The 144,179-nt window shown below is 42.1% G+C and overlaps 1 protein-coding gene and 1 long non-coding RNA gene across 2 annotated transcripts; one reads left to right on the forward strand and one right to left on the reverse strand.

Moving 5' to 3' along the window:
* Positions 1 to 4,642: 4,642 nt before the first annotated feature.
* mgat5 (alpha-1,6-mannosylglycoprotein 6-beta-N-acetylglucosaminyltransferase) lies at positions 4,643 to 115,395 on the reverse strand. Its single transcript, XM_061226780.1, has 17 exons — positions 115,322 to 115,395; positions 96,846 to 97,306; positions 80,767 to 80,940; positions 59,951 to 60,027; positions 58,372 to 58,461; positions 55,802 to 55,873; positions 54,570 to 54,731; positions 52,276 to 52,445; positions 48,897 to 49,031; positions 46,304 to 46,437; positions 36,279 to 36,412; positions 21,931 to 22,080; positions 11,899 to 12,045; positions 11,111 to 11,227; positions 10,599 to 10,673; positions 8,886 to 9,043; positions 4,643 to 8,133 (listed from the first exon to the last, which is right to left on the reverse strand). The coding sequence occupies exons 2-17, from the start codon at positions 97,084 to 97,086 to the stop codon at positions 7,935 to 7,937; spliced, it is 2,235 nt and encodes a 744-aa protein (XP_061082764.1). The 5' UTR covers positions 97,087 to 97,306; positions 115,322 to 115,395; the 3' UTR covers positions 4,643 to 7,934.
* On the forward strand, positions 84,121 to 89,263 carry LOC133116811 (uncharacterized). The gene is made up of 3 exons (XR_009705908.1): positions 84,121 to 84,309; positions 84,719 to 84,775; positions 87,756 to 89,263. It is a non-coding gene; the product is annotated as an uncharacterized LOC133116811 (long non-coding RNA).
* Positions 115,396 to 144,179: the final 28,784 nt, after the last annotated feature.

A 144,179-nucleotide genomic window follows, 5' to 3' on the forward strand; every position in this document is an offset into this window, starting at 1 on the left:
TGCTTGTCGTGCTACCTATTTAGAACAAATAGCTTTTTGGCCAAAGGTATAAATTGATTTGCTGCATTTTAGAAGTGACTTCTCTGAAAACAATGTGACTGTTATTGAAGTGGCGCCTACGATTTAGTGCAGCAATGCGCCAGGGTCCCTAAAGAAATATGTACCGTGCCTGCGGCTTGCATGGCACCGCTCCTCACCTGCGGGATGCAGGGTTTCAGTGGGCGAGGTCTCAGGAGCACTATGAGGAACTGCAGCCTGCCTGTACCTGCTGTGTACGGGGCATAGAGGCTACACGGCTCGGTCAGCGAGCGGCCGAACGAGAGTAACACGCGGCTACGTGTTCTTCAGTGTGCGCATACAAGATGAGTGATGAGACCAGGCTCACAGACACAACTCAGTGATGAGACCAGACTCACAGGCACAACACAGTGATGAGACCAGACTCACAGGCACAACACAGTGATGAGGCCAGACTCACAGGCACAAACACAGAGATGAGACCAGACTCACAGACACAACACAGTGATGAGACCAGGTTCACAGGCATAAACACAGTGATGAGACCAGACTCACAGGCACAAACACAGTGATGAGACCAGGCTCACAGACACAAACACAGTGATGAGGCCAGGCTCACAGACACAACACAGTGATGAGACCAGGCTCACAGACACAACTCAGTGATGAGACCAGACTCACAGGCACAACACAGTGATGAGACCAGACTCACAGGCACAACACAGTGATGAGGCCAGACTCACAGGCACAAACACAGAGATGAGACCAGACTCACAGACACAACACAGTGATGAGACCAGGTTCACAGGCATAAACACAGTGATGAGACCAGACTCACAGGCACAAACACAGTGATGAGACCAGGCTCACAGACACAAACACAGTGATGAGGCCAGGCTCACAGACACAACACAGTGATGAGACCAGGCTCACAGACACAACTCAGTGATGAGACCAGGCTCACAGACACAACTCAGTGATGAGACCAGACTCACAGACACAACTCAGTGATGAGACCAGGCTCACAGACACAACACAGTGATGAAACCAGACTCACAGGCACAACACAGTGATGAGACCAGACTCACAGGCACAACTCAGTGATGAGACCAGACTCACAGACACAACTCAGTGATGAGACCAGACTCACAGACACAACTCAGTGATGAAACCAGGCTCACAGACACAACTCAGTGATGAAACCAGGCTCACAGGCACAACACAGTGATGAGACCAGACTCACAGACACAACACAGTGATGAGACCAGACTCACAGACACAACACAGTGATGAAACCAGGTTCACAGGCACAACTCAGTGATGAGACCAGGCTCGCAGGCACAACTCAGTGATGAAACCAGGTTCACTGGCACAACTCAGTGATGAGACCAGGTTCACAGGCACAAACACAGTGATGAGACCAGGCTCACAGACACAATTGGCCATCCAGGTTTTGGACACAAAGCAATAACATATTAAAAAATGTGGCAATTCAAAATACTGTGTGTACTGTACCAAACCATATCCAGCAACTAGTCAAGCTCTGCCTGTTCCTCTCCCTTATCCCAGTTTAAATGAATCTCTGGCGATGGTTTAATGCGTGTATAGCAGTGTGAGTGTGAGCCTGAGACAGGAGGGGGGTCCGGGGTTTGTGTGTTTATTTCAGTCGAGGTCCTGCATCTGGGCACTTAAGTGCTGGCCCAGTGCCAGAGCCCATAATCGGAGGAACCAAGGGCAGCTGAGCCGCCCTCTGACTCCAGAGCCCAGAAAAATGCAGACCCATCCCTGGCACGCTCCCCTTTTCACTCTCCAGTAATGCAAATATCATTGCACAGTGCACACTGAACAAGCCATTCTGACCCAGGTAATAACTGCTCTAATGGTAATACTGAACCCTGTGCACTCACCATGCACAAATACACAGAACCGCTTTCAAATTTCAACTGAGCACACTGAAGAAGTATAGGCTTATACATGAGTGCATGTATGTAAGTTACCCATTACAAGTAGCACATGCAAGGACCTTGATATTTGAACATTAACTGTAGTTTTGCATTTCTCCTGGGATTTGAAGGATTTTAAGCAGTTTTCAGCTGGCAGACCTAATGCTGTTCTAACTGTGAGGCAGCAGTTATATGGGATATCGAAAATAAATATTTCAATTTTTGTTTCTGATGCCTTGAGATGGAAAGTCAGCACATTTGTTTCCACCGTTTGTTATCGATTTATGACAACAGAAGCGCATTATTTCCTAGAATGTTCCCTGTGTGGAGGCAGCTAGAGATTAAAATGCCATTTGTTAGGTGTTTTTGGTAACCTTTGAAGAGGTTTGCTTATGGTTTTCCATGTGGAATTGGAGCGAGTGATTTTATGTTCTTGGCATTGGCAAACCACCAAGAAACAAGACTCAAGACTGCCAAAACAGGGGAACTGGAGTCACAAGGTGAAGGAAAACAGTTTTATTTTCACTTTGTGAGGAAGCCGTCCTCTGTTGCCTGCAGTGATCACACCTGCCATGCTGACAGAAGTTTGAGCCCTGACAGGATTAGTTCCTTGAGACCAATAAGCTTGGTTTCATTTTAGCAGGTTGTTGCCATTTCAAAGTGTCTATTGATTCTGGCAAGTGAAATCACACTGTAGTTCTAAGGAAAATATATTGATTTGAATTAGTATGGTTTGATTACTTATACATATTTGCAAAATGAAATCTGAACACGGGGTGCACTCAGTCAAATCTGTTGTTTTTTTTATTTTGTTTTTTCTTTCTTTGCTGCCTGTGCATTCATTTTGTTCCCTGGTAGTCCTCATTCATCACTGTAAAACATTGTTATGGGGTACAGTATGTACCATAACTTGAGAACAGAATACCATTAAGCCAGGTACAGTTTAAGCCCGGTTGGGGTTTGGAGTGGGAATCATCCTGTAGACTTTCTCTACCATTAATACAAGTTTTATTTTTGTTTCTGAATTGAATACCAGCAGCACCTGTTGTATATAGGTTTCTATTGTACACAAAACAGTAAGTTAACGTAAGTATTTATCATGGCATTACCAAGCAGTAGCCTGTGAAGATGAGTTACCAGTGCTATCACAGATGAATGTTTTAGGGAATACAAGAGTCTGCAAGGCTTAATATTGTCAATTTTTACCCAAGTGGTACAGTAGATATTACCTTAACCTTATACCTATTGTATAGTGCGTATGTGTGCTGTGTGTAAAAAAAAAACAACAAAAAAAAACAAGGAAATTTCACTAAGTTGCGAGTGTTGGCAGTGATGTCAACTTGTTTAAACTGACCCACACATACACACACACACACACACACACACACACACACACACACACACACAGACAAACCAACCAGTAGCACAATAGGCAATGGGTAGTACTACAAGGACCTCTTAGGTTTACTGTCACAAAGCACAACGGTACCAGAATATATTTACTACCTGATCACAATGAAGGTTAACAGTTGATGGCTTGAATTCAAATTATTTATTTTTATTCATGAATGCAGTTTGCTGAGTGGACAAACACTGAATACATGCCAATTAGTCCCTTTGTCAGAATCCACAATACTACAGTATAAGTGCCTGTGCTATTTCCAGCAGTGCTAACTGATCAGGATTAAGTCAGTATTTGTCCTTGTATTTTATTTTAAACCCAATGCAGGACAAATATTCATCTAATCCTGGTCTATGAATGGTAAATCATGTATGTACAGATATAATAAAGGTATTATACTTTATCTATCAAGGTTCGGTGGATATAAAAAGGTTAATCAAAAAATTATTATTTTGTATCAAGGAGTGAATCCTGAGCTCTTAAAGTGGAATGTGACTCAGATTCTCTTTGAGAAGGTGTCTCCTTTTTCAAAGCTAATGCTGAACATTCTGGCCTGTTCTGGCTCCCTCTTGGCATGTATTTTACTGTACACACACATAGACTACACACAAACACACACACGCATGCACACACAAACACACTGAGTACGCATACACACAGATAAGATTCATTTGTATGCACAGCAGGTTTGTGTAAGCCTCATTTGTCATTTGGAAGCGTAGAGTGACACTGATTGGACCAAATGCTGTCTCCAGTACAGCTTTCATAGGCTGACAGTGACACAGATACCGCCTGCATGGTTTTCTCCTGGGGTCCTTTCACTCTGTGTGTACATACAGTATTCTAAATGCAAATACACTCACATCAACCAATGTATACACACGTTACACACACTCAGAGACGGAAATACACTCAAATCAACCGATGTATACACACATTTTACACATGTTTTACACACTCAGACGCAAATACACTCACACATCAACCAGTGTATACACACATTTTACACATGTTTTACACACACAGATGCAAATGCATTCATATCCATCGCACACATCGAGGAATGTAGACACGTGTTTTCCACACTCAGAGACACAACTACATTTACATGGACCACACACGTCAAGCACAGCACCAGATTTCAGTGTAATATAGGTCTGTCTGCTGTGCAAGTGCACTGTGTAATGTGCAGAATTTATTGTATGAATGTGAACTTTGCAATGGTACTACTGAAGATGTATACACAATGTATATTTATACATAACACTCTTACAAGTGATACTTGTCACAGAAAGAAATGTTTATTGAAAAATAAAGTTCTATCCTGCTTATTCATCAAGAGCAGTGCCAGCAAATCTTTTCTTTTTGTCACTGGAGTGAATTTTTATTCAGCTGTTTGAGTCGCTGCTTGTGCATCCCATCCACCCTTGCTACAGGCGATATGAAACAAACTATTTTTAACTGATTACATGGACAGAAACCCGCGGTTGATACACTGAAAACAATGCTAATCATGGTGCGTTTTCATTTTCCTCCAGCTCTCCTGCAGTTTGAAAAAGTATCGTGCCTCTGAAACCCATTTGTGTGTAAAACACACGACACATTACTAAATTTAAATCTTTTTCAAAAAATCTCGTGCCTACACTCTAGGCAATGCCCAGGAAAGCCATGAGAAGGAGAATTGATCTGCATCTTCAGTCTCTTGTTGATGTTTTTCCCAGCCCAGGTGCGAACACACTCACTGCCCTAAAGCAACACCAAACATTTAAATTAGTAAGTGCCAAACTCGTGACCACCTTTTGACCATTAAATACTCATTTTTGCCATCGTTGCTGCTAAATGTATCAGTCATGATCGCTTGTGGTTACAAACAAATAAATAAATCCGGTCCTTCAGATATACGAGGACTATGCCCACAAATTCCCAGGCAGTGTGTTCTTCATGGATAGACAAATGAAGCAGGCCTACTAACCATTAAAAAGGCACATCTTGTACTTGAAAATGGTAGCTCGACTGCAGAATAATTCTCATATTTACAAACATTACAATCAAGAACTATAAAACTTAAGAGTCAACACTCTACAGGATATGGGTCTATATTTACACATGTGCAAATTAATTTCCTTTAACAAATGAGCAGTAGAACATAAACGTGAGGTTGTTGCTGGCATTGAGAATGAAGTGGCGTGTGCAGGTCTCCTGTTTGTCCGAGGGAAAGCTGCAGAAGACACTGTGATGACAGTGATTCCAGTATCAGGGTAGCTACCAGAATGATTCCTTTTTGGTTGCGAGATGGATCCAAAAGAGTATTGTCAAAGTCACAGAAAAGATTCCCAGGCATGCTGAATACCACGGATGTCAATAACATTTTAAATGTTCCAAATGTATGGAAATGCCAGATTTGTTGCTTTCCAGTTAAAATGACACATGAATGACTATCCATACTTCAAATACATTTAAAAAAATTGAATTGCATTGTATCTGAAATCCAATAATGCTCCAATACCATTCCTGTAAAGCTCTGCGTGACGTTAAAAACAATCTTCAAGAAATTTCCAAACCAGAAATTTTGGGGATTTTTTCTCTGAAATCCTGGGAATGTTCTAGAAACCAAATATTATTAGCTGTGTAGTTATTCTTAGTGCACGATGGCATGCTGGGCCCTGCTTCTGCCTGGCTTAATAAAGTGATACATCAGCGCCCTCCTCAACTGTCAAACGAGTGTTTGCCTTTCAGACTGTCCTATGCAGGCACTTAGTTGAGTGAAATTTTGCAGCCTGGTTTTGAAAGGCCATTCCACATCTCCCACCCCAGACACTGTCCTCAGCTCGTCTGGACAAACTAATCCACCTGTCACACCTCACTTGAATATACATTTATAAACATTTAAATTATTTTTAAATAACATTTTCTCTTTTAAACAAAGAAGAAAATCTCCCTTCGGTTTTATAAATAAACAAATACACAACTTTTTCAGCAAACGGCAACACAAATAAAGATCTGTATACAAAATAAATTAAAAAAAGAATTAAAACCTCATATGAACAATATACATCGTTGTTAGATCTGTTATGCTCCAACATATGTTAACAGTGCATTTTATTCACAACATTTAGCCTATTTTAAATCTGCAGGCAAAATGAGAAATGCGATAATGCAAATGATTGCTAAAACAGATTAGTGATCCAATCAATATATTATAGTCTTCACACTCTGTACATAACTATCACATACATCCAGACATGTGCTAGCATATGTGTACTTCTATATTTATTAATTTACTTATTTATTCATATAAATAAATATAGGTATACATGTCTATATGTATACATAATCAGAATCTATGAATTCTAATCGTTATTTTAACAGATACTGTGGGAAAAGCCAATAATATGAGTATCATCTGTGGGAATCTGTGTACTTCTCATAGTGCTCCTAGAATTTAGAACAGATGGCCTTTCACCCATAGATTTTATTTTTGCACAGTATCTATCTCACATATAATCTAATTCCCTCGTGCAGTGCTGACTGCTGTGGGAATCTGGGCTTGGATTCTTTGCACTACAGTGTACTAGCAATTAACTTAGGGAACAGATCATAACGCTGCAATCAGATCCTTCAGATAGAAAACCCCACCCAATGAAGCATCTTGACCTTTAAAACATGTATACCCTCCTTCCCATAATGCCCCAGTGTGTCTGGCTGTAACTAACTAAATGCAGAAGAGCGAAATGGACAGGGCTTGACCTTTTCCAACAGCCAAGCTTTTCTGAGATGATGACAGAGAGGGAAGATACGCACCATGACTGTACAGTTTGCCATATAAAGTGAACTCTACTTCCTAGTTAACTCAAAAAAACGACTACATTTTTCTCACAAGAAAAAAGGCAGTACTGTAGATTTAAGTGTAAAACAGAATTGGGGTAAACTCAATGCCACTGCCATTCTTTGCTAGGTCGATGTCCTTCATACACTCCCACTGACACTAGTGCAAACACAGCTCTAAAAGTGTTCAGACACAGGTGGGGGCAGTCTTGCCTAAACTTGTCCCGGGGGAATGGACCCACTGGGGGATGTGGGATGGGGACACAAGAACAGGTTGGGTGAGAACATTGCGCTGTAGCACCACTGCCAGCCTGCAGAGGGCGCCTGTGCTCTTCAGACTCCTCACCACTCTTCTTTATTCAAACATTGCGGGCTGACTCAATGTTCCTCCAGCGGAGTCCCGACCCCTTCATACAGCTTAGCTGCCCCCACCTCTCTGTTTCCCAACAGCTCCTTCCAACCGCTCTGTTTACCCTCAGACAGGCTCCGTCTTTAGGTCTGCCCGCTCCGAAATGCAAACATTCCACGTAGTCTGCACACAAAAGAGAGAAAGTAACCGCGGCTTCTCCCCCCGGGCCCGATCCGCTCCCAGTGTGTGTGTGAGTTGAGGGTTAGCGGTAACCGCGGTAACCGCGGTGGCGGTTAGCTGGTGGCGGAAAGCCCACGAGCTCTCCCGGGCGGCTGGAGCTCCGCGTCTCTGGTCCGCGGCGGCTCTGCGGCGCGGGGAGTCTGGGCGGGACCGGCGGCTATAGGCAGCCCTTGCAGAGGGCCACCTGGCCCTTCATGTAGTCCCTGCAGGGGCAGACGCGCTTCAGGGTGTGGTGGGCGCCGGCGCAGCTGAAGAGCAGCAGGTCGGACTGGAACACGCAGTGGCCGCGCGCCTCGCTGAACGCCGGAACCACCGTGTCGCTCGTCGACTCCGCCGTCCGGCAGTCCACTCCGAACCTAACGCAGCGGGAAGCCAGGGCGGGGCCGGTGAGAGCCACAATAACAACACTTTAACCAGGCGGTTATGGCAGCCTGCGGTTTTCAGTGGAACACTTGTAAATTTCAAATATTTACCACTCACTGTAGTTAACCCCCTTTATGTAATACATAAATGGTTGGCATTTATATAGCGCCTTTATCCAAAGCGCTGTACAATTGATGCTTCTCATTCACCCATTCATACACACACTAACACACCGACGGCGATTGGCTGCCATGCAAGGCACCGACCAGCTCGTCAGGAGCATTTGGGGGTTAGGTGTCTTGCTCAGGGACACTTCGACACAGCCCGGGCAGGGGATCGAACCGGCAACCCTCCAACTGCCAGACGACTGCGCTTACTGCCTGAGCCATGTCGCCCCACATAAGATAGTTATGCCTCCGAATGTATGCGAATAGTAGTGAAAATTGTTATTTTTGCTATGTACTGAAGGTATGTAGAGGATTTTAGATCAAAAGGTGAATGAGAAAAAGTATAGACAATTATCATCATCAATCATGCTATTTACATTACAGTGGGTACAGTAATACAAGAGGTTCAGACTAGAGTGCCCAGACAGGAAAAGAACACTGATGTTTAAAAAAGCAAAAGAAGCATTTTTTACAACAAGCCATCCATCAAAATGAACTTTAATCAGCCTGTTACTGAGTCTATATTACTGGAGCTCAAAATGCTCGATTGTTCCGTGTGTGTCTCCATAGCTACGCACCTGGCCAGGTCTTTGTCCTTGTTCAGGTGCTGGAAGAAAGAGGGCTCACAGATGAGCTGCTCCTCCTGGCACACCTGCTTGCAGGACTTCCCCGGCTCGGCCAGCTTCACCTGGAGCGCGCTCAGTGGGGGCCACATCACCTGACCGTGGCAGAAGTCCTGTGGGGGGGGGGGGGGAGCGATGAGGTCACACAGCGAGAAGCTATCGTTCTGTTCAGCAGTACTGGAGCTCCAATGTGGCACCAATGATACAATACACAAGTGCAATGGTGGATGTTGAGTGCTGACGGATTTTTGAAATTGAGCTTTTAATAAAATGTAACAAAAAAATACATTGAAATAGAAATGTAACGTTTCTATGATAAACTTATTATCTAACTATGATCTTTTGTGTAAATATAAATGGTGAAGGACCATTGAAACAGGTTGGTGACTACTGAATAGTGGTGGTGTATTTATAAATGGAGGAATTATTTATAACTGCGCTAGCTGCTGTGGCAGATCACTCTTCACCGTGTAGCTAAATGTATGTTTGCCATGAGCAGGAATGGTCATCTGGTGGGACTGGATGCTAATGGAAGAGGTTTCCTGATGCAGGCTGGAAACAGTAAAAATCAATAAATACATCACCACAGCATTCATACTTATTCCACAATCATCCCGTGTAATTTTTCAACATCTGATTGACTGTACATAACAGCCATTTGTAAAACACATAAACAGATACTTGCCTCACATGCAACAAATCTTTCAAATATACCCCCCACACACACACAAACATATTATTGGTTTATAGCAGACATACACTCACTGAGCACTTTATTATTTATTATGTCCACCTCTGAACATATAATGCGTCAAACCTCAAACCACCAAAGTGGATAGGCTACAGCAGCACAAGAGTTAAGTCTAAAAGTCTAAGTACCTAATAAAGTGCTCACTGAATGTATTTAGTTGTTTTTGAGAGAATGCCTACAATAATATTTGATTAAGCCTGGAAATGCAGATATAAATACTGTATAAAGTATAAAAAAAGTTCTTCAAATGCCTGTATTTGCAAAAACACAGCAAATACTAAAAACAAATTCTGATGATGCACATTAAACATGCTCAGCAGTGTAGCTGGATTTCAACAGAATTTATAATGGCACCCCCTGGTGGATGCAAATGCTGGTAAAACACAGATTAAATGATCATGACAGGTCAGCAACAATCAATCCAATCGGAATTGGGCAGCTCAGAAACCTCTGGATAGCAATAGGCTGGGACTTGAAAGGTGTGGGAACCTCATAGCTGAGGAAAGCAGCAAGTGAGAGATGATGACACACATGTTCTAGTCTGCACTCAACCCATGCCACAGGCAGGTAGGCAGTGCTCCAAATCACCAGCCAGTAACAAAGTCACTAGTATGTAAGAAAAGGGTTGGAGGGCCCAACTCTAAGGTACTTTAAGATGATGTACGGAATTGGATGTGGAAGATCTGAGGCTGAGTCTGCCTGGCCCAATCACCGCACTGCAGGAAATGCAATATTCAATATGTCACTTCCTGTTCTTTATACTGGGACCACCATACATCAGCTCCACAGAACTTGTTGACTCAACTGACTGAAATAAAAACATGAGATACTCTATTGGAAAACCAAACATACAAAATGCATTTCTGAGCAGAAGATGTAAGGTTTGCGGGTTCAGATGGAGATGCGAGAAGGCGTACCTGGTTCTCGATGAAAGCGTTGACCCTCTGCAGCATCCCCTCGCAGGTGAACTCATAAGGCAGGTACGGCTCAGTCTACGGGAAGGAGCACGGGCTAGTCAAGACCGGAGCTGCCACCAATGAGCCAACTGCTGCCTTGTCACACTCACTTACACTAAACTGTTTTAAACAAATGTTTCAAATGTGTTGGTCTTGTGTTGGTCACTTCAACTGCTGAAAATGGACGCTGCAGGTTACAGTACGCTCAGACACAGGTCTCACAGGTTACAGCAGCATGGCCGAACATTAGCCACATCCTAGCTGTTCAACATACAGCATAGAGGAGCGACATTAGCATACTATTATACTGCCCTTTCTTTCTCTCTCGCACGGTGCACTATTCATTCACTCATTCATTTTAAAACACAATCAAGTGAGCTTCCAGGATTTTCCGTGTAGGTGTAAATGCACTGTACAGATGTGCGATCGATACGGGTTTAAAATGGGTGAAGGGGAGTGAACGTCAGCGCCACCTTCTGGCTGAGGATGGATCTGACCGCTCTGTCCACCTCTGCGGCGTTGTCGATGTTGACGGTCCAGACGTGGGGCTGGCCGATGTACACCTCAGCGTAGGGGTGCTGAGAGGTGAGCTGTGAGAGAGGGAGGGAAGGAAGAAAGGGAGAGGGAGGGAGGGAGAGAGGGATGGAGGAAAGAGAGAGGAGAGTGACGGAACAGATTACTGGTAGGACAAAGATTTAACCCTTTCAGAAATGGCTCCATCCAAATCCAAAGGGGGTTTGGCTTCGGTTGAGAAAGTTAATAGGGGCCAAAACAATAGTACAGGAGTCGTTTTGATTGGCTGAAAGGGTATAAGGTCGAGCGTGCCATATAACATCTCAATTACAGCACAATTTACAGGACTTTGGTTTGAAAAAGAAAACTGAGTAGAAAAATACAGAGTATTGCTTAGATTTATTTTCTCCATTCAACAAGATATTAATTTCTGTAAAATTATTTTATTGATTTTCAAAAATTCTCTGTACTGTATGCTTGTGCAAATTAGGTGATAAAAGTAACATACATTTTTAAGTAGTTCTTTCATTTTTCCTTGAACAGACATTTGTTTACTATTTTGACCAACAGATGGCAACATACTGTAGAGGTTGGATTTTAAATTGGATTTAAAACCAGAATTGTCCTTTCTGAAAATGTTTTTTAAACATCCGGCCCAAGATCAATAGGGTCTGTTTGATCTCGGATAGTGGAAAGGGGGGTTTCATTACGAGCAGGGTCGGGTGTTAAATGTGGCCGATGACCTCACCTCTCTGAGTGTGGGCTTTCCTTTGAAGAAGTCTGTGTTTTTGCTGCTTTTGGGAGGAGTGAACTTGGGGTTGAGGAAGGCGCAGCCATTGGCGATGGCTTCCAGGGGGGCGGGGCCTTCGTAGGGGAACGACAGTCCCACAAATAGCTGTGAAGCGAGAAACCAGAGAGAACCAATAAACCGCCTGGTTTCCGTGGCGCCGCCCGTTCCCTCAACAGTGTGGCCAGAGCTTGCCCACTTCAGATCAGCTCTTCCTTTACGCTTTTCTGCTTCTTTCACCAATAAAAGGGAGCGGGGCCCGTTTGTAAAGGAATCCACATGTTTTGGGGTTTGGGCCAAATACGGCAGGGAGGTTTGGCAGGCTCTGAGACTGTGGCTGTGTACACAGAACAAAGCAGCCCACACACACTACATACACAGCCCCACACACACTGCACACAGCCCCACACACACTACACACACTGCCCCACACACACTACACACACAGCCCCACACACACCACACACACTGCCCCACACACACCACACACACACTGCCCCACACACACCACACACACACTGCCCCATGCACACTACACACACAGCCCCACACACACCACACACACACTGCCCCATGCACACTACACACACTGCCCCACACACACACTGCCCCATGCACACTACACACACTGCCCCACACACACGCTGCCCCATGCACACTACACACACTGCCCCACACACACGCTGCCCCATGCACACTACACACACTGCCCCACACACACTGCCCCATGCACACTACACACACTGCCCCACACACACTGCCCCATGCACACTACACACACTGCCCCACACACACACTGCCCCATGCACACTACACACACTGCCCTGCCCCACACACACACTGCCCCATGCACACCACACACACTGCCCCACACACACACTGCCCCATGCACACTACACACACTGCCCCACACACACCAGGCAGGACTGAGGGCGAGAGCATGGAGGGGCAGCCTGTGGCTCAGAGGATGATGGATAAACTCTAGGCAGAAAACACCATGTGTCCCTCCTTTCCCCATACAGTTTAGCACAATCAACTGAACCTCCACCTTAAAAATAACAGAGGAATACATCCACTTTAAATCTAGCACTGCAGAATGTTTGCATTCACCATAATTGTATATCTGCATGAAAATGTTTTATTTTCTGTTATTATTTTATTTGTATTACACCTGTTGCACTTGCTGCATTGTTACCTCTTGGTCAGGAGGTGACTGAATTCAGCATGAATACGATTTACCTGATGAAATGAACAATGCTTAAATAAGTCCACAGTGTACGCTCAGCCCTGACAAAGGCCTCCATTAAACAGAATAATATCAGGCTATCAGCAAAAGTGCTCTGTGCTGCCGGTGAGGGGGTCAAGGCCTGTGGCTTTCATCCATTCTAATATGAACCACAAATAATTATCCACCGGGGAACATTCACAGCAGTGGCCATGGCCATGTTTTCGATTCTATTACACATAGTATAGGCTTTTCTAATCCAAATTGCACCTTGACTGAAATATACATGTTGTTATTCAGACGGATACTGAGAAAGCTGCGATGAAAGAAGCATGCTGATTGACAGTAAGCCTGGGAAACGATGAGCGATCGGCCCGCTGTGTGAAATGGACCACTGAAGAGCCTCGCGCCGTGTCCAGCAGTGGAACCCCGCTCTCCGAGGGTGCCACCATCATCAATTCCCCCGGCTGTCTGCAGACGACAGGTCATTACCTCACTTTAATGGAGAGGCCTGATTGGCTGTCACAGTGGCCTCAGTGTGGGCAGCGGGACAGATGAGGACAGGGGCGTGCTGTGTGAGAGAGGGCCCATAGCGGGGGCTGGGAGCTCCGCACTCAGCTGAGACCATCACCCCTAAGATTAGCTACATTTCAGACTATCACAGGCTGTCATCAGCAGGAAAACTGGCTTATTCTGCAGGTCAACGGCACCGGAATGGTACCGGGCCGTCCGTATAGATCTAAAACAGATACTATACGGAGTTTGTAAACAGTTTCGCTGACTGGCTCCATGAATTCAAGCGACTGATGCTTCCATGCATCATGCATTCCATGCCTCTGTGCTTTAAAAAAAAATTGTTGATAATGTTGATAATGATTACATACAACTAATTACATAAGGGGGCGACACAGGCGGTAAGAGCAGTCAGAGAGTTCCCTGAGCAAGACACCTAAACCCAATTGCTGGTTGGTGCCTTCCATGGCAAGGCGCAGTACAAATGCCCACCATTTCGAATTTACATAGTACACAGTACAATGACAGCAAAAAATGCTTTTCTGGTTAAAGGTAAAGGCAACACCATAACCATAAGTTGAAACTATTTCCATCCGTTATTAATTTTTAATATATTTTAGTTCAATTCTAATTAAATCCTAATTCTGGCCCATACACTCATTATACACAAGCACACATTGCTAGATGGTCATCTCAGAAGCAGATACCTGCTGCACTCCCTGCATCCTGGCAGCAGGGGGCAGCAGAGGCACACTGCTGGACAGCTGGGCATTCTGAGCTGCAGCTCACGGACCTGGGAAATAGGTTCTGTACTGTAGGTCTCTTCTGTGAAATGTCAGTAATGGTGACAGCACTGCTGTGGCTGGTGTCTGATCACGTAAGAGAATGTCACAGAGAGCAGGGGGCTACCTGGGGGTGCCAGTGCCCTTGACCCTGGCAAAAAATCTAAAATAAAACTAGGAAACGTACCATACAACTGGCAAGTCTCACAGTGCTGCTTAAGTTGCTCTTGCAATCGTAAAAGCACTGTGCATCAAATCATAGCAACCTCACAAAATGGCTTGAAAAGGCTGATACTTTACAGCCCAGTGAATGGCTAGTTGGGCAGAAAAATGATAAAAGTTGGCACAACAATGATAAAAGCTATAAAAATGATGAGGAGCGGAGCTGACTCACATAGCAGAGACAATGGGCAGGGGCCACAGCCACAAGTTTGCCTGCTAGTTTTCTAAGACCTACTTCGGTCCACCATAGGGCACTTTTTCAAGCCAAGTGTCAAACATCCCAAAAATAGCCCCACTGCACCACCCCGATCATCACGACGGATCGATCAGTTGGTACTAAATAAGCACATACGATGAATGGCAGCCATGTTTACAGGCAGCACTCCCTCATTAAATTAAGTTATTTTGAACAGTGGACATGAGGCAGTATTTTTTTAAACGCTGTGCGGGGATGTTAGCTTTTGTTTGAAGCAGTGGGAAGTAAATAAAAAATGAGGGCAGTTATATAACATTGACATTTAAACAAAGTGTTCATAATAAAAGCATTTATAGTAGAGGTATATTAATAACTTAAATTAAATAAGTGGTGAATGCCACGTACATAGTTCAAATAATAATTCAAGGTTCTACTGCTGGTTCTATCATGGTTTGTTAAATGCACTGAATTTGGAAACATGCTTTTAAACATACACTTTATCTTGCATTGTCTGCAGTGACAATGTAAAAATCCTTCTTGATATAAATATAAATATAAAATAATTGTTAGGATAACAATTGAAGTGCAAGTTTAATTAATTCTGAGTCATGTGGTACAGACAAACTGGTGAGCTCAGCCATGCTCATCAGTGTACAAAAAAAACACTAGAGGCTATTCAACTATTCATACTAAAAATACACCAATAGATGCTCATAGCCATATAAAATACCCCAGAGTCTGTTCAGAACTGCACAAAATACCCCAGAGTCTGCTTTATTGCCCAGAGTGCCTCCGCCAGTGTACGACTGCATGCGGTGCTTCACCGCCGAACAGCGAAGGGCACAGAGATGTTCCTCTGTCGCTCTCCCCGCCTCAACCTCCCTATCCCGTTACATCCCCCGTGACTAAGCGGAATCTCGCCCTTTCAGTCCCAGGGAAAGGCTTTCAAGGAGACGCACGTGAGAGCAGCTGTCGTGTGTGAGGTGATACAAGGGTCCAGAGCGAGACACTGCCTCTCTATACACTCTATACTGCTCTGACACTGTTCTTTACCGCTCTGCTACTGCCAGACTCACTGCCCTATACCACCCTGACACTGCCAGACTCACTGCCCTATACCACCCTGACACTGCCAGACTCACTGCCCTATACCACCCTGACACTGCCAGACTCACTGCCCTATACCACCCTGACACTGCCAGACTCACTGCCCTATACCACCCTGACACTGCCAGACTCACTGCCCTATACCACCCTGACACTGCCAGACTCACTGCCCTATACCACCCTGACACTGCCAGACTCACTGCCCTATACCACCCTGACACTGCCAGACTCACTGCCCTATACCACCCTGACACTGCCAGACTCACTGCCCTATACCACCCTGACACTGCCAGACTCACTGCCCTATACCACCCTGACACTGCCAGACTCACTGCCCTATACCACCCTGACACTGCCAGACTCACTGCCCTATACCACCCTGACACTGCCAGACTCACTGCCCTATACCACCCTGACACTGCCAGACTCACTGCCCTATACCACCCTGACACTGCCAGACTCACTGCCCTATACCACCCTGACACTGCCAGACTCACTGCCCTATACCACCCTGACACTGCCAGACTCACTGCCCTATACCACCCTGACACTGCCAGACTCACTGCCCTATACCACCCTGACACTGCCAGACTCACTGCCCTATACCACCCTGACACTGCCAGACTCACTGCCCTATACCACCCTGACACTGCCAGACTCACTGCCCTATACCACTCTACCACTCTGACACTGCCAGACTCACTGCCCTATACCACTCTGACACTGCCAGACTCACTGCCCTATACCACTGCTCTCTTACTTTGCCTGCAGTCACTAAATTGGCCAGTAGGGGTCACTAGATGGTGAACACAGAACCGTATCTTTCTGAGCCCTGTGTGATGTGGTCACCAGTTGTGCATTGCCCGATGGAGCTACTGGCCAGAACCAGAACTGTGTGAAAATGTTTGACATTTAGCTAGACTTCCAGGACCCACATTTTGGAACCCCTGGTCTAGGACATGGACCCATCCCCAGTGACTCAAGAGTGTGCATGTCCATATGAAAAAAGTACAGATGACCCGGGATGTGAAGCTGACTGATACCTGAGAGACTGGCAGGCTGAAATAATGCCAGAGACATTAGGCAGCACACTGTCTGTTAGCCTTTACCACAGTGTGCTGGTATCTGAAAAGCCGTGGACATTTAGCTGGAGCATACACACAGTTTATTGTGAGAAAATGCTAATTCCCTGTATGTGTCTTGGGTAAAAGTCAACACAAGAGCTCCCAGCATCCTTTGCACTGGACCATTCTGCATGCTGTTCCCAGCAGACCTCATGAATTTAAATATATTCTGTGCAGACCTTTGATGTGCAGCTTATTAGCATAGAAAGAACTCTGATGGAAAAGATACAAACACAACTTTGCTCACCTCATGAATGGCATGTTTGTTATGAACCCATATACTGTACTGTAGGGTGCCCTCCAAAATTATTAGCACCCTTGTCAGAGATGAGCTAAATAACCCTATACAATAAATGGCACATGGTATATTGTTAGCTCAAAAAATCATATGAAAATAACATTTTGTTATAGGCTACAAATAGTTGTCTAGAGAATACTTTTTTTTTTTTTAAAGAATGCTTTTATTTAAAAAAATGATGGGTGTCAGATCTTTGACCATTCTTCCATATAGAATCTTTCAGAAGCTCTTTTGACCAGACAACAAATCCAATTATGCCTGAAAATCAATCAACAATTGGTTAGCTGACCACAATGGTCATCTCAGTGTCCACAACTGAATAACAATGTTGTGGTTTGAACTGAATAGACCGGGCCAGAAGCAGAAATCAAGGATCTGAAGTATTTTGAAATACTCTGTGGAGGAAGTTTTTAAAATCCCCCACCTCATTATTTCATCCAATTGCATAAAAAATCTTTAGAAATCCACTCAATGTTGTCCTTGTGAATGAAGGGTGCTGAAAAGTACTGAAAACTGAGGTACAAATAATCTTTTTGTGAAAGAAAATTCTACAGAGTAATATTCTTGGTATGTAAGATTGTAACTTTCATTATCAAGGGAATACTTTCAGAGTGCGCTGTACTTGTGACAAAAGCTGCAACATAAGAAGACATAAATCTTTTTATATTGATGGATGAAAGGAAACCTGCCCTGTTGACTTTCAGAAGATGAAGCCTGACACCTCAGTAGCTACAATGTTAACTTTCCCACACTAAGATCTCTAAAAGCCAGGGTGCTTTTGTGCATTTTCTGTTTCTAAAGTTCAGGGACTTTGTGAATAACTGCTGCTAGATTCTACCTAATTCAGTCAATTATTTTCCTTTTGTGCTGCACCCTTGCTTGGTCTTCAAACCTCAGGAGAGCAATTAGCACAAGCAATCTGCAGGCAGGTGAATTCTTTACTAAAAGGAGAAAAAAAATCACACAGTTCCATACTTGTTTTCTAAACATCAGTTCACTTCAGAAAACGGATCCAGTTTTATCAGAATTAATTAGGAATCCCAATGGTTATTTGAATTCAAGCTCCCGCTTTCAAAACTCATTAGATTTTTTTAACGTTTGCTTCACAAACATTTGCAGAAACATTCTTTATTTATATGCATTTTTTCTACCTCGCAACACTGTAACTAGGGTCTGGAATCAATCAGCATTTCTCATTAAATCTGAATTTCTCATTAAATTAGGCATATTAGTTTCTGCTTCCTGCAAACTGGTGAGTTCAGCGATTAGCAAAAAACAAAAACAAAAAAACTCAAACTGTGTTTCTAATGGGGAGAAAAACAGACCTGCATTTATTTGTATGAAAAACAAAAAAGGAAGCTGTGAGCAAAGTCTAGACAAAACGTGAACAAGGAACTGAAATTGATCAGATTTGGAGACATCAGCATAAAGCAAGAGGTCTGTACTGGCACTGGAAAGTCATTCTGGGAAGCGATGTGCTGTGTCAGGTTCCAGCCACCAGCTCTGTACATCTTCAGTGACATGAGGTGATGATGTCATTCTGCTGTCTATTCACAGCTGTGGAGCAGAACAATGGCTCTCTCAGCCACTCCATCCTGCCAAGTGACAGAAGCAGTCGGACGTCCTGGGTCTCAAAGCCTTAATAACTCCAGAGGAATCCATTAAAGTTGAAGTCTCATCGCTATCAAAATGCTTTTCTTTATCATCAGCACCTGCGCAATACATTTAGTCATTCTGACTTTGAATTTCATTGACTTATTTATCCAATTGTTGAATAAAGATTTGCAGTGCATATACTGTATGCTTGGGTGAAAACTTTCATTCACATACTGTAGCTGGAACAGCAATCCTCGGGACCAGAAACCCAACCCACCCTGCCTCAGCCTTCTCAAGTGGCAATTGGATCCTTCTCCACAAGGGCCGATCTGTTTCAGTTTTTTCTTTTTGCCAACATCTGCTCTTAATTATGTAATTAGCTCAATAATATCTTGATCTTGACATTCGCATAAGCTCCAGCTACAGCTGTCGAGTGCAAGACTATCCTAAAGATTGTACCGTGCTCAAGTACAAGAATGAAACAGCATAGTTTATAGGAAGCTGTCAGGAAACTAAAACTAAGGTAATTTGTTGAGACAAACCAGCACACAGATTGGCCCTCCAGGACCGGAGCTGTGCACCTCTGCTGTGGCCTTCATTGTGTACTTCATTTCAGAGGTCTCGCCTCCAGTTGGAAGTGCACCAATAACACCACAGAATTTGAAATGGGAATAACACAAAACGGGAATCCAAAGCAGAGTAAATGCTGCTAGATAACATCCCAGCCAAGCAAGGCATGGGAATAAGGAAAAACGTTGTGAGCTGGCTGCCTGTAGGTGGTGCTACTCCTGCCTTAGGTATGGAAGAGAGGGCCACCCGAACCTACTCACATTTCAAACAGATTGCTCAATATAATTCTAAATAATATTCCTTGTGATTGTGTGTCTGTTTTTGACTATCCCCAATGAATGAATGAATGAGCATTGTTAATTATTTTTCCAGTTGCGGTCTTCTTTCCTACAGTGTAATGGATCCAGAGTTACCGCACATGATTGGTAGATGGGTACTCCAGTGTGTTCCCCAGGATTTCCCCATTTCCCTCATGGGTTTTGCAGATGTTGCATTGGTGCACGTACACACACACACACACACGCGCACACTGCTGATTCCTGCAACTTTACTCCAGCAGAGCCACACCTCAGCTGATTCACCAGCGTTCTCGCCAGCATCTCGTACACACGAGCAAGTCTTCCATCACCCGTATGCGTTTACCTCTGAGTACAGATGAGCTGAGGTAGCTAACAATACCACAGGAGACTCCCATAATGCTCCCTCAAACAACAACTAGCTACGACTGAAGACATTTCATATTTCACAAGTTGACTCAAAGTCTAAAGTAAATGAGCGCACCCATTAATACAAATTAAATGGCTAAATATGAACACTATGGCAAAAGATTTATGTTCTGCTGATAGTGGTGTCAAGGAAAAAATATTTTGCAAGATGATACACACCACAGCTTTACTCGTTTGTTTCAACAAAGTAATCCTGAGCCAATGGACCCATTTGCCTCTAAGAATAGCTTTCAAAAATTATAATTCAAGTAGCGGCACAAGAAACTCAGCAGCGCATAGCCATCTGGAGAAAGAAAAAAAGCACATTCTTTTTATTATATTTTAAAAATAATATTCTTGTTTCCTTTTTTCATTGATCGATTTGGAATTCAAAATTGCCACTTTTGGCCTGTCACATCAGTACAACAACAGATCAACATCCTCTGAAGGTGCAGACTAGGGCATGAGTTCACCACTTGAGCTGTGCAGTCACTATGCTGGACAACTGTCCAACTCCCACAGCTGATTCAGCCAGACCACAGGCCAATGATCAACCAGAAGGGCCACTATCATGTGACAGGATGAGGAATAGGGAAACCCAGCCAAATAAAAACCCTCCCTCCTCGGCAAACATTATGCCAACAATATGACACCAAGGCAAAGTACGCACTTCCAGTTGGAATTAGGTCCCGACCACGTTATCATGCTGATTGATTCTGGTCATGGAATGGACCTTTGTGAAAGTGAAATCATCGTATGAAACCCTCAGTCGTAACTTAATGTTAAGACTTTCTGTGGAAATTTGTGGGAAACCATTACTCAATAATTTCCATTGCTAATATGATAGTAATGGCAAAACAAGCAAAAAGACAAAGCTATGGTACAATTGTATGAAATTATTCCCCTAATAAAAATAACAGCAAATATTCCCATAAAGCATTTCAAAAGGAAAGAAAATAAATAAGTGTTGAACCGACACTACTTCCTTGTTCATATTCCGTCTTCCGGATTTCATTCTTATCTCATTTCATTCCGGATTTCACAACCTCTGATGTACTTGACATAGTACTTGCCATGGTAGCCTTATGCAAACTGCAACAGTAACAAAATAGTCAAAGGCTCAGTATCATAGATAGTGGATGAAGCAAAGTTGTTGACCATGTTACCAAGATGGCAGTGCAAGATGTTAAATACTAAGAGTACCATTATCCATTGAGGTGCTGAGTTGCCATCCACTATAATGATTATAATAATTTGTAATTTAGCTGACGTTTTTATCCAAAGCGACTTACAGTTGATTACACAAAGCAAGAGGCAATCTCCCCTGGAGCATTGGAGCGCTAAGGGCCTTGCTCAAAGACCCAACAGCTGTGAGGATCTTATTATGGCTACACCAGGGCTTGAGCCACCAACCTTCTGGGTCCCAGTCATGCAACTTAGCCACTAGGCTACTGGCTTTCCCAATCATGCAACTTAGCCATTAGGCTACTGGCTTTCGCAGTCATGTACCTTAGCCACTAGGCTACTGGCTTTCCCAATCATGCAACTTAGCCATTAGGCTACTGGCTTTCGCAGTCATGTACCTTAGCCACTAGGCTACTGGCTGCCCCCACTGTTACTCAGTGGGCCTTTCCCTTGATGTAAAGTAAGCCTAACCTTGGTCTCCCTCAGCAGGAACTGGAGGTCCCGGCCGCTCAGGATGCCGTGGTTCTTGACATAGGCAGGTAGATGGACTGTGCTGGTTCCATGCACTGTGCCATGGACCTCTGTGTAGCTGTGGATAATGTCCAGGTACTTTCTCTTGTCCTGTAACACAAACAAGAACAGAACAACGCAACATTAGATCCACTTCCATACACTCTGCCCAACCACAGTGGAAACTGGAGACCTATCGCTGTCTCCTTCAGAGCTAACTGTAACCATTACTTATGTGGGAGTGACATGGCTCAGGCAGTAAGAGCAGTCGTCTGGCAGTCGGAGGGTTGCCGGTTCGATTCCCCGCCCGGGCTGTGTCGACGTGTCCCTGAGCAAGACACCTAACCCCCAAATGCTCCTGACGAGCTGGTTGGGGCCTTGCATGGCAGCCAATCGCCGTCGGTGTGTGAGTGTGAGTGTGTGTATGAATGGGTGAATGGGTGAATGGGTGAATGGAGGAGCATCAATTGTACAGCGCTTTGGATAAAGGCGCTATATAAATGCTTGCCATTTACTTATTATTTGTGTGACTGCTGAACTTACCAAAGACTTGTTCATTTATGAGTCGAAGTTAAGGACAAATGTTGACGAAGGGGGTTAACTGTACTGTAAGTGTTGCAATGGCCAGGGGATTGATCACAGTTAAGCTTTTGATGGCTACGGGACTGTTCACAGTTAAGCACTGCAGTGGCTAGTGGATCTGATCATAGTAAAGCACTGAAAAGCTTGTCTGGGGAAAGATATAGTTTGTTGCTGTTTTCATTTCACCTTTAGGCATTTAGCAGATGTGCTTATCCAGAGCAACTTACAACTTTCACACATACAGTTGTTATCAGACCTGCTTCTTTCCGACAAGTTTTCAGTCTGATAATGGATATTAGTAGTCAGTATATGAACCTACAATATAATATGAACTGCCACAGTAGGTGCAGGAGGGAGATTAAGAATGTGGCACTTTAAGTAGCAAATAGGTTTGAGGACATAGCACAGATAAACCCCTGAAGTCACACCGGTCCATATTCGAGCCAGAGTGGAATTATTTGCATTCATTCCTTTTTTCACTGTGCAATTTTCAATCAATACGGTCACAGCATATACCGCTCGACAGCGTTAAAACTCACGGTTCTATCTATATAAACTCACTTATGATGCCATTGCTTTAGCGACAACAGATCCTCATTTTGTAACGTGGGGGGGGGGGGGGGGGTCCTCAAATTATTGTGTAGAATCCACAGACTACACAAATCAGGGTAATGTCAGTGCCTTTTCATGGCAAGGGTCCAGCAACTTGGATAAACATTGATCGAATTCCCGTTCTTAATTTAGAATTTCTCCGGAGAAATGATTGCTTTTGTCAATTTGGAAAGTGCTTGTACATAGGGATGCTGTTACTGTATCTACTGTATTGGCTCTCTGGAACACGATCAGTGCAACTACGAGGTTCTCTGACCAGTACTGGTAAAGCAGTCACATCGTATAGACAATGTCCCTCTCCGTGGAAAACCACCTGCAGTATAACTTCAGCTCAGCATACAGCCAGTTAGGAGTATGCTATTACAATGATGACTGAGTAAAATGTTTGCTCATGAAATTATGTTTTCAATACTATATTGTATGTTTGGCTTGCATAACACAACACAAATTATTCACTGGTGTAATAATTTTCCTTTAATTTTCAGAAGACACGCTAAGACAGTATGCAATCTATAGTATTTCACACCTCGTAATATCATTTAATTTCCATGTGTCCTTTTGGAGTCTCCAAATGTCCTATTTGGAAACCTGCCTAGATATAGCTTAGGCAAAGCAATGCAGAATGCTCATTTCTGGTGATATTTTCATCCAATTTGAAAGGGATTTCTCCAGCGTTTTGGCTGTGGTTCCATTGTGTTTCTAAGCCCACCAGACACAGCCATGATCATCTGTATTCACTGAAATACAAAGCAATCTTTTCAGTGAGGAAAAAAAAACTTCCACTTCCACTGTGTTTGAGCATCATTAACTTTGTTTTAGTAATATGTATTCTTAATTCTGACTCAAACAAGCCCCCAAGTGCTACCTTTCAGAAGAGACCAGGATTGTGCCGGTAGTCAAAAGGGTTATTATTTTGGGTATGTCATTTTCAATCTTGTGTTAAGAAAAGGGGTGATACTGCAGGGGTTAAGCTAGTAAACCCATAATAAATGTCCATAGTTTAGCCAGTGATACTGTGCCATAGTTGAGCCAAGTTGCAGTGTAAATACACAGCAAGATGCCCGGTGTAGAATGAATACAGAGTACCTATATCCAGTGTGGACTCATATAAACAGACAGTGAATGGCAGTGGGACTGGTTTAGGTATGTTCTCTGAATGCAGGGCAAGGGACACCAGCTTCAGCGTCTTCCAGATTCACTTATACACCATCACCATGCTCAGGTTATACCTTTACATCACTATGAAGCAGCATCATAACTGTACATTTGGCAACAGCAAATGTGCTGTCATGCAACAGCATCTTGCTCTTCAACTCTTTAATGAAGGCTTTCGATTGGCAACTTCCCACAATCAGCACAAACATTTCACTTTTGTTTTTTTACCTTGGAGCTTTGCCATTCACCTCAAGCGCACTCAAACAAAAACATCTCTCAAAATATGCAGATGTGCATTACTTGACTTGCATTATCTGAGCACATTATTATGTGCCAAAATTGCATCTTTGTTAAGTACCAAAAAAACCTATTGCACGATATTTTTATGTGTAACAAACCAGCCAAAAAGTGTTTTTTTGGCTGTGTATCCAGCATGACTCATTGTAGTTGGATAAAAAACGAACTGGCTGTTGATCACTTCCTTGGTTTTTAATCCTTCTGTTGCAGAAGAAACAAACAGGCCCACATTAAGATCCAAGGACAGGGCAGTGCACTGCATTCAGCACTCTACCCCTCTGAACTTTGAGGAGGGCCAGAAAAAAGCAGTACATTGTTTCCCAAGTCACACAGAGAGACACGGAAGGCTATCAGCGGGGCCTAATATGGCATTATTAATGTATGAACGAACAAAAGCACAAGCTTAGAAAAGTAGTGAGCTTAGACGGGTCTGCCCAGAAGAGTGGAGGGTGAATTATTAATGGCACAGAAGTGAAGTAGACTGAAACACCTGAAAAACCAATCACCTGATTGGGCACTCTTGTGATTGGCTGCAGCCAAAGCAGTACTGGCCAATAGGACTTCTGCTAATGTTCTAGGACAGGCATTTTGAACATCAAAGTGTAGTTTCTGTTTTCCATTATGAAATGAGAAAAAAAAAATACAATGAATATTATAGCATTTACTAGTATGCAGTGTTATACTGTATATTACGATTACACATCACTGTTAATATTGTTAACATACAGTATTATATAGAATGATAAATGTATGTCAAGAGAAACTGATTTGCTTGTTATTAGTCAGGTCAAAGCCAAAAACTATGCATTAAAAAGGAAGCGTTTTACAATCTGTAGCATCTACTTATACATGCCTTATTAAAGAGGCCAATCTTCTTCTATTGTTAAATGGTAAATATTACATCACTTAGTCCTTATGGGCAATTATATGCTGAATATGGCCAAAACCAATGTGCTGGAGTGTCAATGTCCAAATACTTATGCACTGCACTGCTAATTGGAGCAGTATTTCCTTTAGCTCTGGTGCAGAGGCAGAATTGTTTGAAAGTGAATTACACCTGTCTTCATCAATGTCTCAGAGTAACAAAAGAGAAGGGGTTTCATTTGAATAGTCTGCTACCAGGCCAGACTACCTGTGAAGGACAGACTGAAGTGTGATGAATCACCAGGCTTACTTCAGCTATATTTCCCCCGAGAGAACTCAAAATAATTCAACAATAATAACAGATAACTGGCAGTACTACCAAGGATTTAAGGACATTTTTATTTTGTTTGCAATATCCATAAAACAAACTGCTCTGAACTGATGAGTCATATTTTAGTCTGTATCAGAATCGTAGACTGTAGAAAAACCAGTACCAGGTCCCTGTTAATTTTATGGGTGCTGCCAATTTGGAGCCAGCAACTGCACAGCAGGTTGTGAGAGAGTGACCCGGCATTGACACAAACGATCCGTGATTTGTCCACAAAGTATCACTGTACTGTCCTAATAGCACAATAACTTAAAGATAATCAGCACATGGGGAGACGTTAGCTGAAGAAAAAACACCGATAGCGACTAAATGTTCTTGTGGGAAAAAATGATTGACTTTGTATTTTGACCACAATTGTACCATTGATTTTACATTGAAAACCGGTCTTAATGACATATGTATACTGGAGCAAACCACACTGGTGAGGCTCCACTGCACTACCAGGAAATGAGCTTAGTTTTGGAATACAAATACTTTGGTCAGCCTTACGCATTTGACATATGCTGCTTCTTTTCTGCATTGCTCTTGATTGCATAAATGCCCTTCAGTTTTAGTAAGTAGGCCATGAAAGGTTGACTTGGAAAATCCATCATGTCAGGATGCAGATATTAACAAGCATTCCCTGCCAAGTTTTTCACATTTGACAAGGTCTTAAATGTTCCTTAAATGTCCTTATAAAATACAGCATACATAACTTGTAATCGTCAAACATTATAGTGTACACTTCTGTTTGCATCAAACATAAAATATGTCTAACTACTGCTCACAGCTCCTCTCCTGTGGAACCCAGTAAATAACCCCTTTTTAAATAATAATTAGGTGATCCGTTCGACTTCGACGACGCCTCATTCCTAATGACAGGCTATGAGACGGATGACACATAAGACTTGTGTCCACGTTAGACAGCGAGAAGCAGATGTTCTCCTTCACCGAGGGGTATAAATCCTCCCCAGATGGCTCTTCTCTGGAACAGCAGGTGTTCTCAGGTGTGCAGCTGCACAGCAGGTCTAAACGTTTCTCAGTGTGCCAACGTCGCTCAAAGGCAAAGCTGGCAGACAGAAAACTTCTTCGAAGACTCTCTTTGCTGCATAGCAGCTGTGCTATTGCTAGCAATCTTCACGATATCTCATGGTTCAATTTCAAACATGCAATGTTTAGACTCGAGGAATGATGGTGGAGATAGGAGGATGTGTGTGAAGGAAATTGGTTAGGCTGTAGGCCCATTTTATGACATCAGTATAGTGATAATATCACAGTAAGGCTACTTATCTTCTGTCAGTGAACGAGGAGCACAGAGGCATCTCCACAAAATGTGTTCCTTAACCTTCTTTCAATTCTGTTAATAGACTACCTCTTAATTTAGAATGACAGGCATAAATATTCCTCTTAGGCATGTAATGATATTTTTACTGAAGGATCTTATTTGAAAATAGCCAGTTAGCTAACTACTCGGGTAGCCATTTGCTAACTCATCTAAACAAACAAATGCAAAGAGTAAATAAAAAAACCTTAATGTGAAGTCTCATTTTACAGTAAACAACCTCAAGGTGCCTTAAATATAATGACATTTTAAATGTGATTATTCAAATACACAAGTGAAACATAGGCATTTACTGTGTTCAGAATGTGTACAAATGTTGAGTGGCTAAACACCTAGCTATCAGTTTCTAACTTCTAAATAGGGTCTCTACGGTTACCATATGCATCCAATAATCTGATTCACGCTCACCAGGCAGTTTAACATCTAACCACAGAGTACAAGAAGATTGTTCATTCTCCTTCACTCTTCTGCTCACTTGTTCATTCCATCCAGGGATCAAAGGACATGCGCAAAATGGAACAAATTGGAAATGGTGCCTATTTGTCAGGAAACCTCTCATTCAGACTTACTTATGGTGCAGTATTGGCTTTCTCTGACAGTTATACATTTCACATGGTGCTGTGAGGGAAAAGCCACAGATCTTATTAATCATGTACCTATTCCCAAGAACTGAATGCAGGGTATCCCAGGTACCGAATGCAGTGTATCCCAGGAACTGAATGCAGTATATCCTAGGAACTGAATGCAGTGTATCCCAGGAACCGAATGCAGTGTATCCCAGGAACTGAATGCAGTGAATCCCAGTAACTGAATGTGGTGTTTCCCAGTAACTGAATGCAGTGTGCTGAAAGTCTATTGGAGTGTGTATTGGGAGTGGCTGTGGGAAGGGTGTTCTGGGGGCTGCAATATCAGATCCCCTTAACTAGTGAGCTGGAATAGGGAGAATTAGAGCCACGGCTGCCTGGGTTTTAAACCCAGGTGTAATCTCTGCATTAAATCTGACCTGTGCATAAAATGACATGGTTTTCTGGGTGCTTGGCTTGGCACCGACTGAGCACTCCAAAAGTTTATTCAGCCATTTTGTCCAAAAATTCTAAACTTCTGAAACAGATGCACCTGACTGGTATGTTCAGTAACAAGTCTCTGAGTTCAGTAAGTCCTGTCTGGAGGGTGTGTCTGCACGTTACAGCTTGGGATGCTCCATTTTCCGACTCTGCACTGGTAAAGGCTGTCAAGAGGAAAGAGCAAGCTTTGAAAGATATTCTTGAGTGCATGCTGCTGTTAACTAATCCCCCCATCCACACAGTGCTGGGAATGCTGTCAAACAAGATGAATGGGGTCAGTGACTGGGTCATTTACTCTGTGTTTGTCTGGAATGTGCAATGAGTGTGACTGTCTCCAGAACAAAAACACCAAACACAGATGTGCCTTGGCATTGATGAGCCATTTACAACACAGCTTTACTTAAGGGCATGTACTGGACCCAGTCAGGTGAAGGATAAGGGCATGCAGTCCTTCTATTTATTTATTTTTTTAAACCACAAGTGTACTGCAATATTTTCACCGTTTTGTCAGTTACGATTACTTGCAAACATAATTTTGTGCTGTCTTACCAAAATTATACCAAACACAGTTTAATCTCCCTCCAAATCCATCGAGAAGCAGACTTCACAGCCGGTACAGGATATACCTCTCATACAGCTGGTACAGGTAGACTTCACACTGCTGGTACAGGTAGACTTCACACAGCTGGTACAGGTAGACTTCACACAGCTGATACAGGTAGACTTCACAAAGAGCTGGTACAGATAGACCTCACACTGCTGGTACAGGTAGACTTTGTGTACAGCTAATACAGATACACCTCATACACAACTGGTACAGGTATATCTCACATAAAGCTGGTACAGGTAGACTTCACACAGAGCTGGTACAGGTAGACCTCACACTGCTGGTACAGGTGGACCTCACACGCAGCTGGTACAGGTAGACTTCACACAGAGCTGGTACAGGTAGAACTCACACACAGCTAGCTAACATTATCAACCAATAAACTACTGTTCAGCGGAATAATACATTTACCATAAAACATAGTTCCATTAAAAATACATGAAATATACCTTGTATAAAAGCCTTATGGAATTCAAACCTGTGGTATATCGTGGATATTGGCACAGCTAGGGGGTGTAACGGCACTCTGCTTCATGTTGTGGCTAATCACCCCGCTAGCTGTGCCAATATTCACGATATACCAGGGGTTCTCGTTCCTTAACGCTTAATTATGTGCTGCCCCGCAATCATATCACTGGGAGAGTGGGAACTCAGGAACCGCATACTGCCAGTGTATAAACCAATGAAAGGATTTGGCTGACCTCCATGACAGGATCAAGCCTGTATTTGACTGAGAGCACACGGTTTCAACACCTATTTTCGCATTACCAAAGCATCAGCCTTCAATAACTAGATCAAAGGGCTGAAACTCTGGCCCTGGCAAGTCACAAAGAGCCGTAAAAGCGGCAAACAATACACCCGCCTAATCGCCTGCTTCAGCCCGCCTAATCGCCCGCTTCAATAGATCAATTAAGTGCTGAGTAACAAGAATATCCAGCAGATGGTTGCAACCTCTGTACTCGATTACAGCAGTGCAGCCAAACATACTGACACTAGAGATAACACAGCCACCGCCTCCCCAGAATCTTAAAAATCAGTTTTATTCACACCACTGTGAGAATCTGAGATATCGCTCTCCCCAGATATCATGGCAATAAAATCTCAGCACATTGAGTTTCAACCTTTTATCTTGAGGTTGGCAACTAAGAGAGTACAAAAATAACCTTGCGATCCTTGTATTGCAATTTTTCTCACAAGCTGTAGCTTTCTGTTTTGCAGCCATATTTGTTGATGTGGACCGTAGGGCACAAAGCTTAATGATGATGTGAGAGAGGAGAAAAAAGACTGTGCTTACTGCTCACACACTGGGATCTCTAAACACAACTGTGACAGTAATGAGACCATATTACCACTTCAAACATTTTCACCTGATGATCAAAGGCCGGGGGACTGACAACTGTGGTTTCCAAAGACAAGCATGCACGCACACACACACACGCTCACACACACCTACATACACACACTCGCACACACACACACACACACACACACACACATACATGCACACACATTTACATAGACACTCAGACACCCACTCACTCGCGCAAACGCACATCCACCAACACACACACGCACCCACAAACAAGCACACACACACACACACGCACCCACAAACAAGCACACACACACACACACACACGCACCCACAAACAAGCACACACAAACACACCCACACACTTGCATACACACACACACACACACGCACACTCGCACACACACCCACACACACAAGCACGCAAGCTTGCAGGAGTGGATCCAGAAGGCACGGCCTCCTTTCATCCCGGGTCAGTACGCAAGCCCGTTGCCATGGAAACCCCTACTTGAGAAATGGCCTCCTGGCAGCGGCGTTTATTGCTCCCCCTCCTCTCGGCCCACAGCCGCGCTCCGCGCCATCAATATGTATGGGGCTGCGCCCCCACTCATTGTACTCGGGCATCGGCTTGTGGAGCACGCTCAGGAGTGACCCCGCGGCGCGTTTCTTTGTCGTGTCACCCACCTGAGCTCGGCCAGACATCACGACGCTCAAACCTGAGTCCTCCACAGAGCCTCCGGCCCTGTCCCCGCGTCTAATTCCAGAGTCAAACTATTTAACCAACCGCGATGCCCCGCCCTTCGACTGTTACGCCCAGCCACTCGACACTCACGCGTTAATACTAGCTGAGGAGTGCCTTTTACGGAGACATATACTCACCGAGCACTTTATTAGGAATACCTACTTATTCATGTGATCAGCTAATCAGCCAATTGTGTGGCAGCAGAAATCATGCGAATACATTCACATCCAACCTTCAGAATGGGGAAAAAAGTGATCTTTCAGTGTGGACAGGATGGTATCTTAGAAAGGACTGATCTCCTGGGATTTTCACGCAGAACAGTCTCGAGGGTTTGCAGAGAATGGTGCGAAAACAAAAAACATCCATCAAGCAGCAATTCTGCAGGTAAAAACACGGTAAAAATGAAAGAGCTCTGAGGAGAATGGCCAGACTGGTGAAAATTGATAGGAAGGTGACAATAATGCAAATAACCACACATTACAACAATGGTATATGCAGAAGAGCATCTCTGAACACACAACGCATCAAACCTCTATGTGGATAGGCTACAGCAGCATAAGACTTAAGTCTAAATAACATCTCTAATAAATGCCTAATAAAGTGCTCACTGAGTGTATTTGCACATATGCATTACACAGCCTTTTGGCCAAGGTAAACTGTTCTGTCACGTTTCAGGTCTGTCTTGCCATGTTTTATGTTTATTCATTTTGTCTTAGTCACGTATTGTCTTATCATGTATTATGTTAGTCTAGGTTCGTCATGTTGTTTAGTTTGTTTCTTGTTACGATTTATTTTCTTGTCATGTCTAGTTATGTTTCGTTACGATTATTTTTACCTTGTTATGTTGAGTGGTTATCGTCTTAGTTCGTTTAGTGTTATGTTTTGATTTATGTTTATTGTTACGTAGACTGGTCATTGGTTAATCATACACTTTTACATGTCTTTCCGCAAACCTTGCGTTCCGCCTTTCTCTCTCTCTCTCTTTCTGTCATTCACACCTTAATTGTTTCCATTTGTCTATTTACTAAAACTGCTAACGCTAGATCAGGATTGGGTATAACTAACAAACTAATCATGTGTTCATGTTACCTTACGTTTCTCGTGCATGTCATTTACTAATTTACTAATGCTAGGGCAGGATAGGTTTATTACTAACGATTACTAATTACCTTGTTAAACTTGTCATCCATCGCACCTGTTTTCCATTCCCTTGCTGCTCTCTAACTAATTGTCTACACCTGTCTACACCTGCATTTATAGCCCAGTCGCACTACTGTTCTTCGCGAAATTGCCTGCCTCTTGTTCGTCAAAGCAGCTCTTGAGCATTTGCTGTCATAGATTACACGTTACGATCCAAGCCTGTTTACCGACCATCGATTATTGATTTCTGTTTTGTTCACCATCGTTTGTTTTTGACCACGTCCTCGCCTACCGATTTTGTACCTTTGCCTCGCTGATTGTTTTATGGTTTCGACTTCTGCATCGCCCTCGACTACGACCCTGCCTGCCGTCCGCCTGTACTTCTGCCCCGCTGACAGCTCTCCTGCTACCGGACCTCCCTGCACGTCTACCGACTACGAGTTCGCCTCTTCCATCGGCACCGTGCTTTTTGTTTGTTTATCGTTTGTTTGGCTGGATCTACGTGTATGGACTTTGCTTGTTTTGACTACGCTCCTGGGATTCGTCCCGAATAAAGCCCTGACGGGACTTTATCCTAATATTGTTTCTGAGTCGTGCATTTTGGGTCCAACCCCCACGCACCCGTCTCATGTTCCTTGTTTACCCTTTCATTACATTCCTGAGAGAATGAGGGGAAATAATGAGAAAGTATCCTGTGTTAGGAGGAAACCAAAAATACAAATACCTGCATACAGTACAACACATATCTCAAATGCGATGAGTAGGAATTCTATTACATTACATTACATTACATTAATGGCATTTGGCAGACGCTCGTATCCAGAGCGATGTACAACAAAGTGCATACCCATAACCCGGGACAAGTACGCAGAAAGACCGTAGAGGGAAGTACAATTTCAAGTGCTCAGGCTACAACAAAGAGAAGGACTTGGGCCTCTTTAAATAAGCTGACAATGGATTATATCTAAAACCGTTTTCATTAATTTCCCCAAGATGTATTAATAAATTATATTTGAATATAGAATCACCTGAGAGTTAAGAATGATAATGGTGGATTGCCAATGGTGAATTTTTATTATGAGGAGGGTACAAAACTAAATAAAAAATACAAAAGACAGGACTGTAAACCTTTCTCCTTAGGGCACTGGAGTGAAAGTTTAAGGTTGTGCAGGAATAAGCTGGCTGTACTGCCAGAAGACAGATGGCTGTACTTTCTGCAGGAAGTTCATATTTGCAATTATGGTTAATGTCTGTTATAAAGCAAACTAATCTCCACACTCTGATAAGGGTCACTAGGTAAGACCATTATCACACAGCCTAATGAAACAATGCATCAGGCTGCAGACTGTGGAGTGATAGACCCACTGCATAGGTATAGGTTTTTAGGAACCGGATGGAGGTTTATCTTTTGAGGTAACATCATTCACACACCTTCCTATAATCACTAAAACTTCCAGGAAAAGAGACTCCAGCACAGACAGTTACTGCCCAGTTACTAGCCCCTCTGGGATGTTTATGAAGCAAAGAATGCTGGGATTCAGTGTCATTATCATGCAAAAACACCAGCCGTCAAAGCCCACGCAGGCTCAGAGGGGGGTGTCTGAGGAGGAGGCCTAGTCCAAATTTCACCTCATTAAAAACAAACTCCACAATGCCATTTTTAATTAAAATCAGGGCGTAATGGAAACTGCAGGAAGTCTGATTAGAGGCTAATGTTTTTGGCATGCACGCTGAAGGAGTTTTTCTCTAAGCCCTGCAGAGTAATGGCTGCCTGTGATATTTAGAGACAAAAGAGACCTCAGACCATGAATCTGATGAATACCTGATAGGACTTAACTGATGAAGAAACAGAATTAGAGGATAGCTAATGAGAAAATCCTTTTACAGAGCTTTGTGATAACTGTGCGTGACATTTTGTGTGCTAAACAGCAGGAGGAGGTTTTGTTTGAGCAGGACACATCGCAAAGCCTAGGGGGCTTGATGTGTTCTGCGAAACTGACAGCTATAGGACACTACCCTTGAAACTACGGCATCGAGAATTAAATGCAGACATACAGTACACACATCTCCGCAGGGCTGGGCTTAGGGGTACAAGTTTTGAACAAGTTCCCAGTTGGTAGGTTCCTCCTTCATGCAAGACTGCTATACCTCCAGCAAAAACATATTGCTGTTTGTTTTATGTGCATGATGGAATTATAGACCACACAACACAGAAAGTGGATGAAATGATCCCACAAGTAATCTAGCACTTATATAGTCACATATCTTGGGCTGAATTGAACAGCGGGTCCTTTCTCTTTAGCATCTGTCATGAGCCTTGGCTGAGGCTGTGTCCCCTCCTTCTGCCATATTAAGCGCTGACTTCGGGTCGTGGTAAATCACAGATTTAGGATTATCTGGTAATTTGCGGCTTGAATCTCCTCTAAATCGCATTCTTTCGTATCAGACCACCAAGACTGCAGCGGCTTAAAGCTGATGCCCAACTAACCCGGGTCACATGTCTAGAGCTAAAGATAGGTTGAATTAGCCTCACTGACATTACAGCATTTCAACCGGTGGAACACACACAAAACCGACTGGAATTAAGTCTTTTGGGTTGAGTCAGAATGTTAACTCTGCAACCTATTTGCCTTCATTCCACAGATCGTGGCTTAGAAAATCACTAGGTGCAATAACGCTTTAAAACTTTGAAACCCCGCGTATCTAATCAAGGTTGAAAAATGAGTTCATGAGCTAATCTGAAAGGCCATGGCTTTCAAAATGTTACAGCCCAGGACTTGGAGGAGCAGCATCTGAGATGGGTTTCTGCATATGGCTCCCAGGGTCGTGTGTGAGATGCCGCTGGTTTAACCAGTGAAAAGAAAATGAAGCGAGGCCTGTGGGATCTCCTTACAATGAGTCACCCTGTCTCTGTGAAATAATATAAGACTCCATCTTTGTGCGGGGAATCCACCTACACCTGTATTCATCAGTAGTCCGTTCATCTTGCAATCGGCCTTGACACACTCACCGAGGGACCACTAAGGGATAAATGTTCTGTGGAATGCAATTCACAAGATCTACATTTCCTGTGACTGGGGAGTACCTGAACTCGAAGGTCATTGCGTTCTCCGTTCAGACAATTAGCCCAGAATCACAGGAGAGATCACAAGAAAAAAAAAAAACACAAATCACTATCTTAACTGGCTCAGTCAAATCGACCATGGACACCATTAAAAATGCTCCAGTTGGCCCAATGCTAATATTTGTAATTAAAGTGACAGCATTAGGTTTACTCTGTAACCTAAAGTGCCAGCAAGAATACTCCATCACTGGATACTGGAATGGCCCAACAAACCCAATCCAAGTTCTAGTGCAGTTCAAATCTTTTTGCATAATTTCTTGTGTAGATTTATTTTTGTAAGATAACACGTTGAATCCTCATGTATTAATCTCATATGAAGCTGTCTTATAGTGACACATTTGCTCACACATTTGCATCCAAGTATGGTGCAATGCCAGTACTTTGTCATTGAGCCAACTCTGCCCTGGCATATGGTATTTTGTTAAATATCCATTTGAAGAAACGATTGAGATCTTCAGAGTGCCAACACTGACTGCTGACTGATGGGAAAGTGCACTGCTTGACATATACAGGATACCTAGCCAATGTATAGCATGTTTACAAGGAACCGTATTCTAAGATACTCAGATGGACAAAGCAAATGAACAGGAGGTCATAGTCATAAGACATCAGATACCAAAGGGTATAATAACACTAGTGTAAGTCTCTCCACATAATATTTTCTGCATAGTGATTTTAATATAATATAATTTCATATCATAGGTGAGGCCTTTCATTCGATCCATGTGCAAGGTGGAGACAGAGGGTAAGACAATAATAATTTGAGGAGAAAACTGGAGTAACTCACAGGTGAGCTGCAATAAAGCCATTGCAGAACTCAAGCATGCAAAATATAGCCCTGTGCCAAGTTAAGGCAACAATACACACACGCCCATGTGTGCGTGCGGACACACACACACACACACACACACACACACACACACACACACACGCATACACACAGCCACTTTGTGTGCTGAAAATATATCATGGACGATGTCCTTATGTACGATGAGCCCACGGAAATATAAAAAATCAATTCAAAAAATCTCAACTCATAAGTTCATAACCTAAAATTTCCACTTTCTGCCCAGTGGATGAACTGATGCAGGTTTACAGTACCTTCCAGAAGTTGTCCACCTTCCCGTAGACCAGGGACTGATTCTGTCGCTTAATGTCATCGATGTGTCGTATGTCGCTGGCATTTAGGTGCTGCTCGACCACAAACCCCAGGAAGCTGTTGTCTGGAGTGTGAGCTACGGGGAGAAAGACAGAAACTCATAAGAGACTGACAGCAAGCCATACAACAAGATGAAATAAACAGACAGCTAACCGTTAGACCTGACAAACAGCAAGGCATTAAGATGATATCGACAGCAAGCCATGAGCTATTGCCCATTTAGCCCAGTCTAAGACTCCAGCATGGAGCAGCAAACAGTTTAGCAAGTCCAATCTAAACTGTGAATGCCAAACTTCGACCCTATGGGTTGAAATAAGGTATGGCTGACCTTGCTGCTGGAAAACAAAGAATTAAAAACATCTCCTTTGGGAATGTTACTGTTATAATGTAATAGTTGTAATAATAATAATGTCTGTACACTGAAGTGCAGGGATAAATTCTACAATCAAGACACCGGGTGAATGACGTGCGGTCTGTGACCAAATCTTGGTGGCCAAATTTGTAACATCTAAATAAAACAGAAAATGCCAGAGCAAAGTTTTTTTTTTTAATTTTTAAATACACGTATAGAAGATTATATAATATTGTTATTGTTATAATATAAAATAATTTGGCGAACGTACAAGCAAACCACAACATTAATATGAATATATCCTATATTTAGTGTATTAAATAGCATTAGAAATATTTTAAATGTAGACAAATGAAGAAGAAGAAGCACTCTGCCTGAAATGCAGACCTTCTGCAGGTCTCCTGTGGAACATCGTATCTTTCTCGCATCTCCTGCTAGAGCAGCTACACAGTCTGAGCCTACAGACTGCCAGGAGACTAAATACTGATGCTTCTCCACCTCCCTCCATACATTTTAACTGCTCATTCATGGGGCACGTTTCTGGGCATGTGCTTTCTAAAGTGGTAAAAAAAGCTGCAATGTTCTGCAATCAACGGCTACAAAGGCAACATCTCATACTTAGCTTTGCAAATTTACTTTGAGGAAATCCATCTTTCATTCATTCCAGCATCATGCTGGGTGATGTTCCCTTCGATTTTGGAAAGCACAGTTTTGGTAACCTTCTGTATGCCATGTTTTTTCTCTTACGGAACTAGACAAGCTGTTACAGCAGGGAATGCAGATTTGCAGTGAATGCTCTGGCCCTTGTATATCAAAGGCAAAGGCTAAAAATTTGTCCTCAAAGCAAAGATGACAACCAACTACACATCTCGCCTTTGTTTTACCTAGCTTTCACAAAGAAAAAAAAAGAAGCAAAACGCAACATTTGCGCAACAAGCTAGGTAATCGGAATATTAATAAAATTTGTCTTCACATGCATATTGTACTTCCATATTATTTAATGGGAGATGTTTGCAAATAACTTCTTTTGGACCGGGGAAACAAGGTGGTCAAACCGGGCCAAAGCGGTGCCGCTCAGACAGCCATTTTGCCAGACTTGGTGGCTCCGAGCCATCCAGCCATGCTCACTGTGGTGGATTGACCGTAGCAGCTTGCATTCCATCCTATTCTGCTTTCCTCGGTGCCAAACGCTAGACTGTCATTCTCGCAGCACTGGGCAGAGAATTGAAATGGGCAAGCAGTGTGCACAGACTTGGCTACAGCACACCACAGCACCATCTGTTTCCAAACAAAAATCAGGAGATAAGGATATCTGCAACTATCGCAGGGAAAAGGAGGAGACCGTTAATAGATTATGCACGAAAATATAGCCAAGATATTCAAACATGAGAAACCACACACAGAGAATAAATAAAACGCCTCACAAAGCCTCTCAAATGAAGCACTGGTCTTACGGACCCAGATTCTCCCTAGGTGATAAAACCACCATTGATCACTCTCCCTGCTACAGGTAACCAGTCCCATGAATCGCCATCAGCTGCCATGTTTTCCGCATATTTATCTGAAGAGTGACACATTGGGGTTGCCCGGGGAGGCCGTGACTGTCCCCCAGCTGTAGTAAATCTGACAGTCTAATTGAAGTTTTGCGGTGTGGTGATCTGGCTCTCCCTGTTAGCATCCGAGCACGACGGCGCAGGAAACAGGACGTACCGAGGCGGCAGCCCCCGAATCTGGCACCGAGCCCGGAACATGCGCAAGAAACTGACTTCAGCTTACTCTGAGAAAATACATATCCCCTATTTCTGACTCTTCTGAAATCTGTTAACGGGAAATTAGCTAACACGTTCTGTTATGTGAAGCCATGTCTACTGTATGCGGCAAGTAATATGCTAATACCTATGCTGTACTACTATAAAAATTAATTAATAATTTAAATTAATTAATGCATATTTTACTCTTGTTTCTTTGGTCTAATGATGCCCAGACACATTTTCACATTAACACATTGATACAATATATGTATGTTGTGTTAATACCCTTATATACACTCACCGAGCACTTTAGTAGGTATTAATTAGACTAATTTTTTAGACTTCTACTGCTGTAGCCTATCCACTTAGAGTTATGATGCTTTGTGTGTTCAGAGATGCTCTTCAGCACACCACTGTTATAATGTGTGGTTATTTGCATTATTGTCACCTTCCTGTCAGTTTTGACCAGTCTGGCCATTCTCCTCTGACGTCTCGCATTAACAAGGCCTTTCTGTCTGCAGAACTGCTGCTTTGCACCATCCTTGCAAACTCTAGAGACTAGTGTGCGTGAAAATCCCAGGAGATCAGCAGTTTCTGAAATACTCAAACCACCCTGTCTGCCACCAATAATCATTCCACGGTCACTTAGATCACATTTTTTCCTCATTCTGATGGTTGATGTGAACATTAACTGAAGCTCCTGACCCGTATCTACATGATTGTGTGCATTGCACTGCTGTCACACAGTCGATAGTAGATAATCGCTTGAATAAGTAGGTGTAATAAAGTAAAAATGTTCCTAATAAAGTGCTCGGTGAGTGTACTGTCGGTCACAATTGAAATGCAATATAGCTCTGTTAGGACGAGGCAAGTTACAGGGTTTACTTTCCACTTAATACCAAGGGGGCTGCAGTCCCCTTGGCTCAACAGAAAACAATCCAAACACGATCAAATTCCAATAAAATCTGAATTATATCTTTTTAAAGCTAAATTCTTAGTAGCTTGGGGCAGTGGGGAGTGTGGGTACAGAGATGATGTGTACAAGTAATAGCCTGAAATGTATTTGTTTAAATTGTATAAGTATAAAAAGATACTTTTTTGGAACCTCAGGCTGGTGAGCATTGTTGGGCTGAATGGCCTTTTCTCGTTATGCTATATTATGTTACGATGCAATGTGTAATTTTGTGGGGTTATTATAAGCACTTCGCTGAAAGGAAATGCAAAACTCCCGTCGCCTCCTCCCTGCTGACTGTGAGTGTGGGCAACACCCAAAGCAATGCACTTCTCTGGCGAATTATACTGAAAATAAACAAGGGACTTCAGGCATTAATGTTTCAACACTGCAGAGTCAGCTCGAGAGCCCGTCAGAGAGAATGCTGCATCTGCAATGGGGGATGCCTGCACCTCTCCCAAAACAACCATTAATTTCCCTTCCCAACAAACCCCTTGCTTAGTTTGAATCCAGGTGACCGGGACCCTGTAAAATCATTCAGGATCCTAAAAGACACAGGACTGAATGCTCACAACAGCGCAAGACAAACATTACATTACAGCATTACAGCCTCCGGGAGGGCCGATCTACGTACTGGTTTTCATTCCAACCAATTGCCTTAATTTTAGTTTTCTGACCGCTCTTTAAACTACTCTGGTTCACTCCTGTACTGGATCCGGGTAAAATCTTTAGAATACACCGGCAGTCTGTGACTGTAGCTGGTGCTTATACACATATCAGATTTAGACATGACTGACCTAATTAAATAATTAAGAGCAGAAGTTGCCACAAAATCCAGAAACAGATCGGCCCTTGCTGTGCACCCCTGTATTACAGTTACGAGCAAGTGGAGCAATTTATTTGTTATAGAAAATTGAGGTTGTTCTGACATTTATTCTGACTGGGAAAAGTAGTTTATGCAGTGTTATTTGGGGGAAAGGGATGCGTATCATTGAAGTATACCTACTTTTATGTTTCATGAACAGCAAGGCCCTTTGTTGTTGGTGTGTGGGTGAGGGAAACTGAGGACGAGCTGGCAGTAAACAGAGCGGAGTGCGCGTTGCCGTGAGACACAATGAAAACTCTTGTTCTCAAACTTCAGTTGGGCCTTGCATGATTCTTACATCTGAGCATAACTGATCACACGCACAACAGAGGTACAGCACAATGCATGGCCTCAATTTGTTTTTAACCTCCTGAGACCAAGGAGAAAAATAAGTATTTTAAATTTTTCTGACATAAGTGTCTTGGGTGACAAAAACATTGTTGCATTGAAAATTTTTTCAAAATATGTTAAGAGAAATATTGTGAAGAGGTTAAGGAAGCAAAAATGTAATGTCCTTGTTTGAGGACACAGAGTTTGGGAGATTGAGGAGGCCACCTCCTCACACAGGGACCTGGCCCTTGACATCAGTTGCTGGTTTTCATTCATCTCCTCTAATCCGGACTGAATTAAACCTGGCACACCAGGGCCCTGTATCCTGAAGCAGGAATACCCGTTTAGCTGAATAACTGGATAAAAACCCAGAACCCTCCCAAATCTGGAACATGGACTGAAGTAAAAACAGCTTCCGGGTTTTACTCAGCGAAGTAATCCTGGTTTGTGAAGTACCCCCAGGTCAGTTCAGTGGCATTCATCAGTCAATTAACTCTCAGATAGAAAAGAAAACCATCAAGTACGACTGGCCTAACTGAGTACTAACAACATGGTCAAGCTGCTGCTTCAGCTGCCCAGTGACCAGCTCGTCTGAAGGCACAGGTCTCTCTCACCTCCCCACAGAACCTCTCACAGGTTCCTCATGGAACTCCTAACAGGTCTCTCCCACCTCCTCATGGAACTCCTAACAGGTCTCTCCCACCTCCTCATGGAGCTCCTAACAGGTCTCTCCCACCTATTCATGGAGCTCCTCACAGCTCTCTCCCACCTCCTCACAGAGCTCCTAACAGGTCTCTCCCACCTCCTCACGGAACTGCTCACAGCTTTCTCCCACCTCATCCCAGAACTGCTCACAGGCCTCTCCCAGCACAGCACAGAGCTACAGCAGCTTTTTCAGTAAACGTTTCAGTTTAAACCTAAATCCTAAATCAGGAAAATCTCCAGTGCTAGGGGGAGAAAACAAACTTCTCTAAAGGGAAATTGAACCTATGAATTGCGGCAAGTAAATGTTTATAGATTTTTTTTTTTTTTTAGAAGGGGCAAGGCTGTCAATTGCCTGTAAAGCACTGAAGAAGCGAGGAGGACACCTGTGTGTGTTTCAACTTCAGACCCCAGGCTGCTCGGGCTTAAACTGATTTACAATAACTATAAGCAGCCTGGAGACATTTCATTAATGATGCAGCAACATTATCACCTTGCTGCAACATTCTATCAATATGATTACAACATTAATCATTCCCTTGCAGCGCCTGTGGAAGTTTTATCGACACAACCAACCTGGATTCCATTATGCGTTTTTCTTACCATTTCATTTTGCATCAAGGCTAATAAAACAAAAAATTACTTTGAAAAATATAATAAAATAAATGTAACTCATTTTACAAAACCTGTCACAATACGAGTGTACCCCACTCGTAAACCCCCCCAAAACAAACCAAGAGAAACAGGGAAAAGAAAATAATAATCTTAGTTAACTTAGCAGGCAAATGGGAAGAAACCTTGAGAGACTCCACACTCAATATCTGGGTATGGATTCATACGGACCAAATTCAAATTCAAGTCATTTCATTCAATCAGTCTAAATGGTTCCATGTAAGCAGCAGCAGCATTTTTTTCAAGTACAAAAACAATTTGGTAAGATATTTTTGGTTCATAAAACTGTTTCTGAAAAAAACTCCTATGCGTAGCTGGAGGATAGCCCCAGGTGGTGTCCTCCACAGAAAAAGCAAACACCACTTTGATGAAAATAACAAACTTATACAGTAGCTGAAAAGCTAGCCGAGAAGTGCTTCTCTCAAGGTTCATTCCAAGTTGTTATGGTAACCTTCCCAAGGACATCCCAGCAGCCTCAGCGGCCAAACAAGGCACATTGCACTACCGCTCTGCGCATTCCCATGGGAACGTTAATGCTCTGAAGGGGAATGGAAATTTTGATCTGGGCAAGGCATACGCTGTATATCAATGTGTATGTAAGGTAGGTAAAAATCAACACTTACACCCCAGTCTGGCTGTATTTTATGATCGCTGTTGATACGCAGTAACCTATCGTAAGTGCTTAGACAGCCATGCACCTCATGTCCTGGCCAAGATGGGACATCTCCCAAATGAAATGTGAATTTCAGAAAGGAGGCGGTAAGGAAACCAATCTGCTTTCTCATTGCATAACTTGGCCAGTGATGTGTTTTTAGAGAGCTTTCATCTGGCTGTAATTTGTCACAATCCTGTTTATTTCTGCATGAATTATTAATCTGTTAAAGTAAAATTACCATCTGTATAAAAAGAAGGCATTCAGAACAGATGTTTTTCTGCGTCGCTTCCTACGTCGTATAATTGAAAGACTGCAGAGTGCTGTAATTCTCAGCATAAACTCATAAGGATGGATTTTAATAACAAACTAGCACTTAGTGAAAGGACTTTAGTAGTAAATAGTCTTTGCTCCCATTATGCTTTAAAATGTATATTTATTGGATAAAAATGATCCCTTAATGTTGTGGCTTATGCCACTTATTGTGCACTGTATTGTTCTACCGAGAAGCTGAGCCATACTAAGATATTTCCTTTCTTTACAAAGCCTTTGAGATTACCCAGAATTAATCTCAGGCCATTTCAGAAGTGATGGATGCATCACATGGCATCCCATCTGCCAGAGGACATTGTAGCTTAGCAAAGTGTCAAAACAAAACAACTTATGTTTCTGATTTTAGGAAGAAGCTGATGGACTAGCAAAGTAATATGACCAAGGGAGAAGCTAACTCAGAAGCTAATGGGAAAGGAGAGAAGCTAACAGAAGCAGAGAAGTTAATGGAGAAGCTAGCAGAGATGGTAATGAAAATACTAGCAGATAAGTAATTCAGAATCTAGCATAGATGCTAACGGAGAAGCTAGCAGACAATCAGGCCCAAATCGACCAGAAGGACAGACTAGAAAGAAGCTGAAGGAGTGGGGCAGTCATATGCCTACTGGGGAAGCGAATGGAAGGCTAACAGAAGAGCAGAGAAGCTAATGGAGAAGCAGAGAATATAATGAAGAAGCTAGCTGACAGAAAAGCCTTAAGTGACAATGCTAACTAAGAAGTAAAGAAATAATTAAGAAGTTAACAAAGAAACTAGCACAGTAGCTGTATCAACAGGCCCTAACAAATCTGCTGGCACAGGAGTGGGAGTAGGTGAGTGGGAGAGACAGGCAGCAGGCGAGCAGCTCTCTGACCGGTGTAGGAGTGACACCTCTTATTCACCGAGCAGCTTTCCTTACTAACGCAGACACAGGGCGCCGTGCATTCTGGCGACTGCTGCAGCGAAACAGCTAAATTTCCGGGCCTTCAAAATGATATTCCATCTGTCTCTGCTTTTCGTACAGTCGTAGCCGAGACCCATCTCTGGACTTAGTGGAAGTTAAATTGTTTTTGAGCGATCCCTCGCAGAGCTAAAGCAAGTAGCCGGAACTGAATGGAGTATGACGAGCATTTGTGTAGAGAAGGGAAATCTAGCCGTGGCGTTATGGTTCGGAAAACGCACCTGCTGGGATCGGAGAGGGGGGAAAGTGAACACATGCAGTTGTGTGTGTTTTTTATCTGCTTACTGATTCTCCTGCCCTGGGGTTGAGAACTGTTCAGCAGAAATCTTTGCCGCTGGCTTGGTTGCACCAATGTCACGGAGGGGCCACTGAAACGAGACCCGCGCTGAGACCTTGAGGCGCCTGGAGAGTGGTTTGATGTTGAAAACCTTTCTATTCCCATTACAAACGTGGATCCCAGGCAGGCTTTTACTTCACAAACCACAAAAAACCTGGCTAGCTCCCAACTTGAACAGCTCCTAATTTAGATTTCTTGTGTATTTGGTTTGCAGGGAGCCTAATCCAGAACATCTTGCAGGGCTAGGCCACTCATCGTACTTACTATCAGTTATATTGGTACAGTGAATATGAATGCATGAATATGACCTGAGCGCGTTGGTCTTCACACGGCATCACGGCAGGAACATGGCAATGAGAGCACAGGTTAACTAACAGAACTATACTGACCACCCTGCTGTAGAGTCCAGCTACACCAGCTTGACCAGCTCAATCTTCAATCTTGGTCATAAACTGGCCAAGTTCGGAATGAGCTGGTCAACCAGCTACCAGCTGTTGAGCTGGTCAAACCAGAACAGTAGAGATTCTGACCACCTTCAAGCAATGTCTTCAAGCTGTACCTTTCCCCACCCCTCCCAACCTCCCTGTAATCTCTTATCTACTATGTTAGCTGCTATTTTTCGTTCTCACAATTGTGTGTCTCATTATTACTCGGGTTGTGTTCGCTAGGATGGCTTTATTGCTATTTGGCAATGCAACCTGGCTTTTCTCAGGCAATGTAAGCTGTTTCTTGCTGTTCCTACACAAGTGTATAATGTATTATTCTTTAGCACTGTGTTTCCTAAAACGGTTCTATAGATATAATCCTTGGTCAGGGCCAGATTAATCAACAAGGCACAAGTCCTTATCTTGGTTCTATTCCTAGCACTTGAAACTGTACTTCCCTCTAGGGTCTTTCAGAGCACTTGTCCCTGGTTATGGGTATGCACTTTGTTGTACGTCACTCTGGATAAGAGCATCTGCCAAATGAATATAATGTAATGTCAAGCTGGGAACTGGTTTGAACCAGCTACCAGTTGTTTCAAAACCTAGCTTGAGCTGTTTTTTCAGCAGGGCAATAAGACCTGTCCCTATAAATCCAGATTTTATGCAACACGCACTGATCCATTGCTCACTTGCCAAGTGCTGTGCTTTTCCTCTCACTGATGTATGAAAGCTTGATATTCCTTATAGATTTCCTGTGTCAATACCAATACAAAATAAAACTGAAGCAAATAAAAAGGCTGTTTAGCCAAAATTACTAGAACATGAGCCCCATATCTCTGATTCTTATGATGGTTTTTCTCACTGGATAGATTCTCTGTTACAATAAAGATTTTTTTTAACAGACACCTCTTCGAAAAACATACCACCTTTCCCCAAAGGCACCTTCAGAACTGTGATTTTCTTTATGAACCGCTGAGGGTTCTGGATATCTGTCATTTCCAGGCCCTGGTGAAGCTCACACAATCACACTGGTTGTCTTGCCCCATGCCGGGGATGATCTTACCTCTTGCAAAAACAGACTTCTAAGACAATTTTCTCCAATTTCAGTGCCCTGTGTCCCAGAAAATAAGTAGGGAACAATAGTTTGGCTTTGTCATTACAGCTATTTTACTTCACCCTGACCCTCTAGCTTCCATCTTGTGTCATCGTGTAACTACTCATTTGTCGAGAAACCCTTTTGGGCTGAAAACCAATAGTTGAGACGGTGAGGTAAACACAATGCAGGAGGAAGTCAATCTGCTTTCCTCCTGTGCTTTAGTAAATAAAAGACAAACCCAAGAGCCCCTGCTGCAGTGGAGCATGGCGTGTTCGACTAATAGTTGTGAGCTGGCCCTGCAGGTCCACGCTGGCCTCACTGAACAACGATATGAGAATGGTCTACTCTATCAGGAGGACAAAGCACCCATTGAGCTGACCCAACAATGTTGGCCTAGCGGTGCCTAAAGCCTTGATACCGAGACTGTGGGCTAACATTTCGATATCAAGGGCATGAAAAAGAAATGCTAAACTGGAGAGGATGGAGATTGCTCGCAGCCATGCCACTGCTCTCGGTCACCGAGGCAGTGTGGAAGGGTGGGGGTGAGGGGTGGGTATTGACTTACGGAACATGGTGTTGAACTGCTGGGGGTTAAGGTTCCACTTGCCCCAAGGGGTCTTGTGTCCCTTTGACTGGGCGTAGTGGGCATGGTTGAACTCCGGTTCGGTGCCAAAGGAATCCAACACCCGTAGCATACACCTGGAACACAAAAAATGAGCAGAATGGCAAATGCATAAAGCAGCAGTCACAGTCAAAAGGTCATTCTGAATAGCTTTTAGTGTTATTCCACCTTCACATAACTCTGAGAGGTTACCAGAGACATTTTAATGATATCATATTTTCGCTCTTCATAAATTGTGACTCAGAATGTAAAAGAAACTCCCTGCTCTCCAGTGCCACTTTCAAAGGGTAAAGCTTAAGCCCTGATAACATTTCCTGGTGTACTGTAGATATGCATACAGTAATGATGAGATCACTTTTATCCAGTTTGGAGAAACAGAAAGCAGACAGAATGAGTTCATTTGGGCAGGGGCTGAATACTCTGTAGATGGCTTTCTGTGGCATTTCTCAGAGGTTCAGGAATTGGACCCACTCTGAACAAAAAAATTGGGCCGGAACATTCTGCCTTCCTGTGTCTCTGAGCTGCTTAGCTGCTGGAGCCAGCCAATTTAGTGTTTTGAGAATGAGTATGAGCTCTTGTCAACCGATTACTTCCAGCTGAGTGCAAACCAGGCACATGCACGGTCAACTCAGACACAAACTCCGACATGAGCACTCTGGCCAACTCCGGTTTCTGGCCACCATGTGACCTTCCGGTCATGACTTCCCCGCAATCAGCAGGGAGCATTTATGAGCCCATCTCCTTGACTCAACTAAATTCCAGCCTGCATTACAGAAGCTCTGCAGACCAACATATTTGGTGCAGCGCAAAAACCCTGTATCTCCAATATCTTGGCATCCTTTGTTTTAAAAACATTTTTTGTACTTTTTCAGCTTTGTTGGAAAGAACAGTGTAGAGATACAGGGGGAATGGGGGTGAGAGAGGGGTAGAAATGTGACAAATGCCGGATTCAAACCGCCGACGTCGGGGCTGGCAATGAGCACGTGGATCTACGCATCCTTAGCAATACGCAGTTTAACAACTTTGCTTTAAACCAAAATTATTAGTTACTAGTTGGAGACATTGAAAGAAAATACAGCTACACAAGACCATTTCAAGTATAAATACATGTAAAAACCCCAAAATGGCAGAAAAGACATACAAGGTTTTTGACACAGCCCATACACCAGAAGAGTCAAGCTGTTCAGTTGAGGCTAAATCTGAGCAAGAGAAGCACAGGACATACTGCAGCAGACTCGCATGATACAGTCAGTATCTGTGAACTGTTCATGTATTATTCATTGACGCATTTAAGTCCCTGGGAGCTCCAGTGAAAAGCTTTAAGAAACAGATAATTGGTCGGAGCAGGAGCCCTATATTTCTGCTGAGACTGAGTGAGAAAAGCGCAGCAGATGAGAGAGTAAGAGGGAGATTTGAAAAACTGAACATTTCTCAGAATGTTTATTTGATTGACAGCCAGTCAATGTCGGTGTCTCTGCATTGAGAAACTGTGCACAATTATTCTGGATATAAATTATGAATTCAAGTCTAGGAGAGTTAGGGAGCGGAACCGCCATTATCACACAGTCAACGGCAGTGAAGCCTTGCAGTTAAATCTTTATTTTTATAATAATTAAATTCACTTGAATTTCACAGGAGGGCCAAGAGAATGCCATCAAGGCCTGTGCAAATGTTTGATCAGCAAAAGCAATAACTGGAGACACGGTGTAGTGCGATATTACTCCACCCCTTATCGCTCCCCTACATCGTAACTGCTGATTGTTACGTGCATGAATTCCTTCAGGCTACAGAATGAGGCTGTGAAGGATACAGCGGGGATGTTCTTATCCACATGACTGCTTTAAGATTGTGCGGACCCGGCTGGACTCAGACAGATAAGACCGCTGGATTGCTGAATTACAAGCAAAACAAACCGTGTGGAACACCACGCATTCAAAAAAAACTGTCACTCCAAGCAAATTAAGCCTGCCGACAAAGGAAAGGTCTGTCCAGAGCTATTTTCAGGCTGGGAAAGCACTGACATACTGTACAAGCGGTCCACACCGGCACCCTCCTACACCTGCTAATTCTGGAGATACATGGCACAGTTACATCACTGCTCACACAATACCGTGGCCTTTTTCAGTGAGCAAGGAGTGAAGGTGGACAGCTTGGCTATAAAGCGTTGGGAAGTCATTGACTGAACTGAACTGTGACTGAATATTGAAAATCTTTCAAATACTTGGTGAGTTTGTGTTGACGAGGCATATTTCCTCCTTCCCAGTGTGGATGAGAGATCTACTGACGTAGGCTGGACCTCAGACAACAATTCTGTGATATTACACCTTTTGTTGGTTAACCTTTGTTAAGTAACTGTTCTTGTCACTCTTTTGGCATTTCTATACACATGCTTGAAACACACTTATTTGATCCAGGGAGAGAAGAAAGGATGAGCAGGCAATATATCTTTGGGTGCCAGACATTTGACATTGATGAAATGAGCCATGTTGAGCTGAATGGACTGTTGTTCTCATAAAAGTTTTCAAGTAGACCTTACTGATAGTGCACCCAGGAGGGCCCAAGGGTTTTCTTGAACTGGGTCAGACCCACAATGTCGATGTAGATGAGCTCCACCACCTTGTCTCCCAGAGTTGGGCAACTGGACTTGTTCCCCATCACCCTCCTCATGATCCTACAGAGGAGAGACAGCAATGTGTTTATAAAACAGCAGGAACATACTGTGCCGTTTTTATCAAACAACAGGAACATATTGCAGTGTATTCATCAAACAACGGGAACAGAGAACAGTGTTTTAATCAAACAGCGGGAACATATAGCACTGTGTTCATCAAGCACCAGGAGAATTGTATTTACATGAGAGAGGAATAGGAGGAGAGAAGACTGTAAACTATTCCTGAAACATGCTGTGCAAGTTCTTGAAAACCTTCCAGAGGAAGGTTTACTGCAGCCATGTGATGCAGGCCATTAGTTTGCACCCTTAACAGTATGTTTATGAGTAAACCTTCACTAAACCTTTAAGTTCTCTCCCATTCCCTCTCCTCACATTTCTATGAACTTTCAGGATATATTGTGTTTAAAAGTACAGGATCTACCGTATGACATCATAAGCATGGAGTTTCTGACATTTAAATTTTGTTCTTAGCTTAGAATGTGGTTAGTTCTACAATGCTTTGTACAATTACTCTTGTAATGGCATTAAGCAATGCCTGTCTGGGTCATCACTTGCTTTTAAGCCAGCACTTTAATTTCCTCATTGTTGAGGGAAGGCCAAGCAGCCACTAATCCTAACTGAAATTTGGCTCCCTCAGTTCTGAGACAAACCTTGTAAAAGATGGCGACTCTCGTGAATGCGAAAAATGAGTATTATTGTGTAGGTGGAGTGATGAATTGCGATCGGGGTAAGGCTCAGAAGGAAGCAACTGCACATCACAAAATTCTGCATATAAATATACGGAGACGGCTTGGGAGGAGGGTTGGAGTATTGCCTTACAAATTGCCTTACACAATTAAGTGCTCTCTTCCCTGCTCCTGACGGAATGGTGTATGTTTGTCTGCTGAATTACAGGTTCAGTATCTGTGCGACTGCAGACAAGTATGGTGCTGAAGGGGTGTGTGTGGTGCCTCTCCGAATTCAGTCAGACTTGAGCACTGACAACACATTCACATTATGTACCTAGGATTACAATACAAGTTCCTCTCCCACATTTTCCCATCTTCAAAATGTGTGGGCAGATATGAACAACAGAAAAGAAGGGCAAACCAGTTTCAAAAGTCATGCTTGATAGAGTGTGAAATTCTTGCAGTGATGCGGATACACATGAACTACAAACATAAAGTACTTTCCTTTTTTGTTGCATCCTGTTGCATACCCCGCAAGTCTTGCACATACTGTAGATGTGAGACTCACGCACTGGTGACCAATCTCATGCTCAAACAACAGGGTCCAAAATCTCATGCATTTTAATGAGATACCACGCTGCATGTAGTGTTAGATGGTAAGTTTAATATCCATAAAATTTTACATTTCTGGAAACTGTATCCTTTGTCTCACTATCCCGATGACAGTAAGTCTCCCACTTATTATCCCACCCCCCACCCTTTTCTCACCTACTTTCGTTCACACTGGGTTTTTCTTCGATGCTTGTTGGCAGTTTGCGCACATACCTTTAGAGACACTTGGTTTCCTTTTCTTTGTTGTTTCTTTCTGTCCTGTTCTGTTGTTCTATTTATTTTTTGCCACTGTTTTGTGATCATGGTGTACACTGTATCTTTTTCTCCAGCTTATGACAACATAGACCATCCTGACCTCACTCAACATCTCAAGCTCTGCTCGTAGGTACACAAAATCCTACATCTCTTAATGATTATTTAGGGTCTCCTGGGACAGTGCTCTTATGCCCAGGACTTTCCTACAGCTGTCCTCCGAAGCTGCATACTTGACGCCCTCCTATTTTCCCTTCATACAGAATCCCTTGAGACTCCTTCCATGGTTTCTCATACCATTCTCTATGCTGAGAGAAATCTGCTTTTCCTCTTTAACAACATCTGATCTCAGTCTTACTTGCCTGAAGGACCCTTCTGCATTTCCGATTCTGAAATGGCAGGGGCTTGTACCCACGTTTGTTCCATGTTACCTAATTCATAATTGTTTTGTTTGTATAATATTAGTAATATACAAATATATGAGCTCAGATCAGATTGAAGCGTTTATCACCAATCGTCTTCACAAGGTATCAGACTCCAAACACACCAGCTGAACCAAACAAAGACCTCCTAAGAAGAGGAAAACTAATTTGACTAACCTAATCAATTCACCGAGACAGGGGACCTCGGCACAGGCATGCCATGGGTCCTGTCATCAATTAATGAAGAACTTTGTTCTGGTCCTAACGAGGAGCAACCTCTGCGACAGGAGAAATGCCTTGATTTCACCCAGCAAGGAATTAAACAGCTGTGTGGCCACTGGCCAGACAACCAAAAGGTACCACAGCTTATCTAGAGACCTAGCTCAAAGTATTATTAATGAGAGCAAAGTAATGAAAACAACAAGTTTTCTCACCCCGAAACAAGGGTCCAATTCAAAAGGTTTTGAATACAAAGACTGCTGCATGAACAACCAGTCTCCAAGGGAAACAGCTGAGAGATCTCTGATCTTCAAAGAGAACAGAGGTTAAGGCATACCCGTTGACAGTACCTTGGAGATTTTGGTTGAGTTTATGCTAATAGATGCTATTCTACAATCAACACATCACACTTTGGCCATATTATACTTCCCCAGCAATACTAATCCTGATTTAACCCGCATTCTTAATCTTAAAGGATTTTTAATATTTGAGATGAGAAAAGAAACAGAAATAAGTGAAGAAAATAGTGCATAGAGGAGAGTACAAGAATTTGATTAAGTTCTAATCTTTCCAAATCTACTCGCATCTATTTTGTGATTTTTGTTATTATAATTTACTTATGGTGTCTGTGTACTTTCCACCTCTACCTTGAATGAGGCTTTCCCATGTTTGCCTGTGTGGCTAGGTCACAATTTTTCGTCTGTTTCTATTGTATGTCCTGGATCATGCACCCGCTATATAATTCTTGCTTGTCTCTGGTCACTTTCACCCTTGAGGCATATTTTTAACACTTGCAAAGTTTCTGGCAAATAGTATATTACTTCTCTATCTCATACTTGGGGTGGAATATATGAATAGGAATTTACAAATTGCAATTGCAAACCTGATGGTCTAAATGAAGGTAGCCCAGTTTTTCCCACCATTTCTATGCCACACTAGGCAAAGGATATTTAATATATTGAAATGTGTGTGTGTCAGTATGTGTGTGTTTATATTTGTGCATGTCAGTGTGTGTATACGTTTGTGAGTGCGTGTGTGTACGTGTGTGTGTGTGTAACAGGAGGTTCTCACTCTTTTAGCTCAGCCAGCGAGGCCGAGATGCGGACATCGTGACCTAGCAGGTAAAGGGTGGTGATGAGGTCACTCCACTGAACCAGTTCCCCCAGGGGACCCCCGCTGAAGGCGTTCTCTGCGATCTTGAACCCCGACTCCTTGGTCAACAGGCCCAGATGCACCAGGATCTGGAGGTGGGGGAGGGGGGGGGGGGGGGGGGGGAGACCTTTCAAACCAACAGCTCACAAACCCTGGGTATTCAAAGCAGCAGCTCACAAGCCCTGGCCCATGAGATAAATAACACTATCAAACACTGTACTCCTACACATCATGAAATTAAAGACATAAACTAGTACGCAATGCATTTGCACCTAGCTGGGCATGCTGCAACGCTCAGTGCTGTGTACATAATGTATGGCCAAAAGTTTGCTCTGAAAAACAATGATGCCATGATATTGCAAATTAACTCTATTCATCAAACCACATGAGTCAAGGAAACAAAATACTAAAAGCAGAGATGCCGTGATATTTGACCTTCAATGCAAATTAACTCAATTTATTAAAGCTCAAGTGTCAAGGAAAGTAAATACGCGATGACTACAGCCCTGTGTTTGGATATGACCGCTATGAGAACAGAATGCTTCAGTGCATGTGATGACTTTCAGTCACTCCAAAAACACCTCCGCGGAATGCGTACGTCAAAAACCTGTTATTTCTCCGCGGAATGCGTACGTCAAAAACCTGTTATTTCTCCGCTGGGTTGGTAGTATGCAAATATGCGTTCTGGAACTTAGCCATAAACTCTGCCCCTATTTATAATTCCATACATATTTCATACAGTGGAAGACATTTATTTGAGGACTGTGAGGCAGTGGAAGAAAGAAAAAACTACAAAAAAAAGGTTGTTAAAGTAGTGAACAGTCGATAAAAAGAAGCTCTGTTTGATCTGAAGTACACGTGTAAGCACACATGCAGTACACATGTAAGGAAGTACAGACGCAGCTACACCAGTTTGGCAGAAGAGTGGGTTTTAGGCGATGCCTTCTGCAGCCGTTTGAAATGTAACTGCTCCGGCAGTGAGTACTCTCCCGTCCCTTCTCTGCTGTTTGAAATCGGCTGCTGAGACGCTGCTGAGAGTGTTTCCCCTGTTACACTGTGCATTGTGTAATGCCCATTTACAGTGCACTTGCGCTATGCAGTAAAACCCACCTATAGCGCTGCACTGCACTCAGATCGGCGTGGGGGGGGATACACTTACCGAGAGCTCCCAGCACACACTGGCCTCAGGCTTTTTTACATTACATTACATTATTGGCATTTGGCAGACGCTCTTATCCAGAGCGACGTACAGTTGATTAGACTAAGCAGGAGACAATCCTCCCCTGGAGCAATGCAGGGTTAAGGGCCTTGCGCAAGGCTTTTCTGCACCCCGACACTGATGCGGTAGTCTCACCTGCCCCTGTGACTGCACTCACTTCAGAGAGCTCGGTCTGTATACCTGGGAGCTAAGGTCTGCATATATGTCTCTCTCCTGCCCCCCCCCCCCCTTTCCTTCTCTATTAAGTACAGTGACCATAAGGATGATGAATCAACTCAAAAGCCCCACACAGAGGGGTATGTTGAATGGGGAGAGAATGTAGCTCTCAGCAGACAGTGTGAATCTGTATCTATGTCGGGGTAGTGCATCTGTACTGGGGTAATACATCTCTGTTGGGGTTGAGTATCTTGTTGGGGTAGTGTATCTGTGTCAGGGGAGAGGGTGTATCTGTGTTGGAGTAGTCGAGTTGTGTAGAGGGGAGGGAGTGTGTATCTGTGTTGGAGTAGTCGAGTTGTGTAGGGGGGAGGGAGTGTGTATCTGTGTTGGAGTAGTCGAGTTGTGTAGAGGGGAGGGAGTGTGTATCTGTGTTGGAGTAGTGGAGTTGTGTAGAGGGGAGGGAGTGTGTATCTGTGTTGGAGTAGTCGAGTTGTGTAGGGAGGAGGGAGTGTGTATCTGTGTTGGAGTAGTCGAGTTGTGTAGAGGGGAGGGAGTGTGTATCTGTGTTGGAGTAGTCGAGTTGTGTAGGGAGGAAGGAGTGTGTATCTGTGTTGGAGTAGTCGAGTTGTGTAGAGGGGAGGGAGTGTGTATCTGTGTTGGAGTAGTCGAGTTGTGTAGAGGGGAGGGAGTGTGTATCTGTGTTGTAGTAGTCGAGTTGTGTAGAGGGGAGGGAGTGTGTATCTGTGTTGTAGTAGTCTAGTTGTGTAGGGGGGAGGGAGGGTAGGGTAGTGGATCTTTGTCGGTTGAGAGCATGTATCTCTGTCCATGGGAGGCACACCTTCTTGCGCTTGCGTCTGACCAGGTTCTGCTTGGTGGCCAGGGACCGGATGGCACCGACCCACAGCTCCGCCATGCGCTTGATCCGGAGCATCATCCAGCGGAACTCCTCCCGCCGCGACATGACCCGGTACAGCTCCTCAAAGCTGGTCCGGATCTCCGTCTGCATGCCCACACACAGGTGCTGCTGTAACGCTGGTAGCCACCTAGGTACTATCCTATTCTGCTTCTTTTTTTTTACTTACCCACCATTTTCTAGCTATGTTGAATGCTCAGTTGTAATCGTCAACCATGATAAATGCTGCAACCTACGGTATCTCTCAGCCTAAACCGTGCTTCTTTTAACATATCCCCTAGCTGAGCTGGCACAGACTTGTGTGCAGCTTGAGGAAGCAGACTGTGGAGGCTCACGTGACCAATAGGGGGCAGTGGTGAGCAATGGGACCCATCCCATCCAATAGAATCCCTCCCTCGCAGAGTGAAGCAGTGGCCCGTGGGACTGCCAGCCACAGTTGGCGCTGGCATCACCTGGATTCGATGCCAATCTGTGGGGCCCATCCATGCTGGATCAGAACCACTCAGCAGCCCAAAAATGTATATTTCACTGCAAGTTTACCCACAGATACCCACAGATACCCAGAGACTTGCTTGACACATAGCTAATTGCTCTGAGATCACCTCGTCCCTTTGTGCCAGTGACCAAGACAGCTTTTATTCAACTGTCATAGCTGGAAATGAGTGTTAAGCTACCATTAACAACCAAATAATTGGAAAACAATGTACTCTCAACGGATTACCATCACTCCCCATGACAGGAAATCACTGCTAATTGTCAGGCGTCTTCAGAGGATCTCAATCACAAATGCAGAACAGGACCTCAGTGAACACGAGCATCTCAGAGCACAGTGCTGACACAGAGTAAAAGAACAATGTGTTCCTCCTTAGGATGCATTACACAAATGATGATACATCGTATTTTAAACAAACATGACTGGGGTGACCCTAGGACCACAGTGATAGCCCTGAAAGTGAGCCTATTAGGCCAGTACCACTCAGCCTGGACGTTTGCGCCGTTCTGTCATGAACAGGCTGAGCACACCTTTAAGCACATGCTGTCTGCTGTCTCTTACCGCCTGGCGGTAATCTATTCGGCTGACATTGCGGTGGAACCCCTCAACGCCCTGGGAGGTGCTGCCGGGGCATTGGCAGGAACGGGGGCGGCGAAGCTCTTACCTGGCCCTTCCTGTCGGCCTCCTCGTTGAAGTTCTTGGCTCTCCACGGCAGCCGCGGGCACCAGTTCTCCACCTGAATGCAGAAAAACAGAGAGGGAGTCATGGGTACCTGCCAGAGAGAGAGAGAGAGAGAGAGAGAGAGAAAGAGAGAGAGAGGCTGCTGAGGGAGAGAGGAGGGAGGAGGAGGGAGGGGGATTATTAGCCTGGTAATTGTTTCTGTGTGAAGACAGATGCCACCCTGCAGACCCCCCTGCCTCTCTGTTCTCACTTCAAAGGTCCTGAGGAGCAGGTGTTCAATCCATCGACCGGTGCCCGGCCTGGCTCCAGCTCCCGCTCCGGCAGCTGAGTGTGGTCTCTCCCCTATACCTGGAGTTCGCCCGCTTGACCCCCACTGTAATTACTTCTGCGTCTCAAGTGCGCGTCATCAATTAAGATCCGTCATCTCTCTCTCTCTGTATCTCTCTCTCTCTCGCTCTTTCTCGCTCGCTTTCTCTCTCTCTCTGTGTATCTCTCTCTCTTTCTCTCTCTCTCTCTTTAGCGCGCTCTCTCTAGCTTTCTCGCTCGCTTTCTCTCTCTCTGTGTGTCTCTCTCTTTCTCTCTCAAAACCTCTCCCGGCTGTCGTTCCCTACTGGTCGAGCCGTATAAACTGCCGGCTGGTATGAATAACCCACTGTAACAGCAGCACCAGCTTTATATTTGAGGAAGGATGGAAGAAAAGAAAAGGCTGCTTGCAATCAATCAGGATTTTTCTCCCCAGTTATGGGAGATTAATTTAGTATCTTCATTCCCAGGGGCATTTAAGCGAGGTACTTTGATTCTATGTATTAATCACCGGCACAAGTGTGTTTGCATTTCTGACCTGCCTCCTCTTCAAGGTTAACAGCAATATGAATAATGCATTGCACTATGACAGGCAGTAAAGGAGAAAGGTGGTAAGCTGCTGAATAGATATGCACTTCTATTGCCATGGAGATAGAGCAGGTCATGTGACAGCAGCGTGCTGAGCACCAGCCAGTCAGATGCGTACAGCGATAAGGGCGTACGCGTCCTTGCAGTCCTTTCAGATGGATTTCACACACTGGACTGATGGCCTTCCAGAAAAAATGCCCATTTGAAAGTCTTCCTTGTGTTCCTTTTTGTTCTTCAAGGAGGCGGATGTCCTCACGCCCTATATAACCACCACCAGAGCAGCATGAGGCCGGACCGAAAGGAACTGAATCCAGCAGAATCTCATTGTGTCAGATAATTATCTAGCATTAGAAAGACTTAGCCTACATGATTAGAGACTACATCAGCAAAATATATACGAAAACCCTCTTAATCCTGTTTTGCATGACCGTGTTATAACTGCAGGAAACTCCTCATATTTCCAGCACTCTTCAAAGACTACGAAGGTTAGACAAGTCTGCGCATTTTTATTTTTCATATTTAAAGAATGCCCGAATAACTTGGCATTTCATATTTTTGCGGATGACACAAGCATGACTAACTGGCTCAGAGTAGGAGAGGCAGAGGATGCTGTGAGTGTGATAGCCGTTAACGAGGCTAAGTAACGGCACTTGGCAGTCTTATCCCCTCCTTTCAGAAGTATGAATGAATCACAATCACAATCAGTGAAAATCATTACATGCCTGGATGCAAAAGGCTTGGCTGTTTAATTCATAACTTTAAATTTAAACTGTATTCAGATTTAAAAACACACTTTTTACTAAATCCACAACCTCATTTTAGCATATTTTTATCCTTTTGGGGAAAGAATAATTTATCAGTTTACAAATTCCGAAAGCAGTTTATTTATTTATTTTAAATATGATAGCCTGTATTTTGTGCTGCTTTTCGTCAGGCATGATTGTTTATTTTGCCTTAGGGTAGAGGCATAGCTTAAATCTGATGTGTTACAAAACGAAATTAAGAAGCATTTTCATTTGATTCATCATAAAGGGTGTTGCCATCTACAATACTGGACATTTGTTTTTAAATTGGTTCATTCTTCAGACCCATGCATCATACTGTAGGTCCTCTTTTGTACATGGCTTTTTAAATAAATGAGGCTAATACAGTAGTTTACCCAATTTCCTCTTATTTGAATGGCTGCCCAATTTGATTGTTGAATGAACTACTTATTAACTTCCATCCACATGACATCCAACAGAATAAAAACAAAATAAAAAGTATGTATGTATTTAAAGTTCATACACTTCTAACACACATAACAAAATTCATAGAGTAGCAGAAAATTGAAATGATGACCCTTCAGCAGCATTTCTCGCAGAAGAATAATGACTGCAATTGAACCAGTTTCTCTGGGCGAATCAGTCTCCACAGGGACGCGTTGTACCGCAAAAACGCCCCAAGCACAGTACATACTGCACATATTCTGACATCTATGTTCATATGTCTTGTAGGTCAAATGAACAGACGTCATTAGTGTAAACATTAACTGCATATGACGAAGCAAACGTCCACAGGATTGAAGAAGGTCAGATGAAAATGCTTGCAGGAGACAATGTGAATATGCAAAGAGTATGTAAACACTTGAGGCTGCACTGTTTCACACCGTTTCACACTCACCTCGCTGAGGTAGATGAAGAAGGAGCAGGTTGAGCCATCCACCCCGTAGCTGCTGTAGCAGGAGTCTGACCTCCACATATCCTTCATCCACTGAGGGAGAGGAGAGACTCATTAATTACCCCAACGGCCACATCAGAGAGGGGCAACTGTTATAACCTGTGAGGTCATAGACTATGAGCCTCCAGCCAGGATTCAACCGAGCATTTGAACCAGCTTTGCCGATGTGCCTATTCCGGTGGATGTCTTCACCAAGCATAGTCAATCAGACAGAAGACCGTTAAACAAATGACCCTCATCAGATTTAAGAGTTTAGAGCCTTGAATTTTCATTTCAACTGGTACATGACATTTATCACTTATTTCAGTGTATTTAGATTTACCTTTTTAAATATTATATATCTGCTGCTAAAAGTGTATTTATTTCTTGACCTATCTTTGTACATGGTGAATGCTATATAACTGTGCTCATGTTTAATATACTAGACTGGATAACTGGACTTAGTTTAACATGCAAGTGTCATTTATAAACATCACCGTTAATCATCTTCTGCACTACAGTAATGGTACTTGATTCATCAACACAGATGTCTGGGTGATGCAGTCAGGGTAAATGTTTGACACTTGGGCTTGGGAAAAAGGCTAATAACCTATTTTTGGCAGAAGACTGAAGTACATGCAAGAAAACGAGTGGAAACAAACTGCTGGCCCTAGAAAAAGGCAAAACTGTCTGTAGCACATTCATGTAATAAAGACGTATACATGTGTTATGGACATTTTGGTGGGCCTGTGAAGAACACACAAACACTCTTTTGTTCAAAAACTTTGTCCTGAAGCACAACTATTAAAGCGTATAACTACTGGAAAAATTGCTGACTCCTCCCGGCTGAAAGTAGTATTTTAATGCATTCAATATCCAAACTGCAGACTCCCTCCGTAACCGCCAATTAATTTTATTGATATGCAAGCCATAAATCTTGAAAATGCATCCCCAGAAAAGCTCAGCCTCTGCCTGCTTTTATTGACTCGAGATTATAACCTGTCTGAAAATAATTTGAGTGTCTTAAAAGAGCAGAATGAACTTAAAAACAGATAAGGTCAAATACACTGCTGGAGTTGAATTGCCTGCAATTGCATTAGAAAAATAAACCGCCTCTAATTAGACAAATACAATGTTTTTTTTCTGGATAACAATGAAAGGATGTGAGCTGACAGAAGAAGCCCAGAAGTACAAATATAACAATTATTATTTTTTGTTCAATTTAAATGTCTTAAGTCTGTCTGCAATAATCCACTCAATTAAGAATCGGCTGCCACATTATCCTACAAAATGGCAGTGGAATACTATGGGCCAGATTCCGGTTAAGACACAGATTAAGCTCAGTCCTGGACTGGAGTTTTTTATCAAGAATCTCCATTCAAAATTGCATTTAGTCTTGGACTAGACCTAAACTGCATGAGAGGCGCACCTTCAACCAACTCTCCATTTCTGTTTTTCATACTGACTCAGCGAGCGGGATGGTAGATGCTGGGGTAAGAGATAAGCTCTATCAGGCCGTAGACCCGCGATGTGTGCTGCTCACCTTCAGTTTGCCCTCACAGTGGGGAAAGCCATCCATGATCGGCAGCTCGCACTTCTCCTGGGCGCCATTCAGGAGGTCTGCAGAGGGGAGGGGAAGAGAGAGATGTGGTCAGGTGACATCGCAAAGAAGAGCCTGCACGCGCATGCTATTTGACTGAACATAATAATATAAATATAAATATTATTAATAATACTAATACTAATAAGTCCTTGCATTTATAGAGCGCTTTTATCACCAGCCTGTGGCTCAAATCGCTTTACAGTGATGAGGGGGCAACTGGGTGCAGCACCCACCTGGGTGATGCAACAGCAGCCATTTTAGGCCAGAATGCTCACCACACATCAGCTGAGGTGGAGAGGGAGATAACTATTATTTAGTCAATTAAATGATTAGGTGGCAGGTTGAGAGAGCCAGATTTAGCCCCCTTCTCTTTGCGAAGAGTGTCATGGCATCTTTAATTACTACGGCGAGTCATATATGCTTCAGAGAGGCTCACTCAAATAAGACACACACACACCCAGTGTGTGGATGGGACACTACACTCACAGAGACACAATTTCTAAAAGCAGAGCTCAGTTGGCTTCATCAGGGGTTGCGCTGCCTTGTTTCAGCCAACGGCACAGCAGGCACCCATAGCTGTAAGCCATAGAGGTACACCCCTCTTCCAGCTGTTGCGCTGCATGGGTCGGTTTGCGGGTCAATGTCTTTTGTGGGTGGCACAGAGGTAACGTGAGAGCCACAGATGGCAATTTCAAGAAATAAAAATGGAAAGTGGCATAAAAAAACATTTATGCCACTCAAACAGACACACGTATCAAAGCCTTAGGACATCAGAGGTATGCTTTGAGCAATAATCCCCAACTTGTAGAGGAACTAAGATTTTCCACCAGCTCTGCTCCTGTGTTTGGGGGTGGTCTGAGGGTTCCTGTGGGGTAGGTGTGGGAGGTAGGTGTGGGGGGGCAGGCTGAACAAAACCCTGTAACTTGTGACTGGGGCAGTGGGGATTCTGTCTCCACAGCCACAGAGAGCTCTCTGAACCTCCACAGCGTGGACTGGGGATTCTTCAGCAAACAACACTAGCATGAAGCCATCTCCTCTTATGTGTCATACTGATGAATAAACACTGGCAAGTTTATTTCTTTACACTTACTAAAATTTCTACTGCAGCTGAATTAAAAGGGACTGCAGTTCTGGAGCCCAATAGATGGTTCGTTATTCTGTAGGTAGTAGCAGAATCGTCTTTTATTAAGCAAAAATGGAAATGGCCACAGTCCTCACGAGAATTCAAATGCACCTGTCAGGAAATTGTTTGGAAAAGTAATCATTGCATTAGCATGCTCCAGTGGATAGCTGAAGTGAAAAATGTGAGTTAAGGTAATAAAAATTAAGCATCCTTTTAAAATAATTGTATAGATCTATAAAACACACAGTCTAAGACTTGCACATTTTTTCATTGGATCAATATGACTACAGTTCATGGAGCAACTCTGATTTGTTTTCACTTCTGTTAGCAGATGAGTAATTGTTTCATAAGTTAGTCTAATAATGTATAATGCATGAACATGTATTGTGAAAATCATTTTTCATTTTGTTTTACAAACCGTGGCTATGATTTTCATCTTCTGTTCGGCATTTAAGTATTGTCAATATTACATGCTAATAAGATACAATACTAGCTAACTGCAGGGAATTAAGTAATCTGTATTCACCTCCGCAACGTAGCTGTAGGTGGTTAGAATTAATTTCAGTACTGATCTCATCTGCCTTAAAAAATGGGAATTTGAACAAATACATCAAAATTATTCATTAATGGTAATTTTCCCCTACACACAAACAGCTATTTTTGGTAGCTCATTCTGCAATCTTCTCCTTATTTAATTAAGCCCCTGGGTACCAACCTCATGTTCGGTTTGACCACTGGGTATTTTTATTGACGAAATTATCCTTTAAAGATGCACCAGTAAAAATAAAACTAACATCATATGAAAATAACATCATTCCAGTTAACATTTTTGTGGTGAAAAGTCAGTGAAACACAGGCACATATCCGGGTAAAAACTGAGCGATATTGGAAGTCCATTTACGCAGGAAATGTCTCTCAACCTAGAGAGTCATTTGGGATTACTGATTTTTGTGACAGTTCCTAACACAGCTTCTTTTCCACTGATCTTTTCTACTTTTTCAGCAAATACGTTTTTTGGACAGCCAACATACTTTTCCATTTATATTTAGTAATAGACGTTCTGAAATGAAATTATGGAACGAACATAAAATGTTGTTGTTGTTTATCTATTCGGGTACACAGGGAGAACTATTTCCTCTTTAGTTCATAACTCGTATAACATCAGCTTTAAATCTGAATGTATCTGCCAACCCTGGATCATCCGGCATGGAGGACTCTGGGGCAGTGAGAGCTGGGCTGTGTGGAGCAGTGTGTGGTGTTAAATGCAGAGGAGGGTGGAGAGTGAATCAGGGAGCAGTGTGGATCATGGAGCAGTGTGGAGTGGGGAATCGGATGTAACACGGTCTCTGGGCGCACACCCCTCTTAGCTGCTTCCCCTTTCCAAGCAAAGTGTAGTTTGCATACCTGGCGCAGATTCCAGGTCAAATCATCTCACCCACAGCAAATCTGCCTAATCCTTCTCAGGGAGACCGAGAGAGCTCATGCAGTGCATGTCTGGCTGTTTACCTTTTCCTTTCGTTTGAATATAAAATGACACTTGCTATGCTTTGCACTCACGGTACTACTACTTAGCAGGAGGATGACAGCAGAGGCAAAGTGCAGACCTCTCAGAGTAGATAAAATTCCAGCCCTTCTCATTGAGTTTGTCCATCACCTCATCCCAAATGAATTATGCCCATCCACAGTCCCATCCCAATGCATTAGTCCTGTCTGGAGTCCAATCCCACCGTATATCCGTTCTGGGAAGAAGGCCATCTTCAGAATTAAAATGAGCAAGTGATGGGGTTACAGACTGAAGAACACTTTACTGCAGCCATATGGTACAATTTCACCACCTGTATTCTCCTTGGTCCTCTGTCCTCTGCATACATTAATTCAACAAAAATGTCCAGTTCTGGAAGCCCAAATAGGCCCTATTACCCAGAGCTTGGTATTCAACTCTGGATCAAAGTTCATTTAGTTATGACATCAAATGGGCGAACCAAGGGAAAAATCTTTCATTAAATCTTCTGCCTGAAAAAAATAAAATCAAAATGTTGAAGTCCTATAACCTCGAGATAAGCTGTACTTACAAGGTACTAAGTGTTTTGGTCACCGAACCCCAAGGCGGGCCATCTCTAAAGTCATAAACAGGCAGGAAAAGTCAACCGGTCCATTCAGCTCCACGATATACTGAAGGGGTGGAAAGGGCAGCTTGACTGCACTGGAGAATGTCAAAATGCAAAAGAGTGAAAACCACGGAAACGCATCGACGATCGCACAGTAATACACACCTGATACACAATACCCTGCTCTGCATTTATTGCAGTGCTTCTATGCTACTTAGGGGGACCTGAGCCTCAGCATTTAAATAGTTTTACATGTTCTGCACAGCCTGCAAAATGTCTACCCGCATCAACAACACAGCGCGTTTAGAAAACACTTCATAATGGTATAAAAGATAAGGTTTTCAAAAATATCAAGTCAATATAGCAAGAGATGAGTGCTGTTTTTGTAATTATCCATTTCCTTTGACTCGTGCTGAGCACAAGCCTTCGAAAACTAATTCCATTGTCTCTGGTTCGACTTGCGCGCTCAGAACCGTGATGTCTGAATATAATGGGCACATTAGAGGAGGAAAGCCATCAATCAAAATGATTAATTATCCATTCTCTTCACTTCTCTTCTAAGAGCTTCATTTTGGTTCTTCCTGTGCCTATTACGGCACTCTGTACAGTAGGTTTATGCATTTAGCACTTCTAAGTAAGTTACGAATTCACAGGTGCTATCAGCCGTGACCTTAATAACTTTTAATAATGAATAAAAGTGTCTGCAAAGCGCCTAAATGTCTTCCCTCAAAGGGCTGCAGTGTGTGAAAAAAGCAGCAGGTTTGTTTTGGCAGTCACGTTAAGAGGAAGAGCCCCCTCAAGCCTGTTTTCCGGGGGCCACGGAGCCCCGGTGTTGAGGAGACGCAGATGGATCAGGGGCTTTCGATCACGCTGCCAAACTATAGGAGTGTGGGCTGCGTGTGTGCAACCTGGGGGGGGGGGGGGGGGGTATAACGGCCACTCGCAACGGAAAGGAGCCGCTACGCAACCACTTAACCGCTCTCGCTTAAAATTGCAGCACAATTATTTAAATGTCAAGAGCATTCAGACATAAGCGGACATATGGGTCCATAATGGTAACCGGCACCTGTGCGCATCATCTGGGATTCGTGTAAGTGGAGCTCCATGCAAACAGCTTTGTCACAGTAATGTGAGCAACGACAGAATCGCAGTGCTTTGCATCTCAGGCGACGTGAGACATGTACACCGTTCCCTAATTGACAGCAACGGCGAAAGTGCCTGGGGCGATGACGGTAGGCTAGTTCCCTTTCTGAACCAGAAATGTAAGGTACGAACAGGACGTGCTTTATAAACAGAAACTAAAACAAAAACATCCTGCTCAGCTTTTCGGTCCAGCAAAACCACAGGTCTCACACTTAGCCACAGAGCTTTACAGTACCAACGATGAGTGTACAGCATGGATATGTGTGTACAACTTCTGTACATGCATATACACACACACACACACACACACACACCAAAACACAGACAGACGCAAAGAGATTTGAATGTAAACAGTGATGTAGAAAAGAAAAATAAGAGAAGACAAACAGAAAAGACAAACAGCGGTAACCGGCGGATGAGGACTGGTGAAAAATAATGGGATGTGACTTATCAGGCACTGGTGGGAAAACAGTGACTCCATCAGAGGTTGCATACAGGATCCAAGAGCATCTGTCCAATCTGTTGTATGGGGAGCCAAAGGGGTCACAATTTCGCACATTTCTATGGCTGACTGGCTTTTCATACTATCTGTTCCCAGGAGGTGTCCTACAGGCCGACAGGCCTGCAGATGCTCACTGACGATAAACAGTCTTTTTAAGAGTGGGATCAGTATCCGCTGATGATCCTCTTTCCAGAGATTCTTCCGATATCCCCCTGTCCGTTCGCACAGCTCCAAACCCTCAGGGCTTACTGGACCACTGCCACATTATGTAAAAACACAGATCCGCCCACTGAGGCAATGTTATTGAGGAATGTCATAAACACCGGGAACAGGCTGCGCATAACTTGTTTCAGTAAATCACACCCCCCTGCTTGAGCCAAGGTTCGCAAGAACAGGACGCTACAAAGGTACCAGCGAATGCTTAGTCATGACCAAATTACTCTGAAAGGCTGCCTGTCACCATCCCCAATGGAGAGAAAACATTACAAAGCCATTTCCAGAACCTTCCGCTCACCCAGGGGTTTAGCCCTCACGTGCAGGCTCCCGTGCCTCCTGCAGTCCCCACCACGTGGGTCTTGTGTTGACGGGGATCTGGAGAAGCCATCTACTCCAGACTCAGCATAGACCTCCGCGAAAATGCACAACAGCGAGCTGGAGGGGTTCTCTGCCAGGTCAACCACAGGCACTTGTTATTGCCACTATTCTCCACTTGAACCGTGACAGACTTTTCTCAGTTTGTGCAAGTTAATTGGGGAAAGCGAGGTAATGAGGCTGGGCGCAGACGCCAGAGTGAGACACGGGGCAGGACGAGTGTCAGGCTTATTTGTCATCCGCAAATATGCTACTGTGTCTTGGCATAAACCGTTGTCTGAGCAGGCCAGGTCCAAGAATACGTATAACCTCCGGTAGTAGTAACAAATACAATCGGTCTGAGCGACTTGTTTTGTGTCACTGAGGGCAGCCATGCCCACTCTGAATGGGGTATGGGTACATACGGTAACTTAGCGGAGTTCAACAGCCAGGCTTCTAATGCAAGACACGGTGTAAGATATCTAGAAAATCACAGTTCACCTTGCGCAGTGTAAATTTCAATAAAATTCAACAACTAGGAACAATGAACTAGGGCGAAGTTCTGTCAACCAGTGCAAGCCAATGGGGAGGAAAAGGATTCAAACCGAAATCCAGTCACACAAAGGAGCCGCTGGGGCCATTAGTCATGCGTATGGGAAAGGAGCACCAGGCAAAACCTTCTGAAGGAAACGGATATTCTGATCTTACTCCAGAAAGGGGGATATTGTACTTATACATTTAGCATAACATCGATACAAAGGACAGACAGTAGTAGGATGGTTCATGACAGTATAACAGCAGTATATTATCTTGGATTGAAGCCAAAAACCCTGTGGGCACTGTTCTGCTACTCTAATCACTTCTCCAGGTGCCACATTTATGTATTTAACCCTCCTATTATGTTAAGATTTTATGACTGCTTTTATGTTAGGGGTCTAATTGAGCCCAACAGTTTAAATAAACACAATTAGTAAAATAGAAATATTTTGACACTTTGGTTGTCGCCTTCTTATTGTTTCCAACATGACTAGCCTTTTATCCACGATTATGAAAAATCTGTGAGAAACATCTCATTTTAGAGCCTAGGGTACAGTAAGTGAAAGTTTGGCACCTGTATCGGAAAGTGCTGCCAGGGTCATCTGCAAAGAAATCTGAGATAAAAAAAAAAAAATGGTTCATACATTTTATACAGTTACAGAGGGTCAAAAGAACCCCACACAACACATTTGTATGCAAAGTTGGTACAGGAATTAGCATAGCAGTATGTTTATTTAATGTTTACCATTTAATTAGAAAATTAGAAAACATTGTTTCATATTGATACTATATGATTTAACTGATTTTTAAGAGATGTCAAACACCAAACATAATAACCTTTATTTAATTATGTAGGTCAACGGAGAACTCCATTCTCTTGAGCACTGATGAGGACCTGGGGAATCAGAACTGGGTGGAAAGCAAGGGCTGCACAACACATCAGATGCAGGCGGATGATCCAGGTTTGTCATCAGGACCACGGTTTAATCCGAACAGCAGCACAGTGCGTCATTGGACTTCTACAGGGTCTAGAGGAAGGAGTACCCCCTGCTGCCCCACAAACACCAGTTCTACAGTGTCATCCAAGTGCTAACTGTTCGCCATGGGCAGGCTGCTGTGTGCTACAGGTGCTAACAACAGACAAAAGAGGGGACAAGAGTGCAGAAACAGAAACACGACATGCTGCTAACTGGAACTGGCCATGAGATCATCCGGCGCTAAACGTGAAAACAATACTGAGGTCATTTATTTTCACTGCGTGGGTTTCTTCGCATCGGGTCCGGCAGAGCTGGCAGCGCTCGAAGGGGAGTTACGGCATACTGTGGTCTGGCGCCAGTACACCGCCCCCTTGTGGCCCTGGTGTTCGGTGGCACGAGGGGAGGGGAGCGGACAGCGGGGAGGGGCGCACGTGCTGCGGCCTGTGAGGGGTCCAGATGTTCTCAGGGTCCCCATTCACAGCTCTGCTGAGGAAGGGGCCTCGTTCGGGATGAGGGGGAAAGGAGTGGGCGGGGGCGAGACCAGGGCGAGACCAGGGACTGGCGTACGGAACCAGCGGTTCCACATACCGCTCATTAGATACGTATGTCAGGGAAGCGGGAAGCTTGCAGCTGGACCCAGCGAGCCTTCCAAGACCGAGCGCATTATATGGCGTTCCTGAGGAGAAACCACGTGCGTCTGTTTGCTGTTAAAGCCAGCACGCCATTGGCTCCCGGTAAGACCCACGTTAAAAGTGAGAACAAAAACAAATTTTAATTGGAAGCAGGTCGCGAAAGACAAAACATAACCCGGCATGCCCACCCTGCTCCCAAACAACCCGGGTCCCGGGGAACTGGCTCCCCCCGGATTTCCATCTACTGTATATTTGCACTCCATATGGAATCTGTAACGATAAGTGGAACACACGATCGCACAGTCCCACAGGAGTTCCAGCATCGGTGCTTTTAAAGGGGCCGGTCTCTTTACAGGAGAAAAACAATCCTTCGCACTTGGGTTAGCGGTTTTGCCAGCACCGCGCTGACGGAGTGCAGATCTGGCCATTTAGCTGTTTGTAGCAGAGCGCGTCTGGCCTTCGGCCAGGGGGGGAAACATGGAAGCGTTTTAGCGCATTAAAAACACGCAGCGGGAACGAGCAGCGCTTGGCCAGCTGAAGCCGAAACCTCACTGAGCGCGTTCCCCCCGGACCCCCCCTGCTCACCCCACTCTGTCTTCCGCAGGATCCTGCTCTGTGCTGCGGGGGCACAATTCATTCTGTAAAGCTGACGGACCCTTTACTTCAGCGGATTTCTAATCCTCAACGCCGTGACAAAGCCCCCCGGCGGGCTCTGAACAGAATGTGTTCCCGAATGCGGCAGTAGCGAGATGGCATTGACCTTGACCTTTTGTTCCTACCTGGGGAAATGCTATCTAATGCTATAGAGCAGGTTTAACGCTAACGGAGTGCACGTGGTCCCCTCCTGGACTCATATAGACTCTGTTAGAGATGATTCAACACTGAGAATACAGCAGTGAGTGGGTGGGAGCGCTCGGTGGTGTTTGGTCACAGTTCAGTTTGCATTTTCTCCCTATGTCTGAGTGGGCTTCCTCTGGGTACTCTGGTTTCCTCCCACAGTCCATGCAGGTTAGGTTAATTGGAGAGTCTGAATTGCCCCTTTGTGTGCTCCTGCCATTGCCCTTGACCAAGGCACTGGCCTCAGAGCTGGAGTTGGTTCCCAGGTGCTGCACTATGACTGCCCACTGCTCCTAAGTAATTAGGACGGGTTAAATGGGTACAATTGTGTTGCCTTAGAAGGCAGCTACATAACTAAACTAAAAAATAACTGTGGGGTGTTATCTCACCAGCTGGCAGATGAGAGTGGCTGTGAATTAAGCTCATTGTGTATTTACAGTATGGTAACAGGAGACACTATCCTAGTCAGATGTAAATATTGACTGTTACCATAACAACGTAATATGGCAACTTCTATGGCATGTTTCAAAAGTGTAAAGTCATTCATTTCGAAAAAAAGGAAACGGTGTGAGTTTATCCATTTCCGCATGATAAACCGCTGACAGATGTACATTGTTCGTTGTGAATTATCTTAACCGACATTCCGCGTTTGAACAAGGAAGGAGCTAAGGTGTGCAAACAGTGCCTTGTGTCACACAGAACTATTTATCTAGTGTGGTTCTGCTCAGACTAACCACATCTGCATTAAAATTCGGTCATCACACCTGGTAGTCACTTTCGTTGTAGAATGCGGTTGTCACCTTTCACAACCAAACTGTGTGAACATAACTGCATTCAGCAGACGTATTTAGCCGCAGTGCAAACGTAGCCAATGTGTCCTTAAATGTGACTATGCATGGCACTGCTGTCACAACCTTCTGTGAAATATAAAACCTGAATTGTGAATTCGGTAAATTCTCCAGCTGTAGAAATGGAGTGTATATAAAATAATGTTAGTTGCTCTGGAAAACAGTGTCTGCTTCACTGTGAGCCAAAATTAATGAACAGGTTGCACTGAATCTAAGCTTGTGTCTGTAAAACATTAATCACATCTGTTTAAACATGATACTTGTCTCCTTATACATGCGATGAGTAAATATGGAACGAATAGGCTGCCTTGTTATCCAAATTTGGAATGTGTTTGAGGAACACTTTCCCTGATCTAGAGTGCAGACTACACTGCGTCTCTCCAGAAATGAAGGAGGACATGACCTTCTGGCAGAGTAGCATGACTGGGACCCGGCCAGGGCAGGCTACACGGGAGGTGTGGGACTACGGTGTCACAAACTGAGGCGGGCGAGCGCGAAACAGCCACGGGGGTGATTCCAGCACAAATGCAACGGATCAAAATGTCACTCAGACCAGCGGGTCTTGGTGGCAAAGAATAAGTCCACCTGCAGCACGAGTAGTACTGGGAATATAGAAGGGAAGGAGATTGAAGTAAATAAAACTAAATCCGGGGGTTTAGAATGAGGAAAGCCAAAAGGCTGACAGGGAAAACATAATGAGCACACGCGGAGTTATTCAGTGATGACTTGAGTTGCTCAGTGACAGTGGGGTGGCAGCAGACCCACTGACAGATTCAGTCCAGTATTAATACCTTGCTTTCTCTATTCCATACTGTAAATCCACCAGAAAATTCACCAGCAGTACTCTCTGAATGTCACCAGGAGGTCTAAACAGTCAACCTTTTCATTTTCGCTCTTGTTTCCAGTCCAAAATAGGCGCTGGCTGATGCTAAAGTAAAAGCAAAATCAACATGTTCATGAACTTCATTAAGTGTATATTCTTCATATACTCGGCTTGGCAAGTTAGTTTTAGTTATTTCAAACTCACCAACTGCACTTGTGAAGAAAAAGTGTTTTTTGCTTTCAAGTCACACTTATGGACAAATGTTGGTTGAATGCGAGCATAAGTGTTTTCTAACTTAGAATGAAAACAAGAACATAAAGAAATGATGCACTGTTTGCACAGGGACACTGGTACTGTTTGCACAGAGACTCAGCAGACATCACACACGGGGAAGTTACTTTCTATTAAACCTTATACACCAGCAAAACAGCTGCTGAGTGTACTAGGAAAACCAGTTCTCAGGTCCAAACAATCAGGTGAGTGCCTCAGGTCCAAACAATCAAGTGACCCTCCAAGAGAACCTTACCCTAAATAAGCTCACTAAAGCACAGGTCTAAACAAGAAAATGAAAGACAAGGGAAAGCTAAAGAGAGTCAGGAGATCCATAGTGCAGCTTGGGGAGGTGTAGTCTGCATTGGAAGACTGGGTTTCTGCCGTTCTAACCACACTGAGCTGAAAAACCGGGGATGAACAGGTGGTCAAAGATTTGAATTGTCATTGTGACTGTCTAAGCATAAAGTTGTGCAATATAGCAGGAGTGTGATGGAGGAAGGTTCAGACTTAAAATTACGCAAAACAAGATGGGGTAGTTAGGATTTTGCTGTATTGCACTATTCCTAGTACTTCTATTTATACTTCAGATTTGTACACATGGAAATTGACATCACCAAATACATCTGTGCTGGCAGATGTGGGAGTTGTAGCGCATCAAGGGTTAAGGAGGAAAACCCCTTGAACAGTTGTTCATAGAACATTGCAAAAATTTGATTGAAATGATCTACTGGTTTGAGAGTCGACAGATCAGAATTCATGAAGCACACAGTAAGAACAACAGAGAAATGAATACCAAACTTTGGCTCAGCTGACACTGAGCAGACATATGAATAAACACACTGCGTCAAAACATTCAAAGATGCTAATGCGAAACGGAAAAACATGCATTCCAAAATACTTGTTCCCTCAAATAAATTATTGGCAAACAAACTTGGCATTGCATTGGTACTCCGGGAGTTCTCGGACAGAAGCAAGCATTGTGCAAAAGGAAAAAACAGTACTTGCCCATTCCAAACTACTCAGTTAATGCAGAAAGATTCACCTTTTCCTGTAGACAAGTTGTACTGTGAGTACTGCCAATGCATGACAGCGTGGATTAACTGACCGCACTAAAATTTAATCATGAAGTTTTTGGAGTTCATCTGTTTTATCTTTTCATTTTTAAGCATCACTGCATCACTGCAAACTATTTAACTTTTATGATTAGTTTTATTTAATGTATTTCATTTTCTTGTGCAGGTAATATAATTGCACTTTTATGTGTACACCAACTTTTGACAGTTTAGAAAGATCAGAATTATTTTTTTGCACTCCATGATCAGAATTTTGATCAGAATTTTTTTTTCTTTTTTAGTTTAGACTTTAGAATAACACAGCCTGAAACACTTTATGACCAAACTATTTGTGTGGCTTTGATATAATGGCTGTTCGCAGTGTCCACAATAGTATCGGGGGGCTGTCTGCAAGAGCATTCAGGTGCTACAGTGCCTTAAGCGCTACAGTTCCCATTCAGAAGCCTTGAAATATTAAAGTTCCCGAGCAATGCCGTTGGAGTGTCATTGAGATTTCAGGGCACGTCACTCCTGGGTCACAGCATCACCTGTGATGCCATCCATTACACAGACAGTGATGGGCCATTCTCAGAGAAAATGGCCTATTCTGCTCTCTAGGCTGCGAGCGCAATCTCCACCACAAATCACTGTGAGCTGACAGCTGCACAGAGAGAAACATCAACACCTTTCAGCAGCTTCCTAAAAGAAAACATCATCGAGTTTTACAGATGTTTACAGCCTGGGGTGTCATGGTTTGCATCAATCTTTTAGTGTGAAGTCAAATTTCAGAAAAAGCCATGATGGTATTGATATTGTATGGTACAAAAAATCATACAATACATGAACTAACAATCTCAGCATATACAAACAAACACATTTACATATACATCTTGGCCTGGCGGCGGCACGGATGGTGCAGTGGGTAGCACTGCCGCCTCACAGCAAGGAGGTCCTGGGTTCGAATCCCTGTCGGCCGGGGCCTCTCTGTGCGGAGTTTGCATGTTCTCCCCGTGTCTGCGTGGGTTTCCTCCGGGTACTCCGGTTTCCTCCCACAGTCCAAAGACATGCACGTTAGGCTGATTGGAGAGTCTAAATTGCCCGTAGGTATGAGTGTGTGAGTGAATGGTGTGTGTGCCCTGAGATAGACTGGCGACCTGTCCAGGGTGTATTCCTGCCTTTTGTCCAATGTATGCTGGGATAGGCTCCAGCCCCCCTGCGACCCTGATCAGGATAAGCGGGTTCAGATAATGGATGGATGGATGGATCTTGGCCTGGCTTCAAACAGCATTTGTCTTTAAAGGAATACTATGCAGGATTTTAGCTTGAAACGTTTCTGGTCGTGATACTCTTCCCTGTCTGGGGAGGGGTGGGTGTGGTCCCAGTGCCTGTGGAGTGGGATCAGGTTTTTATGGGAGCATTTGTAGCTAGCTGCTAGCTAGTTACTGCAATGATGGAGGTGAATGATAGGGGTGGCCTGTAGCGTAGTGGTTAAGGTAAATGACTGGCGCAAGGTCGGTGGTTCTAATCCCAGTGTTGCCACAATAAGATCCGAACAGCCGTTGGGCCCTTGAGCAAGGCCCTTAACCCTGCATTGCTCCAGGGGAGGATTGTCTCCTGCTTAGTCTAATCAACTGTACGTCGCTCTGGATAAGAGCATCTGCCAAATGCCAATAATGTGAAAAAGCACATTGAGATTAAATGGAGGTGAGAAACTACAGCAAAACGTTAAACTGACAGGGCTCATTCAAAAAGCCACCATCTTCCGCCCACCTTGTAACTGCTTTTCCTAGATGACAACAGCCATGGAAATATAAAAACAAAAACAGTACGATGGATGTAGAACATGAAAATGAAGGTGAGTGGGTGGGATTGGGAATGCAAAACTAAAAATCCAGCATATAGTAGTATGCCTTTGACTCTGATATGCAAATAAATGCAAGTGAAATGCTTTTTAATAAGCTGCTATAATTTTAGTTATCACTGAAGCTGCCAAACTGTTTGTAAAAAGACAAGAATGCTATTTAAATGTGTGAACAAGCTAAAGACAAATGTTGATTCATTCAATTTTTTCTTGCAGTAAACTCCACATTGAACATGTAGAAAGCTGTCCCTGATTGAACAGGCACTGGCTTTCCCACTCCTGCTGTGCTGTGACTGCCTAACAGACATGGCTGTCAAGATTTAAACTTCTTTAACCTGACAGAGACTGATGGGCTTTCATCAGATCAATACCCTCCAACTCCCATTGAGTGGCTGAGGGGCGGAGGCCAGATGGACTCCCGAGATACAGGATCCCTTGTCAGGAGTCTTTCTCCTTCGGAGAGACCCTGGCTCCAAACTCCACAAGCTTTCAAATTACAGTCAGGCACCTCCAAATGCATGTGATATATATGCAATGTAAGTTACAATATTAGTAGTATGGTCCAGGAGACTCAATAATCACTGTAGTAGCCTAGTCAAACCACTTTCCAGATGTAATCATTTTTAATGCAATTAACCTGTAGGTGAAGCTCCTACTCTTTGTTCTTGGAGCTATTTTCGTCTATGTAGACTATAAAAAGAAGGGTTTCTTTCATACTTGGGTGAACATGAATGCAGATTTTATACATAAAACCAATATGTTTTGGCAAGATCAAGGTTACACACACACACACACACACACACACACACACACACATATATCTCCTTCTTATACACAAAACAATAAAATGAGGAAAAAAACTCAGAACAACAAATCAGTAATAAAAATTCTTATATAGAATTTATTTTAATGGAATACCTATTTGGAGAAGGAGGGTGTTATGTTTTTATATATTCGATGTGTTAAAATCGTACAAAAGGTACAATTAACCCACCCTGATCTAAAGGGTTGCATAAAATACTCTTCTTTAAATAAAGTGTTTTAAATAATTGTATTCCTCCAGATAAAATTGAAAAGCTTTTATTTTTTTGCATGATAGTTAAACTTTTAATTATTTCTTTCATCTTTAAAAATCTTAATAACAAGATTAGTGTCTATCGAATGGGAAGCCATTGTTTCCAAAGTCTACATTTAGTTTCCAATGTCTGTATTTGGTTTCCGAAGTATATATATAGTTTCAAAAGTCTGTATTTGGTTTCCGAAGTCTATATATAGTTGTATTGGATGTACCAAAGTCAGGATTTGGTTTCCCAAAATCTGTATTTGGTTTCCTGAAGTCAGTGTTTCGTTTCCCAAAGTCGATATTTGGTTTTCGTGCTCTGAGCTGAGGCTGGTGGGTGGAGCCACCTTCTTGCTAATTGGTTAATAGGCAAAGCCTGTTTGATTCTGGCCACCTGTGGCTAATAAGCCACAGGGTAGGTAAGCTTGCCTTTTTAAAGTTCATTTGGGAACTGCGAATGCAAGAGTGAGGGTGCAAGCCCTTGGTAATTTAGTAGTGCTTGTATAAGCTTTTGTGTTCTCTACAAGAGTTTAGGTTAGTTTAGAAAACTACCCCAAAGTGGGTTATGATGTTTTTCCCCCACAGTGTTTGGTGAAAAAATTTAACTAAAAGGGAAAACCTAAACTTGTCACACCCTTCATTTTATTTTAGAGCTACTTTTGGGTTTAGTTCCCCTCCAAGTCTCCGTTTATCGGACATTGTTGAGTCTTGAAGTCGTGACGTGTCTTTTCCTACACAACCATATTTTGTGGTAATTTGTCGTTCTTGTTACTTCCCAGTAGTTCAGACTCAGTAGTGAGGAGTGGGAATGTTACTTAACAAATGTTATCTTACCAAAATAACTTCAACCTTGTAATCTGGACTGTCTTTTAGAGGGAATAGATCACATCTTTAACATTAATTGTTAAATGAAAATTCATTGAAACATTTCCCTGCCTTTCTGACTGCAGGAAGATGGTTGTACAGTAGTGTCTGCCATCTGACAATATTTTAATTATCCAAATATTATTATTATTTTTCCATCTATTTGTATGCCCTTGAAGGAGTTTATGAATATTGAGCCATTGTGCTACTAGTACAAACAAAGAAGGGGCTATTTGTGAGCCTTGTTTTGATACCCTCATCAAAAAAAAGAAGAAGGTGTTGTTCTGTGAGGTAATTTGACAGAACTATTCTACTTATGCACATTTGAAATAACTTTCTTAAACTAATGACCTACCCACGCCAAAGTCCAGAATTAAATTAATGAAGGCTTTGGTTTTAATGAGTTATGAATCACAGCTTCTTTGAAAACAAATTAAAGGAATTCACTAATGCTCTTCTAAGACTTTTTTATTTATTGTTTTAGTAAAAGTCACTTAAGCCATCATTTTGTGGTGATTTGTCTTAGTTCATCTATACTCCTCTTAACATTCTGTATTGTTATACCCCTGTCACACGTCTTTGGATTCTTCATAATTTACAATAGCAGAGGACATGAGGTGGTTATATCGCCAATATCGGGGTTCTTGGTGTACAGCATTTCAGGAAAAAGATGACAAACGGAGTATGTCTTTGGGGTCGTCTAAGATGTGTCTGCTGATATTCAGTCATACCAGAGAGGAGATTTCTATTCTTTTGTACGTCCAGAACAAGCCCCATATCGCACCAGCGAGACACTGGCAGGTACTAATTATGATGGATATTCCCATGCAGTGACAGACAGATAATTATGACCGATATTCTCATGCAAGTCAGGTGCACTCGCGTGTGAAATAGTGTGAACTAATCTGCATACTGCAGAACCAACTGATATTTCTTATAAAATGGCTGAGACAAAGCTGAGAAGAGAACCATGTTTCTCCAGTGGAATTCATTCCGTATTTGTTGGCCCAAAACAAAGATGTTCTGTACAAATGTTATAATTGAAACAATAAGCAAAAGTAAGCTTGGATTGTAATTACTACGGATGCCACCCTGACCAGGGCAAATTATGAATCATTCAGTATTAAAGAATACAATTTTATCTTCCTTATTGAACCAATTTGGCCATTTGGGACACAATTTGTTCCGTATTTGCCTTCCACACACACACGCCTTTCATAATAATGAGTAACATAATGGTGAATAAAATCAAACCAGATTCACATGAAGTAAGTAGATGAGAAGTGCAGAGTGGCAGCAGGCATTGCTGAAAGCACTGTGCCACTGTGTGTGTGTGTGTGTGTGTGTGTGTGTGTTTATCAGTGCATGTCAGAGGCGTGAATGCTGTCAAACCCTATACCGCAACCTGTCAATCATGTCTGTCAACATTTTTTGGGGGGTGACCCTAGTCATTACTGCAGCAGTCATGGTTATGCCCGGTTTAGTTTACTCCTATCCCTGTTCGATTTTTAGACCTGAGCAACAAAGGACGTTTCTTAACGCCTAGATTTGCGCAACTCGCATAGAATTCATGCCTGACTGAACACCCGACCTTAGCACTTAGCTGCGCACATAACGTCTTCATACAACCAGCCTCAGGGGTCAAAAGTACCTAATGAAGTATGAGTGACAGTTCTGGGGACACAATCCAGCAAGCAAGGCTAGGCTCATTTTTACAAATGTACAACCATGTACAAAAGACAACTCCAGTCATTCAAGCACACTGAAGCAAGAAGTGTGTAGGTGACGTTACCAGTGAAGGGAAATCACGAACGTTGCACTTGGCAAATGCCACGTAAGTTAGAGAGCCAGTTTGTCAAGCATTTTGTTTTTATCACATGGGCAAATACACTTGATTGCATGCACTAAGGACGTTCTTGAACAATGAAGACAATGGTCTGTTTAGTCTCTGAAAGAGAGCTGTTGTTATCATTTCTGGATTTTCCAAAGAGGGTGTTACAGATGGAGTGAAGTGGCGACAGTGTAAAGAACTCACTGCTTTGTTTTCAAAAATTCTTTTTTTAGAACATTCCACAGATTGTGCCAAAAAAAAGGAACCAGAGAGGACCATCATAGTTGCTAATAACATGTTTTTTTAAAGGGTTTTAACATTAGCTATCAGTAGCCTATAGACTGTGAGTAACAAATGACCAAATTAGCCATTTATTTCTGAGCACTATATAGTGCTCAAGCAGTCTTACAAGTACTTGTGCCCATCCCTACAAAAGAACTGTATATGTTGCATACCACTGTATTTTAAAATAGACATGGTAAACCTTATGTAAGGAAGCCCTCCAGAGGGTTTGGTGTATGGTTACTGTTAACACTGACATTTACAGTGCTTCTGCGGCTTTTACCTCCGCTCTCTCTTCATTGCTAATATTGTGCTTACGACAGAATTAACCAAGCTTGTACTCTCATGCAGATGTATAGCAGTAAGAATGGGGCTTATTGTTTCTTTCCGATCTTTCCTTTTGGACTCCACGTGTGGTAGACTGATCTGCCCTTTGAGACTTGGCCTGGCAGTGAGAGGACCCTGCCAGTTATTGGATCATCAGATCACGGTCCTCGAGGGCTGGGAACTTCTGGTTTTCCACCCTCCCTTCACCTGACAGTCAGGTGTGAAGACAGTCTGGCTGAGCGGTAGCAATAATTGCTCAGTTAATTACCTGTGAGAAAAGGAAACCTAGGCTGAATTTTGCCAGATTTGATGATCCCCGGTCTAACGGTTCCTTAATATCTAAAGTATACATTTTAAGAACCCGGGGCACAGGGGCAGTTTGGCTGTAGTGTGAGCTGGTACTTGGAGAGGTCCAGGTGAGTGTGAAGGAGGGCCAGGCCCTTCTGAGACCCTGCTCGAGCAGCATCTCTGCTGTATCATAGTCCAGGGTCTTTTGACCGCGCTCTGCCGGGAAACACGCATTGGGATAACACGGCCCGCTACAACCCCATCTCGCTCTCTCCGACGCGCCGCGCAGATGCTATCTCCGTAATTGCTTCCCAGACTTTGCCCAGGAAGTGCTCCACTTCAGACGAGCAGAAACGGCACAGCCTCTCTGAAGCACCGCGGTCACAAAGCGCACTGCTCTGCCAGCAGAAGGGCTTGTTTTCTGAGCCAGGGGTGACCCAAACCGGCTCACACTCAGCCATCACCTGCCATCACATCACCTTTCACTGCATCACAAAATTATTATCTGACTAATATATTTGAATTTTACTCAGACACTGCACTGGGCATTCAAATGAGGACTGAAATTACCTTCAGGAACTTTCACAATGTCACAGCTGATAGTAATTTTGTAAGTGTGGTATTCAAATGTATTCAAATGTATCAACTGGCCCTGGCTGCATTCCACAGGAATGGAACAAAATGTCTTGGGGTATTTTGAGAGCAGATAATGATGTAATATTGATTCAATGTCAGAGGACCTCATATTTCAGAATCTAGTTATAGTTGAAAGTCTCAAACACAGAATTAATTCAACAGGCTGAGAATAAAGGATCCAATTGTTTCTGTATCGCGGGTTGAATCGCCAATGCGGAAAAGGTCTTCTGCTGCGGCTGTTCCAGTTAGTAAGTCAATCACCAGGGCAAATTCAAATTTAATAGCAGGTTGACACAAAGTTCTTCATTGAAACGTTACTGCCTACAGAAGTTCAGTCCACCAGTCCAAAAACAACAAGCCTTTCATTTTCTCAGCCGCATATCTATCATGGGGGAAAAAACAGAAGGCAGTAAAATCAATAAAAACTAATAAAAGGGGTGTGCTGCAGAAATGAGCTTCCTCAGAGCCTCTGCGTAGGGGCTGTGGCCTGAAAGAGCCTCCTCTGTTCTCGCAGAGACGGCCTGACTCTTGCAAACAGTGTGTTGTGAAGGTAGCAAAAGCCGTTAACCTACTGAGACTTGGCAGTGTGGACAGAGTGAAGCAGCATAAATGTAGCCTCTGGATCGCTGGCAAACAGTCCTGTCAAATGCTACACTAGGAAATTGTAGTTACTGCTTCTACAGTTGCTGTACTGTATGCTGAAGCTGTTTCTCCACTGAAAATATAAACGTGCTTCTACTGATCGTGTAGTCTACTGATCGGGGCGGCCTGTAGCGTAGTGGACTGGGACAGGCAAGGTTGGTGGTTCTAATCCTGGTGTGGCCATAATAAGATCCGCACAGCCGTTGGGCCCTTGAACAAGGCCCTTAACCCTGCATTGCTCCAGGGGAGGATTGTCTCCTGCTTAGTCTAATCAACTGTACGTCGCTCTGGATAAGAGCGTCTGCCAAATGCCAGTAATGTAATGTAATGTAATGTAATGTAGTCCATCCAGTGTTTATTATTTCTGCTGGTGGAGTTTAGTTTATTTTTTCAGGATGTCTGGTTTTGCTTTGAATGAAAATAATGGTTAACGTGACATCTTCCTGACATTCGTAGCCCAACTGCAATGCAAATAGTCTCACGTGAACAAGCTGTAGATTTTCACAGAGCTGCTGTTGTCTGGGACACTGCGGGCCTGACACTTATTTATGACCTCCCTGTGACAATGAGAGCACTGCTCCGTCTAATCTCTGGTCTGAGCTCTCCTCTCAGCATGAATCAGGACCTGCCTCCTACCCACAATTCCCCTGCCCTCAGTGGCGGGCCTGTTACAGTGAGTTCTGTGGGTATGAGCTAGGTCATAGCCTCGGGCTAGAACATAGCCCCCGACTCTAAGAAAAGCTCTGCTCTGAGAATTCCAGTTAGGTGCACAGCAGCTGCATGATACAAATCAATAAAAATAAAAAAAACCACGCCAAACAAAACCAAAGGGGGAGCAGCCTGAGAGCCCTCGTTGTCTCGGATCACCCGTGTCACTGATCGGTGGGGTGGGGTAAGGTATTGTGTTGGCATGCTGCAGGCGGCATCCTTGGCTTTTAGAGGCCTCTATCTGCTAAACACACAGCACACCTGGTATAGGATTAGCCTGGTGTTGGGAACAGATTCATTAACCTTCAGGCAAAATGTTCCTCCTGGAGGTCTCATTGTAGGCCTTTGACTGTGCTTAAACTTTAAACGAGTCTGCCACAGTTCAGGAAGGGGCACATTATATTTTCTGCTTTAGACAACACAGGAAACCCGTGCAAACCCAGTTGTATAGAACATTGAAATATAGAGAGAACCCCCAGACCCCCTCCCGAAGATTTGGATATAATATACCTCAGTACTTTTGGTTCATCTTCATCAAGGGTGTGAATAAAAAAAAGGAGTCAATTATACATTATTTTTAAAATGCAGTTAATGTATAGAGCTGGATGATTTGACTGACACAATTCAGGTGACACCTTTCTCAAGGAGACAAACGTTAGAAGGCAGTTCTATAGCCTCAATGTTAGAAGGCAGTTCTAAAGCCAACATACTAAAAGCAGCCCCACTAAAGTGATGTGCAACTCGAACGGGGGGAGATGGACAGGTGTTGATATCGTGTCATTGAGAGTCGGCGAGAAAACGGCAGTTGAGATTCAAATGGAACGGTGCCCACCTGCCACGTTGACCTTCTCGCCGGTCCCGGCGCTGGGTGTGGTGGTGCCGGCCCCGGTGCCATTGGTCAGGTTGCCGCCCGTGCCATTGTAGATGATGTTGTCCACCTTCGACTCCAGCTTCCCCAGCCTCAACAAGATGTTGTCCAGGAGCACAGCCAGGGTCTTCTTCAGATCTGCAGGAGGTTTGAGAGCAGTGAGACCCATCTGTTCTCCAGGATCAAGTGCTGGCCCGTTAGGACCTTTAACCTCTAACATCTAACCCTAAACACTGAAGTCACACGTTCAAAAACAAACAAAAAAGAATGGTTGAATGTATGCAATAATCAGAAGTTGAAAAAACGGGTTCAGAAAGTAAAAGTCCTCCCAAGTATTTTGTTACAATCACCTAGATTTGCTAATTAGTACAATTCTTTAGCCAGGAGGTAGAACTAATTAGTGAAATCTGCAGGCTGTGTTCATAGGTAGAAGAGACGCATTACAGGATTTTTACTTTCTAACCCCCTTTCAATTTCTGACTATGATTTCCATTTATGCCACCAGTGCAAGGATATGATTTTGTATTGATGACTTTTTAATGAAAAATAGAATGGTTTTATTTATTATTTGCAGTGAGTAAGTGTTCGGCCTTGAAATGCAGCTGCAGCCTTTTTGTTGAAAAACCAATCCTTTTCTTGCGGGCGGTCGCCATACACATTTTTTTCTGGGGAATCAGGACCCACTCTCCGCCCTCTGTGCTGCAGACATTACTGATTCAAACAGCCTCAGGTCTTCATTATTTTGGGGAGTCAAATCTCTGTGCTGTTCTCGGCACCTCTACCTGACTTTCCGGGGGTTTCTGGCTGATTGGGCTGCAAAATCTGCAAGGCACACAGAAGTGTCCTTGAGGAAGAGCCCTCCCTGTTAAAACCCTCTCTCACTGCACGGAATCGCTACAGGCTTCTGCTCTGTTGCTATAGTTACCCTGGGGAGGAGCAAACACTGTAGACAAAGAGAGGGGATGTGAGTAGACGGACCCTCCAGTTAATTCCGAGCCATCTCCCATTTACTATACACCAAATATCACACCATCAAGCACAAGGATTCCACCTGCATTCACAAAGCAACAGTTCATTTGTGCAGTACTCAAAACGGACAGCCAACGGATTTGAGCATCCCTGACTAAGTCAACAAATTTCATGCTCCCAATTACAAGATCATTATTATTTTGCGTTTTAATTTTGACTGTTTCAGGGGTTGACGCCGCTGTCAGGGTTTTGCCTCTGAGACAGCAGGGAAAACCACAGGGTGGTGCGGTAAAAGCATCCCTCCTGTGGCTCAATGGTGGATAACATTCCCCCTGCACCAGTGTGTGTGACATCGCCCCACACCGCCCCGGTACAGAAGGGACCCCGCCCACATCCCACACATCTCTGGTACAGATGGTCTGGACTCGCAAGACCGCTCAGATGTCCCGTCTCTGCCCGGCCCGCATTAGCGCAGCCTGTGTGCTGGCACTGTGGAACGAAGCAGACGGTCACTGTGGGGTCCAAATGGCACAAGGGCACTGGCACACAGATGGGAACGAACGCTGCCAAAATGGCCACTGTGCATGAGTATTTATACTGCATATATAGATAAACAGTAATTACCCTTTTCACAATAATTCTACATTGCCCAATACTCTATGTCTTGCACCTGCTCTGTAATTGTCCTGTCAATGGGCTCTTCCACCCCAGAGTTTGAGCTCCAGACAATGGTTCTGACTGTGGCCAACATCCAGAAAATTTGCGTTTAATGATTTGTTTCTCAATTAAAATACATTTTAAGTGGGTATACCAACTTCAGGAAATAATAATAATAAAAATAAAAATAATTTGCTCAACCTGGAGAAATCTCAGTGGACCTGAGCAGACGCAGAAACCATGGCGATCTGAATATGGCACTGACCCAGTTTCAGACGCAAACTGTGCCACGCACAAAGATCCTGAGTGATTTAGGTCCTGCGCTCAATTGGACTGGGCAGGAACATCCCTCCCCCTCCCTTCGCAGAGGTCCCTCGCTAACATGCCAAGACTCAGGGGCCCGGCTCATATGGGCTCTGCAGGAGGAGAGGGGCGAATCGGGCTCCCAGCAGGCACCGGGACGCTGAAAATCCCCCTCCGCGGGCTCCGTTGTGTTACAGGCGTCGCGTTGTGTCACGTCAGCGGAGACGGCTGGAACGGGCTTGTGATTGGGGCGGTGGGAGGGCCTTTCCCCGGCCCAGTGTAAGCGGATGCCCAGGGCCGGCCAGAGAGGACAAGGAGGAAATGAAGTGGAAAGGCAGAGGCACTGCCAGGGCATCAGGCCCAATGCAATTACCAACAATGCATCTGCCCCATACTCCATCAGCACAGAACCAGTGAAATTAACATCTGGGGAGCACACCAACCCCAGCCCCTCCTCTCCCCATCTCCCTTCTTTAGAGTCTGTCATATCTCATCTGTCTTCCTGAGCTGATTGAGATCGATGTTTCTCTCGCTCTCACTCTCCCTCTCTCGCTCTCCCTCTCTCGCTCTCGCTCTCCCTCTCTCGCTCTCCCTCTCTCTCTCTCGCTCTCCCTCTCTCTCTCTCGCTCTCCCTCTCTCTCTCTCGCTCTCCCTCTCTCCCTCTCTCCCTCTCGCTCTCCCTCTCTCCCTCTCTCCCTCTCTCCCTCTCTCGCTCTCTCCCTCTCTCTCTCGCTCTCTCTCCCTCTCTCTCCCTCTCCCTCTCTCCCTCTCTCTCTCTCCCTCTCTCTCTCTCTCCCTCTCTCTCCCTCTCGCTCTCTCTCTCCCTCTCCGCCTTTCCCTCTCTCCCTCTCTCTCCCTCTCGCTCTCTCTCTCCCTCTCCGCCTTTCCCTCTCTCTCGCTCTCTCTCCCTCTCTCTCTCTCTCGCTCTCTCTCCCTCTCCCTCTCTCTCCCTCTCGCTCTCTCTCTCCCTCTCGCTCTCTCTCTCCCTCTCCGCCTTTCCCTCTCCCTCTCTCTGAGACTGTGCCTATGTGTGAGAGAGCAGTGCCAACTAAGGCCTGTGAATATCCGGGGCTATCCTGTGTCTTGAGTACTAACACAGGCCACGAGTGACCCTCACCGAGTGGACACATTTTCATGCCGGTTTGCACATTAAAAGCCTTAGTGCAAAGTCTGTGCAATGAAGGTACACTGAGAGCTACTGAAATGAGAAATGAATGAACCAGTGGATTGAGCTGGCAACGAAGCGAACGGACTTCGTTAGTCAAGGCTGCACATGGCTCCTACTGATAAGGTTAGCGCTGGCTGTAATCCTCAGAAAACAATGCGACATGCCCACTCTGTTAGCAGTATGACATTTCAGCACGGTTTTCACTTCTGTGAAGGCTTTGGTATAGGAAACACAGGAGGAAGCTTAATGCTGTCAGTTATAAAGCCCTTTTCCCACTGTGGCCATTGTGATTGATGACAACAGGACTAAAATAGCAGAACAAGTTCTTTAGAAACACATGCCATATTGCACTTGGACACCACTGGGATGCTTAAACAAGTTTTTAACTGCAAAGTGTTTCTCAAAAAGAGGTAGGCTGTGTGTTACTTACAGTATGTCCTTAAATGTTTACGCACATGACTTGTGTACATGTCTGTAAGCTTCACTCAAACTTCACACACATCCCATTACATAATATAAAACAGTGAGCATTAACTACTGAATGCATGACAATATAACACACAATTCTGCATTTAATCTTTCTCTGGCAGTTTTAGCCATCTGGATTTTTTTTTGCAGTGACTGGTTTCACACACCATGTCTTAGCAGGGATTACCATGGTTGAGAATGGCCCCAAACACACACACACACACACACACACACACACACACACACATCTGTACAGTTTACTGGAGATAGAATTAGCACACTAGCCCACCCTCAATCTCAAATTCAGCGAAATTCTCTCCCAGTGAAATGTTTGTTTTATTCTTCACACAGTTCAGTGAATTCAGCGCTCACCAAAACGAACTCGCCAACCCGTTTCTGAAGAAAAAGGTACACCTGCCTTTCATTTCAAATATGATAAATTGTGGTATCATGTAATTCTTATGAAGTGGCATGTCTTACAAAATGCATGACCACATGCATTGCCTTCTGATAACAAAGCTGACAGTTATCTGTATATTTGAGAAGTGAGATTTGTAGACTCCTCTAAAAGGTCACCCTCAGCCAAGCCCTGAGAAGTGAATTCTTTCCACTTTAGTCCCTCCTCCTACTCAATCTAGTTATTGGCAGATACAGCACATTTGTATGCAAAGACGCCTCACTGTCCACATTCAATTTCCCTTTTGCGTAAAATGCTTTCGCTCATTCGGAACAAGCATTAAATACTTAAATGTCACGTTCGCTGTGGTTGAACCGGCAGACAGAGGTGATTCAGTCACCGTGTAACACTCCGTTGCACATAAAGCAGGGGCCTTTATAAGACATAATTATACAGCATTCCGCTTCCAACTCATCCATCATCCTCTCATCCAAAGCCAAAGAAATGGCTCGAGAGAATCTAGAGAAACCAATCTTAAAACAGAATACAGATTGCCTGTAAAATATACAGAATTACACGTTCGAATATTATATATGATACCAAAAATTCACTACCTGAGCCGTTATTGTAATTCGCTGACTGTATCGAACATTGTGTACCAAGTCGGCCATTATAATAGTCTCCTGTGATTCCGATCCACTCAGAATGTTTGATGCTATTGCCATGTTTGACTCCCTAAACAGTAATAGTAAATGAAACAATAGCCACCATTAAACATTGAGTCAAATGATGAGTTAAAAGAAGAAGCAAATAGGAAAATATCAATGTGCCCTTTGAGTGTGTATGTATTGTACATGTTGTAATATGTGAATTGTCCTTTTAATTTTGGTCACGCATACTGTCAGTCCTGCCTGTCCTAAGAAAGGCCTAGTACAACGAGGACCACGATGAAAATAAGGCATCATGACTATTGTGTTTTGTTTCCTTGACAATTTTACTATGTATGTTGTTGCCGAAAGGACACTATATTTTCAAATAAAATCAATCAATGGATCAATCAATATTCTCCAAGAAGACCAGGTTGACAAGATCAACTAAACTTTTTTGTTAAGTTGGGAAAGACTGCATTGTGCTGTACTGTGTGTTATGCTAACACACACCATAAACTGGAGAAGCGATTAAGTTAACAACTACTAACTTATTATGCCCCCCCCAGCTGTCAGATAACTACTGTAATAACCCCCTAATTTTAATTCCTGCTTATGTTAGAACGGTAATCTGAATTTAGAAAAGAAACTGAGAACAGAATCTTACTTCATGCTATGTGGTGCCATTGCCAAACTATGAAAAACAACCCCAGCAGCAAAAAAACTAAAACACAGCTCAAGCACCACATTAGGCTGTGCCTTGACAAATACAATTTTGTCAAAAAACCTTGTGGAAAGATGAAACGCATGAAGTTAAGGGGGCATGTTAAGATGGCTCATCCAACCACCTGTACACCTTGCATTTCTTCAGCCAAAATAACCTAAAAAAAGAATTCTGAACACAGTAATGGTCTGGTTTACTGTGTACGATACACCGTTAACTGTCATTACACACCATAAAGTGCCTGTCCTTATCTATTAAACTGCCTTGCCTGCACCTAGCATGCATTAAATGCTATAGCCAGAGGGGGCTGTTGAGTTTTGTGAGGTAGTCTGAATGTGATGCCAGAAACACAGGAGGTGATTATGAAGACAAATTCATATAAACTACCTTATGGAATCTATCAAGACTTTCCACAACTGCAGGAAACTAAATTGCTAAAATCTTTTTTTATACTGCCTGGGGAAAGCATTAACTGCCTCTGCACGGGAGCAACTGTAAAACCTGCTTGGAGATAACATCAGTATCAGAGTATGATTATTACACTCAAAAGGAGAGAGCCCTTTCTCACTTCATTTATATAGCACCTTTATCCAAAGCACTGTACAATTGATGCTTCATATTCACCCATTCCCACACACCAACGGCGATTGGCTGCCATGCAATGCACCAGCCAGCTCGTCAGGAGCAAATAGGGGTTAGGTGTCTTGCTCAAGGACACTTCGACACACCCAGGGTGGGATCAAACCCAGATCAACCCTCTGACTGTCAGATGACTGCTCTTACCTCCTGAGCCAATGACAGTTAATGTATTATCCTCCCAAAAAACCTAAGGCCTCCTAAGGCTGTGATGGTGATCCTGCAGATGCTGGACGATCGGAGTGCATCACAACCCAAAAACCCCGTTCAGAAATGCGCAGATAATGCCTTTATACAGAAGATGACCAATGAGATTCCCAAGGACTTTGGAACATGACATCAGCCGGAAAAGTAAGAAATAAATGGAAATGAAACCGGTATTGTACCACAAAATAAAACGCATGTCTGAATGCATTTATTAAGAGACCCCCCCCCCCCCCTCCACTGGCAGTTAATCGGTGCACCCCCCCATTCTGAATACAGACAGTGCTGTCTCTGCTCGCCCCTACTGGATGGCATAAGACATGAGCTGACCCACACAATCACACACTACCAGCAGCAAGAAAGTGTCCCTCCATGTTGCATCCTCTTGCCTAACAGTGGCATCTGGAGGTGAGATCTCACTTCCTGAACATCCTACTGCCCTGTGCACCATTATGAAATGATAGGGAGATTTACATAAAGCACACTGTCAGAAGCAATGCAGGAAAGCGACCTTCACTAGATTAGCCTCCATGCATTTATACCTCTCATTTACCACACTTAAATTCAAAGACATTCATCTGTTTTTTTTTGTTTTTTTTATTCCTCCTGCCACCATTTAATGCTGTACAATAAGTAAATATTGTACCATGCTGTAATGTAAATCTAATCAAATATCATTAATAAAGTTAATACTGTATCTACATAGCATAAGTCATTGTATGTTTAGGGTGTGCATTGCCACCTGAAGCATGTTGACTTTTTAATCTGCTTGCTCTTCAGCCCGTCCAACTGACCCAGCCAGAAGTACATCATGATTACCTCCAAGAGCTCAAGCATATCTCAAAGGTTTTCCTACACAACTGAAATGAGGGCTAATATTTCAAAGGACCAGGCGATTTCAACTTGTGCTTCAATCTAAAAGAACAGCCAGGCTAGTATTTGCACATGAATAATAGATGGGCCCTTTAAGAAGACCTAGAGCACTCCAACATACTTTCAGTCTTACAGATGAAAAGAATCCTGTTGACTTGGAAACCACAGGGACACACTGTAGAAAGCCTACACAGTACAGTACAGGGGATGGGATTCTGCCCAGTAATCCCCTGACCTCTTTTCCTTCATTTGCATTTCATATTATTCTGTGCTATTGCCGTCTGCTCCATCATTGCATTTTAAATCACAAAAGAGTGACTGTATTTCTTTTTTCTTTTATGCTTGGTCACAGTTTTTGCCCAATTTTCCTTTTTGTTCCTCTCCTCTTTGTGACCGTGTCTCTGGTAAAAGCACAAAACAAATGAAATGTGATTGAAATTGAACAATGCCACTGAATGGTGTTCGTGTTTGAGGGGACCAGACAAGCTAAAGTCTGCTAATACGAGCAGGCTCACCATTGCTAATATCAAAAAGGATCAAGGTTCTGCTTGCTTTAATTCCCTCCATGGACAAATTTCCTCTGCACATCAAATATTTACCAGGATTTCCTGGTGACATTTAAGATTCATCAGGTGTCGGCTTGCAAAAGCTGTCAAAAGTTTAACTTGTACTTACTGATAAATTCATTCTATGTGTTCTCAGAGAAAGTACCCCTGAAATAATTCCTGAGACTAACAGTGATGTTTACATCTGTAAGTGAGACATGACAAACTTGTTTTTTTTCATGGCCAGTTGAGTTCTCAAAGCTTGCCAACTACAAAAGGATATGATGTGGCATGTTGCGCCATTTCCCTGTTATTGCTCCTGCATGATTTGCATTTGTCATGAATTAGTGTGACAGATGGGTAATCTCTGAGTCTCTAATTCCCAGAAATCCATATTTGTATGCTTCTGCAGCCTGGCTTTTTTGTTTTGTGTTAATGAATATTGTGCACATGGCGGTATAAAATGAAAATGGAAGACAGTCATATCCTATATCATGACTTTGGATGAGATGCAAAATGGCACCTAGTGCTGGTGCCAAGACTGGAGTGCGACTGCAGGGTACAGCGTGCCATCTTGCCACAGTTGGAAACATGAAGGCTCTAGGATAAGGTCTTGTAGCTGCAATAAAACATTTCTACAATGTTCAACTACTGGGATTCCATTATAGGGTGGAAATTTGATGGCAAGAGGATAAACATTTCCATCAAATGTGAAAAAGAATCTGTAATCATGGTATACTTTGGATACTGCCCAAAGTAATGACAACAATCTCTGTCCTGTTATAACCATTCCTGAGACCTTTAAATACATTCATAAGTATCATGTCATTAAAATATTTTCAGAGTAGAATACAAGGTTATTGAGATTAAGAACAGAACCTAATGTCCCCTACTGGGGGAGATTATGTCCATGTACCAATTAAGCCCACTTCCAATACGGATTTGAAATATTAAAAAAACATGTCAGTTAATAAATTCTGTTATGCTCTTTAATGTTTCGACCAATGCTATGGGCTATATCCATGATACCTTTTAAGCAAATCAGATGAATTCATACTGAATGGCGATCATGTGCACACACCCCCTGGTTGCCACGTAAAAAAAAAAGGCTGGCTGTATTTCCACAATGGAGGTGTAATTATCCAACTCCAGCGGTAACACAAGATACTGAATTCATGTTCAACTCAATTTCAGTAATTCTGCAAATGGAGGTGGTAGCGCATTAGCAGCGCAGTTGTTAAAGAGCTCGGTTTAAAGGGATAAATGAACGATGGGTGTGGTATTTTTGGTTTCATTAGAGCCAATCAGATTGGCCACTTTCTTTCCTTTTAATACCGCTATGTCAGGCCGTCATCTCTGATAGGCTCATCTGGGAGATGCACGGCTGCTGTGTGCATTTGAAAAAAGGCCTCTTAGGGTCAAGACATGTAGCGAAGTGGGAGGCCTTTTTCATCATATCTGGATATGAACCTAAGTACACATTTATTTGATCTCCCTCTCTTCAACATCCATGAAAAGTATTGTGTGATTGTCTGACCCAAATGTTCGATGTAAATTTTTATGCATTTGTAGGATCACCAAAAGGTTACAATGCACCAAGGTTACTGTTAAAGACTATGGTTGGTCAAAAATGCAACCACATTATTTAACACCAAACTTCACATTTTTATTGACATAGCCTGCATAGTGCCGTGCTACCCAGCCCATTTTGAAACAAGTCGGTCTACTGCAAACCACAAAACAGATCAGATATTCCTTTGTGCGGGATGAAAAGAACGATTCTTCCAGTGGCTAGGCATACAGTATGACCCACAGTCTGAACAACAGTGAATTTTGCCTCATATGTGACAACTTCGTCTGGTGTGACAACATAACAGATGTCCGTTAAATTTTTTCACACATTTTACTATACCATACTTACAGTTAAATATGCAGTTCTCAGATGGACAAATTGGTATAAAACCAGAGGAAAAACTCCACCCACATAATGTGAATCATATTTATTAAGAAATATTTCCAAAAACAAATATTTGTAAACAAAAAATGCACAGTTCTGTAGCCTACCTTTATTTTATTGGCTCAAAATGTATTTTATAAATATATTTTAATATTAATTTATTTAATTTATTTAAAGCTGTCATGCTCCTATGAAACCCAGTTGATAAGAATGTATTAAAGTTCACATACATTTTTTCCTGCATTGACAATTTTAAGGCAGCTGCTTTCTTAGGCTGCCTTTGGGAAAAGGAAAAACCGGGTGAATAAACAACCATTAGGAGCCTTATGGGATTGTATCGATGATCGATGGTCAATACCTCGCTTAACCACCGAGGCTGCCTAGCTTCAAACCGTCTGCCAATACCTGGGCTCTGGGTTGCACCTCGTGATACATCCTCTAAATGAATCGTGCATCCTGAAATTTCTAGAATCCTTCGACACACCCAGGTGACTGCAAACAAGCTTGAATGTGTCAGAAACGAAGGCGGTGCTCATTCGTACAGTACCCGGCGCTGACGGCAGGCTTTGCCGATGCTCCTTTCGTGTCATCGGCTGCAGTCAGGGCTGCTGTGATGGGGGATGATTTGGCTGTCAAATGACTGACGGCGAGTGATCCTCTGGAGGCAGGGATGCAGATGAAGTATGTCCTCCTTCCTTTCATGTCTTTCTCAACTCTCTCTTTTTTGTCTCATTACTCAAAGGGGAAACTGGAACTCTTCCTCCTTGGGTCTCTTCTAACCTTGTACAGTACTTGTACACTTATTCTCACTCATTGCTGGTCCTCGTTCCTTCCTGCCCCCCCCCCCGTATTACACACTTAACTGCAACTGCAAAGGGTCATTTTTGCCATCCAGAGTAATTGGTGAGCTAAGCAGACACTGCACAGCATAGCTGAGTGGCAAGTCTCTGCCACACAGCCATGTCATCTGATCTGGAGAGCTGTCCTCAACACGTGTCACATCACTCACCACCGTGAGGGTGACAGACAAGCACTGGCCCGTCCTGTACTGACACAGACCCACAACACGGCTTTTCTGTGGAGGGAAATGAAGCTCGTGTGTCAGCGCCGTGTTTCACTACGTTACATCATGTCACTGCGCATTGTATGAAGCATCAGGCTACAACACATTATCTGATGATGTGAGTTGGTACATACTGTCTGTGCGAAGGTATCATCTAGGGAGCCATGCTAGGGACTGGGACATGTGGCTCTAGTGTGCATCTGCCAAATGTCCACATCATGCTCTTTGAACCTCCTGACATCTGGCGTTTTTGGCTTCCCTGAGCTCTATACAGAACTTATCGTAACATAAGGAACATTAAATTAAAATCAAATAAAATCTTCTTTTTTTTTTTCACTGCAACATGTTTTTGTCTTCCAAGACGCTTGTATTATGTAAAAAAAATAAAATAAAATAAAATGTATATATATTTTTTTAAAGTAAAATACTTAAACTTCCTGAGACCCTGGAGGAAAAAACGATTTCTCAACCTTATCCCAGATAGTCATCATTCGTGGGTTCTGCCCAACAGCCACAGCAACCATTGTGTGCTCCTGGGTATGGCGTAGGTGGAAAATTCCATCCAGCAGGCAATAGGGTGGGCCAGCCCCTCTGTAGCTCACGGTATCTAGATAGGCTTCTACTGTGCCCTGCCAGGGTCAGTGAAGGGAAAATCAGATCACACCAGCAGCATCCTCTCACACTATGAAAATGAAGATATTTCATGAAGAAGGCAGTGTTTGTCTTATTCTTCCTCCAGGGGACCATAAAACATTAAACACATCACGGTTTTCCACAGCGCTGGGTAAACATCCTAACAGCAAAATGTCCAGTGTAAACTCAAGTCACTACAAATACATGTGCTCCTGACTGCACCCACGTGAACTCTCATGTATGTTTTCAGTGAAATTCAAGACCGCAAGTCCAGCCTGGTTACTGCAGTGCTTCTATTTCCAATGGCTGCTCGTCCAGACCCACTGCTTAGTGCTTACAATCTACAATTTAGCAATTTAGCAGACATATTAAGTGGCTGCCAGGTGCTCAGAGACGCGACAGACAGCTGGCAGAAAGACGCTGAAGCGAAGGGTCTGGTTGGTGCGTGTGTTCTAATCACTCTGCCGAAAGAAGGGGCAGGGCCATTCACAGCTTGAAATGCCAGTGTGAGAGATTTCAATTGAACGCAATGCGGGCAGCCAGCGGAAGCCAGCGAACGAGTGCCTTTCACCTTGTCGTCGTGATTGATGAGCCTGCCCACGTAGCGGTAAAGACCTTGTACACAGTTTTTTATTTTAATGATGCGTAGAAGAAAGGATTAAGAAATCAACAGGGGGCATTTCTTAATGTTCTGCGAAAACAGCTGTTCACCTCATTCACATATGGAAGCAGAGGCTTTCCTAATTATGCAGCTATGGTTTTGCAAACCGGCCATTTTATTTCGCTACTGTATGGAGGATTTTCATTGTAGCCATACACACGATCAAGCAATGTGGCAAGAGACACTAGTTTCTGAGTCAATGTCCCATCTTGAGGCTAGATAATTGCACCTTACCTTCATTGTACACAAGGCTAACTTTAACGACTACTAGCAAACTATTGATTTTACAATAAAATGCCAACCCACAAGAAAGCTAGCTATAGCACAGATGCATTGTGGAAGATGCATGTTGCTGTTGAACAACAGTATTGTCTTGTGTACAGTATTATGATAAAAGCCTCTTTGAAATGCTCAGTATTGTTTACGGCTAGCTACGTTATAAAAGATGAACACAACTCACCCTGGGGGATTGTCAGAGTTTCCTTTTCATACGTCATTCATAGGAGATGATTTACGTCAGGTCAATGTCAGCTTGATGTGCTACTCTTTGCCTTGGGCTATGTTCTTGAAAAAGTTGAATACCTTTTCATACACCGTTCTGCGAATGTGTATATTCATACCTTGCCTGATTATCTATCTTCTTCTGTGTCTTCTGTGTCTTTCACGACTGTGAGGAATGGAGTTCTACTGCCACTGATACTAGCATTTAATTGTGAGTCAAATACACGTTTCCAGACAAGTATGCATCATTTGCACAGAGCTCATATTCATTTTTGAATTTGCAGTGGGAAAAGAATGCTTCCTTTAACTATGTCCCCTTGCCAAAGTACTGTACGAATACCTCAAAATCTATCGTCCCTGGTTTCGCTCTGGGCCGATCATTGCCAAAACAGGAGTGCAGACACGCATTAACCAAGTTGTAATTTTATTTGCCCTTTTAACATTTGATTTCTTTCCTTTTAAAACAATAAAAGGGTGTTCTGTGAGCACTGCATTTTTTCCCACCGCCAAATGCTTACTTACTACTATATTTAATTCATGTGCACTCTGATTTTAAGGGCATTTACTGGGAGTAAAGAGGAAATCATCCATCCTTTAAATAAATGAATGTCACAACCAGACAAATTTCATATCCCCAAGCAGGAGAGAGTGGCCCATTCCCGACAGTTTCACTAAATCCAAAGTAGGAAAACAAGGCCCAATTTAATTTCACATTACAGCGTATCAAATCCACGATCTTCAGCCGTGCCTTTGGTTCTAATGGCTGTGGCTGAGAGCTGGGCTTTGAGCTTTGGCGGGATTGTGAGCAATGGGGTCTTCCCCACAAGCAAATTAACAAATATAAACATTTACAGACATGGGGCAGGACTGAAAATAAAAAATACATGAATGGCTTTAGAAAAACGCTATCTTACAATGCATATTATGCATATTATGGATGATACAATAAGAATTCGCATCGCGTTTCCTTTGCCTTTGGCCTCTCCAAAACATGGATTAATAAGGAAATGAAAATCATGGTGGACTTCACCAGCACTTCGGAATTGCTTACTTAATGGGAACCAAAGACATGCGTCCAAAATATGTGGCTAAATATTCCTGCATTTGCGTGCATGGACCTGGTCACACATTTCCAAACATATAGCATGTCCCCAGCCAAGGAGAACTACTGCCATGGGCTTCATTAACAAATTACCAGTCCTGCCATTTCATTTAGTAATATTAGCTTAATGGTAAATAGACTGCATTTATATAGCATTCTTCCCAGCAACTAGGGCTGCACAAAGCGCTTTGCAATTAATGCTTCTCATTCACCCATTCACACACACCATGCATTCACCCATTCACACACGCTCACTCACCAACAGTGAAAGGTGGCCATGCATGGCACCAACCAGCTTGTCAGGAGTAATTGGGGGTTAGGTGTCTTGCTCAGGGACACTTCGACACACCCAGGGCAGGGGATTGAACCAAAAATGATCTGACTGCCTGTGGAAAGGTTTTACCTCCTGACTGAATTAACAATGGGATTAGGGATGGATACCAATAACTGGTATCAATTTGGTCCCATTACCAAGCTTTCAAGAAATTTTCATGCAAATCAACAACTAACTTCCGGAGATATCCTGTCTACAGACAGGCGGATAGAACAGAGCTCCAACTCAACACTTGGGCAGCCATACATGCCCAAACTATAACATTGCCTCCACCATGCTTCACAGATGAGGTCATATCCTTTAATATTATACGTTGACACTTCTTTAGTCCTTATGTTGAAAGACAACAGCAAACAATGCCACACCTAGAATCAACCTAGAGGCAAGGACACATCGCAGGCCAAGAAACATCTGGGCACTGACAGTTTGTTGGATGAAAATCTCTGGCACTGGAGACACACACAAGGTCTTACTTTCAATATGCCATGCATATATATGAAAAATCATATCACTGTCACTGTCCTGTCCTGAAAGCCAACTTAGGGCGCATTCAGGTCAGCTGTTTTACATTGAAGGGCAGTTTAGTTATAGTTGGGAATCGATAATGATCGCATTCTCTTCGTATAACTGCCCATTGAACAAAACGGGCCAATTTGCTGCATGAATGACTTATTGATGGTTAATCTCAAGGTGCTAGACAGTGCAGCAAAATGTGGCCATCCCTGCGCTAAATCAATACAGTCTTATCAAAGATGAACAACCAGGTTACATATCATTAATGGCTTTTATAGATTAGCTGGTCTTTGAAAAGTATCCTGCTCCAGACAGATACCCATTTATTTAACACTTTGGATTATTAAGGGTTTCTGGCTATCTGTGGTATTGCACATCACCTCTTTTCCAAGCGAGGTGTCAAGCGAGGAAAAACAACTGAACACCAACATCAGAAAAAGGTTTAAAATGAAGAGGTGCCTCATCACCGTACATGTTATGGCGACTGATGGCGGAAGTGGTGGCATTCATATGGCATGTTCACCTTCTGCTTTTACACAGCTGCCCCTGTGCACCTGAACCTCCTGCTTTTACACAGCTGCCCCTGTGCACCTGCACCTCCTGCTTTTACACAGCTGCCCCTGTGCACCTGCACCTCCTGCTTTTACACAGCTGCCCCTGTGCACCTGCACCTCCTGCTTTTACACAGCTGCCCCTGTGCACCTGCACCTCCTGCTTTTACACAGCTGCCCCTGTGCACCTGCACCTCCTGCTTTTACACAGCTGCCCCTGTGCACCTGCACCTCCTGCTTTTACACAGCTGCCCCTGTGCCCCCTGTGCCTCAGAGTGCATTGCTCTATGGCTATGCTCAGCGATAAAATTGCTTTAAACAAACAAACAAAAAAATGCTTCAATAAATAAAACGGGACCTTTAAATTGAATAGAGATTCATCTTGTAGATTTACTGTACCCACTAAAGGTTCTGTTAACCTCTAAGACATGTATTATAATGGAAAACCTGGCCTGTCTGCTTTCATTAAGATAAGATGTTGATGTATTAGTGAGATAACCATTTCAGGCTTTTCACTGCGACGTTTTAATATATTTTTTGGGCGGGGAGGGCTCGACAGGATGTCTGAACACCTATTCAAGACGACTGCTTCATAAATCATATGGTTTCTGCCATCAGGGTTTCAGTTAATTCAGTGAGAGGGAACGATATCCTGGCACCCATCCATAAAATAAATATCTCCCTTAGCACCTACTACCTTTATTATATCCATTAACCCCCTGCAGCACCTGCTGTGGACCTTCCCAATTGTAAGAGCCAATAACAATCTAAATCTAAAACACCACCTACACCGTGCCAATGATAATGGCTATTGCAGCAATTAACACCGTATCTGTGCTACTGAGAGGTATTGCAAACAGACACTTACGTCCCACTGGCAGTTTAGCATGCATGACGCGTATCGTTTATCATGAGTGACTGTCACGAGGCGTCTATTTTTAACCCAAGCCGGAGTATTTTCAGCAATCTTTTCGGCGTTTTTATAGAATCCTGATCGAAAAGCCAAGGGGAAGGTTAACTGCCCTGGAACTTTCAGCTCCACTGAAAGCCGTTCTGTCTAATTTTAGCCCGGAACACGAAGGTCTACTGAGCGGAGCGGGATTGACGAACGGGCCCCAGGGTCGGGTTGTCGCTTACCGTACGCGGTCATGGTCCCCACGTAGGGCCCGTCCATCACGTTCTGGTTCTCCTCGGCCAGGGCCTTGATGTAGCGCTTACTGAGGTCCAGGATCTGCTGGCGCAGGGCGGCGCTGCTCTCGTGAGTGGCCCGCTGCTGGATGGTGAAGTGCAGCAGCATCATCCCCCAGATGAAGCCGAAGCTCACCAGGAAGAAGCCCAGCTTCTGGGAGGACAGCTTCCACAGGTACACCGAGCCCATGGCGGGAGGTGGGGCTCGGAGCGAGCTCGCGTGCGTGCGTGCGTGCGGACTGGAGCGGGCAGGGGCTCACAGAGAGGGGCGGTTCATGGCGTCGCCGCGCTTCTCTTCCGGGGCCCAGCCGAGACCTCGCCGATGCGCCGTTCCCCCTCACGCGTGCGCCTCGCGCCTCAGGCCGGCCTCGACCGGCCGGGCTGCGATGCTTTTACGACACCCCGCCATCCTGCCAAAGAACAACACACACACATATAAAAAGCGCTGTCATTCAGTAAAAATACACAATTACTCACGCCGTCGTATAATGAGCTGATTTACAGCTCTCACAAAGGCAGCCTTCACAATTGGCCCTCACACATAGCACACATTCCCGTCACCAGAGAAAGACCGTGCTCTTTGTGCGCTGCGGAAAACGCCGTGTTCGCTGGAGATGTTTTCATCCGTCTGAAATTCAGGACGTTGGTGGTTCTGCAAGAGTTTATTACTGTGCCTGTGAAAGACTCATTTTGACCTAAATGAACTGGAAACCACAGGCCATTTCACAAAAGGTGCTTGCGAAATGACCCCTCCAGCATTCATCATGCTACAGACCAAACTGAACTACGGCACGTCAATATCATTTTTACTCTCTTGGTGAGTGGGAAAAAGTACACTCCCAGAGCTAAAAATATTTCTTACACCCAGGCCTGAGAGAATCATTCTATTTACAGGAGATTATGCCTTACATAGCTGACCTTGTGGTGTCAAAATTATTTTAAAAAAAAGGTGATAATATGCCAAGAAACAGTTCACTAATCATTTGACATTATACTCCTAGGAAATATGCTGTCTTTTGAATATTCACAGGCTCATTCTGTTCTTCAGAGCCAGCTGTTCAAGGCAATAGAGTGGTCGTCTACTTCCCTATGAAACAGGTGCCCAGCCAAACCGCAAAGCTCTTGTGCACAGAAACAAAAACTGGAAAGTTCCATTGAAGGGGTGTGGCTCTTTTACCCCCACGCATCCACCCATCTCCAGCTGAGAGGTGTCTCTGTTCCTATGGAAACGGTGGTAAACATACTTAGCCCCACCAATGAAAAACTGGAATGTGATGGCGGATGGAGGGTGCTAATCTCTAACTGAACGCAGCTGACGCAGGAAGACTGCAGCCACATGACTGCAGGACTGGAGTAAAATGGAGCGAGGCAACGAGCGTATTAGGAAACATCCAGCAGCGCAAAGTACTCTATTCTCAATAATAACGACCAAATACTAAATCAATAATTCTTGGTTTATTAATACAGTTGGTGTCTGCACAATTATAAAATAGGGAGAGGAAAGGTAACATAAGACCGTATTAGTAACATTATGCCCCACATTAACATTCTTTCCTATTACTATTTTTGTGTCTAGTTAAATCAAAAGGAAGCATGAACTGCTACAAAAATGTATATAAATGTTCTTATGTTTTGAAACAGCAATACTATTTCAAATGCAGTGCAATTTTTTTGTATTACCTGAGGTATAATGAGGTGATTCATCCAAATCGAAACACTAACAAAACCTAACATGATACACCTTGGAAACCAGTAACATATCATTTCCATTCAACATGGAGCTTTTAATAAATGCCAAATCTAATCTATAATCACTGCCTAATTCATAAGGTAATGGAACCATGGTTTTTTTCATCAAGATAATGAGTGAGGTCAAGATGCTTCTTTGATAAATGAGAGGCTCTGACAATTAGCCCTGTCCTTCTCTTAATTCCAAGGGCGTAACCTGTCCCCACACTTAAACATCAAATTATAGAGCAAAGGGATCTCATGACAACTGCCCTTGCATTTCAGATACCCACCTTGAAGCTGAGCTAAGACACTGCAGCATATTCGATGGGGGGAAGTGAAGCTGCAGAAAGTGGCAGGGCCCGTGTATGACAGTATTGTTTGCAGTGTACAGTATAATTACCCGAACAACAGTATAATGAATGGGTATGAAGCATGTTCTGGTGACAGCTCAAGACAACCGTATACTACAGGATGTGCTGTATGCCAGCGGCACTGACAACACACAGGACAGATCTCTGGGACACAGTCTATAAATTAATTATTTCCAGTCATACATTCTCCAGTCCTTTCACATTCTGGGCCTCCTCTATGCGCAAGACCAGTGCATCTAACGATTCCCTCACTTCAGGACAATTTCATGAACTCTCTAATCTTTGAAGCCAAGAGGATTTATTCATACAGTAAAATTGTCAAACCTACAGGAGTGTTTGTTCAGCTCGGTTAATTTTACGGTCCACTGCAAGCTTCATCCAAAGCATAAATACTCATTTCATATTATGTGTATGCATATATACTCGTTCTGATTCTGATCTGCTCATGTCCCAGGTGGACAGCCCATATACTGGGGAATGCTCCTCCACTCCTCCTCCCCCACTCCCCTTCCTGCCTCACACAGGTCTGCCCTCCAAGAGAGTTCCTTCAATTGTCTTGCTGATGTCAAGGACATTTTCCTTTGAAGGGCTGAAATTAAAAATGCCTTTGGACAAAGTAACCTTTCGACTGAGTTTACAGAGCATACTGAACCTAGCCAGACTCTTCAAATAACCACGATCAATTCTTTGTTAGTATCTAAGTGTAGGGCTCTCCACTCTCAGATATTATTGTGTCCAACAGTGCAAGTCATACAAAAATGCAAATTAGCCTTGCATGCTGAATTTAACTGTAATGAAATGAGGCTACTCACAGTACTGGGTACTAGAGAGGACCTATATTATAAGCCACTAAGATCTGTCCCTTTTGAACATACTGTTACACAGTGTATCATGCTGTAAAGAAAGTGTGTACATTTATGGTAAGCCCAGAAAAGTCTCTTCATGAATAATTCATGAGGAAAAATGAGAAGGGGGATTGAACAGTCAGTATATTTCATATGCAGATATTTAAGGCAGTGAGATTCAGGAGCTTGCGAACAAGGGAATGTATTCACAGTCAGCATCAGAACCAGAATCAACGGGGGAGGGGAAAACGGAAATTTCTCACTCTCACCGTCGTACTGCAGTGGGTTATCATGGGCCTGGTGGCAGAAGCAAGGAGAATTATTCATGAGAAGCGATGCGTTCTCTGATGCTTTCATTTTACTTCGGCTCCAGTCTAATAAGGAGAATATACAGCACAGAAGCAAGCAATCGCATATTGCCCAGACCATCCTCACAGAGCAGGTCAAGCAGTCCGAGATGCTGTGTTGTCCAAAAAATGGTCTTCATTCCAAAAATGGCACCACAGAAATGTACAGCATACTGCTATGTTGGGTGGCAGGTTAGTCGAAGGTTGCTTGACTGGCAACTGCAGTTTGCTCAACTGCTGGTTTGAGCCCCTGGTGGGCACATAGGGATGCTGTCATGCATCTGGAGAAAAGAAGTCAAATCCCTAAATGTAAAAAGGAATAATCTGCCATTGGGCCCTTGAGCAAGGTCCTAACCCCTGTTCTCTCTCACTTTATCGCTTGCAACTGTTCTCCCTGGCATTTCTCCCAGGGCATGCTTGAAAAAGAGAAACCTGTTCTCAATGGACCTCCCCGGGTTAAATAAAGGATTTTAAAAATGTCGGCCTAGCATTACTGCATTGCCTGTTCATGCTCATTGTGTACCCTCTACCATTGTATAAGCCAACTGCAGAAATACCTCGCGATTGTATTTCTTGCCAAATTGTGTTCGTCCATTTCCTCTATTCCCAACTTAAATGCAAGCACAATTGCACGCTATGGTTTTATTAGTTCATACTTTGATAAAATATGAGTGCATAAGAGCTGTTATGTAGGTATGACTAATTAAAATTTTCTGAATGTGGTAGGCCCAATTTTTCAGGACACGCAGGACTCCCAATCAGAAAAGTGAGCTCCCCTTTCCTGAAACTTTGAATGAAATCAGGCTTCCAGAAAGATTTATGTTCATTAGCGTTTGATGGCAGTAGTCGTAATATTGTGTTGTATTCAAAGCACTGCAAACACGGTCGACACGAGAGGCCTGGAAGCACAGAAGGCATCTCCACCAGGAAAACAGATTAAGACATTGAACTGATTCACACTACAGACACACAATCCATACAGCCACGGCATGAATGATTGTGCCATTGGTATTCATTAATTAGAGAGCGCTTTTACCTAATGCATGTATATATCAAGCTATTACTCACACTGATTAATTGAAATTAGCCTCAAGAGAAACTGCAATACAAAGGCTAATGCTGTACAAATTTGATTAATAGTTTAATGGATGTCTGCTTTACCAAAAAAAAAAGAAATTGCAAGATGATTCATTAGTATTCATGTTTTAAAAGGAAATATGCCATGCTTTGCATAGTAATGCACTATCCACTCTCCATTTATGTTGTGAATGTATGTGCTGGACCAGTGCTCTGATGCAGCTATTTTTGGGCTTAAGGACACACCTGTGGCATTGTCATGCATATTTCTATTGTCCTTTTCTTACAATAGGTGGCAAAATGCATGGGTGCATGCAGACAACAAAAAAAATATTAAAAAAAAAAACCTATTGATTTGCAATATATTCAGTCAAAAAACATGTGGGGTGATCTCTTTTTTTTTTTTCTTTAGAGATGTGTGTATATACATTCAGTGAGCACTTTATTAGGTCGATCTGTACACCAGTTTGTTAATACAAATATTTAATCAGCCAAACATGTGGCAGCAACTAAATGCATAAAAGCATGCAGACACGGTCAATTGGTTCAGCTGTTCTTCAGACCAAATGTCAGAATGGGGAGGAAATGTGATCTAAGTGACTTTGACCGTGGAATGATTGTTGGTGCCAGACAGGGTGGTTTGAGTATCTCAGCTACAGCTGATCTGGGGTTTTCACGTACAGCAGTCTCTAGAGTTAGCGGAGATGGGTGCAAAAAACAAAAACACATCCAATGCGTAATTCTGTGGGCAAAAATGCGCTGTTAATGAGAGAGGTCAGAGGAGAAGGGCCAGACTGGTCAAAGCTGACAGGATAACCACTCATTACAACAGTGGTACGCAGAAACACACAACTCGTCAAACCTCTAAGTGGTAGGCCACAGAAGCAGAATACCAATTAGCAACAACAACAAAAACCTAATAAACTGCTCAGTGAGTGTACTTTATTACATTAGTTACATTACATTAGCAGCATTTGGCAGACGCTCTTATCCAGAGCAACATACAGTTGACAATCCTCCCCTGGAGCAATGCAGGGTTAAGGGCCTTACTCAAGGGCCCAATGGCTGTGCGGATCTTATTGTGGCTACACCGGGATTAGAACCACCGACCTTGGGTGTCCCAGTCATTTACCTTAACCACTATGCTACAGGCTGCCACACATTTATCAGCCTCCTTTTTTTTTCTTTTTTTTTTTTTTAGTTCCCGCAGGAATTAAATTATACCCCATTTCAAAATCAAGGAAATGGCACCTTTTTTACTCCCGCTTCGGATAAAACTGCGTGTGATATCGTTAAGAAGGATTACGCCCGGCATCACTTTTGAATGTTCTACCAAATGAAAGCCAGTCCTGGGCTTAATAAGGCCGATTTTAGAGAAATGTAAACATTCCAATCAATAATGCAGCAGGTAACTACTCATAGTGAATGTTTTCATGAAACGTAGTGTGCCTAGTCAGTGTGCTTGGCGCACTGGCAAACTCAGACTGCTCGGTTGCATACTGTCGGCGGGGGGTACTGAAAATGTGTTTTATTTTTTGCTCAGCCCAGCAGTTAGATGGACCATTAGAAGTTCTCAGAAGGAGAGACGTGGTGCGAAACACATCATTCAAACAGAAGTGAGCACAGCCCAAGCTGCCGTGTGCCACTCGGTCAGAACTGGAGCTGCGCTTGAAGCAGCTTGTGTGACAGAAACCCTTTGCAGTATTTACACTTCCAGTCTGGGAAAGAGAGAAACGACCTCATGATTTGTTAGATCTGGTGGTTTGGTTTACTGAGACTCGGCTGCAAACCAAGAAAAACGAATCGAAGCAGCAATCCTTTATGCAGTCCTGTGCAAACAGGGCTACGGGAGGTGGGAGAGGGCCAATTCTGAGACTCACAGGAGTGTTGATAGAAAACATTGATCTGAAACCTTGGCTTGCTGCTGAGGGGTTCCTGCCCTGCTGTCTCTTCAGGTGAGTGTTTTTTGATCTTCTTGCGATGTGGACATGACTGCACAACACGCATAGAGGCATTAGTTTTGAAACTAGAGGAATCTGTCAATCATTTGGCTCACATTATCAACTCAGATCATGCCCCAGTAGATGTGCAAGTCATTTTCAGTATGGCATCCATTTTGTGGTTCTTGTTGGAACGTGGAATTCCAATAAGAAAAAAAAATCTATTAAATTGTGACAAATGAAACCCTACAGCAAGATATTTAGTTGTAGGAGATTTTGTGAAATTACCAATGAGGCATTTAGCATCCAGAATAGATGCAAACTGCATCCCGGAGTCTATCCATCAACTTCTTCTTACCCTGCCCTAGGGGCTAAGGCTAGGGAAGGGGGGGGTGTCTTGAGAATAACACGGCTTTTCTGCCCGGGGAAATCGCATGAAATGCATATTATAGGTGCGTGGGGAATGGGAATCAGTTACCTTACTTATTGAAGTGAGCGTGAAAGTTTTTATTTGAAAAAATCAACAATGCATGTCAGCATTTTGACAATAATCTGGACTTAAATGTTCAACAGAAAGTCTCGCGGGCATGTGCTCTGCTGGTATCTCTGGAGCAATTTCACTCTTTCGGCATTTAGAGACATCAGCAGCACAAGTGGGGTTGGATCGGAAAAGTACTGTATGAACTTCCGTTTTCTCCGATAAGTGACAAGGAGAAGGTGTCGTGTGTGTGCACTGCATGTGCTGGTATGGGTATGAGTAATAAAGAATGCTCACCTTACCACCTCCTAGTACAAATAATACAATCGCATCACTGGTAGGATGGCAAATGAACTGAAGGTATTCTCTTCTGTTTTCTTCCTACACTATTTGCATGCCCAGAAATGATACTGTAAATAAACAGTAAAACATGTTTTTTTTACTGTATGTAATATGAATTCCTCATAGTACACCGTAAAATGTCCATCATGAATTGATATTGAATTAATAGTTTACTTATTCGGTAAGAGTTGATTTAACACTGGACATAAATTTGTTCAGTGGTTTCAAGTGGCTAGTGGTGTGTCTCTGGTTTCAGAACCTCCACGAAAACACATCCTTTGACTGGTTTCTCTGGTGTGTGCTGCTACGCTTGACCAAACTTTAGACTTTACTAACCTCACATGTTTGTGGTATAGAGAATGAGAGAGCACATCCAGGAACCATCTCAGAGTTTGTGCTGTTAGCATAAAGAAGAGCCAAATGGACTTCTGACGTGTATGACGAGATGGCAGCAGCTGCAGACTCTAGCGGGCAGGATTTGTGCACTCTAATCCAGGAACACAATGTGCTAATAAGGCACAGACCCCTTCTCCACTCTACCTCTTTCCCTTTACCAGTTCAGTTGGCACTCTCTCTTACACAACACATTTTTACTGACCATCCTTTAATTAAGCAGAATATCTCTTCTGCAATAATAGTACCTAAAGAGTCAGAAAACATTTTTTTTTTTGAAAATGGCCCCTTAAAAAACATATTAATGTTTTTAGGGACAGACATCCACAAACAAATAAATAAAATTTCACAAGTAAAATTGAAACGTACTGAGAGGCTGTCTGCGCCAGTACTGCAGTCCTTGCTCCTGTCAGTTCTGCTTCTGTATAGCATAGCCAGATGGCCATTTGCACCATTTTAGGTTTCCAATAGATTTAGGTCTCCCATAGATTTTCTCCTAAAATAGCACCCATATTAAACTGGGAAGAATATTCCATAGTGGAAGCCAGGCTGAAGATTTCAAGATTAATTCCACTACATTACTCTACCTCTAAAATAGGCCACATCCTACTGGGCTGGAATAATGTTCTGTCAGAGGGTTTTCCATTAGAAACGTAAGTTGCATAACCAGAACAAAAGGAATTGAACATACCGATAAATAAATAATCGTGTTTCTTGCTTACCCATTCTCAGAAAATTGATCTGTTTTTCCCCCACAAAGAGAATCAGAGACTCTGAAGCCCTTTGCAGGCTGCAGAGTGATAGAGAGGGGCGGCCTGTAGTGTAGTGGGTAAGGTACATGGCAAGGTCAGTGGTTCTAATCCCGGTGTAGCCACAATAAGATCCGCATAGCCATTGGGCCCTTGAGCAAGGCTTAATCCTGCATTGCTCCAGGGGTGGATTGCTTCCTGCTTAGTCTAATCAACTGTACGTTGCTCTGGATAAGAGCGTCTGCCAAATTCCATTAATGTAATGTAATGCAGTGGCTGGCACCGGTATGGAACCTGCTGATGACCGCACAGTTCTCACCCACAACATGGGGTGTGCTGGGGGGTCCTCCCTCCACCATTTTGAGCTGTGGTGCACTATAGGGCATTCGCTTACTCAAGATAAATGACTCAGAATCTTAGGGCTATGCACCCATCTTATATCCTCTAGAAGAGGGCTATACACCCATCTCATATCCTCTAGAACAGGGCTATGCACCCATCTCATATCCTCTAGAACAGGGCTATGCACCCATCTCATATCCTCTAGAACAGGGCTATGCACCCATCTCATATCCTCTAGAACAGGGCTATGCACCCATCTCATATCCTCTAGAACAGGGCTATGCACCCATCTCATATCCTCTAGAACAGGGCTATGCACCCATCTTATATCCTCTAGAACAGGGCTATGCACCCATCTCATATCCTCTAGAACAGGGCTATGCACCCATCTCATATCCTCTAGAACAGAGCTATGCACCCATCACGTATCCTCTAGAACAGGGCTATGCACCCATCTCATATGCTCTAGAACAGGCCTATACACCCATCTCATATCCTCTAGAACAGGGCTATGCACCCATGTCATATGCTCTAGAACAGAGTTATGCACCCATCTCATATCCTCTAGAACAGGGCTATGCACCCATCTCATATCCTTTAGAACAGGGCTATGCACCCATCTCATATCCTCTAGAACAGGGCCATGCACCCATCTCATATCCTCTAGAACAGAGCTATGCACCCGGTTGCTCAGTGGTTCAGTGTAGCCCAGCATAGACATAGCCCTTTGATCACTGAAAATACATGTATTATTCAGAAGCATCAAAGGACAAGGTCTGTTTATGCATAGTGACATCAAACGTCACACACAAATAACAGAATGATAATAAACCACTATTCATTGAAAGGTAATCTGCTTTTTCATGCCTGTAAAGTACATACTATTCATACATTGTTTCATTAACGGCATGTGAAAATTAACAGGATGCAAAAAAGATTGTATGAAAAAGATCTGAAGCGCAGGAAGGAGCAGCTTAAGAATGATGCCCTGGATGCTTCTCTCCCAGTGCTGTAGATGCCAGCTCCCAGCCTTGGGCCTTCACATCAAAGAAACTCTTAATGCGTCCATGGTACACTGCCTGGGATTGTCGCAGACGTGGAGTGCTTGTAAGAAACAAGCTGACACACTTTCTAAGAAGTGTTCTGAAGTCGACGGCTTGGTTTTCCCCGCATTAGCTGCACTTCAGCCAACGCAATTAAAGCCTATTTACCTTCTGTTCGGTTCCAGAGCAGTGAGCTCACAAGCACCTTGAGACACATTACATCGCAGGAACATAGACAATGCATACTGTGTGCCACTGCTCAGGCTGCGGGCTGTTTTCTCCTCTGGGTTAATGAGATCATTTCAATGTTTCATACAGAAGCCTCTGGCTAAATCTGCCCCGTTTATAAACTATGGGATTGTGGGGGCCGATACGCCCTCCTTAGATTTTTGGGATCCTAGGCCCCAGCTAAATTGCTTCTGCATGTACACTGAGACAATGGCACGGAACATTTGCACTAAAAACAATTCCTCATCCTTGGTCCACAAACAACACCTACAGGCAAGTCATCACAGCTCAGTGGTTACTGTTCCATACCTGCAAATTGTTTTTACTGACACTATCATTCATAAGGGACAGGAGTAATTAATGTAATAAACAACAGTGGCATGATAAATTGGTGGTGAAACCGCATAATTAGTGACAAACCTGCCTTCTGACCTCTTGAATCACTGGCCAGTACCTGTCAATGGTACAGTGAACTGCCCTGGTTTGTCAAAAACCTTTTTGAATTAAATCTATAATTGTTTTGGAAGGCCATAATATAATACAGACACACAGGTATGCACAAATTCACGCACCTTCAAGTACACACCAGATCCTCTGTACTGATACACAGCCATGGACACTGCCCTCACAGAGTACCCCAAGAGTTAAGAATTCCTTGCCAGTCTAAAGACCACGGTTTCGTCATGGAATTAATCACACTATTGTTCTGGCCCTACTGGGTGACATCATCTTCAGCAGATGATGATTACAATCTCAGTCTTATTACCTTATTATTATAAGGTCTACTGCCCAGGGCCCAGCCAGCCAGTCCGTGCAAAGCCAGTTAATATTTTCACCATGGACCTGACTTCAGAGTTAGTGAGTTAAACTCACAGAACCATACATGCAGACAGTGTCCAGTGCAAATTAGGATTCCCTCTTTAGAGTAGGGGAAAAAAACTACACTTGAATTAGATCTTTTTGTGTGCTGTTTAGCACTGGAGGGTAGTCGGCTGCCCCTCTCCCTTGCCCCGGTCCACGCAGGCGTTCCTGACACACGTCGGCAGATGTTAAATCTGTGGGAGAGTGGAGAGCATAGGAATGCCACACATAAAGAACAAAGCAAATTATTCCACTGGCAAATAAGTACTGGGGACAAAGTGTGCTGCATTTTGAGGCTCTTTAAATTGAATGCGGTTCAGTTCACGATGGCTGGGTAAAGTGGGTTATGTGACCTTGTAATTTGCACATTAAAGTTGAAAGATAAATCTGTGATTGACAGCTGGGAGGCATGCTGGCTGGCCAAGACCCAGCAATCTATATTATGAGGCTGGCTCACTCTGTCCTTCTCTTATTCAGTATGTTTTGTTGGCATGAATATATGTATATTGCAATGTATTGCCAAAGCAAATAATTGCTTCCAAAATAACATTACCAACTGCAGTAATAATAATTGGATAACCAATCTTGATACTGATTAATTAACATATATTATATGTTATATATAATTTTGGGACATTTGTTATCTAGATCCGCTAAGAGAGAGTAGTGAGCAGTTAGTATTGAGTATTGTGCCTGAGCTGTGAACAATATCTGTGCCATTACTGGCTCATTCCCTAAAGTATTGATGCAAATCAAGTAACCACACAGCCATGGCTTTTATCGAGCCCAGTTAGTGACGCTACAAAAGCACAAGACAAAGACACGTGAAAACAATCTCGGAGAGAAATATAAACGTCACGTTTGCCTTGGCGATGTGGGTCACTACTCCACCGGGTCCAGCGACATCAACAGCACTGACATTATGTGGGATCAACCACTAGAGTGGTGGGTCTTTGTTAAAAGGCAGCCATAAGCCTGTCAGTTTTCTTCAGTAACAATAGTTGGCTCTGCAGCAAACACACAGCACTACTAGACCACTGTGTGAGTGGATGGTGCAAGATTCCAGCATCTACACTGTGAGCAATTTATTAGTTAGAGCTACACCAGGTTGTTAATGCAAATATTGAATCTGGAAATCATGTGGCAGTTCTTCAGACCAAATGTCAGAATGGGGGAAAATGTAATCTAAGTGACTTTGACCGTGGAGTATCTCAGAAACTACTGATCATCTGTGATTTACACGCACAACAGTGTCTAGAATTTGCAGAGAATGGTGCAAAAAACACAAAAACATCCAGTGAGCAGGTCTTTGGGCAAAAACGCATTGTTCATGAGAGAGGACACAGAAGAAGGGCCAGACTGCTTGAATAACCACGCATATAACCACGCATTACAACAGTGGTATACAGAAGAGAATAATTGAACACACAACATGTTAAACCTCTAAGTAGAAAGCAGCAGCAGAAGACCTATAATTCTAAGAAATAAGTCTAATAAATAGGCAATAAAAATTCTCACTCAGTGTATATCAGTCACATGTTGATATTCCTGGAATGATAAAAACATGTACAATGATTTCACTGCCTAGTTAGGTACTCTTGGAAAAGATTAACTGTGTGGTTGCGGAGCATGCGGTATTTAAGCATGCAGTATATCACCATTATGCTTTAATTTAGACTTTTTCTTTTTGAATGCTGAAAAAAAGAAAGGCATGTGGACATTCATCCAGCTCATGAAATGTTAAACTGCCATGTTGTTAAACAGCTGGCTGTTCTCCCGTGACCCAGGCCAAGTAAGAGCGATGCAGGCGGAGATTAGTGCTGCATGCTAAAACCGGTCATTTATCTCATTTCCAAGATCAATTTCTGCTCTGTTCCCAGTGGCAATGCGGTCAATGCAGAACACGTCCTGCTGTAGTGGCTAGATTCTGCATTAGGGAGAGGGTAAATGTCAGAACTCCATTTTGAGCACGTCGGAGGATCGTTCCGTGCAATATAGCCGGCGATCGCGTGCGGCACTTATTCAAATATTTACCGACTGCTTTCAGAAGCGCCTTCCCCTTGGAAAATCAGGCATTAATGCATTTGCAAGAGAAACAGCCTCACTGGTAATTAAGCGTACACCTTCAGGGAGATTGTATTTCTCTCATGATGTAATACCACGGCATTCTCCTTAATACTTACCTGAGAGACGGTGGGATTATACAAAATGAACTGCAACACGAAGAGCGGAAAGTACCAGGGAATAAAAGCGGATACACGTTTGTCTCGCATTCGATTTCTGATCTCAAATCCCAGAGCCCTCAGAATCATCCTAACTCACCACCCCCTTGCGGCACCCCTGAACACAAATAGTACATTTCACTCATTCTTACCTCACTCATACCATTCTTCTGGAGGGTTTTGTACCTATATAGAGCTACACAGTATTATTATTCGTGGAAAAAATGTCATTGCATGTTTTTTTTTTCTTTTAATGATATGAAATCTTCAAACGTTTTTCTCCACACCTGCTGCAGGCTCCTTAATTACAGTATGGTCTCCCAGGACCATGTTTTGAGTGAAAAGCTGCAGTGAATGTAGAGTATTAAAGCCTGGTGCGGCTCTTTGATCCCTTCATGGTTGTGCAAACATCACATACAGTGCATCCCATTTCCAGATCAGGTTTGAACACAAAGGATGCATCATTACACTTAAGCGCACAAAACTCGCACTATCACTAGAACATACAATTTAACCTTAGATAATTTTCAGCGTCCTCTTTTTTTAAGCTCTCACTCAAACAACAAGGATCAGACAACTTTCTACCTTACCAAATACTAAATCTAAAAGTGCTGCATTTCAACGCGTTTATATCCAGCCTAATTCTTCAAATTTGAGACAACAGTCTTATTTATTACAGTGCTGACTCCAGATTGCCCCTCGCCAACTGAAAGAGTTTTATATCTTTAATTTCCCTTTGGACCTCATGGCACAAGAGGCCGGGGCTGAGCTCATAAGGAGGGGACCGAGGGGCGAAACGGAGGCCCACAGCGGACCCGTAACGGGCGGGCAGAACAAAGGACCCAATATTCCCCGCTCAGCGCCGCAGGCTAACATCGCCGTGGCGACTGGACGCCGGCGCCCAGGACTCCTTCAAGGGCTGAAAGGCTCAGTGTTCGGCTGTTCTGGAAAGGCCTTTAGCTGCTCCCCCATCAGCACTGCCTGACGATGCCACCCCAAACTCAGCGGTGGAGTAAAGCCCCTTTCCAGCTGATTCATGAGCCTCGGGGCACCTGAATGAGCTCCTTATAACGGCAGCCGATCAAGCCCCCTCTGGGCAGCCCATACTGCAGGCTACGTACAGTACAGTAAGCAGGTCAGAGTGAGTCAACTGAACAGCCTGAACTCTGATAGCACGAATGAAACAATAAAACCATTATGCAGCCATTTAAATTACAGGAGTCTTCTTATTCATATTTCTATTTCCTATCAAAATATTTAGTGCACAGTATATATTTTAAGGGTTATATTTTAGAAGAAGCGTGTGTGTGTGGCTGTGTGTAAGATAAGCCTTTGTGTTGATATGTATGGGTAAACAATAGGCAACTGTATTATATGGTTGAATTGTATGAGTCAAAAGTGGAATAATACAAACAGGCCATATGGTACATGTATATACCCCTTTTTGCATTAAATTACAGTCACTTAGCAGATGCTCTTATCCAGAGCAACATACTGTACAGAAGTGGAGAACGTCAGTGTAAATCTGATAAAAAATTATGGTAATCTGATTATAAATGGTGCCTGGTGCTTGACTTTAAGTAAAGGGTTACCTTCCTCTTGTGCCTCCACACAGCGTTGGTTACATGACTGCTCGAGAGGATGGCAAACTGCACAGATGCAGCATAACATGGAATCATCTGGTGCAAAAAAAGGGCACCTGACAGGCTTTCTAATGCCTGATAGCAGCAGCTTATTCTGGATAAAAGCAGGAAATGTTATTTTGGCCTGTGCATTTCTTAACATAATGACTCCTTTATGCACTCTGTCTAACTACACCTGCTATAGGTGCACTCTCCTCTCTTTTCAAAATAGTCACGTGAAAATAAAATTGAAGCATACCTTGGCAATGCCAGGTATAGATGGTGTCTGAAAATGTCACATTTTGTGGTAATAAGTCAACTGAACTGGGGATCAAATTCAATGTGCAAGATCCTCTTCTTCCATGGGGCCATTTAAATAATCTGAATCTGTGGAGGGAACAGAGGGGTGTAGTGTGGATATATTTGTGTATATTCATGTTTTATATATTTAATTTAGTATAACCTGAACCAGACATGTATTGCAGAACATATATTACATGAATTTAGCAGGCATTCTAACCCAAAGCATCTTAAAATACAAAGAGCATGAAGTGATTAACAACACTGTATTATATCCTATCCATTATATAAAGAATATTTTCAGATGGACGCCTCAATTAACTGTGTTGTGATAGTGAAACAAGCATAATTTACTTGAAGTTGTTCAACCATGGAACTCCAAAAATGTTCAGAAGAAAGTAGGCGCTAATGCTTCATGATGTTTCAGAGATCTAAAATCCCAGTAATCTGCAGACTCTTCTGAAAGGGCTGACTGCTTCAGTTCCTTGTTTTGTTTAATCTTTTTTTATTTTGTGGAAATATAACTGTATCAGGTTCTGTTTGAATTGTAACTCTCAACTGGAGTAGGGTGTCTCAAGTCATTCTATATGAGATCATTTGCCACATAATCAGGTTCAAAGACAATAAGTACTATAGTTTTCCAGCTCCACTGTAGAGCCGCATACCCAAAGAAGTGCCAATCATATTTAAGCTTCAGAAATATTAATTTACAAATGTAGCTTAAGAAATGTAGCCATATGAAACTAAATGCATAATTCAAATGGAGATTTGCCTTTGAATGACAGGGCATTCAACGCTTTAAGCCATTGGCCTACATCAACAATACCAAGTAATTCAGTTCATATTTCAAAATATTATGATCTCCTTTAAGGATTTGCTTTTTGAAATAACACTAACACAATACAACATAATACTTTTCTCCCATGAATGAGAAAAAACAGTAAAATGTGCCGTTGGCTTCAAGCCGATACTTCCTTCCGCTTTAAAACAAAGGTTGAAAATAGACATGAAAACCGCTCTCTTGGACGAGCCTCTGTCCCGAAGGTGTTTGAAACACACTCTTTCCAAACCCTGCCATTTTCTGTCATGGATAGCCATGCATAGTTGTAAATAATCTTTTAATTATAAAGAAAAAAACTATCCCCAACCACCCAACGCACCCACCCACCATTTACTTGAGGGCATTGCAGGTGTTTCTTAAGGTAACTCCATATGGAACAATAGTGCCCTCCTTTCAACTGCAGAAGTCCAAGCCTCTCACAAAGACCTTTACCTATGCCGTCTATACACCTCAAATTTCATCTGAGCCCCTATAATACACTTTAACCACCAGTGTTTCTAATAATGAACTAATATTAACTATTTAATGACACTCAACTGCCAAACCTTTTAAAAGGTTGTATTCCTCTTTGAATAAAATAAAAATAAGAACATTGTACTGTACATTCAATACACTCAGTGTGCACTTTATTAGGTATTTATTACACTTATTTTTAAGACTCAGTATTGGTGTTCTGCTGTTGTAGCCTATCCACTTAGAGGTTTGACACATTGTGCGTTCAGAGATGCTCTTCTGCATACCACTGTTGTAATGTGTGGTTATTTGCATTACGTAACAATATATACAATGCCAAATGATACAAGCTGACACTTGTGCAACAGGAGAACAACAACAATTATTACATATAGAAGACATTTTACTTTACTGGATTGAGAATTTTAATGGTTTGAATATTGTCCATATTATTTATGCAGTACGCCTATCTGTCTCTGCAAAAACTGAAAGACTGTGCAGTAGAAGTCATGGAAAGGGTACCATTTGCCCTATGCTCTCCAACAGAGATGAATAATGTGTAATACATTGCACCACGGGCTAATAAATAATGCCTTTAATACAAATTAAGATTGACGCATTCTGAATCCATCAAATTCAGCTAGTTTGAGAGGAACCTTTCAGACATCCCAAGCGTAACTGCGTGACCTTCATTTCAAACCTCAAATTGAAACTCATATTTTCTTTAAGAAAACGGCTTTATGGAATTCGGTTTTGGCGAACTCTGGATAGACTTCTTACCACACATTATTTTTCCACAGACATCATAATAGGAGCACAGCTTTTATAACTTAAAGTACAAAGTATTAACACATATATTACTTTAGCTTGCGCTCTTAAATTAGTGTTGCCAGCAGAGTGCATTTAAGAATGCATTCATGACTGTGCAAACTGAGATCATAAAGTGCCTGATGCAAATTATAAATGCAATTTAACACGCCTACCATTGTTTTTTTTAAATTAAAAATATGCAGTTAAAACAATCAAGCTGATGAATCTGGATTCACAAGCTTACAATATTGGTAGTGACTTTTAAAATACATATATGGAGCTAAAATATTAATATTCTGCTGACAGTATTTTGATGTTAACTTAGATTTATCATAATATAGGCTGTATAAACTAGCCGCATCCATGAACATTGAGTGTCTTTGTCTCGATAAGGGCATCATTCATGTAATGCAAACAATGATGCAGTAGACTCAATCAGAAATGATCACCAACACAGCAAGTCATTCAACATCAATCAGGCTACGTGAAAAAAATATCGCAAGGCAGTTCCATTATAATTACAGTGATTTCGGAGATTTTGACCAAACTGACAAACACCCACCTTCGATTTAATACAGCAGTTGCTGTGGTAGCCTTTAGTATGGAAGTGCCATCGTTAAGTTTTCTGTGAAGTGAGCAATTTTAGCTACTGTTGCTATGCATTATAGTATTAACCTAAGATTAGTTATTCGTCTCATCATTACTATTATTATTATTATTATTATTATTATTATTATTATTGTTGTTGTGTTTGTTGTTATGATTATTATTATTATTATTATTATTAATGCTGTTGTTCACGTGTTACGGCGAATGTCTTGATTCTACTTGATTCCACATAAAGTAGCTCATTGTCACAAAATGACACCGAGGCTACATCACGTCTTATTTCATACACAATAATTAAGATGTCATTGTAACATTCGGTCTCCATTATACTCCGTATGTAGGCTACAGTTAGGCGGACACGATAGACAGAGGCATGAAGTTAACGTTGGTTTCAAGCTAGCTTTATATACAGCAACAGCTATCACTTCTAATTCATTATTCTTTTCGACACAAAGCAATCTGTTTTAAATAACAATTACTATGTTGTTTTCCATTTATGCGAGTCATCAGTGAAAGCGAAATCATTCATCGTATCATACTCTTCCTTTATATTTCCAGTATCTGTGCTACCACTGTATTTACAATATTTCGACTCGTGATTCTGTGCTTCAAGAGAAAGCCAAAGGCTGAAATTTGTTATTGGGCTCATTCTAATGTATTGTGTTCATTCTTCTTAACATTGGTCGCCAGCTTGCAACAACACACACCACCGCAGTGGATAGTGCTACGGGTGGGCAAAGAGAACACTGCGTCTCTATTTATACCGCTTATTATGCCGTTTAAAGACACGCTTTAAAAACAACGAAAGCGTATAAACTTACCTCTGCGCCAGATTGTTTAATCCTGAAATATGTCTCGTCTCCGCGCTGCTATGTCTTCATACAGTGGATGATAAGACAATCAAACACGTTGTGAACTTGGTAGTTTCACGTTCAGGATGCAGAATCCCTTTTCTGAACCAGCACGACGAACAGTCACTGAAGCTGACTGGTTAGGGGGCCGTCTCAGTCTGCCCATCCTCTTTAAAAAACGAATCACATTTACAGTAGCATAAAGAGGAAGACAATCCCCGAAAAACTTACCAGCAGGGGGGTTTAGATGTTAGCTATTGTATAATATTGGTGACTCAAGATGAAATATTTCAGATTAAATTAAAAGGTGCTGAGATCAAGTAGACTCGTTTAAAAAAAAAAAAAAAAAAAAAAAATATATATATATATATATATATATATATATATATATATATATTTCGAATAGCCTACGACACTACTACATATGTTTTACACATATTTATGTACCAAAATACCAATATTACTGCCAATACAAATAGCATTTTAAGCACAGACCCTTCATCTAAAACTGCATGATTTTATTATGGAAAATTGTGTTTGGTTATAGTCTGGATTTGACTTTCACGCTTGGATGTGTTGCCATCTACCGGTACAAACTAGGAACAATGGCCTACACTGTTTTGCAATGCCGTCAACCAAGCGTCTTACAGTAATGTGTTGTCTTGGATTAAATCGGTTTACGTAGGCTACACTTCTCTGTCAAATGTAACAAGAGTGTAAACCAACTTTGACATTTCAGTGATTATTTGAAGTAAGCAACCTGTGTGCTAGGTCCGTACATTCAAAGCATGGAAATCGCCAATTTTGGTGAAAGCCAACGTGCAGTAACCAAGTACGTAGGTCTACAGTAGCCAGCTGTGTGTGTGCCTACATGTGTCTACTTTCGGTTGCAGCAAAATTTAATTGTGTGTCCTGGAAAAAATACATGATATTTAATTGCATGCATTATTAGACTCCATTGAGTCCATGAATGTAATCTACTGCTCTACACCGATTCAATGGTAAATGGTGTATGTCACTTGATTTGTCATGGTAGTATCACATGCTACATAACAGTGTACAGTATGTGACATAACACAACGTATGTGATATGTCACGTACTGTATATAACTAAATATAACTATTTCCAGTCGCAGTATATTCATATATTCATACAGTCATGCAGCATATACTGTATATTCACTATTTCCAGTGTCTATCCCCAGACACGTGCATCAAGGTTGTGCATTATATAAGAGTCCTGCCTGCTTATAGCAGTACTAAACATTACAATTGACTTCAGCATTTGTGAATGTTTATGCAATGCTTATAAATATACTATGTACTGCTTATACATCTCTTACAAAGGACCATTCATAGTGGCAGTTTGTCTGCCACACAATGGGCAAAATCAATTTCATAGCAATTTGTGTAGGAGAGAATTCATGAGATCTATGACTGTGGTCTCCATAACAACTGCAATATTAATTTATGAAGGTGGGATATGTCCATGCATGGAAACATTTTTAAATAAATAAAAAAAGTGTACAAATTATATAAACAATTCAGAATGTTCAATCAATTTAACCTACATGCACACTGAAACACTTTGTACATTGTGTGGGTCTCTTGTTTAATCTGAACTACTCTACTGTTATGAGGGGTTTGAGGGAAGGGTGGTTTTAATAATGGGCTATATCATTAATCTCGGCAAATTTCTGCATTTTAGTTTTAAGGGTACAGTCAGATCCTGTCACAGACTGTAATTTGATGCATTGCAATTACCTCCCTAGTGTGCAACATTTGTATTAGTGCTACTGGCCCTAATTGAAATGGCCCATATAGGTGCAGTAGAAAATAAAACTATTGCAATAAAATCATGTGGAGGAAAATGGTTGTTGCTGATGTTTGCATTTCACTGCGGTGAGATTGCATCCCTATCCAGGAGAGCTTGGTGACCGTGTCGTTTTTCAGGTAGTAGTCCAGCTTGTGCCCTTGTTGCTGAGCTGGGTGAACTTTGTCTTTGAGCTGCGGAATATTGTGCTCCCAAGCTGTTTTAGGGATTAGATCTGTGCTTCGACACTCTGATTCAGCAGAACAGCCCCCCGACCCCCCCACCCCACATTTGGCAATTGAGCCAAAAGTCCTTGATTTCTGTGCTTGTGCCATTAGCATGGTACCTGTAATCGTTATATTGGTATACACCCAGTGCACACTTTATTAGGTATTTATTAGACTTATTTTTTAGACTTGTACTGCTGTAGCCTATCCACTTAGAGTTATGATGCGTTGTGTGTTCAGAGATGCTCTTCAGCATACCATTGTTGTAATGTGTGGTTATTTCTGTTACTCTCACCTTCCTGTCAGCTTTGATCAGTCTGGTTGATCGCTGATGCTCCTGACCTGTATCTTCATGATTGTATGCAATACTGCTGCCACACTATTGACTAATGAGGTAATTGCATGAATAAGTAGGCGTAATAAAGTGAAAATTTCCCTAATAAAGTGCTTGGTGAGTGTATGTTGCTGTTTTAACATGCAGCCAAAAGACCTATATTCCTGTTCACAGAAATGCACATTTGCACATTTGTATATTTTCTGTAATTAGCCTAGGTGTTGTTAACCCTCTGCCGGGATAATGTGCACATCACAGTGCTTCAGAGATGTATATTTAGTAGGGCCCACAAGTAGGGTGATGGATAAACGGCACGCATGCATGGCATGAATAGCTTGATGAGATCACCTTGTTTATTGTTTCACATGGCCATACGTGACTATGACTGTGTTACTTTTTGTCTTGAGATCCTTTATTTCTTTTCCCAAGAGATTATTTAACACAGCAGTAATCTAAAACATCTTCTTTATTTGAGCAAAAATGGATTTCAGCTAAGTGTACCTATTAAGCCACATCTAATCTTAAACAATTTACTTACACACAAATACACACACATGCACAGAATGCAAGTCTGTAAGTATTAGACAGTAAAGTTTTTTTGTTTTGGCTCTGTATACCTTTTTCAACTGTGTCAAAAACTAAAACAAAGAGAAGACCAGCATAACCTCAGAGGGTTCACTGCAAGATGCAAATCTCCTGTAAGCCTCAAGAACAGAATGCCTGGTTAGAATTAGCTATGAAGTACATTTAACCTTATGAGACCCAGGTGAAAGAGAAAGTTTAACTATTAAACATTTTTTGACATTCAAAATATATATTTTATTGAATATTAATTGAATGTCCTTTATGTTCAGAGAAATACTGTATACAGTAGAACAAACTCTTACGGACAAATGAGCTTTAACCTGTACCAAAGTGATAAAAAGAGAAATGTGTGGGCACAGGAACTGCTCATGTTCCAAGACACCCCCCGTCTTTGAAACAAGGTAGAAATTGACAGCTACGTATTATGTAATCGCCTTTCTCAATTAACCATCGCCAGCCAGTGACAGACCGGCTCCCCCTCTGAGTGCTGTGCTCATGGTTTCTTATATGTGTAGGTCAGTGCTGTGTGTCAGCGTCCTTTCTGAGTTGGGAAGGACATTTAACTCTAAAACTCAATCGCCTCTCAGGCAAAAATTTGAGTGACTGCTCATTTGTCATGTAAATGACCACTTCTGCTTTGAGACCAATGACTTTTTGTTGCATATTCACACATTCTTGTTTGTTTAAATAAATAGACATTTAACAATCAGCTGCTGTCAGGCTAAATGAGCCTGTGGGCAATAAACTAGTGTTATAAACAAGCGTTTTGGAAGTTTCTTTCTTGAAAAATTAACATTAAAAATTAATGTATGTCAATTATTTATTAACAAAGCATAAAATACTGAAGCAGTTCAATTGCACCAATTCCAATTCCAATGTTTGAAAGACAAATCAACATACAAGAACATTTTTATGCATTTGCACGGTCCTGCTTCATATTTTATTCATTTTCTACCAACCTTGATGCAGCAGATATTTTTAGACTCACAAAAGTGTTTTATTTTCTCACGGTTACTATGGCAAATCATTTCTATAGTAATTAAGCACTTAACATGTAGCAGAACATTTAAATTTTTCAAGGAACCTCCCACATACAGTATAACTTTGAATTATTTATAGAACGTGCTTTAAATATTTGTCTACATTACATTACATTACATTATTGGCATTTGGCAGACGCTCTTATCCAGAGCGACGTACAACAAAGTGCATACCCATAACCAGGGATAAGTTCGCTGAAAGACCCTAGAGGTAAGTACAATTTCAACTGCTACCTGTACAACAAAGATAAGGACAAGGGGCTTTTTTTTTTTTTTTTTTTTTTTTTTGAACAAACAAACAAACAAACAGAGCAAAAGTCACCAAAGTTAACTATCCAAACACTGCTTACCTAGCCAACTAAAAATACCGATACACAAAGCAAGTCACAGAGACAACAATTAAGGTTCACAGGGAGGTAGGGAGGGTGTCTAGCAGATGTATTTACTCTAACTTTAAATAATTAATTGTTAACATTTCAAATTAAACTCTAAAATGAATTTAAGTTGAACTGGTAGTCCATTTAAAAAATAAATATGAAATAGAGAATTTTAATATGCTAATAAAGAGAACCGCCATTGAATGAATGATTGTTTTGATTTTGCCAGCAGCCTTAACAAGAAAGATGGTATTGGTTACTTACGTGATTGATGTGTAATTGTGCCCCCTTGTGGTGAAGAAAAAAAACTTTCAACCTCAGACCAGTGTGCTTAAGGAAATACATAGGGCTAGATATACTAAGCTTTTCAAGGCAATTTTCAAGTGCGCACATGATGCATTCTGCCAAGAAAAAATATATTGGATGGTGCAGTGGGTAGCACTGCCGCCTCACAGCAAGGAGGTCCTGGGTTCAAATCCCCGTCGGCCAGGGCCTCTCTGTGTGGAGTTTGCATGTTCTCCCCGTGTTTCCTCCCACAGTCCAAAGACATGCAGGTTAGGCTGATTGGAGAGTCTGAATTGCCCGTAGGTATGAGTGTGTGAGTGAATGGTGTGTGTGCCCTGCGATGGACTGGCGACCTGTCCAGGGTGTATTCCTGCCTTTCGCCCAATGTACGCTGGGATAGGCTCCAGCCCCCTTGCGACCCTGTTCAGGATAAGCGGGTTGGATAATGTATGTATGTATGTACTTGTGTGGGCACGTGTTGTGTTTCCGTACAATGTCTGTTCTTTTGGAATTCACCTTGAAAGTGAATGTACACAGCCATGTCCTTCTTTCTTTTGCCTCAGAATTCTATATTCAATATGAAATGTTGGTGAAGCACTTGAAGTGGGGAAATATATTACATTACATTAATGGCATTTGGCAGATGCTCTCATCCAGAGTGATGTACTGTTGATTAGACTAAGCAGGAGGCAATCCTCCCCTGGAGCAATGCAGGGTTAAGAGCATTGCTCAAGTGCCCAACAGCTGTGCAGATCTTATTGTGGCTACACCAGGGATCGAATCACCAACCTTGTGGGTCCCAGTCATGTACCTTAACCATTACACTACAGGCCACCAGGAAAAATTTTGATGACTACTTCCATACTTTCCATAACTAATCTTTGGATTGCTACCATACAGTAAGTATAAGCCTGTAAGTAACAACCAGTAATGTTTGTTAATTGGTTGAAATCTAGAAATGCATACAGTGCTTATGATATGTTTTTATTATTTATTATTGAGGTCACTAAGTGAATGGTGAATGGTTTTAAATGGTGAGCACAGATACAGTATGGCTGGCTGCAGCTCCGGAAACAGCCACCCGAGGTCCCCACAACCTTACAGTAGTTTAAACAACAACCAAATAAGTTCTGCCTGTATGTTTCCTATGAATGCCTGCACTTGGTATTCATCATAACTCTGGAAATTTCAGACACAAGTTTCTGTATTCTTATATGCAGTAATTTCATTGCCACTTCATTTCATGTATCCAGTGAACCCCCTTTTGCACCTTAACATAAATTATAATGGAAATCTTTTAAAGGAATTGCATTATATGCAAATAGAAGTATGGATTATTTAGAATATAACCTGAATAAGATAAGTCTCATACGAGGTTTGGGGAACTACTGAAAAGAATGCACTTGTTAACAAATTAGTGGGAATTGGGGAAGTATTCATTAGGGTGCTTAATAAAAGTGATGGCTGCATTTGGTCCCTTTGGAGCACAAGTGCTGTGCTCATGCTCCCCTCTCTCCCCTCCACAGACATAAAAAGGAATGTCTTTAGGCAATTAAAAGCAGTATGAGCACCGTATCAATGTATACATGGTGTATCCTTTCCTGGGGCATTAAACTACTTCAGAAAAGACACAGAACAAAGCTATTTACAGTGGGGGGTCAGGGACCCAGTATAGCTACAGTTTGCCATTTCCTTTTTCATTGCAAGTCTCAATGCCAATCTGTGACTTAAAATTAAAATCATCAACTGAAAGACTTAATGTCTATGTAGATAGTTCCAGTTTCTTGCGATGGTCAGCATGGTACGACTTGCTTTGCCACATGAATAATACTTTACCTGAAGATGGAGATTGCACTAACGGCTGGACTTTGCAATCATTGTCTGGAACCATCACCTCTGTTGTTAAAAGCAGAAGTATGTTTCCATTTTTCTTGAGGTATTCAATGGCTGAACTGAATCACCTCCTAACATATTCATGTTGCATGGTCTCTTAATTAGAATGAAGAGCCTCGATAATTAGTCTACTTGATAATAATATCATGGCGCTTAGCCCTGCTTCCAACAACATAAGGCCCCTTATATGAAAGCAGACAAATGTATTCATTAAAATCCATGTCTGATCCACCCCCTGCCCTTCCATCTTAACTCAGCTTCACATAGTCAGGCCAAGAATCCTCCCCTGATCACTCATTAGGTATACATGGGCCAGGAGAAGAAGGGCTCTCCCTCTCTAACTTTACTACATAGTGTGCATTTTTACTTTTCGTGCTTGGCATTTGGGGAATCCAAATTTTGCATGTGGGTCTGGAACTTTATTATTATTTATTTATTGGGGTCTTAAATTCTTGATTTTACAGCTCATATGGTATTTTTATATGTTCATGCCTGATCTTTTTGGAATATTCTGCTGTCTTTTGGTTTCTTAACTTTGGTCTTGGTTTTCTTTGAAGTTACCTTGGGAGAAACAAGTTTAGGTTTGGTTTCTTCTTTCATTCATTTTTTTATCGTGACTGCAATCTGTCCATGTCTAGAACATTCATTGTTTGTTTAGGTAGTTGCAACTTCATCCTGGGACATGGAATACTCGTAATTTAATAAATCCTAAATCTCTTCATTTTAATCTGGTTGTCAGTTGTGTATTTTGATAAAGGTTGATCCAACAGGTTGCTCTGCCTCACAACAATCTGTAGCCTATTCACTGGTTGAGTTGATTCCAATTAAGAAGGAGGCATTTTTATTTCCTGTTAAATTACAGGCCCCCTTGCTAAAATGGGGTTTCAGTCCACAGAGAGGAATATAATCTGTCTGTACCTTTGGTTAAGTGTCTTATTGGTGCCATTGCCACATTATTATTGGATTTTGCGTAACCGAGAGCAACCCTGGCTTATACCTTTGGAAAGTAAAGAAATCTCAATGTGATTTCCAGTCATTCTTGCTGAGTTTTTAGTTTCATTATTTTTTTCATCAACTGTAGAAATGCCAATTTTTCTGTTTTATTAATATAATTTCTGCAGTTGATGTAACCAACTGGGTCTTGTGACATTATTTGCGAATGGTAATTTAAATTTCCTTGTCCTCAGTGTCGATGAAGAAATGCAATATAATGCATCAAAGGTTATTATGCGTTAATACACAGGCAAAATGTATTTTCGTGAATGATCTTTCTTTATTCACTTTGAGTTTATATTATCAGACTTATTTTATGTCAGTTATCGACTACGACCAAGCACAACTTATATAAATCAATTATTTTCAAGCTTTGGGCACCAAGCAGCCATTTCTGTGAATATGTGATAGAGCATTTGAGATACATGAGAAAAGTTAATATAATTCAGTTTTCCCTGAGCACAGTATCTTACTGGAAAAAAGTGCTTTAACAAGCTTTTTTTATTCTTTCCTCATTAAACCACAATATTTACCAACATTTGGGAGTCTCATTTGCCTTTTCAGAGTGGAGTGACCTGGTGTGTGCTTCTTGGCCTACCAACCAGTTTCGCTGGGAGTTTAATTCCATACTCAGTAAGCCTTTTTTGTTCACCACACCTCTATTGTTCCATCTGAAATTTTAATGAGGCCAGCGGTAAAATAAAAGTTCTTGATCTTTCTTTCTTTTTCTTCCTTCCACAAAACTTCCGCACCCCTGTACATTCTCCCTCAGCATGAGTCCATATTCAGCCCCCAGAAAAATGCAAGTCTGCAAGTCCAGAGCAGCTGCACCATTCGTCTTCCTGTCCGCAGCTCAACGAGATGCTCAGCTGAACCATCCCACTGCTTTCTACAGGAAGAAAGGCTTAGGAGGAAGGAGGAGGGAGAAAGAGAAGAGAGAAACTGACTCAAAGATACAGTTGGAACTTCAAGTAGCCTATTAAAGTTGTGGATAAAATAAAGTAAAAACTACCCAAATAAGCATTAGCAGAAGTGTTATGACTAAAAATCACTCAGCCGGGGTGAAGTGGAGGAGCCATGGTACAGTCTAAATAGATGTTTTCAGTCTGTGAAGCTGTGCTGTTGTGTGCGGTTGTTTGTTTATAGAATGCCTGGAAAATCCCATTCCACTGCTGAGAGGTCCAGTGTCCTGAGGTTGTGGAATAACTAAGCTAGCAAAGAAGCTGGCTGGAGTAGGCTAGCTTGTCTCGATGTTGCTGAGGATGAATCTGCAGCCTTGGCTAACTGCTGCAATTTATGCAGTGGTTGAATTTGTCATGAAGCACCACATTCTTGGTGCCAGTGGTGAAGCCAGAGGGGTGGCCGGGAGGATGGGGGAGGTGGCGCACTGGCTATCTCTGAAATCTGCTTAGTGCAGGAGTTGCCCAGGTTGAGCGAGGTCATGTTGGGGGTGAGATGTGGCAGGGATATAGAGCGTCTCAGTGTTTGCCAAGCTGAGCGCTATGCAGTGATTTTCTATCCAGCTAAATATCGCCTGATGGTTGGAAGTAAAAAAAAAATTCAAAAAGAAGAGTTTGGCATTGCACTGGTAGTCAAGCTGTGATCAGAGGTGAGAGGACCAGTGGTTTTGATGTAGAGGGAGAAGATGAGGAGACCAAGCAGAGAGTATGGAGGGATGTCAAGAGCAATGGACTGGATGATGAGATCGGGGGTCAGGTGGTGAGAGGGAAGAAGCCGCGTCATGTCTGTATCCGTAAGGGCGAGAAAGTTGGAAGAGAGAGGGACAAAGTAACACAGGGGGCTCTGTGCTCTCTTAGCAGACGTAGGTTATTTAGTTTGATTGTATTTTTGGCAGGAGTGTTGCTGTTTGGCATCCGTGTTTATTGTCTTTGTCACTTTGCTAATCGGCAGTGCTGCTAAATTAACCAGCTAAAACAAGACAAGTAACATCTAACTCACAAGTACAAAATGGCTATGAGTAAACGGTCAACTGCCCATGAAAAGGAAATCACTGCCTGTTCTAGAAGAGTTTTTGCAGGTCATGCATGCCTAAAGTCAGTGCACAGTTACAGTAAATGGTCTTTGGTGAAAATATTGGGGGGATATTTGGCTGTTCATCCATATAGATCTTTAAAGCTGTTTCAGATCTTTTGTCTACATTTGTGGGCTATCCTTTCAAATTCGAAGCACACATTTTTTGGATTGATTTTGGTCCCATTTAACCCTGCAGCAAATGATTCCAGTGACATGATATTATGTTTGGATATCATGGTCAAACGAGACCATAATATCAGCGATGGGGTTGGCTTCAGAAGAAGGATGCTTATGTTAAAAAGGGTATTATACCTATACGGTGAAATATGATGCTGGAGATCAATATTTACATTAATCAAATCATCAATATGAGCAATGAACCAAGACATTTTGGTCAAAAAACTGGTTACCAGGAAACGATGGTCCAAAACATGGACCAAAGAATTGCAAGAATTTTGAAACATTCTGTTTTTGTCAAATATTCCCCCAAAATGCTCACTAATGTCACTCTCTGAGCAATTATATAAGTATGATTGCCTCTACTTCCTCCTATTTCTGAGACCTTAATATAGCTCACTACCTGTGGTGTGTATTCTCAACCTCTTTCTTTACTCATCTTCATCAAGGGTGCCAACAGTTTAGAGCCAGCTGTATATTGATATAGCTGTGTAATTTTCACTTCACTGTTCATGGTTGTTATTGATCTCCTCTCAGATGGCTTTGGCAGCACTGTTACCTGTAGGTTATGCCAATAAAGCACCGAGAATCTGAACAATATTCAGAGACCGGCAGAATCCCTTAAAACCTTCACCTTAATTCATTCTCACATAATTACATGTATAACTAAATAATGCATATGTACTGTGTATTCTATGTGAAATGTCCTTGATTTGGCAACCTGTACTGGTTTGTGTTCCATCCAAATGCAGCCACTGAAAATGTGAAATGAATGGAATTAAGGTGTGTCATCCTCTGAAATGTGATTATCCACTATGTTGATAGCAGACGTGTAGGCTAGTGACTGATATTTCACTGCACATAATTTCTATTTTGGGTTTTTATTAGAACTTGACTGACATGGCTTGTATTCTTGATATTTCAGGTTCAAATCCCATGCAGGCCATCGCCATTGTACCCTCAAGCAAAGCAATTACCCTGAACTACTCCAGTAAACTGGAGTACATTGCCTTTGAAACACATTGGCGACTACATTTTTGGATTTGTCTGGATGCTTGACATGCTTGTAGCAAACCTGATGCCCGCTACATGTCTCGTTGAATAGGACAGATCAGAGGTGGGTGTTGAGTGCAAACACAAAGATATGAAAAATAACTTCCCTTCCAGTGCTCTGTGCTGGACTGTGGCTGGTATAAAATATGTAATCCACTGGAATGCACATCAAAATGAACCGGTCACAGCCCTGTGCCTGCTGAGTTCTGGGACAGTGTGCATAAGCATTGTGATTTAAAACCACATCCAGGTGTGTCACATCCAGACTTAAAGTAAATCAAGTCAACTACAATGTAACTGTTATTATATAATATTATATTTACAATGATGTGTTATTTTTTCTAAGCATATCTACTGCATTTTCACAATAGAATACAACTGTTTGTACAATAATACAGTGTGATAACATACAGTAAGTTTAATCACTTGAATATAGCTTTGACTTTGAGTGCCTCTTGTACTCCACTACAGCTCAATTCTCTGTATAAACCACTTGAAGTAGTGCTCAGCCATGCTCTTTATCTAATTTTGGTTGTATTTAGGTAAGTAGAAAATGATTTACTTCCATTTAATGCTGGCCTTTATGCATGAGCTTTATATTGATATGGCAAAATTCTGTGCAACACTAGGTTTTTCTGGGTTTTGTAGATTGCAATGGGACCATTTGCAGTGAACTCTCGCAAGTGCATCACTGAAATGTAATAGAAGCTGGGAATAAGTATTATGTCTCTGAAATAGTCTGGTGAACTTCAGAAGTAATACAGTGCGTAAACAAGTTTTACAACTACAAATTATAACAAAAAAGGAAAGAAGACTCACCAATGCCTTTGGTTTAAAAAACTTCCCACATATCTTGACCACATAATCCGGGGGAGTATATCAGACATGATGAAACTGCCACTTTGCTTATGGCCTTGATGCTGTGGTATTAAATGGAAGAAAGTGGCTATTCTAATTGGTCACAATGAAACCAAGCCTCCACCTCACTCACAAGGAATTTGTTCCTATTAAAGCAATCTCCTCTATGACTGTGCTGAAGATGCACCCTCCAGTCATGGCATTACTGAAATTGAGTTGGACACGCCTTAATTCGGCGGCAACTTTCATTACTGCTAGAGCTTGATAGTTGTGCTTTGACTGTGAAAATATGGCCCAGAGTGTAAACCATTGCTTGTGGTGCTTCGACCCCAGGAATCACTGCTGGTGGCTATATATGTGTTATGTTTAAACACTTGAGAATGTATGGCATTTTAGTTAATGTGTGTAAAATGTAATTTTCAATTGAAATGATTCATAACTACATTGTTCATAGCTTCATTGGTTTTTCTTTACTACAAATCGTATGCACTTATAATGCTTTTCCTATAAATCTCCTACCATGAAATTAAATCCATTTACTACAAATTTTAAACACAGACACTGTGACACACACTGTGATTTTTGTCGCTAATTTGCAAACTGTTTTGGCAAAAAAGCATTTTTAAAATATGGTGTGAGAGCCAACCAATAAAAAACTGTATTGTGACTAGGCTTGTCTCAGCCCCAGTGCTCGTTTAAAGGAATCAAACATGCTGGGGCTATGCTCTGCAGTTTCCCATATCAGTAATTAGACTTGATTAATGTAAAGTCACTTACCAGGTTCATTTTCTGTACACCCATATTGGGTGATGTGTGTGGAATTACAGTTTTTTTGCAAATCCCCTCCGCTTAGCTAGCTGTGTTTCTTGCCTCATTAGTTGCACAAGAAAGCTGAAGTGTGAAATTTGTATTTGTATTTTGTTGCTGTCCCCTCTCAACACGAGGACCAAATACATTATGTGCCACTGCAAGTAAACAATGAGGCTGAAAAATCAGAATAAATCGATCCGAGACAAAGCCAAAAACATTGGGTGTGTCAACCTCAACTGTTTGGTACATTGTTAAGAAGCAACAATGCACTGGTGAGCTCAGCAATATCAAACAATCTGGTAGATGGAAGACTATTGTAGTTCATTATACGATCAGTCCTGGAACAAAGCCTTGAGGACAGATTCGTATTGACCTGAACCAACATACTGGAAAGAGGAAAGTATGGAGAAACTAACTGTTCATGATTCAAAGCACCCTAGCCCCCCCCCCCCCCCCCCCCCAGCAGCAATAGAGCCCACCCAGAGCCCAGCAGCAATATGTGGTTAAATATCTCAGGTGTATAACAAGAGTTGCAGTATAGAACAAAAATCCATTGTTGCCCATGCACACACTTGCATGTGCAAATATGTAGATGATTAGGCAACATTACTCTGTATGCTCTGGGTAGGTGGTGTGTCTGCTACCGATCAAGGTTACCCGTCTGAATTATTTTGCGGACCAATGTGTTTGGTTTTGTCATTTCTATGAAAAGAGTTAAAATATAGGTGGCTTATTTGGCTGTGCAAACTTTTGAGAGCATGGACCTTAGTTTGCAGAAATATGTCAAATTAATTGAGACTAACAAGGTGATGTTCCCCTGTGTAGGGAGGGCAACTGGATCCCTCTGCTTTTAGTTCACCCATCAAATATCGTCACCTCATTATTAATTAAGTATGACATGTTTGATTAAGATATAAACCTTCTTTGAAATGGATATTAGTGATATTAAAGAGGTGATTCCATTACTGCGTTTGAACAGGCTGTTGTCTTCATTGGTGTGAGTATTCCCCTGCCAGCTTTTTAAATGGGGATAGTTTGGATAAATAAAAACACAAAAACAGAATTTAGCAATCTGCAATATTTACTGTAACCCAGAGTATCAATTGTATACTTTGGGGAAAGAAATGATTCAGTTCCAACATTGCTCCAGTCTTGTGTTGGCATCTAAATTATCTGGTGTCACCACTTTTGGTGTCTGGTGTTCTTTGCTCTATACAATTTCAATGCCTGGGAACCATAGCCATTCTTACTGGAAATCCAGAAACTACATACTGTATCTGCTAGAATGAAACTAAACAAAGGAAGAACATTACATTACACTAGTGTCCAAAGCAACCAACACAAGGATGCTTTTCCACACTGTGATAAGAGAAGATAAAAACAACTGACAGTGAACTTCTGTGGAGGGTTTTATTTTTTAACCCCATATGACTGGTTTGGAGTATGCTATTAAAATAACATTTGAGTAGCATTTTAGCTAATGAAATTCAATTCCCAACACTGAGAGCAAAGAGAGGGAGGCTCAGAGGTGCTGTTGGGAAAAGGTGACAGGCTGGGGAACTAGAATTTTTCAGGAGCATGTTAGGACACTTCTTCAAGGATATTAATTAATTCTACAATAGATAATATTTGACACCTCGTAAGACCCATAATATATTTTTCTATTATTATCTACCATATGCTTTTGGAGTCTCCAAATGGCATTTTTGGAAGCCCGTCTAGACATAAAGTAAGCAATGAAGCATGCTCATTCTTGGTGATATTATCATCACATTTGATAGGGGATTTGTCAGGTGTTGTGGCTGTGGCTGCATTGTATTTCTAAGCCCAGAAGGCACAGCCACAAGCATCAGTATCCACGCGCTCACACACACACACGCACAAAAAAAGCTTCACCTTCCATTGTTTGTATTGAGTAACTTTTTAGGAATATCTCACGTACCTATCATCTAAAGGTTCGAAGAATAGCAACCATTTTATTTAGGATATGTCATATTTTTCAAGCTTGTGCTACGAATAGGGGGGGATACGTAAAAGGTTAAAGAAGAGCAGCTTTAAAGATAAGCCTATTTATGTAAGTAAGTAAGTAAGTCAGTAAGACTGACCATATCAATTCAATTGAATAGTTTAAATATTCAAATATTATTATAGTGTTTATAATGTCTTATGTTCTCAAGTATGTTTCACAATGAAAACCTTTAAAGAAAACGGAAAAAATTTCATAGTTAAACGCTACGTACAGAATTATATTCTTCATATTAAATGCACATTAAATTACATGAACAGAATAGAAGAGCATAGTATATCACATGTAATAGAATAATAAGAAATGGCAACATATTTCTATAACCTGGAAATGGGGTATAAGAGTTTGGGGCTAAAAAGATAATTGAAAGGGGAATTCAAACACAAATGTCAACCAAATCTTAAAGATCAATGAGCAAATGCATTATAATGTCACTAAGATTATACATATATACAGCACATTTGGAGTCAAAATAAAAATCAAAATGGATTATTTGAACTCAACAGAGATGTAGTAGCCTAATTAACTCATGCAAATGCAACCCACACCATCTGCATTTTTAATCAGTTTCTTAATGAAGAAATAGAGGCACTTTTCGTGGACCCACTGAGTTGTGTAATTAACAAGACCCTGTGAAGGGAAAGGCCAGAATAAATACAAATATAGCACAAATAAAAAAATAAATGTCTCCTTTAATCAGAGGAAAGGAGAAGTGTGAAATATATTTCCTGTTTTGCAGACATTTTAATTACATTTTGAATTTCACTGCAGTTTTCAACAGCTAATTAGACTGGACATATCCTTTGTTCAGAAGACAATACATAATGTTTCATTTCTAATTCATCTGAGACATGACAGGCTGTTCTATGTGTGGTATGGTCTCTAATTTTTACTTCTCAAAGGGTACCTTGTCAATTCATTAAAATCTTTACTTCCCCTTATTATAGAGGGAGACAATTTAGCAGAGGGTGAGAGCAGAAGGTATGATGGGAGCATCATTAATTGAAATAATTACTAAACACCAAAGTGAACTTAATACTTAGTAATATATATGTTCATAAGAAGCAAATTTCTTATACTTTTTTTTCTTATCGAGATTTCTTATGAGAGTCTCAATAGGTAGCTATTTTGATGATTATTTACGAAGCTCTTGATTTTTGTTTACAAATGGCAGTCAGAGAAAAATTTAATGGAAAACAATAATGGGGAGACATCCATCTTTCATCACAAATAATACTCTTTCTTCATAAGCCGGAGAACTGCCTATCAGCAATTTTGTGGGGATTTTGCGTTTTATTGATTCAAGGTGATGGCCTCTGACACTTGTTTAAGGCTTGCATCTAATCAGTGAAATATTTATCGCTCTCCCCCCAGCTTTATGCAGCATGTGAACAGATTTAATGAAGATGCTCGCCTGTCCATGTCATGGTCATAGCACGTGCACTGAATATTCTTTAAAAAAAGTGTTTCTGATGAGGCAGCATTTTGCTGTCTACACTGTTTGCATTGAGAGCCCTGCTACACTGTTGTTCCAGGAACGCAAGCAGGGATATTGTGAGATGCAATAAGTGAAAGGAAGTTGTAAATATAACTGCTATTGGGGTGCAGTATGCTGATATACAATAAGGTAATCATATTCTTGCATGAATAATTATTCACAATAAATGTTCCTTTGCTTGTCAAACTCAAGTTTGATGGGCAACAGAACAATATTATTACTGGCTAATATTAACTTAACATAAAATCGAGTGAAAAAGATCATTTAAATAGAATCTAAAAGGAGAAAAGTAAACTTATTCAAAAGAAACATAATTGCACCTCCACCAGTACTATCACACTCTGATTTCTTTCCTGTGGTTTAGCTAACTCTGAATATAATTTTTTTTTTTAAAAGAGCATTTAGGTTGTTAGACGTGTTTTGATCATTTTAAAGTTTAATTAATTCAATGTGGATCTATGTTGCTACTGTAGTTCATTCTCTACCATAGTCAAATAAATTCTTTATTTTCTGAAAATTTAGGCCTGCGTCAAAAAAAAAATGCGTTCCAAAAAATGCAGGTATGTTTACCATTGCCTGGCCAAACAAATACAGACTCAAGATATCCATCACTCCAATTCATTCTCATTGTCTGGAGCCTCCCTTCCTAACTAAACTTCCTAGGGCACCTAACTAATCCACAATGGTTTGTTTTGATGTGATTGATTTGCAAATTCTCTAAAAGTTTTCACCCCAAGATTATGTCCTTTTTTCCTTTTTTTCTTATGACCAATTTTCACAACAAGCAAGAAGTTAACATTTCCAGTTGGCAATACATGTTTCATTTGACTGCTCTGATTCTGCCAAATCCTTGAAGAGAGGCCAGATTAAAGCTGACACACACCCTCCTCCACTTACAGCCCTGAGGCTAGGTTAATAGGTTCCGCTATTTATTTTTTACCTCGGTGATATTTCAAACATTCTGCAGAACACAGAAGTAAGCGTATAAACAACCTCTAGAAGGACTCTGGAATCCTTCTTGCACTAAAAACACTGCTTCATCTGAAAACAGCACTGTTACGTTTCAATGTCTCCAGCTTTGCTTCTAGGTCATAAAATGCTGAAGCAGACTGAAATAATATCTGCTTCCCAGCCCCAAGGTGGCCCGCTTCCTCTGACGTTCTGAATGATTATCTCATCCCTCGGCTTCAGTAAATGCTTCCACAAAGCCAATTTTAGAAATGCAAACTCGCTAATTCCACTGACCACCTGCAAATGACAGTAGGGATTCATCAAAATGACAGATTAACAGAATTTTTTACTTGCTTATGTTAGTTGTAATCTCACTTCAACTGAAAGACGCATGATATCAGAGATGAGGGGCCATAGACTGAAAGTACAGTACTCTGGCAGAAACATGTCAATATAAACCGCCCTGGACCTGCTAAATTACGGCAGTAATTTATCTTTCAATTTTAATTAATCATATACAGTATAACTAATTGGAACAAGAAAACAAAACTGGCACACAACAAATATTCATAATGATAATCTTCCACGGTTCTGCTACAGTGTATCATTAAAGCCCACAGTCAGGATCTTTTGGTTTGTCAGCATGGGGTTGATGCTGGCAGGCTCCCCAGCTGATCTGGGGAGAACGAACGTGAGAAATCGACCCCGTCTGTAAGGGAGTGCTGCAGCCTCCCCAAATCTCAGCGCCATTAAGCAGAATGCAGAATAAACCCCGTTTTCCGGCTGCCACCTTGTCTTCAGGTGTCCGGTGTTAATGTGCACTCACAGCTCTGACTGTGATTACTGACAGCCGGACAAATAAGCTACGGGAGCGCGAGGCGAAGGGGCATCGAAATGTCAGCTTACTAGCCAAGATAATTGGATTTCTCAGTTCACCTGTGTCCCAGGCTCTGCCCCCATATCACACAGTGTGTGCCTGCTGCTCACTCAAGCTCTTCTACCTGCTCATTCACTAACCTCCATCAACAGCGGGCTCGTTTGTTTACAGAGGAGACCTGGATGCCTTCATCAGCTCGGTTGAGTCTGTTATGTGTGAATTGGTATCCCATTTAAAAAAAAAACAAAAAAAAAAACTGTCTGTTCATTAACATCCTCAAATGCTGTGTTCATGGTCCCATTAGTATCACAGAGCACCACAATCAATTACTATATACCTCTATCCAGAGCTCGACAAATAATTATCTGATTAAGAATCACTCGCTCAAGTTATTTGAATGAGGACTGCAATTTTAGATGAAGATCTAAATCACATCTTAATTTTCTCATCACCAAACTCTCAAAGACTTTGATTATATCTCAGCAGGTATTCGGTTGGAAATGTTGATGCTGATCTATTCCTTTGTCACTTATTTGTTCAAAGCACCAACTGCACACTATATTGGGACAGTTTTCTGTACTCATCGATTTTCTATTTTCAAATCAAATAATGACTATGAGGCAAAATTCACAATATCGTCATTTATTTAATGTGTTTTCTTTAATGGACATTGAGCTATATTACGACAGTGCCATTTAATAACCCGAGTCCTGCTATTTCAGGTTGCTCCAGGACTAGAAAACTGCAACATTATCAAGCAAACTAATGATCAACATCACAATGTACATTTACGTTACATCCAATGCAAGCCAGCTGTTGACCTATCAATTTAGATTGTTCTTTGAGGAAGAATCCAGACCCTCATATGGTTATTTTTGCTAGGTATTGCGATTGTGATGTATGCCTAATGCTAGCTATGTTTGTCTTTTTCCCTCAAAGAATAATCATTGCAGTTTATCAAAAACTCTAGACCATGCCGTCATATATTTTTAAGTGGAAAATTACTGCTATTATCCAGGATTTCAAGAATAATAATGTTGATAACAGCGGTAATACATAAAATATGAGAGAAACTGCAACTCTGGAACATTCTATGGGACCTAGATTAATTCAAATACTTACAACATTATTATATTGAGATATTTTGGCTCTGTTGTACCTGTAGTATGAAGCAAAAATATTGCCATTGACTATAGCATACAAAATCCATTTCAGTCGGTCTGGCAGCTCAACAATTCATCCCACGTGAATCCTTACCCAATTAACTTGAGCAGTGATACGGATGATAAACAATAATTATGTCCAGTGGTACTGTGGAGAGATTGAGGAAAAAAAAATTATAGAATGACAATTACAGTTTCTGTGTTGTGAAATGAAATACCAACATTAAAAATGTTTAGAGATAACAATCAAAAAACACTCAAGGTAACTCCGATAATGCCTCAACAAAATGTGGGATGCTGAGCCCAAAAAGGAAAGGTATTTTATTGCAGTATGCAATGACAAATGGCTGTGACAAATGAAAGAAATTCAATCATTTTGTTAAATAAAATAATTCTACAAAAAACAACCCAACTGTCTTTCTTTTCTTTTAAAAATGTTCTTTGTCACTCATTAACTCTTTTGTGTTTTCCAAAACACCTGTTAGTGTATTTATGTTTCAATTAATAAATAGACATTATATTAAGCTTTTGAGCCAGAGTGAATGTGACAGGGTGTCACTGTAAAAGGTGGAAAATAAGGAACATACAGCTACTTTCAGTGCACGTTCTAGTAGTCTGATTAGTCATGAGTATGTATGTGAGCATTATGAAATGTGTTTGATGTGAGATCATTTTTGAGACTGCATTTCCCTCAATACTTTCTGTTCGAAAACACAGAAGCCTTCTGTTCTCTCCCGGGTAAATGGCACACTGTCACATCTTGTTACTTCTCTTATTGTGGAATCTTACTTCCATGGAAACCGCCCGTCGTTCGCAGGCAGTGACGGACACAGTGGGGGGTATGGGTTTCAGCTCTGTCTGTCAGGGCTGTGGTGAAACGGGAGTGTATAACACAGAAGGGGAAGACGGAAGGCACTGGAGGGGGGCAGGAGGTTTGAGGGTGTAGGAGACAGGAGAGGATTTGGGGAGAGTGTGCTGATTTGGAATGGTGGTTGATGCAGTAGACCAATGGCTGAGGGTGTAAGAGGGAGGAACCTTCCTCCAGATTACCTTTCTTTAATCAGTGATATCTCTACTGTCACCTGTTCTGAAACTTAAGCAGAGCTTATTTGACTGGGAGGAGGTTAGATTACATGTCACTGTATTATTCGCTGTCAAGCAGTTAGCTAACTTTTCAGTAAATACAGATACAAATAATAGCCTGCCTGAAAAACGCTAATTTACAGTGGCAGGATCTAAAGGTCATGTCAAGCATTTGTAATGCAGGTTTTGGAATACTAGAAAAGTTCAAATATGAATATGAATGAATCTTGAATCTACTGTATGTGGGAGTCAGGAAAACCTGCTCTGATGTGTCTTTGAAGAATGCTTTGAAGAAAGGTGTGAAAATGTTGACGATCAACAATCTGGAACATACTGTACTGGCATATGCAGAGAATATTTGATATGCCTTGTCACTCTGAATCACCTGAAAAATGCTCCACATACCAGCAAATAATCTTTGAAATGTATATCCATCTGTATCTATCTGTAAATAAACACGGGGGTTTGTAGATACTTGTAGAGTAGCATATCAGGCTGTTTTCATAGAAATAATTATCTTGCAAAGACAGACTGTGGGCAATCTTGGTGACAAATTGTGATGCTGATTTTTTCTGTCCGCTGCTATGATCCCCTAAGACATTCTTACCCCATGTTCTCACTATGAGCGATTTGGTTGAGCAGTTGCCGGAAGTCCATTAATTTTCTATGAAGCTGAGCGATGGCCAGTAACATGAACAACTGAGCAACTGAACGACGAAAGTTGGCGGAAAAAAAGTTGCTCATGGCTTAACTTTCCGCGGGCATCACCCGTCAAAAGCCAATCAGAATCCCAGGTTTCATATTTGTCCAACCGATATGATACCATGTTGTGAATAATTGTTCCACATAGTTTCAGTGCAGAAAAATTGAGGAAAAACTTGTGATGATGGTACAATCCAATCCTTAAAAATGATGCTTGTTATGCAATTACCATTGGTAAGTTTAACATCTTTTTATTAATTGCCCATAGGTTGGAAAAAAATAACAGCATAGCCAGGCAAAATCGGCTTAGCACCACTAATGTTTGCTAGTATAATCACATGTCATTCTATAATTATCAGATATGATAAATACATGTATTATTCTTGTATCTATTAGTCCTTGTTTGAGGATGAAAGGGTCTCAGAAGGTTAAAATAACCTTACAGTTGGCACTGGATATCTATTGCACGTGGTCTATTTATTGAGAGATGATCTAAGACAGCAACCAAGAAAGATATATGATAATTATCAGTCTCATTGCACAAACCACAGGAATTTAAAACAATAATTTATATCGGAAATGTTTATTGCCATTCTTCAACAGAAAGCACGTAGTTTCACGAGACCACGAAGCCTAGTGCACTTGAGCGACCCGTCAACCAAGTCGCTCATAGTGAGAACACTAGTGTCACACTCAGGGTTAGGGTCACAGCATGATACGGGTGCACTGACATTCCCCAGCATAACATCTGTGTAAAGTTGAAGAGTTCAAACTAGTTGGCAAATTATTTTTTTTTTAAAAACCTATAAAAAAAACAAACAAACAAAAAACAGTAATATATCATTATCATTTATTTAATGAATTCTTTATTCTTAATTTATTATTATTATTATTATTATTATTATTATTATTATTATTTTTTTTTTTTTTTTTTTTATTATTTTTTTTTTTTACTTATCCAGGGGGAAAGGCCCAATGAGATGAGTGTATTTTGTGTGAATGTGAAAATGCATGTACACCACAATATATAAGGCCATTTTAATGAGACAATAATGTACATCAGTGACATTAAATAACTAGACTGTCATGTGACTGTGGGCAATCTTGGTGCCTTCAAAATCTGTAGAAGGTCCAATTTTATCTGGTCCTATAAAATGTACCAATCTAAAATGTATCTGGTTACGGGATATATTGTTTTAAGTCATTCAAATTCATGGATCTGTATGTATTAAGTATTTTTTGATGCCATTGTCCGCCACATATATCTCAATCTCCCATTGATCATTATTCCCTTTAAGTCATATATAACATAACATAATGGTGAGAACAGGCCATTCACCCCAGCAATGCTCTCCTTTCCCTACCACTAAAGCGACCCTACTGCTTAGTTTGCCTAAAAGCTAAATAGTGTCTAGCACTGTATCAAGCATGTTCTTGAAAACCCTCAGTGTTTCTGCCTCCACTACATGTCCTGGCGTGCTACACGGTGACCACTGTCTGTGTGGAAAAAATACTTCTTCATATCTGTGTGGCATTTATTTTATTTATTTTTGTTAATTATCCTTTGCCAATTTCCATTAATGCCGTCTCAAACTCCACCTGAAGAATCACCTGTAGTTCACTTTGTTCATCCCTTTAATGAATTTAAAAGCCTCAATCAAAATTTTAAATCCTCAATCAAGTCTCCTTATATTAACCTTAAAGAGATTAAGTCTTTCCTCATAACTTTTATCTTTTATACATGTAATCAATCTGGTTGCCCTTCTTTGAACCTTTTCCAGTGCCTCCCTATCTTTCTTACAGTGCGGTTCCCAGAACAAGTGTGGTATTGTTTAAGGTGAGCATAACTTCCATAGATTTATATTCAATACTCTTGGCTATGTATGCTGTTGGCCTTTTTTTTTTTTTTTTATACTACTGCCGCACATTGACAGTGTGGTATATTACATACCATCCTCAATGCATGCATCCAAGGTTGCTTTATAAGGTTTAATAAAATGGTCTTCTCCTTTTTATTACATGTCATGGGCTTTATTTTTCATTTCTCAACATACTTATTTACAACCTTCTTTTCTATCAAGCAGACAATTGCTTTGGTTTCTCTGGTTGGGCATCTTATCCATCTTGCACGTAAATTATAATCATACTGTACATCTTTTCTGCCAGTGAAATATCAGACATCCCCAGGAGGCCCAGAAACATCACATGCAGTAAATAAGAACAATTACATGTTCCACTAAATGAAAACAAAGATGAAATTCACTGATTTAAGCCTATCTTGACACTGCTTATGAAATATCACTGAGGTTATTTCAGAACATGACTGAAATTAAGAGTATTTTTCCTTTTCTGTAAATGTAACCTGTAAAAAGGTCTGAATTGGTGACAGTTGCAAGTACATTTAAGATTTGAAACTGCAATATTAAATATGCGTTATATATTTTGTTACAGCATTGGCTTCCTAAAAGTATTACACAGCATCAGATTCTAACATGAACATCAGAGAGAATAAAAGATAAATAAAGATAAAAAGGAAAACAAAAATAAATAATACTCCGGTGTATATTAAAATACAAAACATTAAAAAGTTTATTCATGGATAATAAATCTGGGTAATTCATTTTCTATTGCCTATTTTTCAGCACACAACTGTCTCAAAGAGTCTATGATATGGACCTGGAAATATAGACATCATACCGAATACTGACAGAGGTGTGGGAGGTGGCATGTGGGTTCAGGGGCATGGCTTTAGTTGATTGAGGAAAGTGGTGTGGTCACATTTAATCACTAAGTTTGGCCTTGGATTTTTATGTAGTTTGAGCTTATTTGATTAAGGCATTATTTTTTATGCCTGCACTGTTGCAAACAATTACACTGTTATTACATTTGTGCTAGTAATATAATTGCATGTTTCATGTTGATTTCCCATTGCTTATCTTCCTCAGACCTGGGATAATTCTTTTAATTTAATTTTTATTGAATACCCTTATGTTAAGAGAAGCCAAAATTGAATGTCCTTGTTTGAGGATTCAGGGTCCCAGGAGAGTTGAACAGTTGAATACTATAAACATCTCTGCATATCCTATACACTGAAATGTCCTATACACTGAAAGTGCGGAAGCATTACTTTTATATAATTATTGGGGAGGTACGGTGGGATAATTGACTGAAAAGAAAGCTCTATAGACCTTTTTCTGATGGATGTACGAACCACTCCCAATACACACACCTAATAAATTCAAACGCATGAACTGTGTGGCTGTGCTACATGCCTGCTGCAAATAATTAATGCAAAAATACATCACATATTCATTAGCAATTGTGGCAAGGCACACCTGTCTCATTATAGAAAGTGTTTTGTTTTGGTTTGTAGTTTGATTCGTTTGGTAACTCAGAAAGCAGTACAGACTATAACAGGTGACAACAAAGAAGATGTTTGCTTGCCAGATGAGGTTTTTTGAGGTGCCGTAAATGTGAATTTGACAGTTATGCCCCTCCTGGACAAGTATATCAAACATGATGAGACTGCTGGTTGCTATGGCCTTGATAGAACGGTATAAAATGGTAAAGTATGCAGCCATTTGAATGGCCATAATGAAACTAAACTTCAATCACACCAACCAGTAATGTATTTCTCCTGAGCCAAATGTGCAGCAGGTCCCCTAAAGTCTCTAGTCACAAAATTGTGTCAGACACACTATCATTTTCATCTTTACTGCAAATATTGTTCCCATAGACATACAGAGGTAAAGGAAGAGGGGGGGAATTTTTTTTTTTACAGAAAATGAAGAAATTGTATAATGTCCCAGCTGCTCATAATAGAAGGCCTTTGACACTGAACAATCTGCTGTTGTGCAGAGAGATGCTGAGAGAGATTTCCGTTCGCAACACAAAACCCACACTGTGAAAATGACAGCAGATGAAACATTGAAACAAAATAAAGAATATGGTATATAGGTGTTCAGAGATTGCTGCCTGGGCCACGTCCAGCTGTAATAACAACATGCCCCGGCTGTCCTGGTTTCCACTTCAGAGGGAAGGAATCTAAATGAAGTTTGCAAATATGTTGCTGCGAGGGGAATGCTTCATTTAACACTGTAGTGGCATTTGATTTGCGCAGTGCCCACATGCATGAAAGCTGACCCCACAGCGCAAATTAGATGGGCGAGCCCGTTTCTGTCTGACTGCTGACATCAGTAGCTGTCTGAAATGACAGCCAGTTCACATTTACCTTCAGCCTTTCACAGCTTTCCCTAATTGTTTGTCTTTGCGTTCTAGAGAAGAAAAAATAAATTGTGGTATGAAGTTCAAGGGCACGGAAGGATGTATTCCTTGGGAGGAAATATTAAAAACATTTGTTTTTAGCAATACTGCATTTTATCTTGGTGAATGGTTTTGATACCTAGTGACATATGAAATTAAATTATGAGTATGTGTGTATTTTTCAAACATTTATTTAATTTTCATCTGGTGGTGAAATTTCAGCTTTTGGCAGTTGTAGTTCAATTTCCATGCACGCCATATGTACTGTAGCTCATTTAAAGGAGAAGGTCACAGACGGATTGCTCTTGAAATGCTTTATTAGTTAATTTGTATCTCTAAATTCACACAGAAAACAATTGAATATCAACATCGAAATGAATAAGGAACCTATTTCAATGTTTTCACCAATAGGCCCAGCTGCTGTGTGGGCCATTTCTTTGTAATGGGGTATAATGCAAACAGACACAAATTCTGTAGGAGCTTTACGAACTAAATAGTCTTCACACCTTAGGAGTGACCTTGGGCACCCACATGAATCCATACAAAATTATTTTATTCCTACAAGTAGACATTATTCCCTATCCACATTCACAGAACACCACACAGTTCAAATTGATAATCATTTAATTCAACTGCCATATGTACTACAATGAAAATATATGTTGACTATTTACAGTCAGAACACTGACTGTCATATTGCACAGATTTCAAGGGGAGGTGCTGAGTTTTATAGTTTTTTAATACCAATATGCTGTAGGTCAATTGAGAATCTATCATGATTAATGTCTGACTGCCTTGCATACACCCATAATCCATCTGACCACAGCTAGGGCATGGATGGGTAAAGGTGCTTGCATAGGTCTGTGTCCTTTTGATTTTTTCTGTGAAGTGGTGATCCGAAATCAGTGTACACATACCTCTTATACATTGTATTGTATATATTGTATTAAACATATTTTTGTTAGACTTATTGGTCTTCTGCTGCTGTTGCATATCCACTTTTGTTCAAAGACGCTCTTCTGCCTACCACTGTTGTAATGGTTATTTGCGTTACTGTCACCATCCTGTCAGCTTCAACCAGTCGGGCCCTTCTCCTCTGACCTCTCTCATTAACGATGCATTTTTGCCTGCAGAACTGACGCTCACTGGATGCATTTTGTTTTTCTCACCATTCTCTGCAAACTCTAGAGACTGTGTGTGAAAATCACAGGAGATCAGCCGTTTCTGAGATACTCAAACCGCCCCGTCTGGCACCAACAATCATTCCCCGGTCAAAGTCGCTTAGATCACATTTCTTACCCATTCTGACATTTGGTCTGAACAACAGCTGAACCTCTTGACCACATCTGCTTGCTTTTAGGAATTTAGTTGCTGCCAGATGATTACATATTTGCTTTAACAAGCTGGTGTACAGGTCTACCTAATACATTGCTCTCTGAGTGTATATCTATTTAATGTCAAGGGACTAAGAGTTTGTACCAATGGGTACTTTGGTTCATACTGAGGCACTGGCTCATGGAGCATGCATCACCTGAGGTGAATCTGCAAGTACTCTGACTCCTGATTGCTAATTACAGCCTCATCTCTCTGCTGGAGGCAGATTACAGAAGATTATTTTATCCCACCGCTGACAAAAGAGATTTTAGAAGCAGCCAGTCTCTAAGCAATGTCTTTCACTCTGATTTCCTGTAACCTGGTAATTCATGTCCTGCCTGAAGGCCCCCTTAGACATGAGAAAGAAAGGCATGGCATTTCATTTGTGTTGCTTCAAAATAAATATGTCTGTTACAAAGTTTATGAAGCTCACCGTATATTGATGGCATATAAATTATTATTGTTTTAAATTAAATATTTGAAAGACAAAAATATTGTTATAGATATACATAGATTTGTAAATGAATCTGACACATAAATTTATGTTTTTTTTTAATCTCTTTTTTTAACAGCATTTCAGCTCCTGTAAAGATCATCAGCTGCCACAATCTGAACATAATTTTTCCAAACAGGAAACCATAACAGAGCTAACAAAAACAGCCAGACAAAAGCGTGTTTCATCTACTCTCTGAGTTCACAAGGTTGTGTCTGGCTCCTCGCCATTAAAATGATTATTTCTTTATAAAGGCAGGGTTCCATAGAGAGCGCTTGTTAAACATATTACACACCTCGTTATGAGAGAGGAGAGGAGATGAAATAAGGGCAGCGGATGACATGGGTTTACCATGGAAGAAACTACTCCATCCTGAGAACACTCCTTCCATACGAGAAGGTGCGTGGCCTGGACATTTTCATCTTTAAATTAGGACCCTGCCATGTGCCTGGATTGCCATTACGATTGTACCCTCTGTTTCTGTGCAAAACATTTATTTGGTTGAGAATACGTTTCAGGCACAAATACTGCTGAACTGTTCAACTATTTCTTATAAGCCATACACACTGGCAGATAACTGAGAATGTGATCATGCATGTACCCATACACACACTCACACATGCATGCAGACACATACACACGCAGAAAGAGAAAATATTAATTCAAAGGTCTGAAATGTATTAATGCAGGATGTGTATTGATTTATTAAGGATATGCATCTAATTTTCAACTCATAATTCCAGGTCATATTCGGTGGTTACTACATTATTACATCATAATCATCTGGCATTAGTCCTGTCTGTTGATAGAGCATTTTGTTAACAATATTGTGCTGAGGAATGAATGCTATAATATATATTATTCTGGTTCAATTAATCTTTTATCTGCCAAATTTAACAAAAGAATCAATGACATGACATCTTATGCCAATAACTCGATATAAATAAAAATACATACTTGTTCTGCACAAACTAAATATAAACTATTAAAATTGATTATTGATTCCCTGTACAATGTAAGGCCATTTAAAATGCCATCATGACCATCTTGGGAATGTTATCGTTAGCACTATTAACAACAGTCTTAATTATTCACAGTGCAAACAAAAATGTATACAGTAGACACTATTCTGAGGAGTATGAATTAGGCTCTTTATGAGAAGGTTGCAAGAGGATTTGAAATCTAAAAACAATCTGCCCAGTGGTGAGTACATATATAAAGTACAGTAAATGGTACTGCTACAGCCTTGTATTTAATTCCCTGTATTTTGAGGCTTTTGACAGCCAAATGCCTCAATGTTTTTGAGCAGACAGATTTGTATGATGTGTTTTAAGCTAGGTTGGAGACATTGTTTAGCTGTTTCGTGCACCGGCCTATTGGCTAGTTCCAAGACCTTAAACTTGATGCAAGCTGTAGCAGTGGCCAAGACACAGAGATGAGGAGGGGTGGCAGTGGAATTCAGAAAATGAGCCTTCAGATCAGGCTATTGCGGGGATTTAACATGGGGATACCCCGTTCTCATAACATTTTCTTTACACTTCCTCTGAATTAGCTCATCAATTAAACCTAAAGCACAATGGGGTTTCAAACCATAAAATCCAGTCTCTGGTGCCACTTTATTAACCTAAAATACCCATATTTTCCCCCCACATTATCCAATCTAGTTTCTCAAGAAAACCAAACCAGTTCCTGACCCTAAAAATAATAGATGTTTTACTCTCAGTGTGGAAAAAGCACCATGTGCAGGGGATGACTAACTAATGTTTACAGGAAAGAGCTTGCTCCTTTAAAAAGTTTAGTGTGAGAGTGCATCAGTTGTTAATCATTTAGTAACGCTATCAATGCCATCTTCTCTCCTCTTGCAGTTTTTACATCCAGAGCTATGTTTGGCAAGATATGCAAAAATATAAAAAAATGCT

The sequence above is a fragment of the Conger conger genome, chromosome 17, assembly GCF_963514075.1.
Source record: "Conger conger chromosome 17, fConCon1.1, whole genome shotgun sequence".
Classification (NCBI taxonomy): Eukaryota; Metazoa; Chordata; class Actinopteri; order Anguilliformes; family Congridae; genus Conger; species Conger conger.

Bases quoted from the DNA above. Each gene is read 5' to 3' on its own strand.
- mgat5 (XM_061226780.1), bottom strand. From the start codon at position 97,086: ATGGGCTCGGTGTACCTGTGGAAGCTGTCCTCCCAGAAGCTGGGCTTC. The intron at 46,438-48,896 runs GTAAGGTCTACT...TTTGTGTTCCAG, and splicing joins CCCTCCTGGGTGCACTATCA to GTGTATGCTACGGGTGTTGG. The intron at 9,044-10,598 runs GTACGCCTTCTC...CCCCCCCCACAG, and splicing joins ACGCTTTCATCGAGAACCAG to GACTTCTGCCACGGTCAGGT.